The sequence below is a fragment of the Nuphar pumila genome, chromosome 2 (genome assembly GCF_984573655.1).
Source record: "Nuphar pumila chromosome 2, dmNupPumi1.hap1.1, whole genome shotgun sequence".
In the NCBI taxonomy this organism is placed as follows: domain Eukaryota; kingdom Viridiplantae; phylum Streptophyta; class Magnoliopsida; order Nymphaeales; family Nymphaeaceae; genus Nuphar; species Nuphar pumila.
This window is the reverse complement of record NC_143250.1, coordinates 147986323-148130501: the sequence shown is the minus strand read 5'-3', so window position 1 is coordinate 148130501 and position 144179 is coordinate 147986323. Positions and strand designations below refer to the sequence as shown.

The 144179-nt window shown below is 37.7% G+C and overlaps 3 protein-coding genes and 1 pseudogene across 3 annotated transcripts; 2 read left to right on the top strand and 2 right to left on the bottom strand.

Annotated features, from left to right (window-relative positions):
- Positions 1-5418: 5418 nt before the first annotated feature.
- On the top strand, positions 5419-6932 carry LOC149847594 (8-amino-7-oxononanoate synthase). Its single transcript, XM_089997111.1, has 2 exons — positions 5419-5762; positions 6395-6932. Exons 1-2 carry the CDS (start codon positions 5424-5426, stop codon positions 6830-6832), a joined length of 777 nt encoding a protein of 258 aa, XP_089853237.1. The 5' UTR covers positions 5419-5423; the 3' UTR covers positions 6833-6932.
- An 18635-nt stretch (positions 6933-25567) lies between these two features.
- LOC149847593 (omega-3 fatty acid desaturase, chloroplastic pseudogene) lies at positions 25568-25879 on the top strand (annotated as a pseudogene).
- Positions 25880-43950: 18071 nt separating this feature from the next.
- Positions 43951-128109, bottom strand: LOC149847592 (uncharacterized). Its single transcript, XM_089997113.1, has 21 exons — positions 128001-128109; positions 127614-127660; positions 120483-120536; positions 120287-120388; positions 119983-120069; positions 119829-119882; positions 119578-119685; positions 101067-101178; positions 88606-88651; positions 87904-87975; positions 82997-83059; positions 82756-82910; positions 82540-82604; positions 78705-78855; positions 72089-72194; positions 71861-71996; positions 45099-45163; positions 44818-44982; positions 44662-44734; positions 44509-44577; positions 43951-44224 (listed from the first exon to the last, which is right to left on the bottom strand). The coding sequence occupies exons 2-20, from the start codon at positions 127645-127647 to the stop codon at positions 44534-44536; spliced, it is 1692 nt and encodes a 563-aa protein (XP_089853239.1). The 5' UTR covers positions 127648-127660; positions 128001-128109; the 3' UTR covers positions 43951-44224; positions 44509-44533.
- Positions 128110-137418: 9309 nt separating this feature from the next.
- On the bottom strand, positions 137419-140889 carry LOC149847591 (protein NRT1/ PTR FAMILY 4.3-like). The gene is made up of 5 exons (XM_089994260.1): positions 140745-140889; positions 139538-139755; positions 138824-139264; positions 138476-138612; positions 137419-138357 (listed from the first exon to the last, which is right to left on the bottom strand). The coding sequence occupies exons 1-5, from the start codon at positions 140887-140889 to the stop codon at positions 137472-137474; spliced, it is 1827 nt and encodes a 608-aa protein (XP_089850386.1). The 3' UTR covers positions 137419-137471.
- Between the last annotated feature and the right edge of the window lie 3290 nt (positions 140890-144179).

Genomic DNA, 144179 nt, shown 5'->3' with positions numbered 1-144179 from the left:
CCTTGCCGGAGTAGAGGCACCACTCGGGTGCCACCCCTACCTCTTCCCCTGTCGTGCAAAAAAGAAAGAAAAAAAAAGTGACCCGTGATTTTTGGCCACCGCAACCAAATCGGGTGAGCCCCATGGTAGCAACCACTGCATCGCTATCGCTCTCAGAATCGTGTCATTGCCACCTTCGTCGTGGCCTCTTTCTGCTCCTTAAAAACTTACTTGAATATCGAGGTAAGGTCCTTATGCCAGTTTTTGGATAATCATATAATATATATATATATATATGTGCTCATTTCATATGCATATAAATATGTATATATACATATATTTATATTTATATTTATGAGAATATATATTATGTAAAAAATGCAAGAAAAAATATTTATGAGTTGTTCCGAGCTTTTCGAATAAATTATGAGCTTTTACAAGCTTTTGAAATATTTACTAGCTTTTGAAGTATTTACGAACTTTTGAAATTTTTATGAGCTTTCGAAAAAAATAGCTTTTAAAATATTTATGAGTTTTTGAAATATTTATGAACTTTTGAAATATTTATGATCTTTTAAAATATTTACAAACTTTTGAAATATTTTATGAGCTTTCGCATGTTTTCGAGCTTTCTCAGACTTTACGAACTCTCTATACTCGTATGTTAAAATATTAAATATCTATAGTACATGATATATGCATGGCTTTTGATGGAGCTCAGGGTTAATGGAATCCGTTAGGACAGAAAACATGATTGTATGACTTTTCTTTTGACATGTGAAATAACGCATAATTTGCACGTATGTTGGCTCATATTGGAGTCAATGATTCAAAGAACCACTACAATGCCATTAAGCGTGTATTTTGTATGACATGTGATATAATATAGTTGTGCATGTACTTATGTTGGCTCATACACGAGCTTGGGTTGATATAAACTCATGAGGTGCGAAAGGGGCACCATACCATGAGGGATACATGAATACACACACATATAATGTTATGTTCGCCTTTGCATGTAAAGTGCTCATATGAGCTAAAAGCACTCAAGCAATATCTGAATGGGTTGAGTACCTACGAATGATTCATGATTACTCTAAAGTAGTACTAAGGGTTATTGAACCCTGAATTGCCTAATGATATGAGAAACATGAAATAACAAGATTTCATAATAAGAACCTTGTAACCCATTCTGATATGTGGTTTACCAGGAGATATAGATGGTACAAGCCTAGAGTAACAATATTGTTTTATAAGTGCAAGGTGTCTCAATGGTCTCCAGTCACTCGGATGTTAGGAGACCGGGGCTATCACCGTGTCCTAAGTGATAGATTCTCAAATACTGCTCCTAGTCCATGATGTATCTTATATCGAGTATATGCCATAACATATTTTTCTCCCGTCTATATACCACCTGCTTTGGGTCCTACTCAGTCTGACACATGAGTAAAGTATAACTCATGAATAATATACCCCTAAAGTGTCATGACTATTTTAGGTGATTGTTTCTCCTGCGTACTCGAAGGAACTGAAATCAAGAGAAACAAAGGCCTTATTCATACAATTTTGAAATGAAAATATGCACTATTATATTCTGAATAAAGCTCCATGTTTCTTCACAGTTGTTAACTTTGAAACATGTATTATTTTTTGTTAAACTGCTATATGTCTTGATAAACTATGTTAGAATTGTATCATGCTTTGATGAACTGTGATATCTTATATAAAAATAAATAATTTTATATTATGTAAATACTTGAGATTGGTGTATATACCTATCGAGCTTTTATGAGTTTGACCCTTTAAAGGGATTTCAGGTGAATGACATGCTAGACAGTGAATGATGAGATGTAGGGGCGGCATCGAGAACTAGGACCTCTGAGAATCTAGGGCTAGACTTAGGATTTTGTTTCATTTTGATCCTATCTACTTGTGTAATTGCAACTATGTCGATTTTATTCATTTTACCATATTTTGTGAATGAACACTTTTAGAAATATAAATCATTTTAGAACTAAAAAAAGAATACAAAAAAAGAAAGAAAAACTTAGGGTTTGATTTCTTTTTTGTACAGTTTGAAATAAAATGAAAGGGGTTAGGTTTGAGTTTGGGTCCTATTTGGACCTAATCCAAATTAAGTTGGTAAGTTCATTGGTTCCTTGGGTTGAATTTGGTGAGACCTATTTAGGTCTCATAAAATCCAAGCGCAATTCCTTTTTTATTATATATACACATTGGAATCATTTGGGTTCTAAACGGGCCCAAAATCCTAATGGGATCCATTTGGGACTTAAAACGGATTCACTCTTATTTTCTTTAGTAGGATCCATTTGGATCTTTCAAATAGATCCAAACCTTATTTTGCTTAGCAGGATCTATTTGGGTCGTCAAATGGATCCAATACACTTTTCCTTTAGAGAGAGATATTTGGATCTTAGGTGGATCCACACAATTGTTTGATTATAATGGGATTCATTTGGATCTCAAATGGATCCAAAAACTTTATTCACTTAACGAGATCCAATTGGGTCCCCAAGTGGATTCAATATTTTATTTTCTTAGTGGGATCCATTTGGGTATTCAATTGAACCCAAGATGTTTTTTATTTAATGAGATCCATTTGAGTTTTCAAATGGATCAAAAATACTTTTTATTTAGTAGGATCCATTTGGGTTGTGCAAATGGATCCATTTGGGTTGTGTAAATAGATCCAAATTTTTTCTATGTTCGGTTTAAACCTTGTAATGGGTCTAAACCTTACCCAAATCTATTTAGGTTGACCATACTTATTCAGAGAATCAAATAGTGCGGATCAAAGTCTTATAAACCAATACATGTTCGTTTGAGTTCAAACCTTCTCCTAGGACCAAACTCAATGGTTCATCCTCGGATTGGGTCTACCAATAGGATCCAATTCTAATAACATAGATTGATCAATTTTGGATCATTACTAGGGTCTAGATCTAAATACTTTATTCAAAATATCATAAAATTTTAATTTAACATTTAAATAAACAATAAACTCCTAATTCACTAGTTTTTTTGAACTGTACATCCCTCAATAATATATTAAAATATTCACAAAAAATCTTAGATATTACAGAACCTCCTGTCGTCAGTCGAGTTTCACATGACCACCTTTCCTTCCTTTGCATATTTGAGAGTTGCTTGTCTTCGATGAGAATTTATCTCAGCGCAACAAAGTTTTGTTGTATTTGTAAGAGCATCTTTCTCATCACATCATATTCTAACAACATCGTGAGAATAACTGCTCTGATCGGTAGTGTCGTTGGATCTATTGACAGCATGATGGGGTGCAACTTTTTTGCACGTCGCTTCCAATACTCCGTGCGTCGTATTACTTCTTCAATCAACTATTTCAATGTGGCCTCTCTTTGTCGCTCTTTGCACGTTTCCACGAACAATTCCAAACTCGTTTTTGTCATTCGTTGTTCTTCAAATTGAATGCTTCGAGAATGGAGAAACCAATAGGATCGTCCTTCGAATGGAATTGAGACGATGATCCTTGCTCTTATACTAAATTGATGTAAATCGAGAGGGCTCGAATTATGAGAAAATCTAACCCACTATGAATTATCTAGAGAAAACTGGAAATTCAAATAAAATGCTGAAAAGTAATAGGAAGTTGTTGAAAATTAACCAAAACAGAAATTAACTAGAAATAACAATTTATGATCTTAACTCTCAACTCTGAACCGTCTAACCTCTTAGGCCTTCCTTATATTTATAACAAAATAATTCTAGTCCTATTAGACTCAATCTACTATTATTGATAAATACAAATTAAGAAAGCAAATCCTAATTTTTACTAAACTACTAAAAGAAGATATCAATTACTAAGATTCAATATCTATTACAATAACCCAAATAAGAAAATATCCAAATTAAAATAATATGAATATCAAATGATCCAATAAGCCATATGCATCCTAATAGGAGTTGCTCTTCTCTTTCATCAAAACCACAGTCCAATCTCAATATGAAAATGATCAAATGCATATATTAGGATATTTAGAATTAGTGGTAGTAGCCCCCCCCCCCCCCCAAAAAAAAAAAAAAAAAAAAAATTCAATTGGTGGAGGGTGTGGGAAGAAAGGAAGAATAATTGGATATTTAGAAGCATCGCCCCACATCCGAATAAGGTACACCAAAATTAAGTAAAAGCGATATCATTACAACGATTCAAGCGGTCTATTCAGCTTAGGATTGGATAAATGCTCATAGCTACCTACATCGGTTGGATGCTTCTGTAATCTTGTAGAGTATCCTAACTTGACTCCATCTTCTTTTTCCTGCTACGTGGATACCTCATCCGCATATTGGATGTTTCGTATTCTGATAGCAATTATTTTAATGAATTTCTTTTAGTCTTTCCCTCAAAAAACCCCAAGAATCGAATTCAATTATTTGTGAATCAACAACTTTTTACCATCTGATGACACGTCATTAAACATTATAAAATTAAAAAATTACAAATCAATTTTTAACCCCTTAAAAATGTGAATTGAAATAAATGACAGGCGAATCGGCCAAGGGCCGATTCAGATTGATCTTAACAATATCCGGCCCAAGTTGGTTAGTAACTCGGCTTGGCTCAACAACGAGCTCATGCAGGCTCATGAAATAGGTTCACAGTAAGCTCGATACAAAGCTTGTTAGTTGGGCTTCTCAGCTCAGACTTTGCTTGGGTATAGGCTCACAGAATTAAATCATATTATTTTGATAAGATATATATCCCATGACGACCTGAAGAAAAGATATCCTTTTTATTCCAACAAGTCGGCTTAGTTTGAGCAAGCTTGGGGATTGGTTTTAACCTTGTTTGAGCCAAGACATGCCGAGCTTGAACAAGGTGAGCTCAGTACGTTTTGCTTGTTTGTCAGCTACATAGACCATAGGGGACATCCCACAGTTATACTAAATTCTCCATTGATCTCAAAATCTTTAATCAATTTGGGTAGGCTCAATTTTGGTGGTGCAAGTGATTTTGAACCAAACAAGAGTGAGGCTTTGGTATCATATTTCTATAAGAGAATTCGTTGGATCTATGAAATAGCGATCTCAGTTGGAGATGATTTATGTATAATAAAACTACCCATATATTGCAATTGCATGATAGACAGGCTAATTAAGGAACCAAAGGTTAAAAATGACACCTTTATATACATATGGATATTAACCATGAAATTAACTCCAGGTCTCTCTGTATGTACACGAAGTTTCAGTGAAAAGTGGAGTCCTGAAATGTCTTTTTTAAAGAACATGAGGCATTTTTTTGAAATATCGGGTAAAACATGTGACTATAAATGAAATAAAATTAATAATTTAGGCATGATGCTGATAATCTTTTAGAAACGAAAGGTGCAGAACGTTTCCAAGGCAATACAAGTACTGACTGAGCATGGTTTCTGCTATCAATAGTCATGAGCACTCTCAAGACCATCTTGAACCCACTGCCTCCCATAAATTATAAGCGCTGCTTTCTCAACGGCAGTACTGATAACCCAATCAACAGGAGAAAGCCCTCCCTCATTTCCTGCAGCAGAAGTTCTAAGGATTCAAAAGAATCTTCACCAGATGGAGATGAACGCAAGCAGGAACTGCTTGCAAAGATGGCCATGATACAAACCCAGAAAGTAAGGCTCACCAACTTCTTGGATGAACGATCTGCTTATTTGACAAAGTTCGCGGAAGACGCCAATGTCGAATTCGACGCGATTGCAGAAGAAACGCTCAAGGGACTCGATGAAGCCAGTTCAAGGGTCAGTCATTCATCTAGCTATCTTGTAATTTTTGTAGATTTACTTACTAATCAAGATTGTGTTTGGATTAGCTGGACCACTTTGGATTCCGGAACTGGAGTTTGAACCTAACTCGCAAAATCCGATGTTTGGACCAACTGAATATCTGAATTTTGCTTTCCATACCAAAGTTTCAGATTTTGAATCCCATACCAAATTGTTGGGAGTTAAAAAAATCTGGACTTTGTTACAAGAGTTTCCTAGTGTCAATTCCAGTATCCACGTTCAAGATGGCCTAGCTAGGAAATCCAACTTCAATTTGATCAGGAGTGAAAATAATGCACGAAGATCGTTTTCAAAAAACTATAGTTGATATGAGCAAAGCTAACTTATCTAGGAATATCTGAAAATATCATAAAACTCTGAGGGCTTCGGATTAGGCAGGGGTGAAGGCCATGGGATTTGAACCTAGGCCCCCATCCCACTATGCCAAACCCCTTGGGACTACTCTGCTCAGCTCTTGCATCAGAAAAGTATCCACATTTCACGAAGTATATATATACGCTTCTCATTGAGGAGGCGAGGCCTTTTTTCTTAAATCACATGGCAACATTTTTCACATTAGTACTGATGCTTTACTCATCACTGTACAGATAATGGAGAATCTGGAGGGTCGGATGCAGGCCTTGGAGGAATCAGCAGACTTGAACAGACAGGAGATTGAGAGGAATGAAAGAGTATTACAGGAGTTTGAGGACCAAATGGAGAAGGACAGGAATGATGGGTTGTTCTTCAAGAGCCTAAAGACTAACACACCTAAAGCTAAAGGAACTCAGGGTGAGGATGCCAAGGAGGAAGTCAGAAAGCTGAAGGAAGTCACCAATAGAAATGCCAACTCGAGCATAAGAAAAAACGTTTACTTGGCGCTGGCTTGCTTGCTTGCACTCGCCATCGTTGATGCTGTGACCTCTTCACCCACACTTGACTGGCGAAAGGTAGCAGTCCTTGGAGCAGTTTTGTTAGCCTTGATCTTCCAGTTTGCGTATGAACAGAGCATAGCATCTGAAACTACAAAAAAGGAGGAAGAATGAGAGAGGAAAGAAGCACTTCATTCTAACTGTAAATATATATACCAAAAGAACTCAATCATGCTAAGAATATATATCATGACATGGTTCGCCCCAAAAGCAGCTTTTGTGCTCTTGAGAGGCAAATATTAGTTTCTTTTGCATCCAGGCTAAATTGAGACAAGGGGTCTGCCATCACCAAGAAACATATATAAACCTCCAATTAGTTTCCTATGCTGCAAGATTAACATGTCCAATTGAGAGTATATTACTTAATTTTCTGAGCCTCAGCAACGAGCCAATGAAGAGGGAGACCCACAAACGGGTCGGATTCAGAAAGCTAAATTTGCAAATTTTAGCTGTCCCCGATCTGGCTTCCCAATATATTTTGGGATCCAAGATCCGATCAGTTTGCAGCCCCAAGTGAAGTACCAAGATTTTATATAAACATATATGCACTGCTTCCTTTTTAGTCGGGGTGGTTAGTCGGTTCAGTGCCTCGAAGGTCACACTTGGAAGCTGTTCACAGGATTTAAAAAAAAAAAAATCATCACCTGGACGACGAGGGAGGTTTAATTGATTTCATTCTTTTAAGCTAAGTAATGCAAATGACCTATTATCATCTCCTACAGTAAATAATTTATGAAATATTGGTAGGCATAATTTATGGGAATAGTGCATCAATCTTAAAGACTAGGAGGAAAGACAAGATTGCGTCAAGCAAAGAAGTGCAGATTATTTATCACATGTGTGTCTAGTGTCTTGTTTTTTCCGATGGGAAAAACCTTTAAAGACGGAAAATAGACCTCAGAATGGGTTAAAACACGGATCTTAGATCCTCCATTTGAATGGAGGTCAGCTGATCAAGGTGTTGGTACGTGTGTCCAGCAATCAAACGCATCCTTAGTCTAACACCAAATAGGCAGAAAATATATAGTTACGCAAAGAAGCATCAAAATTGGATCACAGTAAGGGTGAAAAAAATGATTTAAATCTCGGGTCCATCCTCTTTATGATTTGACAGACATCAATTTTGGAGCTACAGATCTATCCATATCCATGCATTTTAAACCATGGCTATTGATGCCTACCTCCTACTCCTAGAGCTCAGGTGTTCAATTTTCAGCCACACCTTCAGGTGCGGATACATGCTATCCCTACTAGCAAGCGTAGCAAGTTGAGAAAAAGAAAAAAAGCTGCAATTCATATCGACGACATGTAGGGCATTTTTGTCTTGGCCACAGGTGAGAAAGTAGAAGTTTTTTTTCTTTTCTTTTTGAAAGGCAAGCTGGGGTTAGGCAGGACCCTACCAGTTATACAACTATGCCATTGGGTTTTGAACCTGTAACATCCCAGTACACTAACTGCTCCTACCAGACAAGACGAGTCCATTAGAGAGTAGAAGCTGAGAAAGTAGATTACAATCGTTGTGACTTACTTTTACATGATTCATGGCAAAAACAATCACAACTACTTTTTAATGTTTTATTAACCATAAAAAAATATGATGTTGTGATTTACATTCACAAGATCCAAGAATCACGTGGCATTACGATCATGCCAGTTGGCCTTATAAAATACAAGATAACCATAGACAGGGACAGAGAATTCAGGCTAAAAACGCTGTTACCCAATTGACCTTCACTAGGTTGCATTTTAGTCCCTGGGATCTTAACTTAGAGGGAGATCCTTAGATATGATAAGAATCGAACCCTTCTTCATCCATTCTCAGATTCAGATTTTCTCCCATTGCCTTCTATACAGGGAGTCTCAAATCCTCCCTTTGAACTCTTACGTGTGAAACTTTTGAGTCACACCGCATAGGAGGCAATATCAGTTGCAATCATATTGCACACACACACACAAAAAAAAAAAAGTAAGCGGCAAGAGGCTTGATAAGATGCAATCACAATGCACACAAAAAGTATCCCAACATCATCTCACTGTGGGGCGTACATCTCACACGCTGTATCCCAGAGTTTGAAAAAAAAAGTCCTCAATTGTTTCTCTTTCACCAGTAAAGTTATTATGAAAGTTTTTTTTAGCAAATCTTGTTAACAATAGAGCTCTGCTACTGGCAACACGATAACAATGCGCACACCAGTGGGACTCTTATCCAAGGTGCTGATAATGCCAAATGTAAACACAGTTACACTAAAGAGTCCAACAACATCATACACGATGCTGATAATGCTAAATGCAGTTACCGTGTAGAGTCCAACAATATCGCATACGATAATGGAACTCTCACACGGAGTCTTGATAAGGCCACACGAGAAGCAAATGTTATCAAAGTCATCGGCAAGGAGACTCATGATGGAAATACAGAATATACTGAGAATACTGAGATTAGCAGTGATAACGATAATCTCGATAATTTAGCTATGAATTCGATTATGATAGAGAGAAGTCAATGTAACAATGAAGAGACTAGAAAAATCGATAATCATGTAACCTCTTTAAATATATAGTTGAAACCTCTACAAGTAAATTGTTGAGTGGAGGATCGTGGATATAGGTGATTTTACACCGAACCACGTTAAAATTATATGCAACTTATTTTCTTTTATGGTATCAGAGCTGCTTGCACCCTGGGTGATCGGAATTCTTCTTTCAATGGCATCAGTATCTAGCGATTATTAGATCAAGTTTTCATATCCCTTCAATCTGAATATGGCAAATTTTGTCACCATCAAACTCAACCACTCAAATTTCTTTTTTATAGAAAACACAGTTGCTTGGGCTCATTAAGAGCCAAGACATGATTGGCTTCGTTGATGGAGAAACTCTCATTCCAGTGCAGACTATTGATGGAGTCTCGAATCCTAATTTTGTTGCTTGGAGGAAATCGGATAGGCTGCTACGAGCATGGATCACAGGCACTCTCTTCGATGAAGCACCAGGTCTCATTGTTGGCCATCAAACATCAAGTGAGGTATGTAATACACTCATTAAGGCCTTCACCCATGTCTCTATAGAAAGCGAATTTCTCTTAACCCAAAAGTTGTAGTCATACCGAAAGAAAAATCTCTTGGTAAATGAATATGTCAATGGGTTCAAAAAGATTTGTGGTGAACTTGCTGCCATTGGCAAGCCCGTAGAAGATGAAACTATAGTCTTTTGGCTTCTCAATAGGTTGGGCCATGATCATGATGCATTTATTACAATTATGCTAAAACCACATATTCCATCATATGATGATGTGGTCGGTTTGCTTCAAAGGCGAGAAACTATACACACCGTTCATGAAGAAGGTGTCAATGAAAACTCTACCTTTTTTGGTCAGAAGTTTACCACTTAGACAAATTGGTTCAACCCTAAACAACAGTTTAATTCAAAAGGGCGGGGCTTTATCCAAGCCATCTAGGGTGATAGTTGATTCAATCAAAACAAACCAAAATCTGGTTTTAATCCACCAAATTCGAAAGGCAATTCAGGAAAAGAAAAAGGAGTATTATGCCAAATCTGTGAAAAAATGAATCATAGTGCTCTTAATTGTTGGCATCGTTTTAACCATGTCCATCAAGCTGATGACATTTCACAGGCTCTTGCTGTCATGAAACTGGTAGATGGCCAAGATCAAGAATGGTTTTCTGATCGAGGAGCTACCTCGCATATCACTACCAGTCCAGGTAATCTCAACATCTATTACAAGTATTCTGAATCCGAAAAGGTTATGATCAACAAATCGATAATGATAACCACTCTTCTATTGAATAATGTTTTGGTTGTCTCTGAGATAAAAAAAGAATTTGGTATCCGTCAATCAGTTAACTTCTGATATGTCATGTTTGTTTGAGTTCTGATCTGATGGTTTTGTGATTAATGACAAGAAGACGAGCAAACAGGTGGCGACAGGTAGTAGAGTGGGAGACCTGTATACCTTTGACAACTCAAGAAACAAGGTCCGTTATCAGCAAACCTTTTTTTTCTCGTTTTAGACACAAGTTGGGATGTCTGACATCAAAGACTTGAGCATGTGTATGCACAAGTTGTTAATTTTTTGAACAAAAATAAATTTATTTCAATAACATCAAAATCAGTTACAGGTACTATTTGTGCCAGCTGTCAAATGGGAAAAATAAGTAGACTGCCTTTTCTTTTAGTTACTGAGCATTGCATGGAATTATTTGGCAAAATCCATTGTGACTTATGGGGACCGCCCCTATTGCCTCTCATCAACGGTTTAGATTTTATGCAGTTTTTATTGACGAAGACTCCCATTTTTCTTGGATATTTTACCTACGGTACAAGTCTGAACTCTGCCAAAATTCATTGAGTTTCATAAGTATGTTCAAACTCAATTTGAAAAATGTGTTAAGATATTTCAAACCGATGAAGGGGGTGAGTTTGAGAGTCATGAACTTTAGACTTATCTGAAGTCCAACAGGATTGTTCACCATAAAATTTGTCTAAAAAACCCCGAACAAAATGTCATGGATGAATGGAAACATCAATCCATCATTGAACTAGGGTTAACCATGCTCTTTCATGCCAATTTGTCAACCCGATTATGGGTCGAAGCCTTCGTAACGGTAGCATGGATCATTAACCGGCTACCTACGCCAACTCAATCTATGGCAACCTTGTATGAAAAAGACTTTCTAAAGAAACTGAATTATTCAAGTTTGCGGGTCTTTGGATGTCAGTGTTTTTCCTATCTCCGGGATTATGCAACTAATAAATTTGACCCTAAAACGTTACCATGTATTTTTCTGAGATGCAATGATCATCATAAGGGCTATCAATGCCTTTTTCCTCCCATCGGGTGAGTTTATACTTTACGACATGTTTTTTAAGAAAGTGTCTTTTCCTAATCCAAACCTGAATTCTTGTTTTCTGCTAACAATAGAACAAGTGAGTTCACTAATCTGGGAGAGTGGTCTGCTCACAATGATCACATGATGGCTGACTCTCTTGATTCTCATAATGTAACATGTGACTCTAATGATGAGGATTCAGTTATACCTTGTGATCCCTCTCCAACCACTCTGCCGAGTCACCCCACTATGGATCCTCAACCGTGTGCCTCTCCTCCTCATACTCTCTCCATCGAGTGCTACTTCTATGGCACTTGAAAGCACTTCGGGTTCTCGCATCCATCCTATGGTAACCCATATGTGGGATGGTATTGTCAAACCTAATCCAAAATATTTTATTGCTCTCTCTGTGCCGCTTGAACCTAAGAGTCTCAAGGCTGCCCTTGCTCATGATGGATGGCGCAGTGCAATGGTTGAAAAATGCATGCTCTTCACCTCAATGACATGTGAGAACTTGTGCCCAAGTAGCCCGACATGCATATTATCCGGTGTAAGTGGGTGTATAAAATCAATCTTAAAAGTGACGGCTCTATCGACGTCTCAAGGCTCGCCTTGTTGCTAAAGGCTTTAATCAAATACCGGGCATTGATTTCTTAGAAACTTTTTCTCCTGTCATTAAGCCAGCTACCATTCGCATTGTTCTCATTGTTGCCTTGGATCACTGCTGGGATATTCGTCAATTGGATGTTAAGAATGCCTTCTTGCATGGTAATTTGAATGAAACTGTGATCCTCGAACAACCTCTCGACTTTCATGATCCTCAACAACTTGATTTTGTCTGGAAACTCAAGAAAGCTCTTTATGACCTCAAGTAGGCTCCTCGGGTGTGGTATGATCGGTTCGACATTTTTTTTCTCTCTCTTAGATTCTTTTCTAGCATGGTTGATCCATCACTATTTATTTATAAAAGTGGATCTACGATTACTATTGTTCTCCTTTATGTTGATGACATTATTTTGACGGGCAATGATTCTCAGTTTCTTCGTAAATTCATACATACTATCAGTCAAGAGTTTGCCATGAAAGACCTTGGATTTCTACACTACTTTATGGGCATTTAAGTTCACCGGTCCGTTGGGGGTGTCTTCTTGAATCAAAATCGCTATGCCTATGAACTTCTTGACAGGGCTCAAATGGTTGGCGTCAAGCCTGTCTCGACTCCCATGGTGGCTAATGTTGTTGGCGTCACAGAGGGTGACTTACCCTTTAAGGATGCCATCTTTTATCGTAGTCTAGTTGGCAGTCTTCAATATCTCACTATGACTAGTCCAGATCTCTCATTCAGTGTGAACTATGTTAGTCAATTTATGCAGAATCCTACCAATCATCACTTTCAAATGGTTAAGTGGATCATTCGGTTTGTTCACGGCACCATTGATCATGGCACCATACTTCTTTCCCACAAATCCTTATCCTTGTATGCCTTCTCCGTTGCTAATTGGAACAGTTGTCCCCTCACCCACCGTTCCACCTCTGATTTCTGCACGTTTCTCAGAACAAATTGCATCTCATGGAGTGCTAAAAAGCAACCAACTGTTGCTCGGTTTAGTTCTGAAGCCGAATATAGGTCAATGACCTCTACTACAGACGAACTCATGTGGCTCATGTTTCTTCTACGTGACTTGGGTGCTTTCCTCAGTCAACCGTTTGTCCTCTTCTGCGATAATATTTCGGCGCTTCAGACTACCATCAAGCCAGTCTTTCATTCACGAATGAAGCATGTTGAGATTGATTATTATTTTGTTCAGAAAAAAGTTGCTCTGGGGACCCTTATCACTCATTATATGCCCTCCTCAAAACAACTTGCTAACCTCTTTACCAAACCTCTGTCGCGCACTCTCTTTCTTGATCTTCAGGTCAAACTGGGTCTCTTTGCTCCGGCTGTGACCAGTTTGAGGGAGACTGTTAACAATAGAGCTATCAATCGGGATCAATCTGCTACTAGCAACAATATCGGGCATGCTAACAATGCGTACACCAGTCAGACTCTTATCCAAGGTGCTAATAATGCCAAATGTAAACGCAGCTACCCTAAAGAGTCCAACAACATCATACACGATGCTGATGATGCTAAATGTAGTTACAGCGGAGAGTCCAACAATATAGCATACGATAATGGGACTCTCACACAGAGTCTTGATAAGGCTACACGAGAAGCAAATGTTATCAAAGTCATCGGCAAGGAGACTCAGGATGGAATACAGAATATACTGAGAATATTGAGATTATCAGTGATAACTATAATCTCATAATTTAGCTAGAGAGAAGTCAATGTAACAATGAAGAGACTAGAAAAATCGATAATCATCTAACCTCTTTAAATAGTTGAAACCTCTACAAGTAAATTGTTGAGTGGAGGACCGTGGATGTAGGTGATTTTACACCGAACTAAAATCGTGTGTGACTTGTTTTCCTTTAATCTCTTCACCTTTTCTGATAACCCAAACCTAGGTATAACCCTTTGTGTTGTACAAACTGGCAGCCTGTGAAATGATAAGGAGTTTTGACATTTTGGGTAAAACCATCAGAATCCTGATCCAGTATTCGTGCCTAGTGCTTAGCAAAGTACGTACTCGAACCATTGGACCATCGTCCCAGCCAGCCAGCAGGGGACCAAAGGGGGCCTCCCGCTAGCTGACCACCGTCCTAGGGGATGATGGGTGCAGCCCTACTGTCACTGGGGCCGACTACTGGATCTGCTCTCAAACTATCACAAACTCTAAATCAATCAACTCACAACTTAAGCTAATGTCAAGCAGTGAACACTCCTGTAACCTATAAATTTACCATAAAGCTCTATTTTGATGTATAAATGTTGAAATGGTGATATCGAGATCATGGGGACTTGACAGAGTTTCCTCGTTTATATATATATGAGGGAGGGACTGATCTGTCTTAGTCACCCAAAGATTGTGTTTTTCTTTTTTTTCTCACTTCAAAAAATTTGTCCATTTAACAATTTCTTTTCTGCCCTATCTCATGATGTTCTGTAGAAGAGGGCTCAGGTTGCCATGATGAAGACATAATTTTAAATCAAAGGCCATCTTGTTGACACAAAAAAAATCAGGAAAAGCCATATCATTGAGGCATTTACTGTTAAGGAATCGATGAGGAAGCTCATTGAATTGACTATTTCCATGGCTCTCAACTATTCAAATCAGACCAACGGGGGATCAGCTTGTCTGGTAGGAGCAGGTTGTGCACGTTACATTGTGTTGAGATGTTGCTAGTTCGATTCCCAATGGTATGTTGTATAACTGGTAGGGTCTGCCTAACACTACAAGAAAATTGTTAATTAGCGACGGAAATTAGCGACGGATTTTTCCCGTCGCTACTTAGCGACAGATTAGCTAGAGATAGAATCTGTCGCTAATTTGCGACGGATTAGCGAAGAAACGACTTTTATCGCTAATCTGTCGCTACTTAGCGACGGATTAGCGACTGCATGTTTTTGTCGCTACTTTTGATTACAAGAACACCATTTTAGCGACGGATTTAGAGAGGGAACTCTGTCGTCGCTAATCCGTCGCTAATTAGCGACGGCGTAGCGACAGAATATATTCCGTCGCTTTTTTGGTATTTGGGTTTCGCGACGGCTTAGCGACGGAATTTTTCCGTCGCTAAGCCGTCGCTAAATGTCGCGTAAATCCCTAATCCCATCCCTCTTTCTCTTTTCCCTGTTTCGCTGTATTGCTCCCTCCCGCCGCCCGTCGGCTCTCGCCACCGTCCGGCCACCGCCGCTGGCCAGCCGCCGCTCCCCGTCCACCGCTCACCAGCCGGCGCTCGCCAGCTGCCGCTCCCCGTCAACCTCCCGCCACCGTCCGGCGAAGCGCAGGTAATATTCTTCTTCTTCTTCTTCTTCTTCTTCTTCTTCTTCTTCTTCTTCTTCTTCTTCTTCTTCTTCTTCTAAACGCAGGGGGTACGCCCCTTCCCTGCCGGAAACGGAGGGGGTTTAACCCCCTGCCGTGCTTTCCGGCAGGGGGGGTCGACCCCCTGCGTTTCCGGCAAGGGGGGTCGACCCCCTGTCGGAAAGGCATGGGGGGTCGACCCCCTGCCGGAAACGCATGGGGGGTCGACCCCCTGCCGGAAACGCATGGGGGGTCGACCCCCCTGCCGTAAAGGCACGGCAGGGGGTCAACCCCCCATGCCGGAACTGCCTTTCCGGCAGGGGGTTTAACCCCCTTCCCTGCCGGAAAGGCAGGGGGGTTAACCCCCTGCCGTGCTTTCCGGCAGGGGGGGTCGACCCCCTGCGTTATGCTGCCTAAGTGACTTGTCAAAAAAAAAATTTCTGTTTTTGAATGCCTATGCTGCCTATATGAATCGTTTGAAAAATAAAATCTGTAGTAGGAATAACATGCTGCCGATGTGTATTGCTTTTGAAAAAAACAATCTGTTATGAGATATATTATGCTGTCTATGTGAATTGATTTCAAAAAAATCTGTTTTTTAATGCATATGCTGCCTATGTAAATCAGTTTGAAAAAAAAATCTTTAGTAGGAATACTATGTTGCCTATGTGTTTGTTTTTAGAAAAAAATTTTGTTATGAGATACCTACGTTGCCTATGTGATCTGTTTTGAAAAGAATTTTTGTTATGGATACCTATGCTGCCCATGTGATCTCTTTTTTAAAAAAAAAAAAGTTATTATGTGATCCCTATGTTGTCCATGTGATTAGCTTGAAAAAAAATTTGTAATATGTGTATATAAGATGTCCATATGGTTTTAAGTGTAGTTTGCATATATGTTGTCCATATGGATTTTAAGTTGAATTTTTTTTTGTAATGTATATATACAAGTTGTCCATGTTGTTCAATTTGTTAGTTTGTTAATGTCTACTGGTAGTTAGTTTTACTTCAATTTGTTTTCTTGAAATCTGGTTAGTTAGAGTATTTCAATCTATTAGTCTTTTATAATTATATTTTTCTTAGATAGATTGGTATTTAATGTTCTCACAATCAGTTAGTTAGATTAGGGCTATTTGAATTCTTTATGATAGTGGTGGTTAAACGGAGTTCACATCTTTTCTAGTAAACTAATTGATTGATTTACTATTCCTTTGCTAAGTAGTTCAGATTAGAAATTGTCTATGACTTTATGTTAGTCGACTGGTTCAACATGTTATAGCTGGTTTGTTAAATTAGCATCTTCTAGTTAGATTTGGCTTAACATATATACTATTTTTCTTTTCTCTTCTTTCAATTAGTTAGAGTTGTTTTAATTTGTTTTAATTTTTTTAGTTAGTGTTTCATCTTGTTTCATGATTAGTTAGTTTGTTACTTAATTTGTTTTGTTTTTGTGCAGATTTTTCAACGGAACCAACTCGTGCTCGGCCACCTGTGGTAAGTAAATGACAAAAACAATGCAAATCGGGTAAATACCCGTGGTGAGTAAGTGATGCAAACGTATCACATGTTATTTAATTTATTGAATGCAACACTTTATTGTTCACACACTCACTTAGTTGTTGATATCTAGGACTGCTTTGTTGGAGTTCGGAGATCATGCTGAGCATGATTTTAATGTAGAAATATGGAAGTGTTCTTATTTTTGGAGTACGGAGTCCATGCTAAGCATGGTAGTAGTTAGTGAGATATTGAAGTGTGTTTGCTGCAGGTACATGTTTGCCATTTATTTGATATGAATGATTATGATGTATTGCAATGTTTGATGTAATTGTATCAATGTTTGCATGTAGTTACTTTCAATTTGATTTTGACTTCCATGTGAAATTTTATAATAAAAGCATGCTTCAAATGATTGTATCATGTCATTAATAGTTTGCACATGAAAATATTAAGTTATCAATGCATGCATCAAAATTCTTGTTATTGTTTGACATAGTATATTGCATGATAAATTTGATATTTTCTTCATCGTCGCATTCTGATTCTTTTTTTCTTAATTCGTTAGGATACTATTCGTAACATCATACGACAGAATGACTGCAAACCGTGAATGGATGTACCGTAGGATAGTGGACAATGAGTTATCGCATGAATATATGGATGGTGTCGATAGTTTTATTGAATTTGCAACGGCGAGTGTCAGTACGGTAGATCCCACAGGTCGGATTAGGTGTCCCTGCAAGATTTGTAAGAATAATCGATTTGTAGAACCTCATGGCGTTAGACATCACCTATACAGGAAGGGTTTTGTGAGTGATTATCAGAACTGGGCATTTCATGGAGAAGAATTTAGAAACGATTTTGATGCACGGGTGAATGTGGTGCACGATAATCCATATACGAATTTGATATTTGATGCTGCAGGAACAGAACTGGGTTCTGCTATGAGTTCTAGTGATGTAAGAACTGGCGCAGATGAAGAATCACCAAACGATGCAGCTAGTAGATTTTATGATTTACTTAAAGATGCTGATGAGCCACTTTGGAACGGTTGTGAGAGTCACACTATCTTGTCTGCAGTTCTTCAACTAATGAATTTGAAGTCCGAGTATAATTTGAGTCAATCATGTTTTGACCGTTTGTGCATGATTGTGAAAAGTATGTTGCCTAAAGATGAGAAATTGCCACAAAATTTCTATCGTGCGAAAGTTATGGTCAACGCTCTAGGTATGGGTTACAAAAAGATTGATGCTTGTCCAAATCACTGTATGTTGTATTTCAAGGAGCAGGAAAACGACATATCATGCCCGTCATGTGGGCATCCTCGGTTCAAGCCAAAGACAAGAGGCAATGGTAGCACGAGATCAAAGGAAGTTTCATACAAGTCGCTCCGCTACTTTCCTATCACTCCTAGATTGCAGCGATTGTATATGTCTTCAAAGACAGCTAAACACATGAGATGGCATGCAAATAAAGTTCGACACGATGAAAACAAGATCACGCATCATGTTGACGCTGAAGCTTGGAAGCACTTTGATCGTACTCATCAGAACTTCGCAATGGAAGTGCAAAATGTTAGACTCGGTCTATGTACAGATGGATTTAATCCATTTGGGGGTAGATCAACTCCATACTCATGCTGGCCAGTATTTGTAACTCCATACAACCTTCCACCAAGCTTGTGTATGAAACGTCCAAATCTTTTCTTGTCTCTGTTGATCCCTGGTCCGACCTCACCTGGGTTGTAATACTTGATGTGAGTTGTATTGCAATACTTGGTGTGAATGATTAAAAATTTTATTTCAATGTATTGTAATACTTGATACGAATGATTCGAATGCATTGTAATACTTGATGTGAATGATTTCAATTATCTGAATGTATTATAATTTATGCAATTAACGAATGATTTGAATTAGTGCAATACTTGATGTCAATGATTTGAATTATTTGAATGCATTGCAATGCTTGATGTGAATGACTTGAATGCATTGTAATACTTGATGTGAATTATTTGAATGTATTGTATGACATATGTTATTTGTTAGAATATGGTTCGTGGAGGTTATAGTGGTCGCTCATCCAGTAGTAGCCAGGCTCAACCTTCATCTTCACGGGCTCCTGTGATAGGTATATCATATAACTAATTAGATGCTTGATTAGTTCAAATGCACATTCTGAGAACTTGGTGTGTATTTTTTTACAGATGATGTTGCGCCTGTACACGACCCACCTACACCAGTTGATCGCACAAGTCAACAACCAACACAGGAAACAGGGTCTTCACAGGCTGGCACAAGAAGACTCATTCGAATAGTGTATATCGATAATCGACCGTAAGTATTTTGTTTTCAATTATTGCATATCTTTTAAATATTTTATATTGATATTTACTGTGTAACAATTCATGTGCAGCACGAGGTTTGAGCCACAAGAAGTAGTACGGGAGATTAGGAATTCACTTCTTCAACATCTACCAGGACCAGTTGCTCAATGGAAAGAGTACCCAAAGGAGGTATTAGACAGATTGTGGTCCTCATTCATGGTATACAGTTGTTCCTCATAGTTAATGTGTTTCATATTTAATTTATTTAAGCAATGTCTACTAACTTTCTGAAAATATTTGTAGGCTTCGAATCGCTTTGCAACTACGGTGGAAGAAAATGATGCAAGGAAAGTGTGGCAGAAGGTGGCTGCCAATCGATTTGCAGACATGCTGCACACTATGAAGACTGCAGCAAAAAAAGCATCTGGCGTAGTAGATGATCCATTATTGTGGAAGGGCCATGGTCCTATTACTATCAGGAGAGATTACTGGGATGAAATGTGCGATATGTGGGCGGGAGATGCATTTAAAAATCGCTCTGCGAAGGCTTCACAAAATCGATCGAAGATGCCCGAAGCCCATCTACACACAGGTGGATCTAAGACATTTGGGAGCCACCTAAAGAAAATGGTAACTCATCAATATATAATATTAATTTTATAAGTATAGTTGCAAATTTGTGTACTAAATCTTTTGTCATTTAACTTCGCAGGAAGCAGAAAAAGGAGGCAGTGTACCATATAAGGATGTATTTGTAGAAACACATAAACGGAAGACCACGAGAGTCTTCGTATCAGAGAAGGCGAGAACGACAACGGTATGTATTAATTCTATTAATAATCATTGCAATATATATGCAAGTCATCATAATGTTATCATTAATTATTAATGAATACTTTAAACATTATTTTGTAGGAGGCATATGAGCAACAAATGGTAGAGCGATATGGTGAAGACGCTACTCAGCATCCATCATTTGATCCTACAGCATGGGTGACTGCAGCAGGTGAACCCAAAAAAGGTCGCGTGTTCGGGTTTGGGAGTAATATGAACACTTCACCAGTTATTGGTTCTTCCAGTTACGGCTCACCAACTTCTTGCGCCGACATAAGCTCCAAGCAGCCGACTATTCTTTCCGGTGATGATGTACGCGAGATCATTAATGAATCACTGAATAACTACTTCCAATACACCGTCGCCCCCTTTCTCCGAAATGAGATCAAGGCCGCTGTTCAGGATAGGGGATCTTCGATTCCAGGTCCCTCTCAGGTATAATCACATATATAGTTTTTTTGACTATCTTAAAGCACATCTGAGCATGGTAGAATCACATATAGAGTTTTTCTAGATGCCTTAGAACACATATGAACATGCTATAATCACATATTCAATTTTTTTACTGCCTTAGCACACATATGAGCATGATAGAATCACATATAAAGTTGCTTTGCCTGCCTTAGAGCACATATGAGCATGCTATATTCACATATTCAATTTTTTTACTGCCTTAGCACACATACGAGCATGATCGAATCACATATATAGTTTTTTGCCTGCCTTAAAGCACATCTGAGCATAGTAGAATCACATATAGAGTTTTTTTATATGCCTTAGAACACATATGAACATGCTATAATCACATATTCAATTTTTTGACTGCCTTAGCACACATATGAGCATGATAGAATCACATATATATATATTTAACTTTTTGTCTGTCTTAGAGCACATATGAGCATGATAGAATCACATATAAAGTTTTTTTGATTGCATTAGAACACATATGAGCATGCTATAATCACATATTCAGTTTTTTGACTGCCTAAGAACACATATGAGCATATTATAATCACATATTCTGTTTTTGACTGCCTTAGCACACATATGAGCATGCTATAATAACATATAGAGTTTTTTAACTGCCTTAGAACACATATGAACATGTTATATATCATTTATGATAGAATCACATATAAAATTTTTGGCTTTGCCTGCCTTAGAGCACATATGAGCATGCTATATTCACATATTAAATTTTTTTACTGCCTTAGCACACATACGAGCATGATCGAATCACATATATAGTTTTTTGCCTGCCTTAAAGCACATCTGAGCATGGTAGAATCACATATAGAGTTTTTTTAGATGCCTTAGAACACATATGAACATGCTATAATCACATATTCAATTTTTTGACTGCCTTAGCACACATATGAGCATGATAGAATCACATATAGAGTTTTTTTATTGCCTTAGATCACACATGAGCACATGATAGAATCACATATAGTGTGTAATTTATTTCATTATATTTTGTTTATCAATACTGACTGTTCTTTTCTTGTGTAGGCTGCTAGCGATAATCAGGGTAGTGGAGCTGAAGGGACAGATAAAGACAATGAACAAGAAGACGCACAAAATCTTGGCGATGATTAGAGGACTTTGTTGAAGAAGTTCTATTTTTTTTATTTTTCCTAATTGTAATTGTTGAATTGTAAATAATTAAACTTCTTAGTTTTAAGGTGGAACGATTAATTATTATAGATACTTGTTATATGAATTTTTTTGTGTGGTTTGTTTTTTATTTACAGGAAATATAAATTGTACAGGAAATATAAATTGTACAGTTCTCCGTAATTAATTTTTAAATAAATTCTTTTTTTATTTTTTTTCGTTTTTGCGACGGATTAGCGATGGATGATTCCGTCGCTATTCATATTAATCTAGCGACGGCTTAGCGACGGAATTAAATCCGTCGCCACGCCGTGGTCGCCGTTTAGTACCGGCGGATTGGCGACGGAATATAGCGCTCGTTATTCCGTCGCAATTAGCGACGGACTTGGCGACGAAATTATTCCGTCGCCAGTTAGCGTCGAAATATTCGCGACGTAAGCATACTGTCGCCGCGTTGTCGCTAATCCGTCGCTAACATGGTTAGCGACGGATTAGCGACGGATTAGCGACGGAAGGTGGTCGTCGCTAATCTACTGCTTTGTTGTAGTGTAACCCCAGCTTTCCTATCAAAAATATATATATTCAAATCAGAGCTAATGGTGGACTACGGCTATAAGACATGGGAAAGAGGGATCAAAATTAACTTGAGCCGACCAACATTCTCATCCAGTGAAGGTCTCCCCAGTGGGGCCAAACAACCTGGTTACAAAACTGAACACTGTCGAATCAAAGGGAAAATTCAGTCAAAATTTTTTGAAATTTCAAATATGGGCCAAACTTTTCCTGCAAACTGTCAAATAGAGACCTCGCGTCAACACTCATCCTATTGAAAAACGTGAGCCCTTGGTTCTCAGTATTGTCCCTTGAAAACTGAAAGTGCATATTTATCCTCATAAAAAAGTAAACAGTATAAGAAACAATAATAAGCTTTTCCAGAAAAATTTTGACTCATATTTACCAGGTTACAAAATTTTTTCCAGGTTACAAATTTTTTTCCCTGTGATCAGGGGATTCTCATCCACCAAACCTTCTTGTAGTCCCATATGCCTATCTCCAAAGGCTGTCTGCTGCAACCCTGATAGTGAACAAGACTTTTTTGCTATTTCCAGAAATTCAAAGCATCTGGATTTTAAGGTATTTGAAAGTTTTTTGGGGCTACTACCACTAATTCAAAGGCATCTAGATTTTTGTTTTGTCAAAAAATGCATGCAAAATGAGAATGTTCAAATTGTCATGACGAATTTTGGCTGCTGTTATTTTGCTGTTTTAAACTTTCAACTAAGACAAGCTTTCCATGAATCACCAAGTTTTGTACCTGAAGGAGAGCACATTGATGAACAAATAACTCAATACGGTTAGGATGAGTGCCGAGTGATAAATAGTCGAATCAATAGCCCCAAACAAAGGCAAATATTAGTTACTGTCAGCAGTAAGCACAATATAGTAAAAACCACCATGTCTTTCACTCTTTTTTTTTTTATGAATCTAACGTTATAGAGTATGTGAAAAATATGTTTTGGACTATGCAATTGTGCCATGTAACCAGGTTTTCCGTGTTAAAAAGCAACAGCTCACAATGCACTAAAGTTTCATGACTAGGAAAACATGTTTTCACATCAAAATGGCAAACAAAGATGTAAGCCCTAACAAATAAACCATATTGATTGTTGAATGCATCTGTGGGGTTCAGATTAACTAGACAAAACTTGCATCTTTGATTTCTAGCTAGATAATAGGGTACAGTAGACAGAAAATGATAGATACCCCTCAAACAAATCATATGTGACACCAAAAGGGGGAAATATTGGCTACCCCCGAGTCTACCTTACCCTCTAGTAGAATCCACTCATTACATTATATTTTCTTGGTTTTTTGTAAATCAAGCCCTACAGATATGATCTGTATGGATTGCTTAGTTAAAAACATGTTTTTCATCATCAATGGTGTTGTATAAGCAGATCTTCTAAGGGGGGCACAAAATTCAACAATTTACAATGCCGCAATTAAGAAAATCATATTTTTAGCAGAAAACCCACCAAATCCATAGTGTATTTTCTACTAAATGGACCGTGCTGAATGCATTTGTGGGATCAAACTGGATAAATAAAACTTGTATCTGTGAAATTCAGATAGAGAAGGCCGTGCTCTAGAGTGTAGCCAATATTTTCCCACACCACAGAGATAAATACACAGTGGAGTTGGACGTACAAATTTAAATTGCTGATACATGTTTGTCAAATGTCATATTTAAAAGTTGGTACATACCCAGGGGACCCTTCCCTTGTACACTTACAAAGCACAACTACTTTTTTTTTATGTGATAAAATTAAGATACAATTGAGATTTTATCTTATTCGTACATCATCACGGACACCTCAATCCAATGTACATTAGCATTTCAGATGCGTTAACACAAGATCAGATTACACCAGAATCTCATACCTGTTATGATCCCAGCAGTGGCTTCGACTGCGGGAATCCAGTATGCTGGAGAAGAATCTAAGGATCAAACAGCTTAAGAGATACGCATATATAAGTACATATATACATCACATAACCCAATCATACAAGGGGAATTCTTCCATAGCAAAATCATAAGTGATCTAAAAATCTTGCATCAAACTGATAGGACTAACCAGAGGGGGGTGCTTGGAACAGCACGGAATGGTACGCGTTTGAAAACAATGTTGAGATCAGACATTAGACATGATAATATGTGGCGGCAAGCAAGGTTGTTAAATGCGATGAGGCGAAGCGAGGCGTTGAGCCTGTTATGAAGCGAGGCGTTGAAGCGTAAGCTTCATGATCAAAATAATAAAATATATAATATTAATAAAAATATATAATATTAATAAAATAATAAAAATTTTAAATAAAAACTACTAATAAACCACAATATAAAATAAATTGTGTCCTCACAAAATCAATTAGGGTATGTTTGATGGCTTGTCCAGGGTTGAACGAAATGAACAAAAAGAACGGAACAGAGCATTGGTTCTGTTCGTTCTGTAACAACTGTTTTAAGTCTCTCCAACCAGATGAGGGAAGCCCTTGTGGGCACCTCAAAGTTGTGCTCGCTTGTGGGTATAACTTGAAGAAAGCTAAAAATATGATCTTTTTATTCTGTAAAACATTTTGTACCTAGCTAAAGATTAGGAAAGAGACTCGAAGCTGGAGCACAACTCGATCAATTATCAACACAGTTAGGATCTCCAGCTTGGTCCATACACATCCCAGACCACCCCATTTCTTCCTGAGCCAAAGTTGGTGGAGCAATGCCATGGTCCAACCAGTGCCTGTGAACGGGTTGGGCATTTGACCCATTAGATTTGGTCATTTAGGATGAATATATTGCACCAACCTCTCTCTCTCGTGCTTGTCATATGCTGAACGAGTCTGGTTCCCGCCGACCAATCACCATAATTCGTGTCACCAAATTAACCAAGACTCGCAAGTGAGCCGGGTCTTGTCAAGCTATGGACAGGTCTTGCAATGGTGGCCCATTGATTGATTCCAACGGTCAGGGGCGTGTGAATCTCGTGTAAAATTGCAGGACGGTAATCCGTGAGGGTCAAAAGTCTCGTGTGTTTTAAACTTAAAGCAGTGTTTTCTCCCATCGCATGCCAGCCCTACAACTATAAGATCATCTAGAGCCAGAGTTGCAAAGACAACGCTTGCTTTCTTTACAAGAGGGTTAAACGAAATGATGCACCATTCAGGAAGCCATTACCCTATGGTGGTGCCCTCCCCAAGTTGGGGTTCCATTTGAAGGGGAAAGAAGCCTCTATTTTTTCGAATGGCGTCTCCCCTAAATGCAGAGATTGGGATTGAAGGTGAGTGCTCCTCTGAAAGTTTCTTTTATTCCTGAAGGGGAGAAGACCTCCTCTTTCAACCCCGCCGCGCCTCCACTGTTCACGTTGGGCGAGATCCGTGCTGCCATTCCCAAGCACTGCTGGTTGAAGGATCCATGGAGGTCTATGAGCTACGTCGTCTGCGACATCGTCGCTGTCTTCGGTTTGGCGGCAGCTGCAGCATACCTCAACAATTGGCTGGTATGGCCCCTCTATTGGGCTGCTCAGGGCACCATGTTTTGGGCTCTCTTTGTTCTTGGCCATGACTGGTAAACCCACATTTCTTCGCTTGCTTTTCTTTCTTTCTTTGTTATACACCCCCATCCCTCCCTTTTCTCTGTTTTTTTTTCGATAAATAGCAGAATGATCATCAAATAACTAGCACCAACCTGATGCGTACGCCTTAGAAGTGAGACGCGTTTCAACTTGAGGCGTGCGCTTCACATGAGTGAAGCGTGCGTTTCAAGCCTGAAACGCTTCACTGCAACGCCTCAATACCTTGAGCGTGCGCTTCGCCTCTGAGGCGTACGCTTCAAGTATTGAGGCATACGCCTCTCACAACACTGGCGGCAAGTGTAGGGGTACCCTTCTCAACCAACATATTGAAGAATGCAATGGAGGATACGATCAGTATCTGCCAGGTCTATAATCCTTTCTCTTTTTTTTTTGTCATTTAAAAGGATTTTGGCTTTCCATTTTTTAATCGTGTTGTCTTCTTCAGATCTAAATATATTGAAAAAAAGTAAAAGGACACGATGTTTCTTTGTTAGGAACCATCCTAAGCATCGTGTGGCTTCTTCCCATTTAAGCCATTGTAAAGAACCTTCGTTTTATTGTTTGATTAAGTTTGTCAAGGTATCCACACACACTTGTCTCAACCTTCCCTAGGTCCCTTTCTCTTTTTAAAACTCATGATGAGATTCATACTGTCTCCCCTCCTTAGCGTCACGGTTGTTTTGATACTTCCGAAGGTACCACTTCGGTTTAGAGTCGGACCATTCAACAAGAGAAGGCAAAGAAGTATCCTCCTTTTAGGGGCCAACCTGTTGCTCTTAATTTCAACTATGGGCCTCACGTTTCTGAAATTCCAAAATATGAGCTTTTTGTTTTTTCTGAAAACTGTCAAATAAGGGCTTACATTTATTATTGTCTTTTAACTGGCATGCCAGATTACAACAGTGACCTTCATCATTAAGAATTCAAAGTGTTTGCTTTTTCTTTTTTATGGAAATGAATGAGTACTTTTCAATTTTCAAGGGGACAACACAAGAAATAAAAAAAAAAATCACTTCTACCAAAATGATAGATACTGACCAGAGTCCCTATTTGACTGTTTTAAGGAATAGTTTGCCTATGTTTGGAATTTCAGAAACATAAGGCCCGTATTTGAAATTAAGGGCAAAATTCGGCTTGGGGTATGCAGACCCCTACCAGGTCTAGGATTACAAATCCGCAACAAAATTACATCAGTGTCATTTAGCAGTGGAGAAGAGAAGACCAAAAGGAAAAAGAAAAAAGAAAAACGAAAGGAACTATTAGATCTTATATTTTCTCTTTCTATAGCTTCCAAAATCTGTACTTTAGAAGGTTCATGATTCTGCATGGATGTCAAGGACTGAGGCAAATGATGAAGCAGGCAACGCGGAAACCGAATTACCAAGATCATGTTTTACACTTTAGCAGTGGAGAACAGATGACCAAAAGGAAAAAGAAAAAAGCAAACCGAAAGGAACTATTAGATCTTGTATTTTCTCTTTTCATAGCTTCCAAAATTTGTACTTTAGAAGGTTCAGGATTCTGCATGGATGCCAGGGACTGGGGCAAATGATGAAGCAGGCAACGCGGAAACCGAATTATCAAGATCATGTTTTACACTGCATGATATGCAGACGGGACTAGACAATCCAACTCGTGTTTAGGGGACACGACACAAAACATCAGGTATTGACACGTATCAAAATTTATTTAAGAAAATAACAGTATCTTGTATTCATTGAGAGTACATACAGACGCGAGCACACAACTCACCCATTGTATATCGAAGCAGGTTATATGCCCCTCCCCCCCACCCAACACGCAGGTGTGTGTTTGGGGTTCTGAATGAGTGCACGTGGGGCTTGTATCCCCGTGTGTGTCGGCATCACTTAGCGTCAAAGTCCGGTGCGGTTACAAAGACTTAAGTACCTTTTCTCATCATGAAACGATGGTTTGAGAAAAGGACAAAAATGTCCTCTATTCAAAAAAAAAAAGAATGATCTTAACTCTTCAAAGTCCAAACATTTCGTTTTTGCCTTAAGCAGTAAACAACGCACCATATACTGCAACAGGAGCTCCCTTTGACGATGCATCCTTTATCGTCCTCTGCTGTCGTCGGAGCACCCTTTGCTGTCGTCTGCACAATGGGAGCACCGTTGCCACCATCAGCTGCATCTACCTTTTGGGTGTTTCTTCTTCACTATTGAATTACCAAAACTTCTGTCGTTTCGGTGAGTTTCGTTGTGCAAACAAATCGATTTATAAATCTGAATGCTAAATCTTACAACTGGTTGTATTATTCATGCTAAATAATACATATTTTCATAATGAAACAAATCGATTTGTACCTATCCACCTTCTAGGCATCAAAAACAGTTAGCACGATTTGTTCTTATGAAGGTCAAATATTACAACGATATGTACTTATGATGGCTAAATTTCTACAATGATTTGTACGTTTGAATGCAACAATGATTTATACATTTAATGCAATAGTGATTTGTACATTTAATGCAGTAGTGATTTGTACGTTTGATGCATCAACGATTTATACGTTTGAAGCAGTAGTGATGTGTATTTATGATTTATGAAGTCATCATGATTTGTATTTAAGTTTGCTAAATTGTACAACGATGTTTACTTATGAAGCCCAAATGTTACAACGATATGGACTTATGAAGGGTATGATTTCTACAACGATTTGTATGTTTGAAGCATGAACGATTTATAAATTTAAATCAATAGTGATTTGTACATTTAAATCAATAGCGATTTGTACGTTTGAAGCAACAACAATTTATACGTTTGATGTAGTAGCGATTTGTATTTTTGAAGTTACCTCGATTTGTACTTAAGTTTTCTAAATCTTACAACGATGTTTACTTATGAAGCCAAATATTGTGATGATTTATAATGTTGGTGATTGTGTAGCGAATGTGATAATTTGTAATAATATATACTTGGGGAGGTGGTTGTAACATATAATGATGTAGTTAAATTTATGTATTGTGTAGGTTAGCAATGGCTAAATTTTGTAAGACAAGAAAGCCCCCACCGTTTGAGGGGATGACTACTAAAGAAATTATCCACTAGTCTGATATATATGAGTGTTATAAAATATACCAAAATATAATGAACGATAAAGACAGGGACAAAGCATTGGAATTTTATGATGTGAAGTCTGGTCTATCAGATATTGAAGATGAAGAGCAAAAGAAGAAGGATGAGAAAAAACTAAAGATGAAGAAGAAGAAAAAGGATGACGAAGAGAAGGAAAAGCAAAGAAAGAAGGAGGAGGAAAAGAAAAAGCAAAGGAAGAAAAGGCAAATAAAGAAGGAGGAGGAGGAAGATAGAGAAAGGCAAAGAAAGAATAGGGAGAAGGAGGAAGAGAAGGAAAGGCAATTGAAAAAGAACAAGGAGAATGAAGAGGAGGAGAGGAAAAGGAAATGTAAGAATAAGGAAAAGGAGGAAGAGAATGAAAGGCAATTGAAGAAGGAGAAGGAGGAATAGAAGGAAAGCAAATAATGAAGATAGAAAAGGAAAGGCGGATGAAGAAGCACCAAGACAAGGAAGAGAAGGATAAAGAGGACGAGGAAGAGAATGAAAGGCAAAGGAAGGGGAAAGAGGACGAGAAAGAGAAGGAAAGGCAAAGGAAGGAGAAGGAGGACGAGAAAGATAAGAAAAGGGAAAGAAAGAAGCAGGAAGAGAAAGAGAAAGAAAGAAAAATGAAGGAAGAAGTAGAAAAGCAGAGGAGGGAGGCGAAGGAGCAAAGGAAGGAAGAAGTAGAGAAAGAGAGGAGAGAGGCGGCAGAGCGAAGGAGCAACAAGAAAAGCAGAGGATGAGGAGAGAATAAATGGGGAACAAAAAAGGCAGAGGAGGAAGGAGGAGGAGGAGCGAATGATGGAGCAACAAGAAAGGCAGAGAAGGGAGGGAGGGGATGAGGAGGAGAAAAGTGTGACCAAGGTACGCAAAATTGCTCATGTCTGTCATGATTTACTGTGATAGGTATTATTATGTATAGCGATTACTGTGATAGTGATTACTATATATAGTGATTACTATAATAGTGATTATTATGTATAGTGATTACTGTTATAGCGATTACTATGTATAGTGATTATTGTAACCTATGTATAGTGATTATCGTAATAGCTATTAGTACGTATAGCGATTATGTAATGATTTACTGTGATAGATATTATGTATAGTGATTAATGTGACAGTGATTACTGTGATAGCGATTACTATGTATAGCAATTATTATGATAGTGATTACCATGTACAACGATTATTGTGACTTATGTATAGCGATTACCGTAATAGCGATTAGTACATATAGTGATTACGTAACAATTTACTGTGATACGTATTATGTATAGCGATTATTGTGATAGTGATTACTATGTATAGTGATTACTGTGATAGTGATTACTATGTATAGCGATTATTGTGATAGCGATTACTATGTATAGCGATTATTGTGACCAATATATAGTGATTACCATAATAGCGATTATTATGTATAGAGATTACTTTGATATCGATTATTGTGTATACGATTACAGTGATAGCGAGTGTACAACGATTATTATATATAGTGATTACTGTATACAGCGACGTGTAGAAGTACAAATGGGATTGATTGTGATTTGATAGGAATAATATGTTATTTTATGTTACAAGAAGGTAGTCTCCACCACATGGTTAGAGATGCTGGAAAGGGAGAATAAGGACTTATGAAAGCAGGTGCAGAATTTGGAGAGACAAATGCAGTCACAATATGGTACACTAGTAGAGATGATTATCAGTGGTTTTAATAACATCGAGAGAACCAAAAGGCCACCGAGGAAAGAGAGTCCACCAAGGAAAAGAAAGAGATGATTTGTATGTCATACTCCATCTGAGTTGTCAAGTGTCACTGAATAAACATTATGTGATTTTTGTATCCTGATAATTATTTGTTATAATTCTATAATTATTTGTTGTAATTTTATAATTCTTTTTTATAACGTGACATTCTATAATTGTATAATTTTTTTTAATAAGTGTAATACACAAGTGCCACTGAATAAATCGTTGTAATGTTAGGCCTTCATAAATAAAAATTGAAGAAGTGGTTAGCGTTGTGTACTGTGAAAATTATGATTTGCTTTTACGAGTTGTCTTCCTATCGTGACTTACACAATGATTGATACAAGGCTGAAACGATTTATACGTATTAAGGCTATGTGCTATCGCGATTTGCTTGATACTGATTGGCTTGCAACCAGTTATAATTCTTTGTTGTAATGCAACATTCTATAATTAATAATTCTTTCTATAACAGATCCTGATTTGTTTTTTATAGAGAAAGTGTTCTATCATGATTTGTACAGCCACAGACATAAAGCGGAAATGATTTGTATTATCGTGATTTTCTTTTATGAGCTTTATCTATGTGAACGATATGTCCTATCGCGATTTACACAATTATTGATTCATAAAAGGTGGAAAAGAAAAACAATAAACAAATCGACATGATGTTTAGATTTAGTAAAGTACAAATCGAGGTAACTTCAATGATACAAATCAAGTTAACTTTATAAATACAAATCGATTTACAACTTGATACCGATTTGAGTTTTATAGAAAAACAATATTATAGTAACAGTTGCAAATCGATATGAGTAAATCACGATATTATTTATCAATATCGTTCACAAAGTCATATCGTTGTCACGGTAACTTCATAAATATAAATCGACGTGATTTACAACCATGTTCATTTACAAAAAAATATGAGTATTTAGTTATAATACATCATGACCAATGGTTTGGTCATGAAATAATTTACAATGACTGATTCATAAAAGGTAGAAAAGAAAAACAATAAATAAATCGACATGATGTTTAGACTTAGTAAAGTACAAATCAAGGTAACTTCATAAATACAAATTGATTTACAACTTGATACTCGATGACTTTATAACAGATCTCCAAGCATAATTGGATCAATTTTCCAAGATCTATATCTTACAACTAGCTTGGATCAATACATACTACCTGAATCTGAAAGCAGAAGTTGGCATGTTACTTGATGACTTTATAGCAGATCTCCATGCATAATTGGATCAATTTTCCAAGGCCTATATCTCACCACTAGCTTGGATCAATACAGGCTACCTGGATCTAAAAGCACAAGTTGGCATGTTACTCGATAATATTTGAATATGTATTCAAGTTATTTAATATTTAATTAAAAAAATTATGAGATCTTTGCAGAGTATTTGGGTCTACCCAAATGGATATGTAAAGAGTTTAGACTCAGATCAAGGTTTGGACATGACCTATAAGAGATTTGGATACATTTAAGACCCAAATAGATCTCCTCTAATGTAAAAAGTATTTTAGATCTATTTAGAGATCAAATTGGATCCTACTAAGAAAATAAGATATTGAATCTAATTGAAGACTCAATTAGATCCCATTATGTAAATTAACATTTGGACCCATTTGGAGATCCAATTGGATTTGAATAAGTAAATAATGCTTTTGGATCTATTTGAGACCTAAATGGATCTCATGAAGGTAAAATGAATTTGTTTGGATCTAAATTCAATTGGAGACACAAATAGATCCTACTTAAGAAAAGAAGATTTGGATTCAATTATGATCTAAATAAATCTTCTTAGTGTACTGTGAAATTTGTTTGGATCCACTTAACCCAAATGAATCCTACTTAAAAAAATATAGATTTAGATTAGCTTGATATTCAAATGAATTTCACTAGAATATAATAAGTTTTGGATCTATCTAAATTTCAAATGGATCCTACTTAAATAAATAGAATTTGGGTTCAAATCGAGGTAACTTCAATGATACAAATTAAGGTAATGTCATAAATACAAATTGATTTACAACTTGATACCGATTTAAGTTTTATACAAAAATAATATTTTAGTAACAGTTACAAATCGATATGAGTAAATCAAGATATTATTTATCGATATTGTTCACAAAGACATATCATTGTCACAGTAACTTCATAAATACAAATCGATGTGATTTACAACCATGTTTATTTACAAAAAATATGAGTATTTAGTTATAATACATCATGACCAATGGTTTGTCCATGAAATGATTTACACAATGACTGATTCATAAAAGGCAGAAAAGAAAAATAATAAACAAATTGACACGATGTTTAGACTTAATAAAGTACAAATCGAGGTAACTTCATAAATACAAATCGATTTACAACTTGATACTGATTTAAGTTTTATACTAAAATAATATTTTAGTAACAGTTGCAAATCGATATGAGTAAATCGCGGTATTACATATCGATATCGTTTACAAAGATAAACAAAGATATATCGTTGTCACGGTAACTTCATAAATATAAATTGACGTGATTTGCAACTACATTCATTTACAAAAAATATGAGTATTTAGTTTCAATACATCATGACCAATGAAATGATATTTTTAAGTTATACGCAATGTAATTTATTTGTTTATTATATACTTTGCACGTGATTTTTGAAAATGAGCGAGATGTGAAACGATGTTTTCTTTATAAATGAATAACATGTTGCACAAGTTCAGGAGGGTATTGTTTTGCTTTGCTTCATGAGAAAGGAACAGACGAACCAACGTGTTCGGGGGTCGAACATATAACCTGCTTCATCGTAAAGAAGGTATCGATGTCGAGGAAGGAGACAACGACAGCTACACGGCCAGCGATGGCAAATCAGGTGTATATTTTATAAACCTCGTGACGAGTATCTTCAAAAATTATCTCTTTTATGTCGTATATTCGATTTATTTTGTATACTATAGAAAGGAATTGCAATATAATACGACGGATCATTTATTGAATATTATGCTAATGTCAGTGGAACATCCACAAAAAAATGTACCCAAAAACTTAGTAAAGAGCTCCAAGAGAACATCAACCGACTGCGAGATGAATTTGCATAAGGAAACACTATCAATAATTTTGTATATATGAAATCACTATCAGTTATACATTTACATATGTCATGGGTATTTATATTAACACGTGCATATTTGTTGCAAATAGACTATATACAATTTCATCATGTATATTCAAAGCAATGCAACAACCAATACTAGATGCATCGTCAGCCCTTATTTCATGGTATATTGGTTCTCTTATATGTTTATTTTTTTTATTTATTTACTCTTATTGTTTCGTGTTTTAACCTTACTATTATCATTGTTTCGTTCAACAGAGTTTCGTCCATCGACTGCCATACACTACTGAATTTCAATATGGACTACAATGTTGGGGTAACGATGATCACTGCGGAGACTTTTGGTCAAGTGAAAAGGTAAGTGAAGAAACCTGTTGTCCAAGGTTTGTGAGGCATAACAGTCCTAGCACGATTTCTACTATCAATTTAAGATATTATATTGATTTAAGATATTATATCGATTTAAGATATTATTTTCATTCTTAATATCGATTTGTATGTTGATTCTTAATATCGATTTCTAAGCTATCAATAGAAATTTTCATATTGATTTGTAAGATATTTTATCATCGATTGGCATATATTGATTCCTACATTATGGCGATCGTTTGAGCATTGGGTCTTATACGTGATGGATTTACAAAAACAGCAAATATGGTGTTACAACTCATTGGAGTTTCACACTGTATATAATGTAATATTATGCATTTGGTAAGTTTTTATCTATAAGTGTATTGTATCTTGTACGGTGGCCCAGAATTTACTTGCTTCTGCATTAACCACAGGTGAGATTCCTCAAATACGTCTTGGGTGTCAACATTAGCAAGTGGAGGTTTCACGGCGCACTCGATGCTCCTTTACAAAATAATGGCATCGATTATGGTGTATTTATAATAAAGTATATTGAAGCAATATACAATGAATAAGAACTTGATTTCGATGATGTATGCTCTACACTTAAACATGTTTTATTATCCAATATTATTGGGGACTCAATTTCTATATTGGTCTCATATTACCTTTTTGTTGCCGGATGATATACCTAGATTTTGTAAAGAACTATGCAAAAACTTGATAGAGTTTCTAATTACGGCAGAGAAAAAAACTCAGACAGCAAGAATACCTAGAAGGCAACGAACGACGCGATGATGTACAAAGATTTGTAATAGATTTTGTGGACTGTGTATACAAATTTTGTAAATCTCTCTAGGTTGAAATAAAAATTCAACAATTACTCTGATTTCAAGAGGAATGCTAATAAATACTGATAAATGCTGATATTAAGAGGAATGCTAGTATATACTTTCAGAATGGAAAGATCTGTATTTTTCATCCTTTTACATAGGACAATATGTAAATTGATGTGGTTGTAAATCGCGTTGATGGGCTACATGATAAATCGCTTTACTATACACATCAATAAGTTAGACTGTTATTTATAGCAAAGGCAAATCGTTGTCTCCAACATAGACGTCATTGTGTAAATCGCTATAGGACACTATATGGTATAATGATTTATATAACATGGAAGAAAAAAAGTGGTCGTTATTTATAACGATTTGTACATGTAAAGGCTAGATGAGACAACAATGTTTACTTTTAATACAGTTTATTTACAGAATAACTTTTTGCACTATGATTCAAATATAGTATATATACAACGATTTGTATATGTGAAGGCTGGTATAATGATTTATATAACAAATAAATCGTCATAGGACACTACATGGTATAACGATTTATATAACATAGACGTCATTCTTATACCATTAGTAAATCGTGATAGAAAACTACAAAGATGATTTACTAATGGTATAAAAATAAAACTACAGTGATTTAACAGCGATCAAGCACAGGTAGTAAATGTAACTCATCGATGTGGTTTACAAACACAAATGTGTCAACAATAGCGATTTAATACTAGCGATTTACCAAATGAAGAAAGTCGATAAATGCTATATTAGTTAGCACTCATTGTACAAATCGTCATCACATGTTTAGCATTCATAAATAAAAATCGCACTGAAAGAAAAAAAGTGCTTTGTATCTACAATGATTTGTACATGTGAAGGTTACATGAGACAATGATTTTTACTAATGGTATAAGCATTGAACAACGATGATTTACCAATGGTATTAAAATTGTAGCTCTGTAGGCTAGATGAGACAACGATTTATACATGTGAAGGATACATATTACAACGATTGATCATGTTAATATAATCAAATACAATTATGTAGCTGCAGAATTCACACGTGATTCTTATGTTCCGTTGCTCACTTTTGAATTAACTGAGTCTGTCATATAATAGAACAATGTAAGACACTACATTAAGTTTAACAAGAAATTCAAATATTCTCCCAATATTGATTATATACCAAAAGACTTGTAAAACTGATGTCATCATTTCACTCAAACCTTTCGGGAGGATTGAAGATTCTAATATTGTAGTGCACGTCTGTAGGGTATTGCTGCATGTTGGAAATTACACAAGTTAGATATTGATAAGATACATGTAATGCAATTTACATAGAAAGCAATATAATGTATTACATACCTTTTCATGCGAAGGGCTTGGTTGTTTTTGCTTAAGGGTTGGTTGTTTTTAGATATTTTCTTGACAACCAATTCTAATGCACCATTTGTCCTCCGATTATTGCAATCAAAGGCAGGTTTCCTTTTGATACCCTTCGCTAGATGAATTTTTCTATCATAATCTATAACGTTGACTCTTGACTTGTTGAAGATGATGTTTATGCTTCGATACAACTTTTCATGTGGGTCAGGGGAAGCATAATTTTCACCTTCATTGTTCACTCTTATTTTCTTAGACTGGTCTTCATGAGCTGCAACAGACTGATGGTGAATTAACTGCTCATTTTCAAGTAAGTCCTTTGACACTTTTCTCATGCATACATAGGCTTTTTTTCACTTTTCGATACCAAATCTGCAACATGCATAAGTGACCTACATAGTTGTTGGTAACGGGAGGCTATGTGGCACTTCTCATCAACACCAGATGGACTGACATTATCTGTATCCAGCAGTTCAATTTTTGCTTGCCTCATCCATCTTTGCATTAAATATGACTCAGGTATTTCTTGTATCTTCTCTTGATTAAATGTCATTAATTCATGACGACATAAAATACCTTTGAAGTCATATATTTTGCACGTATATTCAATTATTTTGTTGTCAACATTGTATGTAACATGTGCTTCTTGCCTTTTCAAATGCTCTTTGTCCTCCCATACAATATGGTATTTGTGCATATTCTTGATTTGCATACGTCCTTCTATGTTGCAATTCATGACCTGTATAACATCTTTCTTAATCCATTCAAATACAGTTAGTGTATATAGATCTGTAGGTTGCATCAATATTTTAATGCCCAAAGTTACAGGGTGTGTGTTGAAGCATTTCACATCTTGTTCAAGCTCATTCTTTCTAAGATCGTCTACAAATAATTCATATTGTTTCATGAAGCGAAACATTGTTAAACATGAATACAAGGTTTTCTTCAGTGTGGCATGCATAGATTCAGCTCTTTGTGTGCTTATCATACCTGCACAAAAGTATTGTCTTTCATATGTCAATGCCCACTTTTCTTTGTCTACATATAAATTTTGTAACCACACACAGTCTTCAAGGTCGTACATCTGAATCATTTTCTCTCAATTAGACATAAATGTGACCTCGTTTACGCTCTCAAGTACACACCTTGTAAACTTTTTATCAAACATTGTCTTCTGACTAAATATGTGTCATATGTTATTTACTTCATTTTAGAAGATATGCCACAAACATAGGCGATGATGTGCATCTAGCCATACATGAGACACTGCAGCTGTAATTGCATGATCACCATATGTAAGTACAACTTTAGGGTGCTTCTCATTCATTGCCAGTGTAAATACTTATTGCTTGATTTCTTCTATAAGTAATCAACCAAAAAACATATTTCTTCATTCTTCATGTTATTTGTCATCTTCCTTCTCAAGTGGTTTCTTAGATCCATAAGTATGAATGGCACATTCTCGCGATCACCATTAATGTGCATACACAAATTGTATGTCTTCTTTGGTGCAATGCCGATGTTATTAGCTATTTCAATAATTATAGCATGTGTTTTAGTTACTTTACGATGTGACCTTAACATAGGAGTCATAAATGAAGCTGCTAATTCATGGTTATGATCACTGATTAAAGTATGAACTACATATTTCTCATTCGGAAGCCTTCTTAACACCATTCTTGTTGGATAGCTACATCTTGAATCTGGCTTGCTCCTTGTCAGATTTTCACTTGACTTCTTTCAACCTTCCTTAGAACAAACATATGTCATTCTCACCATGACACCCTGTGCATTTTTTGACCAAGAATACCTTCTAACACTGAAGCCAAGTTTTAAGGCATAATCATTATAAAATTTGTATGCAACTTCCTCATTATTAAATTGCATTCCTTCTACGGAAACAGAGTCAAGTGTACTATCATGTACATTCCTAGTGTCTGCACCTTTATCAAGTGTATTGTCATGATCGTCTACCTCATTATCGAATTGCATTTCTTTTGCTGGAAGATTCAAGTCAAGAGTGAATCTAATGCTTGCACCCTTCTTATCATGTGCAGCATTAGTGCAGATGTTCACTTCTTCAGATGCATCATTAGTACAGATGTTCACTTCTCCATAACTTTTCAATGATTGAGATGCATCATCTTCACTGCAACCAGATGATAAGCTCACCACTGTCATAAGCAAGATATAAATTTGTGTTAGCCAGCATATACATTTGCTACAATTTATTCAAGATGCATATAACAACGAATACCGATTAGTTAAGCAAGTCAAAAAAATGATTGAATGAATCACAATATAAAAGCAACAATAATTTGTTATTTGCTTATACTATATATCGAATTGTTATTTACCATGCCAATAAAAGAAATGATTTATCGTATATATATGTTGACGATAGCGATTTACGTGACAATGATTTAATTATATTTATGGTGATATGAAGAGATTTCAATAGAAATTGCTCAATAAGCAGCGATTTAAATACGCAAATCATCAGCATAAGAGCGCAATAATGTAAATTACGTATGCACATATTTTAAAATCATACTACAAATATCTTATAAATCGATACTAGAAAATATATAATATCTTACAAATCGATATACATATTGCATAATATATTACAAATCGATACGGCAATTCAGCATAATAGCTTACAAATCGATATACATATCGCATAATATATTACAAATCGATACAACAATTCAGCATAATAGCTTACAAATCGATATTAACAAACAAAACAATATTTCACAAATCGGTAGTATGTTACTACAACCGCGATTTGCGTTATATTGCATATATTGAGTGAATGAATGATACCAGATGGGGTAGAGGTCTTTCCTCGCATTTGTAACTAAGCATTCTTGTCAACAGGTCCCAGCGTCTTACAAATATCTTCAATTTTTCAACTGTCGAAAAACCAACATCGACCTGCAATAACAAAATAATGCCTTCATGGCACTCACGATGACATACGTTCTTCAATAATAGCCTAATGACATGAAAAGGTACTCATGATGCCTTAATGGCACGTGTTGGAATGTTTGTGCGTCATTGTTTTTTTCCATACTGCCTAACAAAAACGAAGAAGAAGCGAAGACTATAAAAAGAGATGGCCGACAAATCCTCCTATGATGCTCACCAATGATCGAACCAGTCGATCGATTTATAGTTATCTCTACGAGGTAAGAATGAACCCGAGAATATTTTGTAACACAAGACAGGAACGAGAAGGCGGCAATATGTTGTAACACAAGCTAAAAATCAAGGCGGGAACTTAGACTCGTGAGAATGTGCAAAACTATTTATGGGAGGACATTTTCGTTAAATGCATATCTATCTTTTTTATATGTTATTTTATTATAAAATCATCATGGGTAACATTGGCATATGAATTATCGGAGAACACACAACCCCCTCCCATTGTATATGGACTGTGTCAAAAAGGATGCACATTGACAATTTGATAACAACACCGATTTATATGGAAAACACTGCAACAAATTGCCTTAATTCTTCTAAAAAAAATTTATGAAACACTGCGACAGAGGCAGGCAACTTTAGAAACATATGCTTCACAAGAAGTTAGCGATCATTTTCAAGGCTTGTGGGGGCGATCGAGGAGGGCTCTTCAAGCCATATTTTACGAGGCTTTGTCTCTTTCTATCGTACGGGCCACTGCACCCAACGCGTCAACAACAGCCTGTAATATTTACTTCTTTTCTTTTTTTTTCTGTTCACCTTGAAATGATTCTCAATTTCCATAAAGCTTCCTCACCCCTCTCTCTCGCTTGAACAGTCGATTCTTCTATGCTGATTCTAGAAACCCTGCACCATATCTATCAGAGCCCTGTGTGGTCGCAACTCGTAAGTTGTATCCAAGTAGGTGGGATCTGTCGCCCCCATGGAACTGACTGATACCATTCAATGATGCTATAATTCAAGCTGGTTTACTATTGGACCAGGTCCTGTACTTAACGTAGTAGTCAATCAAAATTCAGGGCATACCACAGGAAAAGAGAAAAAGAATCACCACCCAACTTGTCATTTCCAATATGTGAGTACGCTTTGTTATCATCAAAGCTTAAATCCAACCAGGATCAAAAGTCCAAGCTGAATATAAATACATAGTTGTAAATTCATTTTACTGAATTTAAGTTGTTGTAGACCCAAACATATATAGGATGAGAAACATAAAAGATGAGTTGTATTATGTTTAATCCAGATCCAACACGTAAAAAAAAAGACACATGAAAGTATAACAAAAATATTTGTCATTAAATGACAAGAACTGAAATACAAGGGAAGGGATTGAAAAGTTGTTGAAAGTGAACATAAAGAATAAAGAATATGAGATATCAACAACAATGTTGGAGCATCAAACTACAAGTGGCCTAATAGCTCATACTCATGCTATGAACGTAAACCTATCTAATTGCTCATGTTCTTCATATACATTCATGAAAAGCAAATGAGAAAAAGAAGTAAAAAAGCACAATGTTGAATCAAGATCTTCTAGATGAGACCTTGGGATATAAGTAGAGGTGTCAACGGGCCTGGTTTACCCGAACCAAACCCTATAGGGTCCAGGTATGGTGAAAACTAAGAAGACCCAATTAAGACCCGGGTTCGGACCCGAAGGTCTGATTAATACATGGACCTGGGTATAGCTTGTGAAATTTTATACCAGACCCAGACCCGATCCGAATTCTGATTAAGACCCACAAATTTCAATGTAAAAAATATGGTTTTACCAGGTTTGGTTCATTGTTGATTCAAAATCTCTCTACACCTTACAGTGTGGCTTAAAAGCTTGAAAAATCGACATTAAACAAAAACCTTTTCTTGTTATTCAGACTCTATTTCTTGGATTTCAAGGTTGAATCAGAAACCTTGATCACAAAGGATGCATTGATTCGGATTCATACAACATTTAAATAAAAAATTGTTGGGTTGTAGAGGCAAAAAATGGAGTGTCGCAGTCTCTCCCTAGTTGCAGGAAACGAAAGAGACGTGAGAGAAGGGGCTTTGCCCTAAGCCCAGAAAGTTTCGATAGAAAAGATTACTCCACCCAAAGTGGAAAAATCTTTTCTATAAAAAACTGTACTTTTTAGTAACGGTTTCGCAAAGAAGCGTTTTCTCTCATTTGAAAAGGTCAAAAAAATGTATGTTTTTTCGATTTTTCCTATAAATTTCTCACTTTCAAACCTGCCCTAAGTTAAACCTCCTCACTATCTATCACACAACAACAACGAAGGAAAATATTTTAAAGTATTCTAAAATTTCTATTATACTCTTATTAGTCAATATGATTGCCCTTCTTACATTTTACAAACGTGTATCCTTCTCATCTTTAAATATTAGGAACTTATGAATAACCAAAATGGATCAGGGTTCCAACCCAGGTCCAAAATAGATCTTAACCAGACTTTGAGTTTTGGGTAACATGTATGATATATCCGTATTTGGGGTCAGGTCCAGAATAAATATATTTAATTAAAGTATTGAAAAAAACTTAAGTTAACTAGTGTAGTTGGATGGGGCCTAAGCCGCTAGGAGGGTGGTCTAGGTTCAAATCCCATGAAAGTCACCTCCTGCGCAATCCTACGCGTGGTGAGTCCCTAGGGGCGAGAGGTAAGCCTTCAGACAGAGTTCTAAGCTGCCAAGACACCATAAGTACGACTAGATCTAAAAAAGAAAAGTAGTTAAGTATAAAGTATGGGGGCATTTTTGGTGTTTTAAAAGCATTTAACTGAAGTTAGCTATGTAAGTTAAAGTATCCTCATCTGACAATTACTAGGACTATATAAGGAATTTCAGAAAAAGTGATGTCTGACATGAGTTTCAGGTTAAAGGTATCCAAGCAAAAACCACGTTCAAAGGACTACTTGGACACTATTCCATGCCGCCTTCTCAAAGGCATGGGGGGGGGGGGGGGGGGGATTACCTGAGGTTGGCCCATTAAGTGCCTACGTCCCGAAGAAGGTTCTTTGCTATGTCACAAAGACCCGTGAACACGAGGACACGTGACACCATTTGACTCGAAAGTTTGATTTTTTTTAGAAAAGTCGACACGGAATTTTTTAATCAATAAAAAATATTTTGTGACATTTTAATGTTACAAATATATTTTTCATTGAAATAAAACCTTAAAACATTAAAAAATAATAAAATAATACTAAAATATGGTCTGCACATGCCAGTGTCAGTATTCACGTGTCTGATAGTGTCAAGGACACACCACCAAAATGGCGTGTCCTTGTGAATAGGTTCTTTTTCATTTAAAAAAAGAAAAGGAAAGGAAACTAAGGTTCCTCATCATCAAAGAAATAAAATACTAACACTCTTTTTTTAAAGGCAAGCTAGGGGTTAGGCAGATGCCCACCAGTTATTATACCACTGGGTTTTGAACCTGCAAAGTCCCACCACAAGGAGACGTGCACTGACAACTTCTACCAGCCACGCCAAAAAAAATAAAATACTAACACTTTCCTCCCCCATGTGCCAGCAGAAAAATAAAATAATAACAATTTCTTCCCTATACAAACAAGCCTAGATGATACCAGCCTCCTCAGCCCAAACAAAAAAGATCGATTGCTTGAGCTCATTTACTAGCCCTACCATCACTCCATAAGCGGTGGCAAGTAAAATCATCACCATCAAAGGCAATCTGATTGTCCTTTATTGCTGTTTTATCCATATAGCTAACATAATAAGAATATACCACCATTAAAAGGTATAAGAGGAGGATCAACCGGATTTCTAAAGAGAAAATGAAGGTCGAAATAGATAATTGCAGTTGTCGATCAAAGGAGTCATTTAGCATACTCAATTTTTTTTTTCGCTCTTTCAAACTTCAATGTTGATGAAGCATAAATACCTAAGAGTTGGACTTTTGTTTATTCACAAAAAGTGACAAATATGCTTGATAGGTCAAAAATGAAACATTTGATCCCAACTGGACTGGAGGAACACGAGGACCACACCGTTGATAATGCGATCCACATTAATTGAAAAACTTGGTTTCCACTTAAATATATTAGTTTTATTTCAAACCAGGTTTACGCTTGAAATCAAATCCAGATCCAAGTCATAGCAAAGATGCAAGCCCCCAGCTTTTCAACCATGTCATTACTCGAATGCAAATGTTGGTTAAGGCCCTGTTTGAAAACTAGTAGCTGGGATGGGAACTTCCCATCCCAAATGCATTAACTCACATCCCAGCTACCAGGTGGTAGTTTGACCAACTTTTTGCCAAATGCAATGACTCCTATCTCAGTTCCTAGATTCCAAACAGGCCCTAAAGTCTCCTATGTTTGGACTCTCATAAATCCCAATTTAAGCCCTCATAGAACTACATTTCTTGTTTGATCTCAAATCGTAAGCTTACGAAATTCTTATTCGTTCCTGTAAATATGACGGGCTTCATATATTCCACCAACCAACCAAGAAAACAAACTCAAATGTACACATCATGATCCAATACCAGCGTAGCTTATGATACCTTGTGCTACCCAAATCCTTTTAAACCAAATACAGAATCTCATTTACTAACATCCATTTTACAGCACAAAAAATTAAAATCTAGATCAGAGTCGCTGAAACATATGATTTGAAACATGTATATTGGTGGCAAATAATCACTCCACAGGATAACAAGATAAATCTGAGGATCTCCATCTGATCACTTTGTAAACTGATCTCTCTCAACTGACGCCACGCACCACAATGCTAAAATTACTTTGACAGAGAAGATCACTTTCCAAACGATGTTTAAAATGTATCGCTCACTCAACCTGAAAGAAGAGGGAATAATATGCTTTAAGGACAGAGACCCAAGTAGCCAACCCATTTAAGACGGCCCCATCCCACTTGGTTCTGCATAAACTGGTACTGGGATGGTGGTACCATCAGTTCCCAGCTATGATAAGGTCGGGCATATCAGAATAGTCTCTCTCTCTCTCTCTCTCTCTCTCTCTCTCTCTCTCTCTCTCTCTCTCTCTCTCTCTCTCTCTCTCTCTCTCCACACACACAAAAGAAAAGTCAGTGGAAGAAACTAATGAAAAACAAAGATGGTTACCATCTACCAAAATTGTCCAAGAAAATCAGGTACGAAGTCCAGTAACTTTGCCTACTGCAACCGTTTTTCCTGTAAGCATGCAGTGTTAACAAGAATCCCAGTCGACAGGAAGTCACAGACAAACATACAGATCAAAACCCCAACTAATTATACCTTCAGTACGAAGAGTAAACCTTCCAAGCTGTGGAAAATCAGCAAAGGTCTCAATGCACATCGGATTGTTCACCTTCACAACATAGACAACAATTCTTCAATAACTGTATGAATATAACACAATTGCTCAACACGTAAAAGAGCCCATCTATATACCTGGATTCGACAGACCACAACTGCACCATTTTTGACAAAAAGAACCTTCTTCTTCATTGGCTTCTTCGTTTTTGGATCTATTTGCTGCAACAGCTCCACTATCTCACACTCCTCGACAATAGCATGAATATGCAAAACTGCCTTGTAGCCAGCAGTAAAAATTGCCTAAAATTTCAAGAAATCATCAAATGAAAAATGTGAAGTGAAAACTCCCTCCTACAGCAGCAATTCAGAAAAAGACGCAAATTAACCAAGCCTTCTATCAGAAGAAACTCACGCACATTGTCAAGCAATTCCAGTATCTGCAACTGAGCATCAAATTCTGAGACTGCAGAAATGGGCTTTGCTTCATGAAACAAAATAAGCAATTGAATCAGTAAAATGGTGTAATTGCAGAGCTCAGATGAATCACATTCCAACATGCATAATGATCTAAAACACATGCATCTATGTGACCACCGACACACATATTGACTATAAGTGACCAAGAATCATTTGATTTGAATCGAATGCAAAGGAAAGGATTTCAAGTTCCTCAACAAGAAAATTCTATGATGAGCAAGATCTTGAAATGTAACTTTTGTAAGGGCTACAACATTATAGATCTAAATCCACTCCATGCTTCAAGCAACAACCTTCATTGAATGTTTAGAAACCAACAATGGAATTTAACAAGAACCTATTTGGCAACTTCCATCATGCTACGCAAAAGGCGAATAATCAACCTTCCAAATAGTTTACAAGCATCAAAGTTTGGTGGGAAGAAATATTGTTGATATCATTCAATCATTTTCCAAAGATTCAATCATACAAGTATACAGGCATATAGAGTTTATCTAGAAATATATCTCATATCAAATGAAGACACCTAGATTTAAGTATTTAACAGATGCAATATCAAAGAAAATTGGAGATGTCAAGTGTTCAGCATATCTGGATCATAGGGGTGGCAAAACCTGACACGACCCGCCAACCCGCCTCTTAGGCGGGTTCGGGTTTGGAAAAAATGAACCCGTTTAATAAACGGGTCGACCCGCCTAACCCGTTTATTAAACGGGTCGGGTTCGTGTTAGGGGTATGCCAACCCGCCAACCCGTCTGCCAACCCGCCAACCTGACCCGTGAACCTGAGAACCCGTTTACCCGACCCAACCCATTTATTAAATGGGTTGGCGGGTCGTGTCGGGTTACCTGTTTATTAAACGGGCCGGGTTCGTGTTTGCCACAGCCGACCCATTTAATAAACGGGTCGGGTTCGGGTTGAGGTATGCTGACCAGCCAACCCGACACGATTGCCACCCCTACTGGATCACATGCATACACACCCGATCACGTGGTCACAGACACACACACACACACACACACACACACACACAAAGTGTATCCATGCTCCCTTGTTTTCAGAATTTCTTTGCTGCATATTCCATACACATACTTATGTGGCATAGCTCTGGACACCCAGATCAACTTAGACCAAGTTGAATATTGCAGAACTTTCTTCTACTCATAAGGACTAAGTTTTAACTTTTAAATACGGTAAATTTACTGAACAAATCCATGTATGGAAGTGATCCAGTTAGTGCAGAGAATGTATAAAACCAGTACATATCCAGCTGACATAGTCCACTATACACAACTCAAATATTGAAAAAAAGTGCAGGAATATTATTTCCAATGGTGGGAATGATGCAGAGTACAACATAAGGCTCTTAACAAGTCATGCCTTAGACACAATCAAAAGGACAAATCACACGTCTAAAAAATACAACAACAACTACGCCTTCATCCCAAAACAATTGGGGTCGGCGATATGAACCAAAAAAGAAAATCATTATGGGTCTTCCACATGAATCCTTCTCCTCCAATCATTTTTATCTAATGCCATGTCCTTGGTGAAGTTCAAAGCATTCATATCCTTTCCTATCATCTCCATCCAAGTCTTCTTAGGCCTACCTCGACCTCTTTTAACTAATATATTTTCCCATTTCTCCATCCTTCTAACTGGAGCATTATTAGGCCTTCGCCGAATATGTCCAAACCACCGTAAACGATTCTCTCTCATCTTATTTTCAATGGGTGCAACGCCTACCTTCTTACGTATCTCCTCGTTCTGAATCTTATCTTTTATTGTATTTCCACACATCCATCTAAGCATACGCATCTCAGCTACACTCATTTTTTGAATATGATGTCTCTTGGCAGCCCAACATTCCGTACCGTATAGTAAAGTGGGCCTAATAGTCGTCCTATAAAACTTTTCCTTCAACCGCACTGGCATTCTACGATCGTACAACACTCCAGTTGCACTTTTCCATTTCATTCACCCAACCTTTATCCTATGATTTACATCTCCATCAATTTCTCCATACTTTTGAATGATAGATCCCAAATATTTGAAACAATCATCCACCGGTATTTCTTGCTCACCAAGCTTCACTACACTCCCATCACTACTTCATTGCTTACTAAACCTGTAACGACCCCAACTCATACCCTTTAAAAATGCGGAATATTTTTTTTTCTAAGAGTTGCGGAAACCTTCCTAGAGATCTGGGGTCCTCACAGTTCCACTTTCCATTGGATAGCCCATCCACCACAAACGAAGTTGCAATTATCATCCATATCAACCAACTAAAACTCTTTTATTAATGAGTAAGAAAATTTCAAAGACAAGGTTTTCTTCAACTGAAGTAAAATAACAATTGCAGAATTTAAAAGAACTGAAAGACAAAAGAAAGAGCCATTATGTCCTCTACTAAAGCTGACAAGCCCAAGTATAACTCATCCATCCCCAGATGCATGTCCAACTTCACTGTTCACCATTTCCTGTGAAAAACCAACAAAGTAGGGTGTTAGAACCGAAATTCTGAGCACAGCTACTTCTAAAGAAAACAGGTGAGAGAAAGAACATGGATAAGATTTCATGCAGTGAGTACAGCTATAAAATTTGCAACATTTAAATATTCATAACTACCAATAATTGCATATACTCACCAGTTAAGAACATTAAAGCAGTGTCATATATCAATAACTAAATAATCAAACCTTTCAGCATGATTTCACAAAGTAAATCATATGCTACCACCAAATGATGTCATGATATCAAGAATGATTCGAACATGCATGATCTAATGCATAACAGAAAAATGCATGATTATGTGCAATGCATGATTTCTTCTATTATCTTTCATTTAAGTTTCATCTTTCCATATGCATGCCCTATTAGATGCACACATCCTTAAGTTTCTCTTTTTAATTACCGTGGCCCGCGGATACACCAAACGGGTACAAACCCCGAGGTCAAGTAGGTTCTCAGGGTAGCTTAACAAACAATTTGTATTTTATTACTGGGTTTCAACTTAGCCCTCGACCGATATCAGGAAACAGCACCATCCATCGGAACATTAGACCTCCACATCTAATGTCGGGGACACAAGGGACACCCCACGCCCACAAGTGCCACTTCCTTGGTACCATAAACTCACAGCTGTGACTAACACACCACTCCCGGGTAAAGTGGTGGGCTCTCCCTAAAACCGTGGCCAGGAGAAGAACCTCAATATCGGGTTCAGGGGCAACAACGCACACGGAGTTTTTGTATCCTCACAGTCTCCCCAAGACCGGATATCCAAGATTCTCATACTCCAGATGAGATATCCCAGAATGTATATTACATTGTTCTTATTCATTATTTTTATTTAAAGTTCATTCTTTAAGTTTGCCACACATATGCAAAAGTAAAGTGAAAACCCTGCATCCTCCCTTGCAGGGACCCATTCAGGACTTCAGCCCGTATAAACCATTAGAACAGTGTAGTAAAGTGTCAAACCATCTCATGTGGTTCAAGTGATGCATTTAAAAACATATGTGAAAGCAAACCAAACTCACGGCTCTCCAGGCCGATGATGTCCATTCAGGCCATCAATGCACCACATAATAAAACCAAATTAGTGTTTTATTTATAACACTAGGCCAATAGTGCCACAAAAATGTGCACTTATGCAACCATACACCCAAACATATGCATGTCATAATTCATTCATACGCATTTTCAATATGTGTGTGTTACCTACATCACATACGGGTATTAACCAATCCATGGTTTCTTTCAGGGTATGAGTGTACATGTACCATTTCACATATAAATCAAGCGTACATGTTCAAGAAGCATTACTAATAATTGAATCATGCTCCCACTCATGCGTACCATAATCATAACAGTCAAGTGAAAACATAAACCTCCACGGCAAGTGTTTTCATACAATCCAATACACAAGCTTTTAATTAACACATGGATTCTAGCCAAAAATATAATGTTCAGCTAGAGACATTCAAGCAAGATACATTACATATATAAAATTTCAGTTTTATGTATCCATCCTCCCTAAACAGTGTAACATGAGCACTATTATACACAACTGAAAATTTTCAGGTTATGTTTTAATGATCCCTACTACACTCAAGCACCATCTTATGCCAATAGATGGCCTACAGCATTACATTAGGTAATGCATGCAAGATTCTGTCGGACTTTAACAGTTCATGAACCTAGAAGCAGTGCATTCATGTTATAATGGTTTAGAACTTTGTATATTCATTTATGAAAATAGGAAGTCCGATTAACATCATTCGGCTAACTATGAAAACATATGGAAATCAGCCCTGCCACTAGAAATCAGGACGTGTGTGTGTGTATATATATATATATATATATATATATATATATGTATACATAAACACGCAGTCAGCTGGAACACATGCTGACTTTTAATAATTTAAAACATCGAATGGTGTTGCATCATCAAACCCATCTATTCCCTGTTTTAGTATACATAACAGTGTTCTGTTTTTTGAGGATAGCAAGTTTCAAAAATTAATTAACAAGAAATTGCCTATATGCATATCACACAGTCCCCTTTTGATATCAAAATAACCAATATCAAATCGAACTTATAACTTCAATTTCTGGAAATCCAACCTCTCAGTCCAGCATACAATGCTACATTATGGAAACGACACATTAAGATTTTTGCAGTAAATTTATGAGACCAACTTACTCCATTATCAACAGAAACTACAATTTCCAAACATTCTTTATGAACTTGGTTGCCAAGATTTCAAGTATGCAGATTCAATTACAGCGCATTTCAGGTAAGTAATGATATCAAGACTTAGCTCCATACACAAGATCAACTGTTTGCATGACTTTAAAGTATTGTTACTCTAGTTTATCCAAGCATAGAACACTTGGTAGAGAAAACAAAGGAAAACTCATGGTATATGCTACAATCTGCCATTAATAGGTTATGTAAAAATTAAAAACTTCAGAATCAAATATATCCCCTCATCCTATGCATATTCACGGTGAAGGAACCCCAATCTGGTTATTCAATCACAATAACCGAAACCCAAACTATTCAAGAATTTCCCAATTCAAGAGTCTACTAAACACCCTAAAACTTTAATTTACCCTAACATGAACATTTCTCCTGAACTTCAGCAGCATCCCATAAGTAAGAAAATAAATCTTTCCATAAGGGAAAGAGCCTAACGTATCAATGTAATGGGCTAGCACAAATATTTCCAAAAACCTGTAATTTCCTCTATTCTTCTTCATCTCACAGAAAATAGATTACAAAAATTATATTTCACAGCACAAGACTTTAACTTAAATACACTGATCTCACTAATATCATGCATAAAATGACAAAAACCAACAATGCAGATCGATTATCATAAGGACTGTCAATCAAAACAAAAAGAAACCTTCATTCCCAAACCAATCGTTCAGGGTGGCTGAAACAGGGAAAACCCCTGTTTCACGATTTCAGGGTATTTGTCCCCATCAGAAATCTGTAAGCCTTCTTAGTAAAAATCCAAAACAAATACATTAACCGAGGTCTTAAGCCCTTTAACATACATCATGAAATGAAATGGGGATCTTCGAAACACGAGCTTTGATTAACAAGAGCAAGTGTCAAGAATGACACTAAAGCATAACCCTTAAAAAGGGTATAACTGGAAACAAAATAAAAATAAAAATGTATTCTTTATTGATATGAAAAACCAATTGCTTAAGAAGCATTGGAGTGAAATACAAGAGGGGCTGCACCCCTTTATATACACAGCTGAAAGAGGACTCAATAGACCTGTTGGGCACAGTCCAACAGCTCTATTTAGAGCTGTTGGAATGTGTCAGTCCAACAGCTCTATTAAGAGCTGTTGGACTGTGTCAGTCCAACAGCTCTATTGCTAGTCAAGTCTGGACAGGACTTGACTAGCAACAGTCATTCTAGTTCAAACTGAACCAGATGACATAAAGACAAAAAATAAAAATAAAGGAAAAAAAATACATAAAAGAAAGAAATTAAAAATGTATTTATATATATATAATAATATAATATTATTATATATACATATATGTACAGTTTTACATTTTAACACTCCCCCTCAAACTTACGGTACAATGAGCGAAAGTTTGTCTAAGAGAAAGTGAAATCGGGGAGCAGCGAGAGGCTTTGTAAAGAGGTCTGCTAACTGATATTCTGAAGTGACATATGGCAGATCAATTATCCCGTGTAGATATTCCTCTCTGACGTAGTGACAATCCATTTCGATGTGTTTGGTGCGTTCGTGGAATGTTCTGTTACTGGCAATGTAGATCGCACTTTTGTTGTCACAACACATTTGTGAAGCCTTTGTTGCTTCAACTCCCATGTCAGCAAGCAGTCGTCGGAGCCAAACTACTTCCATGGTCGTGGTTGCCATGGCTCTGTATTCAGCTTCGGTGGATGAGAGAGATACCTTCTGCTGCTTTTTACACCTCCACGAGATTAATGATTCCCCTAAAAAGACACAAAAGCCAGTGGTTGAGTGTCTGTTATTGGGATCACCTCCCCAATCAGCATCAGTATATGCAATTAAATCAAGAGAAGAGGAGGAAGATAAGAAAAGTCCTCGTGAAAGAGAGGACTTGATGTATCTGATAATACGCATGACTGCTCCCATATGAACAGAAGTAGGAGCATGTTGAAATTGACTTGCTGTATGAACAGCATGTGCTATATCTGGTCTGGTAATGGATAGATAGGAAAGTGCCCCGACAAGCTGTCTGTAAGGAGTAGGGTCTGCAAGAAGTTCTCCATCATCAATCTTCATTTTAACATTAACAACTTCTGGAGTGTCAACTTTCTTATCATCAGTAATACCAGACCTGAAAACAATATCAAAAGCAAATTTAGTCTGAGATAATAAATATCCTCTAGGAGAATAAGCAACTTCAATGCCTAAAAAATATCTCAACAAGCCCAAATCAGTCATTTCAAAATGAGATTTAAGAAGTGTTTTGATTGTTTCAACTCCCTGTTTATCGCTTCCGGTGATGATCATATCATCCACATAGAGAAGAAGCACAATGATCCCTGCATCAGAATTCTTAATAAACAAAGCAGTGTCAGTTAAACAGAATTGAAAACCAATATCAATCATAACACGACTAAACCTATCATACCAAGCTTTTGGTGCTTGTTTAAGTCCATAAAGAGCTTTTTCTAAGCGAAGGACTTTACCCTTAGGAATACTTAGACCAGGAGGGGGGTCCATATATACTTCTTCAACTAGCTTTCCATTTAAAAAAGCATTTTTGACATCCATTTGAAAAATAGACCATTTTTTGATAGAAGCTAAGGCAATTAAGGTTCGGACAGTAGTCATACGAGCCACCGGAGCAAAGGTTTCTTCATAATCAATTCCATATTCTTGGGCATAACCTTTGGCTACTAAACGGGCTTTATATCTTTCAAGAGTACCATCACTCTTGGTTTTAATTTTATAAACCCATCGACATCCTATAGTTTTCTTCCCTGGAGGAAGATCTTGAATATTCCATGTAGAAGCCTTTTCAAGTGCATCTAATTCAACTTTCATGGCTTCTATCCATTTGATATCATTTTTTGCTTGAAAATATGTGGATGGTTCTTCATATGAGTGAATTAATGCAATAACTGCCCTATATGTGGGTGAGAAAGACTCGTATGATACAAACTTTTCTGGAGGCCTCGAGATCCGGGATGATTGTCTAGTTGGAATGTTAGAATATTTCTCAAGTGCACATGGAGTATTAGACTCTTGTCGCCTGGAATATTGAATACTAGTATCTCTATGAACTTCTTCATTTTCAACATTAAGATCAATAATTCTGGGATATAAGATTTGGTATACAGGAATAAATAGGAATAGGAATGGAGTAGGGATTGTTATGAGTCGTCAGTTTATAGATAATGTAGTTGAGGTCCGTAGGAAGGGTGATAGAATTTTACTTATTAAATTAGTATTAGGTACGGATATTATTAATATTATTAGTGTTTATGCACCTCAAGTAGGTTTAGATGATTCCATTAAGCATCAATTTTGGGAAGATTTAGATGGAGTAGTACAAGAGACATCTTATGGAGAAAAGCTTTTCATCGGCGGTGACCTTAATGGACATGTAGGCATTAGTAGGGATGGATTTGAGAATATCCATGGAGGCTATGGTATAGGAGAAAGAAATGAAAGTGGAGAAAGGATTTTAGATTTTTGTTTGTCCTATGATATGATCTTAGCAAACACCTGGTTTAGGAAGAGGGAGTCTCACCTAGTAACATTTAAAAGTGGGGTTAATACGAGTCAGATAGATTTTTTCCTACTTAGAAAGAGAGATAGGGGTTGTTGCATCGATTGTAAGGTTATACCAGGAGAAAGTGTAGCTACACAACATAGAGTCTTAATTTTAGATCTTAGAATTAGACAATGCCGCAAAAGGGATAGACATAGGATAGATCCTAGAATTAAGTGGTGGGCACTGAAAGGAGCTAAACAAGGAATGTTTGTAGAGCAGGTAGTTAAGGAAGTTGATTGGTGTCTCGAGGAGGATTCAGAATCAATGTGGAATAAGATAGCGGGTGGTATGAGAAAGGTAGCTAAGGAGGTATTGGGTGAGTCTAAAGGCGGTGCACCACTAGGTAAGGATACATCATGGTGGAATGAGGATGTCAAATTAGCTATTAAGGTTAAAAGAGAGTGTTATAGAAATCTAAGTAAGAGTCGTGATAATGAGAATTTGGAGAAGTATATGATAGCAAAGAAGGAAGCTAAAAAAGTTGTTCGAAACGCGAGGGCTAAGGTATATAAGGAGGTTTATGACAAGTTGGATACCAAAGAAGGCGAGAAGGATATTTATAGGCTTGCAAAGATGAGAGATAGGAAATCGAAGGATTTGGGTATGGTTAGATGTATCAAAGATGAAACGCAAAGGGTTTTAGTCAAAGATGAGGAGATTAAGGAGAGATGGAAAGATTATTTTGATAAGCTATTTAATGATAGTCATGCTCAAGATCTTGGAGACTTCTCCATTCCTTTTCATGAGATAAATCGTGACTTCATGCGCAAGATTCAAAAGAAAGAAATTGCAGAGGCTTTGAAGAAAATGAAATCAAGAAGGGCAGTTGGCCCAGATGGTATACCTATCGAGGCTTGGAAATGCTTGGGAGAGAAAGGTTTAGAATGGTTGACAAATCTTTTTAACTTGATTTGGCGAACAAATAAGATGCCTAATGAGTGGAGGAAGAGTACTTTGGTGCCTTTATATAAGAATAAGGGTGATATACAAGATTGCACAAACTATCGTGGTATAAAACTCATGAGTCATACTATGAAACTTTGGGAGAGGGTGATTGAGTCTAGGTTGAGGAAGGTTGTCATGATATCGGAGAATCAATTTGGTTTTATGCCTGGAAGATCAACTATGGAAGCTATACATCTTCTTAGACAACTTATTGAAAGATATAGAGAAAGGAACAAAGATTTGCATATGGTTTTTATTGATTTAGAGAAGGCATACGATAGAGTACCTAGGGACGTTCTCTGGTGGACAATGATGAAGAAAGGTGTTTCTCTCAAGTACATTAGTATAATTAAAGATATGTATGAAGGAGTAGTAACCAATGTCCGCACTTGTGGAGGGGTGTCAACCAATTTTCCGATAACGGTTGGGTTACATCAAGGATCTGCTTTAAGCCCTTTCCTATTTGCGATAGTGATGGATGAGCTTACGAGATCAATTCAAGAAAATGTACCGTGGTGTATGTTGTTTGCTGATGATATTGTTTTGATTGATGAGTCTAGAGCTGGGGTTAATGCTAAGTTAGAATTATGGAGACAGACATTGGAAGCTAGAGGTTTTAAGTTGAGTAAGAGTAAGACTGAATATATGGAATGTCGGTTTAGTAAGCAACGAAGTAGTGATGGGAGTGTAGTGAAGCTTGGTGAGCAAGATATACCGGTGAATGATTATTTCAAATATTTGGGATCCATCATTCAAAAGTATGGAGAAATTGATGGAGATGTAAATCATAGGATAAAGGTTGGGTGGATGAAATGGAAAAGTGCTACTGGAGTGCTGTGCGATCGTAGAATGCCATTGCGGTTGAAGGGAAAGTTTTATAGGACGACTATTAGACCCGCTTTACTATATGGTACGGAATGTTGGGCTGCCAAGAGACATCATATTCAAAAAATGAGTGTAGCTGAGATGCGGATGCTTAGATGGATGTGTGGAAATACAATAAAAGATAAGATTCGGAACGAAGAGATACGTAAGAAGGTAGGTGTTGCACCCATTGAAAATAAGATGCGAGAGAATCGTTTACGGTGGTTTGGACATATTCGGCGAAGGCCTAATGATGCTCCAGTTAGAAGGTTGGAGAAATGGGAAAATATATTAGTTAAAAGAGGTCGGGGTAGGCCTAGGAAGACTTGGATGGAGATGATAGGAAAGGATATGAATGCTTTGAACCTCACCGAGGACATGGCGTTGGATAGAAATGATTGGAGGAAAAGGATTCATGTGGAAGACCCAAAATGAATTTCTTTTTTGGTTCATATCGCTGACCCCAATTGTTTTGGGATGAAGGCGTAGTTGTTGTTGTTGTTGTTGTTGTTGTTGCATCATCAAAGTTACAATCAAGGTCATATTCATCAGATGTTGATGTTAGATCTAGCAAAAAGGAGTACTCAGTGACGTCTTTTAATTTTCTAAAATCAAAGAAGCTCTCCTTTTCAAGAAAGGAAACATTTCTAGACACATATAGTTTATTATTTTTGAAGTCAAAACATCTATAACCTTTCTGGTTTTCAGCATATCCTAAAAAGGCACAGGGAATCGCACGAGGGGAAAGTTTATCATTTTTGTCAGTAAATATGAAACATTTGCACCCAAATATTCTTAATCTAGAGTAGTCTGGAGAAATGTTCATAAGTTTTTCAATGGGAGTGATATTTTGTAACGAAGAAGATGGCATCCTATTAATGAGATAGGTGGCAGTTAAGGCAGCTTCTGCCCAAAAGTCTTTAGGGACTTGATTTGCTATTAATAAAGTTCTAGTGGTTTCTATAATATGGCGATGTTTTCGTTCTGCCAGTCCATTTTGTTGAGGTGTATAAGGACAAGATCTTTGATGTGTGATGCCATGCAATTTAAGATAATTTTGAAAATCTATGGATAAAAACTCTCCCCCTGAATCTGTGCGAAAAATAGTAATATCATTTTGAAATTTGTTTTTAACCATATTATGAAAAGTTTGAAAGTATGAAAATACTTCAGACTTATGTTTGAGAAAGTACATCCACGTATGTCGGGAGAAATCATCGACAAAAATAACATAGTAAACAAATCCTCCTTTAGAAATTACTGGTGCAGGACCCCAAACATCCGAGTGTATTAATTCAAGTGGTCTTGAAGAGAAAAAGGTTCTGTTCTGAAATGGTAATCTTTTCATTTTGCCGAGAATACAATCTTTACAATCAAATGATTCAGAGTTACAAAATTTCCCTAGATTTGGAAAATGTTGGATTTTGGCTATATGTGGGTGACCAAGTCTCTTATGCCACAGTTCCAACTCTATTTTTTGAATATTATAACAAAAAGCTTTCTTCAGCATTTCCAAAAAATCCATGTAATAGAGTCCTCCTTCTCTATGGCCTTCCCCAATCAGCTTGCCTGACTGGCGATCCTGTACCCAACAACCATGAGAAGAAAAAGAAATATTACACCCATAATCAGAAATTTGAGATACAGATAAAAGATTTAAATTTAATTTGGGAACATGTCTAATTTCTGGAATAAAAAAATTTTTTGTTTTATAAATTTTTTCAAAATCTCCTATTCCTTCTATTTCAAGAGAAGTCCCATCAGCAGTAAAGACCTTTGACACACTTGTTTTATTTTTAACACATTTGGATAGACTTTGATTATTTGGGGTCATATGAAAAGATGCACCAGAGTCAAGAAGCCAAGAAATTTTACCTAAATCAGAAAAAGATGAGGCTGCTGCGCCGGTTGAAGCTTCAGATGAGGAAGAGGCACCTTTGATGAGAGGCTGAAGGATCTCCATTAGTTGGGCCAGGGAAACTGGTGCATCCTGATCTTTAGGCTCCGATCCAGCAATTGCAGCTCTTTTTTCTCTCAACTCCTTAAGTTTGGGACATTGTGGCCTGTAGTGTCCCGGTTCATGACAGTGATGACAAATAACTTTCTTCTTATCATAGTCACCATTTTGTCGGTTAAAGTGAGGAGGCCTATATGATCGAACATGATTCCCTGGTCTAGACACGGCTAAAACGGAATCATCTTCAATTTTTAAAGAACCTTTCCGGAGACGATTTTCTTCCATTGTTAACTCTTCAATAGTTTCAACAATAGAAGGAATTTTTCCCCGGTGAAGTGGTTTAGTGGTTTCAAATTCCGGCCTTAATCCAGTGATAAACTGGTAAAAATGTTCAACATCGAGTTGTTTCTGACGAAGCTCGATGTCTTCGGCACAATGCCACTTTGGTTCTAAAAGGGAAAGTTCTTCCCAAAGTTCGGACAACCCATTGTAATATTCACGAATAGTTTTGTCTCCTTGTGTCATCATTCGAACTTTTTCTTGGAGGTTGCACACGTGTGCAATATCTTTAAGGGAATACATATTCTTAAGGTATTCCCATGCCTTATCGGCATGATCAAATTTGGCAAGACTTGAGCATTTTTTGATGTCAACGCTATTGATAAGCCATGACATTATCTTCGCATGAGATATTCTTCATTCTTTCCATTTCTTCTCGTATGAGGCAATAGCCGTGATTTTCTCTTCTTCCGATAGAGGGACGTCTTTATCTCCCTCCTTTTTAGTAAGAGATAGCTTAGGTTCCGAATCGGAACCATCCACAATCCCCCATAAGCCTTTTCCCCATATATGGTGCTTCATGATTGAAGCCCATGTTACATAGTTCGTATCGCTTAGTTTCATAGGCATGATGGTGACTTTATCATTGTCATTCATGAAGCAAGGAGAGAAAGAATAGGGATAGAAGAGAAACAAGAAGGAAAATGAGAAAGAAAAAAAAAAAAACAATACAACAAGATGTGAAATCTTCTTCAATGAAGTGATAAAACATTTCTCTTCAAGTGGCGAACACTTTTGCAAACGGGCACGGAAACCGAGGCAGCTTTTCCTCAAGATTTAGTACTTCCGCGGCTCTGATACCATGAAATGAAATGGGGATCTTCGAAACACGAGCTTTGATTAACAAGAGCAAGTGTCAAGAATGACACTAAAGCATAACCCTTAAAAAGGGTATAACTGGAAACAAAATAAAAATAAAAATGTATTCTTTATTGATATGAAAAACCAATTGCTTAAGAAGCATTGGAGTGAAATACAAGAGGGGCTGCACCCCTTTATATACACAGCTGAAAGAGGACTCAATAGACCTGTTGGGCACAGTCCAACAGCTCTATTTAGAGCTGTTGGAATGTGTCAGTCCAACAGCTCTATTAAGAGCTGTTGGACTGTGTCAGTCCAACAGCTCTATTGCTAGTCAAGTCTGGACAGGACTTGACTAGCAACAGTCATTCTAGTTCAAACTGAACTAGATGACATAAAGACAAAAAATAAAAATAAAGGAAAAAAAATACAGAAAAGAAAGAAATTAAAAATGTATTTATATATATATAATAATATAATATTATTATATATACATATATGTACAGTTTTACATTTTAACACATCAAACCCCCCCCCCCCCCTTTTATCAGAAAAACTGAAAATCCCCAAATCGTTTGGGTTTTCGAAATGGGGTAAACAGCCAAATCCCCAAATCGATTTGGGTTTTCGAAATGGGGAACAACCTAATCCCCAAATCCTCCCCTCAATCCACCCATGGAATCGAACCCATGTTCGATTCTTCACCCCGATTCCAAGAAGTCCCGTACCTTATTGAAGATTTCTCCGGCGATCAACGGCGGCAATCGCGAAAGCAGGGCCGCGGCTGACGCTCCTCACTGTTGTCGTGGCCTTCGGTGGTGGCTGGTGGCCAAAGCTCCACTCACGGCTGCTGTCGTGGTTGTTGGTGGCCGAAGTTCGCCGGCGACCACCCCTTTTCCGGAGCGCACGAAAACGAGAGGGAGAGGCGAGATAGATGGGGGAGAGAGATCGACTGAGTGAAGAGGGAAAAACCCCTCTCCACTCCTCCTTTTATCGGCCCACCGAACCATTTTCGCAAGTTGCAGGGTTGGTTACGCCCTGCGTAACCTTCTGTTTCATATTCTTGAAAACAAGAATCGTGCCCTAGGCACGATTCCTATTTTAACGCCCCTCCCCTCTTTTAAAACTGAACTCGGGTCCGGGTCCGAGCCCAGGACCCGCGATACAGGATCCATTTCAAAAATGGTTCTGATTCGCCCCTGCACAGCGGATCCTCAGTTGGATCCGGGTGGATCCAACTATGGGTCCGACCCCTATATACAAAAATTCATGTATTTTTCTTCTTATAAATACTATTAATTATTTATTTAATTAAAAATTACTATAAGTATAATTTGACACCCCTTTGTGGGTTATTTATGGATTCTTTTATGGATCCGATAACGGATCCGAGGCCCAAAGTTAGAAAAACACCTGTTATTTTCAAATAAATTTGAATGAATAATTATCAAAATTGAGGTCATTACATCCCTACCCCCTTAAAAGAATTTCGTCCGCGAAATTAGAAGGTACTAAATGTGAGTAGTACTAAAATCAATTATCACACGAGTACAAACGATTGACAACTAAGAAGATACCTTAGACCAGATCAGTCTGATCGTCCTGAGTAGCAGTCGTAACAGCATAAACTCTCCCATTAGTCTTCCGTTGACCCTGTTGCGGTTGAGGTATCTGTTGTTATCCTACCTGAGCTGCTGGCTTGTTCGGACAAAAAGGAGCAATGTGCCCTAGTTGTTGACACTGAAAACAATTTCCTTTGAACAACGGGCAAAAACCTAGTGGATGGTTCTTGCCGCACCTACGACATGTTGGTGGGGCCTTTCCCTGCTGTTGCCCATTATAGGTCCGCTGCTTCTTGCCACCCTGAGTCTTTCCGCCTGTAGGTGGGTCCTTTTTCTTTCTACCCGAAGCATCCCCTCCATTTGTGCTTCCCTTTTGTGATATATTCCTAGACCTCTCCCAGTCCTTGGTCAGAACCGTGGCTGACTCGATCGCATCGGCCAAGGTAGGAGGCCGACCTGACAGTACGCGAGCTCGTAATCCATCCTTTAGCCCGTGCACGAACTTCGATGCTCTTGCCTTCTCATTTCTGAAGAGGTTCGGACAGTACCTCTCGAGGTTCCGGAACTTGGTAGTGTAATCTACCAGACTCATGGTTCCCTGAGTTAAATCAAGAAACTCCCATTGCATCTGTTCCTCAGCGTATGCGGGCAAATAAGTGTCCAGAAACTCTTCCTTGAACTTCTCCCAGGGGATCTCGTCCCAATCGGCGTACTTCACCCTTCGCAGGGTATCCCACCACTTCTTGGCATCGCCCTTCAGACGGTACGTGCCAAAAGATGTCTTTCTCTCCTCAGGAACAGACAAGACGTCGAACACCCGTTCCAACTCCTCAACCCAGTTCTCCGCTGCCTCTGGGTTTGCCTCTTCTGAAAAAGTTGGCGGATCCAACTTCAGGAACTTTTCGAAGGAAACGCCACCCGCGTTTAAAACAACATTGACAGGAGGGTCACGAGCTGCTGCTTGTGCGGCTGCCTGAGCAGCATGTGCCGCTTGCGCCGTTTGTGCAGCCAGTGCCGCCTGGAGGTTCTGGGCCGCTTGCAGCGCCTGCGCTGTTTGTGTTGCTTGAGCCGTCATGGTCTCGGTCAGAGTGTGAATGGCCTCTATCATAAAATCCCTTTGGTCCTGCCAGTCCGTGAGAGCAGCAGTAGAGGACGAAGCACCTCTACGGGTATAATGCGACATCTACAACGCACATCCTTTCTACAAATTAGACTCTTACTTATCCTACCCCCTTAGGATTGATCACGAACAATAATCGTTCACGTAACCATATCAAGACTTATTAAATTATAATTGCAATCAATCACACAGAATTCACATAATTAAAGTAAAAGTATTAAATAACCATACCAGTGAATAAGACTGCTCTGGAGGACGAGTCACACTTGTCAACGCTTTAGGACAGGGCTCACATACCAACGTAAAAATTTTAATACTCAAAAGATTATCAAAATTGCAAGTCTTTGTGGTGGGCTCTGATACCAAACATGTAACGACCCCAACTCATACCCTTTAAAAATGCGGAATATTTTTTTTTCTAAGAATTGCGGAAACCTTCCCAGAGATCTGGGGTCCTCACAGTTCCACTTTCCATTGGATAGCCCATCCACCACAAACGAAGTTGCAATTATCATCCATATCAACCAACTAAAACTCTTTTATTAATGAGTAAGAAAATTTCAAAGACAAGGTTTTCTTCAACTGAAGTAAAATAACAATTGCAGAATTTAAAAGAACTGAAAGACAAAAGAAAGAGCCATTATGTCCTCTACTAAAGCTGACAAGCCCAAGTATAACTCATCCATCCCCAGATGCATGTCCAACTTCACTGTTCACCATTTCCTGTGAAAAACCAACAAAGTAGGGTGTCAGAACCGAAATTCTGAGCACAGCTACTTCTAAAGAAAACAGGTGAGAGAAAGAACATGGATAAGATTTCATGCAGTGAGTACAGATATAAAATTTGCAACATTTAAATATTCATAACTACCAATAATTGCATATACTCACCAGTCAAGAACATTAAAGCAGTGTCATATATCAATAACAAAATAATCAAACCTTTCAGCATGATTTCACAAAGTAAATCATATGCTACCACCAAATGATGTCATGATATCAAGAATGATTCGAACATGCATGATCTAATGCATAACAGAAAAATGCATGATTATGTGCAATGCATGATTTCTTCTGTTATCTTTCATTTAAGTTCCATCTTTCCATATGCATGCCCTATTAGATGCACACATCCTTAAGTTCCTCTTTTTAATTACCGTGGCCCGCTGATACACCAAACGGGTACAAACCCCGAGGTCAAGTAGGTTCCCAGGGTAGCTTAACAAACAATTTGTATTTTATTACTGGGTTCCAACTTAGCCCTCGACCGATATCAGGAAACAGCACCATCCATCGGAACATTAGACCTCCACATCTAATGTCGGGGACACAAGGGACACCCCACGCCCACAAGTGCCACTTCCTTGGTACCATAAACTCACAGCTGTGACTAACACACCACTCCCGGGTAAAGTGGTGGGCTCTCCCTAAAACCGTGGCCAGGAGAAGAACCTCAATATCGGGTTCAGGGGCAACAACGCACACGGAGTTTTTGTATCCTCACAGTCTCCCCAAGACCGGATATCCAAGATTCTCATACTCGAGATGAGATATCCCAGAATGTATATTACACTGTTCTTATTCATTATTTTTATTTAAAGTTCATTCTTTAAGTTTGCCACACATATGCAAAAGTAAAGTGAAAACCCCGCATCCTCCCTTGCAGGGACCCATTCAGGACTCCAGCCCGTATAAACCATTAGAACAGTGTAGTAAAGTGTCAAACCATCTCATGTGGTTCAAGTGATGCATTTAAAAACATATGTGAAAGCAAACCAAACTCACGGCTCTCCAGGCCGATGATGTCCATTCATGCCATCAATGCACCACATAATAAAACCAAATTAGTGTTTTATTTATAACACTAGGCCAATAGTGCCACAAAAATGTGCACTTATGCAATCATACACCCAAACAAATGCATGTCATAATTCATTCATACGCATTTTCAATATGTGTGTGTTACCTACATCACATACGGGCATTAACCAATCCATGGTTTCTTTCAGGGTATGAGTGTACATGTACCATTTCACATATAAATCAAGCGTACATGTTCAAGAAGCATTACTAATAATTGAATCATGCTCCACTCATGCGTACCATAATCATAACAGTCAAGTGAAAACATAAACCTCCACGGCAAGTGTTTTCATACAATCCAATAGACAAGCTTTTAATTAACACATGGATTCTAGCCAAAAATATAATGTTCAGCTAGAGACATCCAAGCAAGATACATTACATATATAAAATTTCAGTTTTATGTATCCATCCTCCCTAAACAGTGTAACATGAGCACTATTATACACAACTGAAAATTTTCAGGTTATGTTTTAATGATCCCTACTACACTCAAGCACCATCTTATGCCAATAGATGGCCTACAGCATTACATTAGGTAATGCATGCAAGATTCTGTCGGACTTTAACAGTTCATGAACCTAGAAGCAGTGCATTCATGTTATAATGGTTTAGAACTTTGTATATTCATTTATGAAAATAGGAAGTCCGATTAACATCATTCGGCTAACAATGAAAACATATGGAAATCAGCCCTGCCACTAGAAATCAGGACGTGTGTGTGTATATATATATATATATATATATATATATATATATATATATATATATATATATATATATCTAACTATATATATATATATATCTAACTATATATATATATATCTAACTATATATATATATATGTATACATAAACACGCAGTCAGCTGGAACACATGCTGACTTTTAATAATTTAAAACATCGAATGGTGTTGCATCATCAAACCCATCTATTCCCTGTTTTAGTATACATAACAGTGTTCTGTTTTTTAGGATAGCAAGTTTCAAAAATTAATTAACAAGAAATTGCCTATATGCATATCACACAGTCCCCTTTTGATATCAAAATAACCAATATCAAATCGAACTTATAACTTCAATTTCTGGAAATCCAACCTCTCAGTCCAGCATACAATGCTACATTATGGAAACAACACATTAAGATTTTTGCAGTAAATTTATGAGACCAACTTACTCCATTATCAACAGAAACTACAATTTCCAAACATTCTTTATGAACTTGGTTTCCAAGATTTCAAGTATACAGATTCAATTACAGCGCATTTCAGGTAAGTAATGATATCAAGACTTAGCTCCATACACAAGATCAACTGTTTGCATGACTTTAAAGTATTGTTACTCTAGTTTATCCAAGCATAGAACACTTGGCAGAGAAAACAAAGGAAAACTCATGGTATATGCTACAATCTGCCATTAATAGGTTATGTAAAAATTAAAAACTTCAGAATCAAATATATCCCCACATCCTATGCATATTCACGGTGAAGGAACCCCAATCTGGTTATTCAATCACAATAACCGAAACCCAAACTATTCAGGAATTTCCCAATTCAAGAGTCTACTAAACACCCTAAAACTTTAATTTACCCTAACATGAACATTTCTCATGAACTTCAGCAGCATCCCATAAGTAAGAAAATAAATCTTTCCATAAGGGAAACAGCCTAACGTATCAATGTACTGGGCTAGCACAAATATTTCCAGAAACCTGTAATTTCCTCTATTCTTCTTCATCTCACAGAAAATAGATTACAAAAATTATATTTCACAGCACAAGACTTTAACTTAAATACACTGATCTCACTAATATCATGCATAAAATGACAAAAACCAACAATGCAGATCGATTATCACAAGGACTGTCAATCAAAACAAAAAGAAACCTTCATTCCCAAACCAATCGTTCAGGGTGGCCGAAACAGGGAAAACCCCTGTTTCACGATTTCAGGGTATTTGTCCCCATCAGAAATTTGTAAGCCTTCTTAGTAAAAATCCAAAACAAATACATTAACCGAGGTCTTAAGCCCTTTAACATACATCAAACCTCCCCCTTTTATCAGAAAAACTGAAAATCCCCAAATCGTTTGGGTTTTCGAAATGGGGTAAACAGCCAAATCCCCAAATCGATTTGGGTTTTCGAAATGGGGAACAACCTAATCCCCAAATCATCCCCTCAATCCACCCATGGAATCGAACCCATGTTCGATTCTTCACCCCGATTCCAAGAAGTCCCGTACCTTATTGAAGATTTCTCCGGCGATCAACGGCGGCAATCACGAAAGCAGGGCCGCGGCTGACGCTCCTCACTGTTGCTGTGGCCTTCGGTGGTGGCTGGTGGCCAAAGCTCCACTCACGGCTGTTGTCGTGGTTGTTGGTGGCCGAAGTTCGCCGACGATCACCCGTTTTCCGGAGCGCACGAAAACGAGAGGGAGAGGCGAGATAGATGGGGGAGAGAGATCGACTGAGTGAAGAGGGAAAAACCCCTCTCCACTCCTTTTATCGGCCCACCGAACCATTTTCGCAAGTTGCAGGGTTGGTTACGCCCTGCGTAACCTTCTGTTTCAGATTCTTGAAAACAAGAATCGTGCCCTAGGCACGATTCCTATTTTAACGCCCCTCCCCTCTTTTAAAACTGAACTCGTGTCCGGGTCCGAGCCCGGGACCCGCGATACAGGATCCATTTCAAAAATGGTTCTGGTTCGCCCCTGCACAGCGGATCCTCAGTTGGATCCGGGTGGATCCAACTATGGGTCCGACCCCTATATACAAAAATTCATTTATTTTTCTTCTTATAAATACTATTAATTATTTATTTAATTAAAAATTACTATAAGTATAATTTGACGCCCCTTTGTGGGTTATTTATGGATTCTTTTACGGATCCGATAACGGATCCAAGGCCCAAAGTTAGAAAAACACCTGTTATTTTCAAATAAATTTGAATGAATAATTATCAAAATTGAGGTCATTACAAAACCGACATTCCATATATTTTGTTTTACTCTTACTCAACTTAAAACATCTTGCTTCCAATGTCTGTCTCAATAATTCTAACTTAGCATTAACCCCAGTTCTAGACTCATCAATCAAAACAATATCATCAGCAAACAACATACACCACGGCACATTTTCTTGAATTGATCTCGTAAGCTCATCCATCACTATAGCAAATAGGAAAGGGCTTAAAGCAGATCCTTGATGTAACTCAACCGTTATAGGAAAATTGGTTGTCACCCCTCCACAAGTGCAGACATTGGTTACTACTCTTTAATACATATCTTTAATTATACTAATGTACTTGAGAGAAACACCTTTCATCATCATTGTCCACCAGAGAACGTCCCTAGGTACTCTATCGTATGCCTTCTCTAAATCAATAAAAACCATATGCAAATCTTTGTTCCTCTCTCTATTTCTCTCAATAAGTTGTCTAAGAAGATGTATAGCTTCCATAGTTGATCTTTCAGACATAAAACCAAATTGATTCTCCGATATCATGACAACCTTCCTCAACCTAGACTCAATCACCCTCTCCCAAAGTTTCATAGTATGACTCATGAGTTTTATACCACTATAGTTTGTGCAATCTTGTATATCACCTTTATTCTTATATAGAGGCACCAAAGTACTCTTCCTCCACTCATTAGGCATCTTATTTGTCCACCAAATCTTGTTAAAAAGATTTGTCAACCATTCTAAACCTTTCTCTCCCAAGCATTTTCAAGCCACGATAGGTATACCATCTGGGCCAACTGCCCTTCTTGATTTCATTTTCTTCAAATCCTCTGCAATTTCTTTCTTTTGAATCTTGCGCATGAAGTCACGATCATCTAAACCTTATTTATTTGCACATTCATCTCCATATCTTTTGCTTTGTTTCTTGGTTTGCAGGAATTAGCAATTGAATTGAATAATTCCACTCACAAAATTCAAGTTCTCATCATCTAGTGATCAAAGATTTCTCAATGCCCAATTTAATAATCAATTGGGCTCAAGCCTATGGGTCAAATTTTTTGGACATAGATCAATTATAAATTGGCCCAGGAGGCCCATTTTGGAGGCAAACTACATCAGGTTATCTACTTCAGGTAGCAACCTGCAACCAACAAACTCAGGTTTGAGATCACTAGATTCATTTTTAGCTCAAATGAACTCATCCCAGTGTGCTGGTGTCATTGTGCCTTGGTGATAGCTTATCTGCAAAAAGCAACCGTGGTTACCATGGATCAGATTGGGCCTAGTATAAGGTCTGCATAGAATACGGTTTGGAGTATTCAGCTCTGTTATTTTATATCAGGATACAATATGATATAGTTTTGTGTTGCATGATACAATATGATATACAAAGCAGTATTCTCATTTTGCAGATCTTGGGGTATCCCCTTACCTTTATCTAAAGCCTGAGGGATAAACTGGATTTCCCTTCCTCATCATCCAGATCAGTTTCTTCCCCGTCTGCTCGTTCAAAAGGATCCACCTCCAACAGGTCACCATCCCCAAGTTGAAAATGTCCCCTAATAAGCCTTGCAACTCCCTATGCCTTGGGCTTCTTACCAGTACATTTGGGTGGTTCTTGGACTATGATTCAAGTTGTAAATTTGGGTCAGGGTTCTCGAAACCCTGTGCTAACTTTTGTTGGTTAGGATTCTTAGGAGGCTCCATATGGGAGTCCTTTGTATCCCTAACCATTGGTCTAGGTTCTATGTGCAATCAAGGGTCCAAACAAGACACACCACACAAATCAGATTTTCGAAAAACAAGTTTTCCTAAATCTCCTTGTATGCTCCACGTGTTTGTGAGGTCACTCCACAGGGTTCTACTAGGTAAGGCTTACTAATTGTCGGACCCTTCGCTGTAAACCCGATTTATGGCTCCTGGTACTTGTGGGCGAGTACTCGACCTCCTTGGAGGGGATTCAAAGATCCAAAATATAGGACATAATGGGGGTTTTGAAAACCAAGCAAGAAAACTGAGGCTCTACAATTAAAGTCCTAAAAAGGGAGGACAAATCAAGAGAGAAGCAAAGACAATGCAAGCAATGTCCTAGAGAAAATGAAAGACTAACTTATTAAAGTTGTGATATTTCCCTAAAAATTCTACGTGGCAAGATTTGCTCCAACAAGGGTTTCTAGTTAAATTTCTTAGCTAAAGATATGCAAGCAAACAATATAGTTAAGGTGTCTACCTAGGAAAGCAAAAAGGACACTCGAAAGAAAATATTTTTTCTTTAACTAAAAGTTTTGAAAACCAAAGTTTACTTTCACGAGAAATGGCTTTCTCACCGGACCCGATGCATAAGAAGGCAGATCGCATGGTGAGGAACTAGATCCGAAAGAAACCCTCACCTAAGGACATCCAAATGTAGTACAAGAGCACCCAAATAGTAATGTCAACATAAACAAGGACTCAAGGGTGGTGAAATCACCAGATTTCGATACCTGACAAGCAAGATTCGATCCAAAAGCCGTGGAGTTATCGAGAAAAGTTTCTACAATCTAGAATTAGTTTGAGCCCTTGACATTGATTTTGGCCTAAAAAAATAACAGAATATGAAAAGACTCCCAAAAGAACATAAAAAGAGGATTTCGAGAGCTTTCCAATGATACCTAACTCGCTGGAAACGAGTGTTGAGATATAGGTCCGAGAATGCGCCTATGATAGGAGAAAAATAGGCACCCGAGTACATGTTCCGACTAATCTAATCTATTTTTCAGTCACCAGCACTGGAAATCAAGAAAAAACGTAAAAAGAACAGAAAGAGAGCAGGAAACCAGCTTTCTAATGACATCAAAATCACCCTAATAAGATGTACAGTTGGAGAAATATGGCTCCCAGAAGACGGGTTATTCGGCGACCACCGACTGCAGACCAAAAATCTGCCCGGATCTCTAATCTAAAAATCAGAGATTTTTACATTTAAACGCCAAGATACACCTCGACAGCCACCAACTCGCTGCAAAACTCCATGGGATGATCAAGAACAAAAATCCACCATTCATTGAATTCCAAACATAAACCACCTCAAACAAGAAGGATAGGGTTTCTACAACCGCATAAAGTGAAAAGTTTAAGGAGAACGACGCCAGACTCCAAAGGCACAAACGACCGATGGAACACGTCTCTATAGGAATCAAGTTCTAGAAAAAAAATCAATTTTCCTACCCTAACTATAAGCCAAAACTAGCTTACCTACAGCCACTTATACCAATATCGTGTACAAACATCTCAAACCAAGATCAACTAAGGTTTTATGCACCTTAGACCAAGCTTAAACCTCTAAAATCTCATGAGAAACTTGATCCATGTCCTAATCCAACCATGAAATTTTGAAGAAATAACAAGGAAATTTACTCGCATTCAAAGAGGCAAGATAAGGACATTCGGGAAAGAAGGTGACGCAAGTCATTCTTTTAGAGGGTATTTACTAGGACACATACATACAAAAACAAAAGAATCTCAAAAAGGCCTCTAGAGGCCTGGTGGGAGCACAATATTCCAGTACATAAGCAAGGGGTTGTCTAGAAGGAGAGTATATTGCAAAGAAATAGAAAATTATAATAAGGATCTCTAGATCAAAACACCATAACCAATCTATTGAGGTCAGCAAATCCATCATATTCAGTGTAAGCCCGCAACAATGAGTATTTCACATGCATCAATAAAGCATAATATTAATGACCTTAACAACTAAAAACACCATGTTGAACATATTATCAACTAAAAATTAACAGTAAAGTCATTTACAATTTTTTTTTCTTTAATCTCCTGTGAATCGTTTACGGTGGTTTGGACATATTCGGCGAAGGCCTAATGATGCTCCAGTTAGAAGGTTGGAGAAATGGGAAAATATATTAGTTAAAAGAGGTCGGGGTAGGCCTAGGAAGACTTGGATGGAGATGATAGGAAAGGATATGAATGCTTTGAACCTCACCGAGGACATGGCGTTGGATAGAAATGATTGGAGGAAAAGGATTCATGTGGAAGACCCAAAATGAATTTCTTTTTTGGTTCATATCGCTGACCCCAATTGTTTTGGGATGAAGGCGTAGTTGTTGTTGTTGTTTGTTTGTTGTTGTAATCTCCTGTGAAGGTTGCCATATGTTAACCCATGGTACATTCAGACTGCAGATAAAGCATCAATTTCAAGAACAAGCACTAATAGTTATACAAATGGCTTAAATCATCTAGAGTTACACTCTCATTCATAGTTATCTCATTACAATCTATCTAGACCAAAACCTAATCTACCACAGCCTATCAAGTTTATTGTTCAAATGATCCTACCCCTTAACCCACATCTATGAGCAGTGAATACCTATCCACCCAAGACATACAACCTATGTCACATGGGTGCGGGTGCGGGTGCGGGTGCGGGGATTCGGCACTTCCAAAAAACCCGGGTGCGACAGGGGCAAAAATGTAATATATATATATATATATATATATATATATATATATATATATATATATATATATATATATATATATATATATATAGTGTATATGTATGAATGTATGGTAGCTGTTAAGGTCCATGTGTAATGCCCGTAAAAAAAAAGTGTCAGACTCGTGTCAGACACGTGTCGGGGGTTTGATCTGCTGTGTCGGGCCCGGATCCGGGTCCGAACCGGACCCAAGCCTAACCCGGAACCGGGTTCTCGAAGCCTCGAGAGCCTGCGTCTTTTAAAAGACGCAGGTGTCTCGGGCGAGGGTCAAAAACCCTTGCCCCTTCTCTCTCCTCGCCCGTTCTCCTCTCGCTCCTCCCTGCGGCCAGCGAGCGCCGGCGACTCGCCGCCGGCCACCTGTTCGCCTCCTCTCTCAGTCCGGCAGACCCCCCGACGACGCAAGCATCCCCCCTCTCCGTCCCCTGTGTCGCAGGACGTCGGCGATCGAAGCCGACGGCAGCCTCCAAGCTCCAGTGATCCCCCACCTTCGCTGCATGTGTCCCTCGTCGTTGCCGACCTCCGAGCCTCTTCGCCTCCCCTTCTCTGAGTTTGGCAGCCCTCCCGGCGGCCACCTGCGACATCAGCGGTGACCTCCTGACTGGCGATCGGCTGCGCCAGAACCCCGACGCCGGGAAAGTCGTCGCCCCTTCCACTCAGCCTCTCTCCCTGTTACATCGGCGGTCTCGTTTCTTCCGGTCACCTGACGTTTACAGCTGCCGGCGACAGCACCATCGTTGTCCCCTCTCTGCTATGGTTGTCGTGGTTCCCGATGATCGCCGCCGTCAGCGAGCAACCCCGACGGCCCCGTTGCTGCGGCCTTTCGAGGTGAAAAACCCTCCTCTCCTTTTCTTCTCCTTTGTGAGGTTGGTCGACAGGGGGCTGAGCAACCCAAAAAAAATTCCAAAAAAATGGACAAAAATCACCCTGGGTGCGGTCAACGCACCCAGGGTCGGGTTGACCACACCCGGTGCCGCACCCGCGCCCGCGTCGAGTGACTCGACGCGGGTGCGGCACCCTGCTAGCCGAATCCCTGTGACATAGCATACAACTCACAAATCTGATTATTATGAGGCAAACACAAGCTGTAAAACAGTTTCAAGATACTTGTAGATAATACCATTCAATTGTTATCTGGCTCATCACAGAACAGGACAGTCAGCTATTTCCTTTACTAACTTCTACTCATTTTCAATAGACCAGTTCGTTAGCAGATCCTCCCAAGTACAATTATCATATGAGAACTAATTCCAGAAACAGCAGGGAATAAAACAGATGAAGGAACGAATAAGCTAGATACAAAAAAGATGCCCGTTGTTGAATAAGAAGAATACAAAATATGAAGGTTCTACAGTGGGGTTAAGAGGAAAACTGGCACCACAAAAACAACGCCAAATAACAGTTGCAGTAATTTCAATCAAAAAAACAAATGATCCTTATCAATCATGCCAACAGAGTATATGTAAGATCTTAGAGACTTTTTTCGCTTACAAACACTGGAAAGGACAAATCCACCCAAAATATCCTCCTCCTCAATTCCTGATAATTTAACGCGAACATTTTCACCAGGCCCCGCACACCTCACTTTATTTTCATCACAATATATGCCCAGCACCTTCACTTGAGTCTGAGAACAAAAGGAAAGCAACAAACATCCAAGCTGGAGTTTTATATGGCAAGGCAGTTGAGAAGCAAGCAAAGAAGAGGAGGAAAAAGGACCTTATTGGGCATGACCAATAGACTGTCACCTTCAAGGATAGATCCAGACTCTATCTTACCCATAACAACTGTCCCCATGTCTTTAAATTTATCAATTATTGGCATCCTGTGGTAATCATTAGCCACTTAGAACCAAAGGTGCAACATACCAAAAAGCATGAAATGATACATAAAAGCAATCCATGAAAGTAAGCAAAAAGTGTATCCAACATGAATAAGTATAGAAAAAGTTAATGAAGGAAAGCGGAGTATAATTTCTGCAAAAATCGATATCAAACATTTCCATATAGAACAATGTGCTTGACTTCTCTTCAGAAGGGTCCAAATGCACTAGCCTGGCCCATCATGGAATGAACGAAAGCCTAATCCATAAAACCTGTAGGATCAAAGCTATTGCCAAATTTCAAGGGCTAGTTTGGCAGCTATGTCACATAGGTGATGGTGCGGATGTGAATACACACACACACACAGAATGTGTGTATTTATGTATATATGTATATAATATAGATCATAGTCACCAGTATCGCTAAAGGTAATTTCTCAGCGAGGGTATTTCTCGGAGAGATTTTCAAAAGTTGATAAGCCTCGGGAATATCTAGGCAATATATAAAAAATTAAATACAATTTTTAAAAAATAAGTAAAAATACAGAAAATGGAAAAAAAAAACTAAGATAAAGGGTCCTCATATGCCCCTTAAAAAACCTTTTAAAACCCTTAAAACATGTTTCTCCCTTTATTTCCTATTTTATCCTTTAAAACTTTTTAAAACCTCACATTTTAAAGTTTCAAATAATCCTTAAAATGCCCTTTTTTAGAAAATAGTCTCTAACGACACTCGATTTGGGGATTTTCTCAAATCTCATCCAATAGTCGAGATTTTTTGGAAATCATTCCGTTTTTATTAATAGAAATTAATAGTAAATTCTTTTGTTTTTAAAATCCACCATTTTTCATATTTTTTGAAAACAAGATCTTTTGAAAAAAAAAATCACGAAATGTGCAAAACTCATCAATTTGATTTGTGGCTTTTGTACCAAATCAAACCAAATTTTGAGGCCAAGGTCGCTTTTTTTTAATTATAGTGATTTTTCAAATTTTTATCTTTAATACATATGGGGCTTTTTAAAAAAAGCAAAATCTGAAAACATACGCATTTTTCTGTAGCGATATTTATCGCGATATTATCGCGAGATATATAATTTGCCGATACATTGAAAATATCATGATATATTCCTGATATTAGTGGCTACCTTGAAATAGCTGATAATATCACAATATTTTCAATATATCGGTGACTCTGATATAGATAAAACTGGACTTAGTTAGGGGTTAAACAGACCAGTTTCAGACAGGAATGGACCCCATCGCGGTTGACTACACTTGACAATGCAGAAAGTGTCAAAGTGTGGAACCTAAACTGATGCGTGTGCGACATGGCTGATTTGCTCCTTTAGAAGTATCCATGTTACATAGTTTGGCAGACAAGAATTCAGCCCAAACATGGACTGTTTGTACCCTGCTCATCAAAACAAACATAAAGTTTCATTGTTGTCACACGTCTTGAAAAGATTGATAACCAGGCAAACTGTGGCATAAAACAAAAACAACATCCTGAAACTGCAGAACACATTACAGGCCCTTTCGTAAGAGAAATAAACACATAACTCACTGCAGGTAAAACAGGGTCACTCCCAACTGTATGCTCATGCAGATAGACTTATAGGTTTTCATTTCATGCAGACCATGTAACATGTACATCCTATCGAGCTCAAAAGGAAAATCCCACATTGAACATGTTACCCACATTTAATGTAGAAAATGAATTAAGTGATTTTGACACCAAAAGAGGTCACAATTTATTACAAGTTTTCTCTCACAGATATCAGGTAACATGCTGGTCAAGACCAGGTCGGGTTGAGGCTAACCTAGCCATGCCTCAAGTCTAAAAATAATTCCAAATGAACAGGGTCTGACCAGATCAGTTTAGGTTCAGTCATGGATAACAGGTAGTCGGCTGGAAATGAATTAGGTAGGATCAGATCCAGGTCAGTTGAGGCTAACCTGACAATACCTCAGGTCAGGTTGCTCAGTCCAGTTAAAGCCAGCCTGTCAGGTCGACTTAAGTTATCTCATTTACCAGCAATAAGTAAACAGCATCATATGCTTAAATAGTCAAAGGAACAAGGAACTTTCTAATTGTTTACTGAAGCTTGTATATTTTGCTCTTCCTGTGTTTTATTTACCGTCTCAATATCTAATAAAATATATCGCAATGAATTCCTCTAACAATTTTTTTATACATGGTATGTAGAGTTGTAGATGCATTTAGAAGACCATGTTTTATCCCATTATGGGTCAGGACAACCTAAACCAAGAGCCAACCCAATATTTAAATGAGTTGACATTTTGAACCCTTACAAAACCCCATACCAACTTGGATCAAGTCAAACCATCAGATCGTGGCTCTGGTTTTTTGTTTCTTCTCTTTTGTACAGCTCTATCTGGTATGACATGGTAGAGTCATGGCTCCATCATCAAATTTTCCAAGATTCAGGAACCTTATATATTCAATGTTGATTAAAGGGATGCAAGTGTTCACTGCAACCATATGAAGAGTCGAATATCAATGGCTTCAATCAACAACTATACCAAGATCTGTAAATTATTCACATCCAAGTAATGAAATGAATGTAAGATCACATTTTCCAATGATTACACCACAAAAATATTTTTCCAGCACAATTTGGTTTCATGTTCAGATATTTCTTATAAAGAATTCTTCCTTTTCTATGGCAAATTGGTTTATCCAAGATTTCTAATTTTGCCTCATATGATCTGTCCACGTGTCAGAGTCCTGTTGCCATGTACATTTTCTATTGATCTGCAACTCAAAAACCCAGCTTACCTATCTGCTGGAAGCAACAACTAAATATTATGCTAAAGATTTGACCCACCCACAGGGAAGGCACTTGTTTTGATGAAGTATCCGGACAGCCACAAAAAACAAAACAAAGATTCACTATAACCCCAATCACAACCCTAAGTAACATAAAGTATTTATGTAGACCATCTATCTAGGTTCCTTCTGACGCATATTATTTTAATTCCTTCTTCCATCAACAGCCTTGAAAGATAGTTTTTGTCATTTTAAAGATCAGCTAAAGAAAAATCTTTAAATTTCAACTTCCAGAAAATGATAAAACATGTGTTGCTAGATACTACAGCTCTCATGCATCAAGAATGTGATTTGTCAATTTCTTGAAACCACAGAATGATGGGACATATATTACACAAGCTGATTATTTGATACATATTTTGCAGAAAAGATACATGCGCATTCCAGCAACCAGATAGAAGAATATAATATAAAATTTTGATCAGTAAAGCAAAGGCCTGATTTTGTCATCAATGAAACAACATAAAACCTATGAACAAGGACACAGTTATCTTTCTCCAAACATGCCTAGGCAGGCAAGCATGGTCAACTAGTGGACGCCTGCTTAGTGGAACATTAGGCAAGTGGCACAAGTTGAACATTAGGCCAACCATGATATTCTTTACCAATAAATGTTACATAAAGTCATCTTTATATGGAAAACAAAGCCTAAAGAGTGAAATGGGGCATAGCACAGTAGCACACAAAAAAACACTCAGGTTTTTCACTCACATGCAGTGTTGTGAAAAGCGTTGAGGCATAGCGAGGCGTAAAGCGTAAGCCTCAAAAAAAAAATTAACTTAAAAAAACTATAAAAAATATCTAAAATTATAAATAAATAAAAAATTCTTTATTGATGAAGCAACAACCAACAAGAAATAAAAAATCTCAAATAAATACTGAAAAAATATGAGATTAACATGTAAAAGTAACATTAATGCAACAACTTGATCTATGTAAGTATCTAAAAAACAAAACATGGGCATTCATTGAATAAAAAATTAACATTAAAGAACATCCAAACGTGATCTCAATGTCCAAACGAATATTCTAAATCTTAAAGACCATTTAGATGATCCTGTATAAGGAGGAAAGAGGATAAAGACATAGCACGATATAATTTAATGCAACAAGAGAACATCCAATGAACAGATTTTTGTTTTTTTCAACAAGGGAACATCCAATGAAAAAAAAATGCTAATACAAATACAGCAAGGGAAAGGGAACAGAAAGTAGAACAATACAACAATCTACTGTGTGCACACGCTAATAAAAACTATTCATTATAAATGAAATGCAAACGACACTCATTTCAACAATATAAAAACAAAACAGGAAACAAAAAAAGAAACCAGCTAAGGTTTTTCAACAGACACTATATGGGATGTTGTTCATTGCATGGATGAATGGCATCAGGTTGACCTCTACCATCGGAAGTAGAGGTCACGCGTGGGCTGCAAAATCCATCAAATGCACAAGATGTGCCTGTGATAGCACGCTAACAACACAGTAGTTGCAGAGTCGTTGATTTTCGCAGACACACTCGTTGAAAGGTGGGAAGAGCATCAACGATTGAGAGAGAGGGGGGAAAGAGCACACCTGACCTCCGAGAGAGGGAGAGCGAGCTGGCTCAGTGGTGGCGACGTGGGCAGGTGAGGAGAGGGAAGCGCGAGCAGGAGAGGAGAGGGAAGCACGAGCCGAAGAGGAGCTGGAGGTTGAGCAGGCGAAGGTGGAGCATGAAAATGCCTTTTTACTAACCTAATCAATTAAAACGGCGTGAAAACCCCTCATTTCTGGTCAAATGGGGGCTTTGACCCTCATTTGACTAAAAAATTAGAAGCGTATACGCCTCGGCTTGAGGCGCGCCTTGCCCTGAGGCGTGCGCCTCAAGGCCTATGAGGAGCACGCCTTGAGCCTTTTGCACTTTATATGTGCGCCTCAAGGCATAAAGCCCCTCGCCTTGAGGCGAGGCGCGCTTTTTGCGCCTTGAGGCACGTTTTTAATAACACTGCTCACATGCATACTTCAAGAATAAAGGAAAGGCAGGCAAACACTTCAGATCTCTCAACAATAGTTTGAAGTGTTTTGTTTCATATAAACATTGCAAGTAAGAGATTTGTTCAAACTTTTCTGCCTATATTTTTCCATGGTTATAGGGCAGTAGAATGGTAGAATCTCAAATTGTCAAATTAAAAAATAATTTTTTTATCTAAACATTGTAAAGAAAAAAGGTACAAATTTATCATAGATCAGCTATTTGCCTTTGTAGATTCACTTTTTATCAATTGTAGTAGATTCATCCATATGCATGAATGATGTGCATGGATTATATACTATGTCACATGGACTCGCCTAACAGGGTGTCGCACACGCATCGCGGCACCCGGTACAATCAACATAACCATGGGTGTGGTTGACCGCACCCAGGATTATGTGTCTAAAATGGACTCGGTTAACTCTGACCGAGTCCATTTTGGTCAAAAAAATGTTTTTTTTAGGGGGGGGGGGGGGTTGTTAGGGAACAATCGCACCACACCCCCTCCCCCTCTTACCTTTCATTGCTCCTCCTCACTGCCACCAACGCCACGCCGCTTAACCAACGATGCCACCGTGATGCCTCTCTCTCTCTCCTTGATGTGTGTCGCCTCCTCCCTCTTGCGCCGTCGCCTCTTCTACAGGTGCTTCTCTTCCTCTCTTCCCGCTGTGAGGCTCTCTCTCTCGTTTTGTGAACTATCTCAACACCTGGTCGGCCAGGTGTTGGGTTTGTTTGACCTGAATCAGACCTGGGAAAATGCCCAAGTCTGATTAAACTAATTGAAAATTGTTTGGACCCAGGTCTCATTGAATCTGAACAAAACCTGGGTCAGGACCGACCCAGGTCTGATTCGATTAAATTAGACCTGGGTCTGGGCACAGGTCTGATTACACTAAATCAGACATGGGATCCATATCTAGTCTGATTTGATTAAATCAGATCTGGGTCTGGGCACAAGTTTGATTAGACTAAAACAGGCATGGGTCCATATCTGGTCTGATTTGATTAAATCAGATCTGGGTCTGGATACAGGTCTTATTAATCAGACATGGGTCCATATCTGGGCTGATTTGATTAAATCAAACCTGGGTATGGGCACAGGTCTGGTTAAACTAAATCAGTCCAGATCTATGGCCGATTCCCTAATAGAATTGAAAATTCAAATCTGGGCAGCTGCTTGGACCCAAACTGCGACTAGACACTCCCCGCACCCTGGCACCCAAGTTTTTTTAAAGTGTCGCATCGCTGTGTCCACTCCTTCACCTATGTGACATAAGATAATTGTTTTTATTTCATTAGTGTTAACTTAAAACTGTTAAAAAATTTATATTTAAATATATACCCTTCCTGCACCCCCGCACCCAAGTTTTTTTAAAGTGCCGCATCGCCGCACCTGCACCTATGTGACATAGATTATATACATATAATCTAACTAAAAGAACAGCAACTAATACCGACAGAGGACTATAGCCAACAGACTTCCATCAACGATGCATCACCACACCAAGCATGTTACAAGATCAAAAAAATACAAAGGTAAACAGATAGCATTTCTCCATGTAACATAACGAACTTCAGGATAAATATCAGGTAAAGATCAGAGCATGCCACCAAGTTATATTTAAGACAAGAGTGTTACTGATACCTCAGTGGACCTTTAGGATCCCGTGGAGGAACTTCAATAGCATCAAGAACTTCAAAAAGGCAAGGTCCATTCCACCATCCACATATGCTTTTCTCTAATCTAGTTTTCATATTTAAACCAAGTAGACCAGATATAGGAAGAAATTGAACATCTGCAAGACATATATAAGTCTTGAGAGGAATAAAAACACACAAAATCAACTGATATCAAGAGCATTAAGTTGCTTTCGCAGAAGTCATCACAAGCTGTTGTAGAAACCAAATGAGAAGCATCAGACACCTTCAAATCATGTTAAAATTTTAAAGCAAATGTGAGCAAACAAACTTTTAGTTCTGATTTCAATGGCATTCAACTTCAACCCTTTAAATGTTCATGTCAATAAAGACTATAATCCATAATTACAAAATCAAGTATAAAATAGCATTAGTTAGATTAGAACTTATAGATAGAAGGGGGTGGTCGAAGGATTAAAACCTCAGTGATGGCTTGCCCATGTGATCTTGGCTCACCCACTTACTGGGTGAATCCCTGTAAAGTTGACCTGGATTGCCCAAGACTCCTTTGGCTCCAGTCAGTCCCAAGTAAATAACAACTCGGGCTAGTTTCCATAGAAAATAATGAATATACTTGTTCAACTCTCAGCATTAGAGCCTGATATCAAGGCTCTTAATGATTTGAAACTGAAACCAGCTAGGCTTGATAAGCATTCTCCATGCAGCAAGAACAAGAAAAGAAAATGCTGCTCGCCAATTTATCAAACTAGACACATAGCCTACCATGAATCCTGTGAAATTATATTCTTCCCCCAAACATATTATGTTGGGTATATTTCCCCTATGATGCCTTTGATTTCTTTACTTATTCCATGAGTACATAAATTTGTGGTTCCTCCCACAGCTTGTTATCGAAAAGCTAAATTCCCACCAGCTTTTTACTTGAAAAATAAAACAAATTATTGCATGCATATTCTGGGGTTGACGAGTCATCTTGATGTCACCATTCTTGAACCACCTAAGTCTCTTATGATGAGACAGATAAGCTAAAATTGGCTCATGAACAAAACCAGCTTATTTAGATTGAATTAGAGTGATGAAATGACAGTTGCATGTCACCTTATATCTCTAATCTCTCACCTAAGGTTCCTGTTCAAGTCCCTGAAAATTCGAATTGCACATGGCTTATGAGAACTCCATAAATGGTCCCCAAAGATTCCTACAGCAAGAATCTATTGATTTGAAAGATAAGTCCAATATTTTCCTTTTTCTTGGAAGAAAAAAAAGAGATGAGCCCAACAACTTACACATCGCAACACTAGTGTGAGTTAATATCAGAAGAAAATGATAACTGTGAGCTTGTTGGTAGCCCTGTTTCTGAGCAAGATAAAGTTATTCAAACACTTTGGAGGTTGAACCCAAGTAAAGTTCTGTGTCCCACCACAATCACTATGAGAAATTTTCTGTTGTACTTTGTAGAGATTCATTATTTTTCTACACTACTGGCACAACTCAAAAGACAAAATAATCATGAAGCCTTGGTGACAACATTAGCAGCACATGTGGTTTTTTATTCTCCAATTGCCCACTTTCAAAAATTGAAACAATGGCTCCAAAAGAAAAATCTACCAAAACATCCATCTTTTGTTATGATCACAACATTTCAACTTGTTTGTCTAAGATCAGGTAAACTCCTACAAGGCATTTCATCAATTCTTCCCAGTGTAAGTTCACATCTTTTAACCTACGCTGAAAAATAATCAATCAATCCATCAATTGCAAAGCCTCTTACATTGCAGTTAAAATAATGCATCACTTGTAAAGTAGCCTCTCACATTCAACAACAACAACTACGCCTTCATCCCAAAACAATTGGGGTCGGCGATATGAACCAAAAAAGAAAATCATTATGGGTCTTCCACATGAATCCTTCTCCAATCATTTCTATCCAATGCCATGTCCTCGGTGAGGTTCAAAGCATTCATATCATTTCCTATCATCTCCATCCAAGTCTTCCTAGGCCTACCCCGACCTCTTTTAACTAATATATTTTTCCATTTCTCCATCCTTCTAACTGGAGCATCATTAGGCCTTCGCCGAATATGTCCAAACCACCGTAAACGATTCTCTCTCATCTTATTTTCAATGGGTGCAACGCCTACCTTCTTACGTATTTCCTCATTCCGAATCTTATCTTTTATTGTATTTCCACACATCCATCTAAGCATACGCATCTTAGCTACACTCATTTTTTGAATATGATGTCTCTTGGCAGCCCAACATTCCGTACCATATAGTAAAGTGGGCCTAATAGTCGTCCTATAAAACTTTCCCTTCAACCGCAATGGCATTCTACGATCGCACAACACTCGAGTTGCACTTTTCCATTTCATCCACCCAACCTTTATCCTATGATTTACATCTCCATCAATTTCTTCATACTTTTGAATGATAGATCCCAAATATTTGAAACAATCATCCACCGGTATTTCTTGCTCACCAAACTTCACTACACTCCCATCACTACTTCGTTGCTTACTAAACCGACATTCCATATAGCCTCTCACATTATAGTTAGAATTGACGATTTATAAGTCAAGACATGAAAGGAAGTCCACCAAAGGTTTGTCCATTAGGCATAAATCCAAAATCTATAAATTTGTAATCAACCTCTTCTGCATGTGTGAGCCACTCTCTTCAAACCACATCAGGAAGCCAGGGAGTAAACGTTCATCACCACTTTACTATCACTGCCTAGTTGACCAATTCTATCATTCTGATCCCTGGCTTGTCCTGTTGAGGGGAAGGCATTAGTGCCCATTTGTTAGATGATGAACTCATTTTTTCCAGCGCCTTCCCATAGAGAAGACCCAAAACTCTTTGTCAGTTCCATTGGTGACCATCTTATGCACAGGAGGTGGATTCGGTAACACAGCTACATATCCACAATTTCAACAGAAGACAAGAGAGACATTTTGATCGAGGAAAGACGAGTAGGACATCCTGAATGCCAAGCAAAAATGGAAATGCAGTAAAAAAATATTTTCAGAATAAATGGTGAAGACTAATAGGAAATCATGAATGACCAACTCAAAACCTCAGAGATGAAACTATTCGTTTTACAAATAAAGGAGACAAATACATAGAGTGAATGCTTCCCAAAGTAATACTCTGCAGTGCATATTCACAACAATGAAGAATGGAAGCTCTATTAAGTAGTTTTATGGAAGTTCTTAGTCTGTAGTTATGGCATGCCCTTCATAAGTCCAATGCAAAAATAAAGTCATTATGCCATCAATGATTAAACAAATATTTCAAGCTTGCGTTCTTCTGAATTAATTTATTTTTAAGCTTGATGGCATTAAGAATGATTAATGCATAACGAAATGCTATCCACAAGTCACAAAAGAATAACCAGATTGTCAAAACAGAATTTTATTTGTAATACAAATCTAGGAAGTATCATAATTTCTTTCCTTATGTGTGCAAGTCACACTGCCTCCAAAGAATAATTTTCAGCTTTCCAGAATTATTTTGAGTAAGAGCAAAGCAATCATTTTGTTCCCCACTCGAACAGGCTTTTGAGAAAAAAACAACAATTTATAAAACATTGCCATACAAAAAGCGAAAAGATTAACTCACAGAAATTCTTTTATAATCAAGATCTCCACCTTATTTCAGAAGAATGAATAGATTGTTAAAATTAAAGAGGCTTAGAAAATAAATAACCTCTATGATGGTTAAGTTTATTTTGGTCATATGGCTATTTTTCAGAAAAAATCTTAGACAGACAGTGGACAGTATGTGCAAAGAAGATCAAAGCTTAAATGATGGTTGGTTACCTTTTTTAACATTATAACCAGAGGATTTTAGAAAAGGAATCATCTTTGACTCTATTTCATCAAACCTGGAGAAAGAGCGGAAAACAAGTTCAGAAATAAATTTTGGATAATAAACACAGCCATAGGGAACAGAATAGCTTTTAATAAACAATAAAGTGAACAAGAAGAAAGAAAGAAAGAGAAAGAAAGAAAAAAGGCAAAGGTGCAAGTACTCACCGGTCTTTGGACCATTTTACAGTAGGATCGTCCATCTTATTGACAACAACAATCAACTTAGAAACTCCTAATGTTTTTGCAAGTTGGACATGCTCGCGTGTCTGGCCTCCTCGCTCATATCCAGTCTCAAACTCACCCTTCCGAGCAGATATTACCTAAAAACAACCATAAACGTAAATGCTGTCAGCATCGTTCCGGCAAGGTCATTAAAGCACCACAAACTAGCAATAAGCTCACTCACCAGAACTCCAATGTCTGCCTGAGAAGCTCCGCTTATCATATTCGGAACATAACTTTTATGACCCTATCACATATTAAACTGTGATTTAAGTAACAAGCATGCACATCAAATTGCCCCTCCTAATGGGCAACTCTAGATCAAATAAAGAAGGTTGATATGACAAGAAAAAAAATAGAAAAGATGCATTTCTAATCTAAGGGAATCTCACCAAGTATCAAAAAAAAAAGCTTGGTAAGTTTTTTCTATTTAATTCAAAATTATTGTCAATTAAATTTAGTTCTAAAAAATAAGAAACCTTATGTGATCATGGAAGCATAAGTTCAAGTCCTGAAAGCAGCCAATTCATGAAAAGGTAGAACTAGAAGGTTAGGACATCGAGTCCACCACTCCCCAACACCCCAGAATACAGAATGTCACGGGGAATTGCCACCTTTTAATTTCATCCTGTGCCAATGAATATGTCCATGTGTATGTTTTGTGTGTGTGTGCCACTGTGTCTCCAGTCTGTGACTCCCCAGTATGCTAGTGTACAGAACCATACTAGGCATAGCTCTCTCTCTCTCTCTCTCTCTCTCTCTCTCATTTTACAAGTACCTCAAGGTTAAACTTTTAACGGTCATCCTACGTGCAAGAGTGTGGTACATAAAAATCCTCCAACTACATATTTCTTCTTTGAAGTTATAAGTAAAGAACAGTTCAAATCCCATGGGAGCCAGCCCTTGCGTAAGCTGAAGCACGGTGACTCCTTGGGGACAAGGGTTAAGCCCACTGAGTTTTATGCTGCCAGGACAATGACCGTAAATACGGCAGGCAGAGCCAGCGCGGGTAGGTCTTTGATCTTTGGGGTGGTTTCTTCGTGTAAACATAAAAAAAATTAAAGAAAGAACAAAGATAGCCTTTCTAAACTATTCTATTTTCAGTAAGTACAAAGACGATCAAAAAACACCATTGGATCATTTTATTTCTATTCATGACATACTTTACACCATTAGATGTGCATTAGAAACTAAAAATATCATAAACATATATTGATGTATAAAATACAGCAACAGGTTTCATTGCCTGAATTCCTACAAAGCAAATCATTTTTACATCATACAATCTCTGCATCACTATTAGTAAGTGTTAAGATGTAGATATACATAAGTATGTACTCACCTACACGATACCAGCAAGAGCTTTTCACATGAGAATTTAAAAAAAAAGGAATTTTCCTTTGAAAATCATGGCATTTTAAACAAATAAATAACAAACAAACAACAACTACGCCTTCATCCCAAAACAATTGGGGTCAGCGATATGAACCAAAAAAGAAAATCATTCTGGGTCGTCCACATGAATCCTTCTCCTCCAATCATTTCTATCCAATGTCATGTCCTCAGTGAGGTTCAAAGCATTCATATCCTTTCCTATCATCTCCATCCAAGTCTTCCTAGGACAACCCCGACCTCTTTTAACTAATATATTTTCTCATTTCTCCATCCTTCTAACTAGATCATCATTAGGCCTTCGCCGAATATGTCCAAACCACCGTAAACGATTCTCTCTCATCTTATTTTCAATGGGTGCAACGCCTACCTTCTTACATATCTCCTCGTTCTGAATCTTATCTTTTATTGTATTTCCACACATCCATCTAAGCATACGCATCTCAGCTACACTCATTTTTTGAATATGATGTCTCTTGGCAGCCCAACTTTCCGTACCATATAGTAAAGCGGGCCTAATAGTCGTCCTATAAAACTTTTCTTTCAACCGCAATGGCATTCTACGATCGCACAACACTCCAGTTGCACTTTTCCATTTCATTCACCCAACCTTTATCCTATGATTTACGTCTCTATCAATTTCTCCATACTTTTGAATGATAGATCCCAAATATTTGAAACAATCATCCACCGGTATTTCTTACTCACCAAGCTTCACTACACTCCCATCACTACTTCGTTGCTTACTAAACTGACATTCCATATATTCTGTCTTACTCTTACTCAACTTAAAACCCCTTGCTTCCAATGTCTGTCTCCATAATTCTAACTTAGCATTAACCCCAGCTCTAGACTCATCAATCAAAACAATATCATCAGCAAACAACATACACCACGGCACATTTTCTTGAATTGATCTCGTAAGCTCATCCATCACTATAGAAATAGGAAAGGGCTTAAAGCAGATCCTTGATGTAACCCAACCGTTATAGGAAAATTGGTTGTCACCCCTCTACAAGTGAGGACATTGGTTACTACTCCTTCATACATATCTTTAATTATACTAATGTACTTGAGAGAAACACCTTTCTTCATCATTATCCACCAGAGAACGTCCCTAGGTACTCTATCGTATGCCTTCTCCAAATCAATAAAAACCATATGCAAATCTTTGTTCCTCTCTCTATATCTCTCAATAAGTTGTCTAAGAAGATGTATAGCTTCCATAGTTGATCTTTCAGGCATAAAACCAAATTGATTCTCTGATATCATGACAACCTCCCTCAACCTAGACTCAATCACCCTCTCCCAAAGTTTCATAGTATGATTCATGAGTTTTATACCACGATAGTTTGTGCAATCTAGTATATCACCCTTATTCTTATATAGTGGCACCAAAGTACTCTTCCGCCACTCATTAGGCATCTTATTTGTCTGCCAAATCTTGTTAAAAAGATTTGTCAACCATTTTAAACCTTTATCTCACAAGCATTTTCAAGTCTCGATAGGTATACCATCTAGGCCAGCTGCCCTTCTTGATTTCATTTTCTTCAAAGTCTCTGCAATTTCTTTCTTTTGAATCTTGCGCATGAAGTCACGATTCATCTCATGAAAAGGAATGGAGAAGTCTCCAAGATCCTGAGTATGACTTCCATTAAATAGCTTATCAAAATAATCTTTCCATCTCTCCTTAATCTCCTCATCTTTGACTAAAACCCTTTGCGTTTCATCTTTGATACATCTAACCATACCCAGATCTCTCGATTTTCTATCTCTCATCTTTGCAAGCCTGTAAATATCCTTCTCGCCCTCTTTGGTATTCAACTTGTCATAAACATCCTTATATACCTTATCCCTCGCGTTTCGAACTACTTTTTTAACTTTCTTCTTTGCTATCATATACTTGTCCAAATTCTCATTATCACGACTCTTACTTAGATTTTTATAACACTCTCTTTTAACCTTAATAGCTAATTTGACATCCTCGTTCCACCATGATGTATCCTTACCTAGCGGTGCACCGCCTTTAGACTCACCCAATACCTCCTTAGCCACCTTTCTCATGCCACCCGCTATCTTATTCTACATTGATTCTGAATCCTCCTCGAGACACCAATCAGCTTCCTTAACTACTTGCTCTACAAACATTCCTTATTTAGTTCCTTTCAATGTCCACCACTTAATTCTAGGATCTATCCTATGTCTATCCCTTTTGCGGCATTGTCAATTCTAAGATCTAAAATTAAGACTCTATGTTGTATAGCTACACTTTCTCCTGTTATAACCTTACAATCGATGCAACAATCCCTATCTCTCTTTCTAAGTAGGAAAAAATCTATCTGACTCGTATTAACCCCACTTTTAAATGTTACTAGGTGAGACTCCCTCTTCCTAAACCAAGTGTTTGCTAAGATCATATCATAGGACAAACCAAAATCTAAAATCCTTTCTCCACTTTCGTTTCTTTCTCCTATACCATAGCCTCCATGGATACTCTCAAATCCATCCCTACTAATACCTACATATCCATTAAGGTCACCGCCGATGAAAAGTTTTTCTCCATAAGATATCTCTTGTACTACTCCATCTAAATCTTCCCAAAAATTGACGCTTAATGGAATCATCTAAACCTACTTGAGGTTATCCGTACCTAATACTAATTTAATAAGTAAAATCCTATCACCCTTCCTACGGACCTCAACTACATTATCTATAAACTCACGACTCATAACAATCCCTACTCCATTCTTATTCCTATTTATTCCTGTATACCAAATCTTATATCCCCAAGGTTCTATCACTTTTGCTTTCTCACCTACCCATTTGGTCTCTTGTAGACATAAAATATCAATCTTTCTACTACACATAACATCTACTAACTCTACCAACTTACTAGTTAAAGACCCTATGTTCCAAGTGGCTAACCTAATTTTATGGTCTTGGACTAACTTCTTTACCCCCACCCGTCCAACAAAGTGAGGGAACCCTTGCCTATTTGACACCACACCCGGGCGCCGGTGTGACGCGTCGCTTCTGGGCGATGACCTAGCAGCCCTTGCCCATTTATCACTGCCTCCAGGCCTATAGAGTACAGCGCGTCGCTCAGTAGGGAACGCCCCAACGAAATTCTCATATTGGTTCATATTCATAGGGTAAATAAATAAATAACATGACCAAAAAATTAAAGTAAAAATAAGTGAATTTCTCAAAAATCACAATTAATATAATAGTATTAGCACAATCTTTTCATTCTGGGATTTTCCCAATTTATAATGATCTTCTAGAGTTTTTATTATCTTCTCCCAAAAAAAACTTGAAAGGACACGGTTCCAAAATGTTGCAACATCCATAACTGTGTGGTGCAGCGAAAAAAAGGGAAAAAAGAAAACATTCTCATTCCCACCATTGGGGGAATATGCAAAAAAAGGAGAAGCCAATACTGGAGTGTCATTTGTGCATCCAATGAGAACCTTTGGGACCACAAAAGAGTCTCAAACGCAAACATAACATGGCCAATTCTGCACATCAAATTTTGCTGGTATATCTGAGGAAAAATAAATTAAAAAACCTGAGATAATACTTCTGCAAAACAAGGGAATGCTTTCACACCCATAAAGTTAGTGATCTGGGTTGATAACAAAATAAATATATTAAGAATTCAAGCAGAAGTCCCATTTGTGGAATATCAGTAGGCATTACCGGAGCATCCAAGATAGTGAATCTTGTTGTCTCTGTCTCAAAATAAGCTCTACCAACCTCCACCGTCTTTCCCTGCACTAGGTAAATTAGAAAAACAATTAAAAAGATTGAAGTTAACAGAGAGATGCAGGGTGCTAATGGCATATGATTAAAATAAGTAAAAACAAGCATATACAAGCTGCTCAAGTACAAGAACGACAACAGTTCAGATTGGGCACATAATCTCATCAAATTCATCTATAAACTGTATTGTGCACCAATTTTTTTTGTCCAAAAAGAAATACCATGGTGACAAAAAATAAAACAGTTATCTGCAAACAAGGCATATTCCTGGAAGGGCCTACACATTGTTTTCAACTAATTAACAAGAGCTTAGTGGCTAGAGCACTTAATAGATGAGTTATAGTGCTCACAATGGGGGAAAATACTAAGCAGAAGATATCTAAAAAAGTTTTAAAAAAAGATAATTTTGAAAAAATAACAACCTAAAAATGGAAATGAACAAGAGTTAGTTGTTTCAAATGAAATAAAAAAAATTAATAATCTTTAAGAAAATAACTCCAAAATATATTTGATGAAATAACAACAATAATGGGGCAACTTCCTTACAAGAATGGAGATTTGGGAAATAATGCTCAAACATAGAAGCATAACGGACAGTGATTGGGTGTATACAACATAATCTCACTCCAAAAAGCATACCTTTATTCTCTCCTCCTCATTTGTATCCATGATGTATGCCATATACCTATAACATAGCATGGTTAGGCTCATCATAAACAATGAAAAAATGACAAGCTCAGGACATTAGCTATCTCTGATGAGAAATCAACATGTACAAAGTCATAGACACAGTTCTTACTTCATCATCCAGACCTTGCAGATATGTCTGCCGCAGTTCGTTTGCTAAAAAAACATGCACTGGAACCAATTTTCTGATGCAAAACTTTGAGTTTTTGTGAAAATTTGATGCATTATGGGCCCATCATTCCAAGATTCCTTTAAAAATTTTATTCTAGGATTCCTTTAAAAATTTCATTCCAAGATTCCTTTAAACTAGAGAGTCAGCATTCAATACGGATATTAGAAATTCATAAACTAGAAAGTATGGTATTGTCATGGGTTTTATATATATGAAGGGCCATACACAGTGCACTCTGTACTCAGAGGTGCCGGAAGGGCTCCAAACCTTCTCTTCACTTTTTTCTTTTTCTGGCTAAGAAGTAGCAGCCCTCAGAACTCAAATACACAGCGAACAACGGCTCACTATAAGCATATATACATGCACGCTTTTCACACGTACACAATGCACCCACATGTGCATGCACCAAATGCACAAACGCGCGCACACACACACACACATGCACACAAATATCTCTTATATATCTTATATATATATATATATAGAGAGAGAGAGAGAGAGATTTGGAGAGGGGAATTTTCACTGCAACAGTAATAAAAAACCAAGCGAGTTTTGTGCTTCAAAATAAAACACAGAATAGCTGCTCACTTCATGAAGGTCTACCCAAAGGTTTTCACATAGAAACAGCTTTTATGTAGTTTGCAAAGGACCATATCTACATAAATTCAATCAGGAAAATAACAAAGGCAATATTTTTTAGGGGAAGTGTTACAAAGTACAATCATTTTTGCATATTAATCTCATGCACAAAAAACTCTAGGACAAAATATGCCCTAAGAATGGCATGCATATAATTTATGAGTTGGGCTTTCTTGTCATTTTATCAAATACATCATTTAATTTTTAACCAGTGACTCGTTTACCCTTCCTAAAAGCCACAAATCCCTTCCTAAACCTTTCACTTCTTCTTTCACCCATTGCCCAACTCTCTCTCTCTCTCTCTCTCTCTCTCTCTCTCTCTCTCTCTAGGATAAAGGTTGGTGGATGAAATGGAAAAGTGCAACTCGAGTGTTGTGCGATCGTAGAATGCCATTGCGGTTGAAGGGAAAGTTTTATAGGACGACTATTAGGCCCGCTTTACTATATGGTACGGAATGTTGGGCTGCCAAGAGACATTATATTCAAAAAATGAGTGTAGTTGAGATGCGTATGCTTAGATGGATGTGTGGAAATACAATAAAAGATAAGATTCGGAACAAGGAGATACGTAAGAAGGTAGGCATTGCACCCATTGAAAATAAGATGAGAGAGAATCGTTTACAGTGGTTTGGACATATTCGACGAAGGTCTAATGATGCTCCAGTTAGAAGGATGGAGAAATGGGAAAATATATTAGTTAAAAGAGGTCGGGGTAGGCCTAGGAAGACTTGGATGGAGATGATAGGAAAGGATATGAATGCTTTGAACCTCACCGAGGACATGGCATTGGATAGAAATGATTGGAGGAGAAGGATTCATGTGGAAGACCCAAAATGATTTTCTTTTTTGGTTCATATCGCCGACCCCAATTGTTTTGGGATGAAGGCGTAGTTGTTGTTGTTGTTGTTGTATATATATATATATATATATATATATATATATATATATATATATATATATATATATATGATTTCTGACATGGATCCAGAATGTTGATAGGAAAGGTCTGATTTCCAGCAGGTTCTCAAGCTTTATGCAGATTTTTAATGGGTACTTGCTGTACTGAAAGAAGTCTGATTTCCTGGAGTATTCAAGCTGGGTACTGATTTTTAATGGATAAGATCTAGTTTAAGACACCTACTTAGATTTCCAATGGGTAAATGTCTGATTTCCGGCAGGTATTCACAGCACACTGAATGGAGACTTCTGATAGGCATATGCAATCCAAAAGATATTCACACCAGACTCTTCTGATGGGTATTCCGGGGGTGGGATGCGGTTAAAGGGTGAATGGATGAGGGAACGTGCTCACTTGTTAAGAAATAAATATTACATTTAATAGAATGAGCAAAAACCCAATTTATAAATTACAAATATACCATTATTAAGGGCATATTTTATCTAAAAGTTTTTTCTGCATGATATTAATATACACAAGGATGTGCATTGTAACGATTCCACTTTTGAATTGCGAAAACTGTCTTGGAAAACCTGTTCCGCAAAGTAGTCAATGACTGTTAAAATGTGTTGTATAAGATTATATGTATATATATTTTTTATATTTTGGGTTATGTAATTTGGGTATAAAACCAGGGTTATTTTGGTCATTTCACACATGTAATAGGGACTGCCTGAAAAAGTGTATTCTGGATATTAAGACCCGGGGTCATTATATGTACAGTCTGAATATTAGGACCCGAGTCTTAAGTATGTACAGTGTCATTTTATTTCTTTTGGGTATGGACATTACACCAGACCCGGACCCATACTGATTCTTTTAAACCTATTAATACAATATTTAGGTCACGATTTCACTAATTGAAATCATGACAGCCGCAGCCTCTGTTCTGCTCTTCCTTTCTCTTCTTTTCTCACTTCACAGGTTCTTCTCAAACTTTCATGGTATCAGAGCAGAGATCCACCCAAGGATCGAAGGGGCTTCAAAGAAGGGTTCGACCAGAACTAGAGGTTTGAGGTTTCATCCATCTCGTGCCTTTCACTTCTCGTGTTTCTCTCCTTTATCTCTTTTCTGTGGATTCATGTTTCACGTGAAATCCCTAATTTCATCACGGTAACGTGAATCTTTGAAACATCTAAAAAGGTCAGTTTCCTCATCACTCGTTTTTCTCCCTTATTTTCTGGTGGACTCACGTTTCACGTGAGTCCCTAAAGTCGATCCATATTGGTTTGATCGTCTGGTATTGGGAATCATCTCAAATATTCTCCAACATTCGGTTCTTTTTCTTCTTCGTCTGATATATCCAGATCTGATCGCGTCTTTGCAGTAGATCTGAGGCATTTTCCTTCTGTGTGTTCCTTTTCTTCGATTGAAGTACAACTTCATTCCTGCCCAGCGTCTCCATCTCCATTTTTAGTCTTCCTATTCTCGCTGTCACATTTGATATTCAGAAAACAGTTGTCTGCCCATATTATTTTATCTGTGTTTAGTCCGAAAATAATATCAATTTAAACTATTTGTTCAACATTTTTTTTATTGCTTCAATCACAAACCTTATAAAAGGAGGAAGGGAAAATTCTGACATGATTACTTTTTGGATCTGACAGACTCAGATCGTCAGTCTCTTGAAAAGTTATTCAGCCGCAAAAAACAAAAAAAAAAAACAAATTGAGCATTTCACTTCGTGAGTATTCTTGTTAATTTTCTCTTCCCTTCATTCTCTTCATGGATTCTCATTTCTCTCAATCAAGCCTTTCTTCGAGCTTTCTCAATCAGCTTGTTTCCGAAAAGTTAAACACCTCAAGCTTCTTGATTTTGAAGAGACAAATCATCCCTTTTATAAGGAGCCAAGGACTCTTAGGCCACCTGAATGGAACCACTCCAGTACCACTAGAATTTGTTACGAGAGAAGAAAAAGATGACAAAGGGGCAAGTTCAATTGTGTATGTTAAAAATGTAGAGCATCTCAACTGGGAAAGGAAAGATCAGTCAGTAGTTACATATATCACTTCTACCATTTCTCAAGAGGTCCTTGTTGCAATTCCCGACAATTGTACAGCCCCGCAACTCTGGGAGAGATTGGTTCAGACATATTCACAGGTTTCACAGGTGAGGATGGTTTTTCTCAAGAGGGAATTTCAGTTGCTGAGAAAAGATTCCATGACCATCATGGAATATCTGAACAAGATGAAGACTATCACAGACCATCTTGCAGTTATAGGATGTGCGGTGAGTGATAGTGATATGGTGCAACAAACTCTGAGTGGATTGGGATCTGACTACAATATGATCGTCACTTCACTATTGTGTCTGCCTGCCCTTCCTACCTTTGATGAGTTACGAGCTAAATTAATTCAGTACGAAATGACTCTGAGGGGTTTTTCTGAAGAAACTCATGTTCATACAAATTCCCAAAAAGTTTTTGCCACAGGAGTGACTTACGGTCGAGGACGAGGGGGGCAAGGGCGAAGTGGGCACGGAGGACGTGGTTTGCTTCCCACTCCGAATATGATGACTCATGCACAAGGACAAAGATCCATCCCCACTTGCTTCCTTTGTAACAAAAGGGGGCATATCAAGGCGAATCGTTGGCACAATCCAGAAAATAAAAGAAAGGCTCCACAGACATAACCCAAAAGAAGGTCCACCAATATCAGAGACAGTGGAGAGATTAAAGATCTGCTGATATCCGCCTTGTCAGAATTGAAATTGAAGCAGAATGATCAAGGCACTTGGTTTGTTGACTTAGGGGCAGCAACTCACGTGACTGGTGATGCAGGTAAACTTTCTAACCCTATTCCTTATTTTGGCAAAAGTAAAATTGTCATTGGCGATGGATCCCACCATCCTGTTTCTCATGTTGGAGAAACTGTCATTCCCATGTCACATTCTACTCTTGAACTTTCTGATGTCTTTCATGCTCCCAACATCAAGAAAAATATTGTCTCTGTTTCCAAACTTATTAATGATAATCATGCTTCAGTTGAATTCACTCATTTCTCTGTGCAAGTCAAGGACCTTCGCACGAGAGAAACATTCGCTGAAGAAAAGCGACGAGGCAATATGTATGTCTTTAAAGAAGCTCCATGTCACTCTGTCCGTCCTGCTCATCTGGATTCGAAGTCTTCATTAGAGTCGTGTGCCTCCTCTTCTGCAAATGTTTTTAGTATTTCTGAATGTAATAATCCTTTCTTATGGTATAGTCGATTAGGACATTGTGGGAGTCATTTTATTGAGAAACTTGTCTCTAATAATCTTATTTCAAAAGAAAGTCAGAAGTGTTCCAGTTGTCTTTTATGCAAAAGTCATGTATTGTCTTTTCATTCCATTAACAAAAGAGCTTTAAAACCTTTTGAGATAATTTGTTCTGATGTATGGGGACCCGCCCGAGTTGCCTCTGGATCTGGAAGCATATACTACCTAATCTTTGTTGATAGTTATTCTCGATACACCTGGATATATTTCATAAAAAATAAGTTGAAAGTTTTCCTTTTGTTTCAAAATTTTCTTTCCTTAGTAAGAAATCATTCTCTGAGACCATACAATTCTTTCAATGTGATGGAGGTGGGGAGTTCACATCCAGTGACTTTATTTCTTTTCTTCAAAATAATGGGATAAGAAGAAGGGTGTCATGTCCACACACCCCTCAACAAAATGGGATTGCTGAGCGAATGTGTTTGTTATGTGCACATTGATCGGTCCAAAACATAAGCATATCGTTGAAAGTGTCATGAGTATGCTTCATGGCAGTAACCTTCTCATCAATCTGTAGACAAAAGCTTTTCATTCTGCCGTACATGTGATAAATAGACTGCCTATGGTTGTTCTGGAAAATAAGTCTCCTTATTACTGTCTTTTTGGAGCTCATCCTAGTTATCATGATTTGCGTGCCTTCGGATGTGTTTGTTATGTGCACATTGATCGGTCCCTGAGAAATAAGTTTCAGGACAAGGCTCAAAAGTGTAGATTTGTGGGATACGCAGACGACTACAAAGGATATAGGTGTCATGATCCAACCAACAAGCGCATCAGAATCTCAAGGAATATTGTCTTTGATGAGCAAAATTTTGATCACAGAGCCGACACAACGGACATGTCCTTTAACACAACTGAAGTTTATTATCCTTGGTTGAATTCAGAACTTTTTACTAGCTCCAATGAAATCTATCATCCAAATTGTGTGCAGCAAAAAAAAGAAATGTTTGAGACCACTGGGACATTGGGATCACAGAATGAGGAAGAAGTATCATTATCTGTACCGGGCAGATACAAGGGCATTTCCTATTCTAGATAGAGAACGACAACATCAAGTCATCTAAATCACGCCTCAGCAGCCGATCCTAATTCCTCTCATACCCTTGAAGTCAGGCGATCAAATCGCATACGACATCCTATTGATAGGTGGGTCAGCTATAATAACTTCTCCTTGGACTTTCAGCTCTTTTTAACGGCCCTTAATAAGGAAGATGAACCTATTATGTATTATCAGGCAACCACTTCTACCAAATGGGTAGAAGCCATGAATGATGAAATGCAAGCCTTACATGAATGTGAAACCTGAGAAATTGTTCTCAGACCACCTGACAAAAATGTTGTCGGATGCAAATGGGTCTACAAAATAAAATATAAACCAGATGGAACCATTGAATGATACAAGGCAAGACTGGTGGCAAAAGGGTTCACCCAAGAAGCAGGGCAAGATTATGATGAGACCTTCAACCTGGTGGTGAGAATGGGAACGATTTGAATTATTCTTTCCCTGATTGTTGAACATGGATGGAAGTTGAGTCAGCTTGATGTGAAAAATGCATTCCTGTATGGGGATTTGAAGGAGGAAGTCTATATGGAACAACCCCTTAGATATCAAGAACAAAATTGTAAAACCCATGTGTGCAAGCTAAAAAGAGCTATCTATGGTCTAAAACAAGCATCTCGTTCTTGGTTTGACAACTTCTCACTTGAGATTCAAAAGCATAGATTTTCACGTTCTCTATTGGACTACTCATTATTCATTTTTAGAAGTCAGAATGTGACCACCATATTGTTAATCTATGTTGACGATATTGACATCACAGAAAACTCTGAAGCTCACATCAAAGAAGTAAAAAACTTGCTAGGTCAGAGGTTCAAAATGAAAGATCTTGGTGTCTTGCGCTATTTTCTTCGTGTAGAAGTTGACAACCAGGCTCATGGCTTGACGCTCACTCAACACAAGTATACAGTAGATGTTCTCAGATAGGCAGGTATGAAAGACTGCAAGCCTCTAGGAACTCCAAGTGTGCTTCACCAAAAACTTAGCACTCATGATAGAGATCTGTGTGAGGACCCCACCAGGTATCGCAGTCTAATAGGAATGTTACAATATCTCACATTCACTCGTCATGATATTGTTTATTCAGTCAATCAAGTGTCTCAGTTTATGCATGCACCACGTACTGGACATAGATATCTGAAAGGGACCATTGGGGACGGATTGATATATTCACCACAGTCGTCTGGCAAGGATGAGCATGAACTTACTGCATATTGTGATGCAAACTGGGCAAGAGATCCTGATGAACGAAGATCTACATCAGGATATTTTGTCTTTATTGAAAGAAATTTAATCTCTTGTAGTAGTAGAAAACAAAAGGTTGTCGCTACATCAAGCACTGAGGCTAAGTATAGATCCATGGCTGCCGCTACTGCCGAAGCCACGTGGATCAGGCATCTACTAACTGAAGTGGGAGAAAAGATCTCTCACTCTACCTTGCTGTGTGACAATCAAAGTGCTCTCAACATGTCATTCAATCCAGTACATCACAGTCGTGCTAAGCATATTGAGATCGACCAACATTTTGTAAGACAAAAAGTTGAAGAAAAAGATATTGAACCTAAGTTTGTCAATACTGAAAGATAAGTTGCAGACATATTTACAAAGGGCTTGACAAAAGATCGCTTTTGGATGCTTAAAGGCAAGTTGTTCAAGGTCCAAAACCATGATCAACTTGAGGTGGTGTGAAAATGTGTATTATGGATATTAAGACCCGGGCTCAATGTATGTACAGTCTGAATATTAGGACCCGAGTCTTAAGTATGTACAGCGTCATTTTATTTCTTTCGGGTCTGGACATTACACCAAACCCGAACCCATATTGATTCTTTTAAACCTATTAATACAATATTTAGGTCACGATTTCAGTAATTAAAATCGTAACCGCCGCAGCCTTTGTTCTTCTCTTCCTTTCTCTTCTTTTCTCACTTCACAGGTTCTTCTCAAACTTTCACTGTCCACTAGGGACAGTTTAGTCTTTTTATTGCTTTAATTGTTTTATGTCCTTTTTGATTAAATGTAAGGGCACTATGGCCATCATGACCATAGAGTCGTTGGGAACTCCCAACGACTCTTGGGAGCTCCCCAAGGCCATGGCCACTTGTATATATAGAGGGATTTCACCCTATTTTGTTTCTATGCTTGTTCTAAGCATATTGAAATAATATATATTTTTTTTACTTGTGTTCTTGCTCTCTTTTGAGAGGTTATGTGTTAGCCCTTAGTGGCAATTTTGTATTTGGCTCATAAGTGGATTTTGTATTTGTGGATGCAAACATTTGTAGCCCCTTTGTGGCATTGTGTTTGTGCATTTGTTGTTTCATTACACAACACCATGTTTAACGACCTTCATGCCCATGTTCTTTCATTTAAGATGCACTTAAGAGTGAAAGCAAGAGTTAACAGAAACCTTTTCACCAGTTGTAGTCTATATGAGTAAAAACTCCGCCTGTGTATAAATGTTTAGTTATGCACTGCCGGTCTCAAGCCCGAATAAAGGAGGAGGGTTGTGGTAGGCCTATGACAACCAGCATAAAAACTTAGTCATACCCTATGAATATGAACCAATATGAGAATTTCGTTGGGGTGTTCCCTACTGAGCGACGCGTTGTACTCTATAAGCCCGGAGGCAGTGATAAATGGGCAAGGGTTGCTAGGTCGTCGCCCGGAAGCGACGCGTCACACCGGTATTGGCTTCTCCTTTTTTTTGCATATTCCCCCAATGGTGGGAATGAGAATGTTTTCTTTTTTCCCTTTTTTTCGTTCCACCACACCGTTATGGATGTTGCAACATTTTGGAACCGTGTCCTTTCAAGTTTTTTTTTTGGGAGAAGATAATAAAAACTCTAGAAGATCATTATAAATTGAGAAAATCCCATAATGAAAAGATTGTGCTAATACTGTTATATTAATTGTGATTTTTGAGAAATTCACTTATTTTTACTTTAATTTTTTGTTCATGTTATTTATTTGTTTACCCTATAAATATGAACCAATATGAGAATTTTGTTGGGGCGTTCCCTACTGAGCGACGCGTTGTACTCTATAGGCCTGAAGGCAGTGATAAATGGGCAAGGGCTGCTAGGTCATCGCCCAGAAGCGACGCGTCACACCGGCGCCCGGGTGTGGTGTCAAATAGGCAAGGGTTCCCTCACTTTGTTGGACGGGTGGGGGTAAAGAAGTTAGTCCAAGACCATAAAATTAGGTTAGCCACTTAGAACATAGGGTCTTTAACTAGTAAGTTGGTAGAGTTAGTAGATGTTATGTGTAGGAGAAAGATTGATATTTTATGTCTACAAGAGACCAAATGGGTAGGTGAGAAAGCAAAAGTGATAGAACCTTGGGGATATAAGATTTGGTATACAGGAATAAATAGGAATAGGAATGGAGTAGGGATTGTTATGAGTCGTGAGTTTATAGATAATGTAGTTGAGGTTCGTAGGAAGGGTGATAGGATTTTACTTATTAAATTAGTATTAAGTATGGATATTATTAATATTATTAGAGTTTATGCACCTCAAGTACGTTTAGATGATTCTATTAAGCGTCAATTTTGGGAATATTTAGATGGAGTAGTACAAGGGATATCTTATGGAGAAAGGCTTTTCATCGGCGGTGACCTTAATGGGCATGTAGGCATTAGTAGGGATGGATTTGAGAGTATCCATGGAGGCTATGGTATAGGAGAAAGAAACGAAAGTGGAGAAAGAATTTTAGATTTTGGTTTGTCCAATGAAATGATCTTAGCAAACACTTGGTTTAGGAAGAGGGAGTCTCACCTAGTAACATTTAAAAGTGGGGGTTAATACGAGTCAGATAGATTTTTTCCTACTTAGAAAAAGAGATAGGGGTTGTTGCATTGATTGTAAGGTTATACCGGGAGAAAGTGTAGCTACACAACATACAATCTTAATTTTAGATCTTAGAATTAGACAATGCCGCAAAAGGGATAGACATAGGATAGATCCTAGAATTAAGTGATGGACATTGAAAGGAACTAAACAAGGAATGTTTGTAGAGAAAGTAGTTAAGGAAGCTGATTGGTGTCTCGAGGAGGATTCAGAATCAATGTAGAATAAGATAGCGGGTGGCATGAGAAAGGTGGCTAAGGAGGTATTGGGTGAGTCTAAAGGCGGTGCACCGCTAGGTAAGGATACATCATGGTGGAACGAGGATGTCAAATTAGCTATTAAGGTTAAAAGAGTGTTATAGAAATCTAAGTAAGAGTCGTGATAATGAGAATTTGGACAAGTATATGATAGCAAAGAAGGAAGCTAAAAAAGTAGTTCGGAACGCGAGGGATAAGGTATATAAGGAGGTTTATGACAAGTTGGATACCAAAGAGGGCGAGAAGGATATTTACAGGCTTGCAAAGATGAGAGATAGAAAATCGAGAGATCTGGGTATGGTTAGATGTATCAAAGATGAAACGCAAAGGGTTTTAGTCAAAGATGAGGAGATTAAGGAGAGATGGAAAGATTATTTTGATAAGCTATTTAATGGAAGTCATACTCAGGATCTTGGAGACTTCTCCATTCCTTTTCATGAGATGAATCGTGACTTCATGCGCAAGATTCAAAAGTAAGAAATTGCAGAGGCTTTGAAGAAAATGAAATCAAGAAGGGCAGTTGGCTCAGATGGTATTCCTATCGAGGCTTGGAAATGCTTGGGAGAGAAAGGTTTAGAATGGTTGACAAATCTTTTTAACAAGATTTGGCGGACAAATAAGATGCTTAATGAGTGGAGGAAGAGTACTTTGGTGCCTTTATATAAGAATAAGGGTGATATACAAGATTGCACAAACTATCGTGGTATAAAACTCATGAGTCATACTATGAAACTTTGGGAGAGGGTGATTGAGTCTAGGTTGAGGAAGGTTGTCATGATATCGGAGAATCAATTTGGTTTTATGCCTGGAAGATCAACTATGGAAGCTATAAATCTTCTTAGACAACTTATTGAGAGAAATAGAGAGAGGAACAAAGATTTGCATATGGTTTTTATTGATTTGGAGAAAGCATACGATAGAGTACCTAGGGACGTTCTCTGGTGGATAATGATGAAGAAAGGTGTTTCTCTCAAGTACATTAGTATAATTAAAGATATGTATGAAGGAGTAGTAACCAATGTCCGCACTTGTAGAGGGGCGACAACCAATTTTCCTATAACGGTTGGGTTACATCAAGGACCTGCTTTAAGCTCTTTCCTATTTCTATAGTGATGGATGAGCTTACGAGATCAATTCAAGAAAATGTGTTGTGGTGTATGTTGTTTGCTGATGATATTGTTTTGATTGATGAGTCTAGAGTTGGGGTTAATGCTAAGTTAGAATTATGGAGACAGACATTGGAAGCAAGAGGTTTTAAGTTGAGTAAGAGTAAGACAGAATACAAGGAATGTCGATTTAGTAAGCAACGAAGTAGTGATGGGAGTGTAGTGAAGCCTGGTGAGCAAGAAATACCGGTGGATTATTGTTTCAAATATTTGGGATCTATCATTCAAAAGTATGGAGAAATTGATGGAGATGTAAATCATAGGATAAAGGTTGGGTGGATGAAATGGAAGAGTGCAACTGGAGTGTTGTGCGATCGTAGAATGCCATTGCGGTTGAAGGGAAAGTTTTATAGGACGACTATTAGGCCCGCTTTACTATATGGTACAAAATGTTGGGCTGCCAAGAGAGATATTCAAAAAATAAGTGTAGCTGAGATGCGTATGCTGAGATGAATGTGTGGAAATACAATAAAAGATAAGATTCGGAACGAGGAGATACGTAAGAAGGTAGGCGTTGCACCCATTGAAAATAAGATGAGAGAATCGTTTACGGTGGTTTGCACATATTTGGCGAAGGCCTAATGATGCTCCAGATAGAAGGATGGAAAAATGGGAAAATATATTAGTTAAAAGAGGTCGGGGTAGGCCTAGGAAGACATGGATGGAGGTGATAGGAAAGGATATGAATGCTTTGAACCTCACCGAAGACATGGCATTGGATAGAAATGATTGGAGGAGAAGGATTCATGTGGAAGACCCAGAATGATTTTCTCTTTTGGTTCATATCACCGACCCCAATTGTTTTGGGATGAAGGCGTAGTTGTTGTTGTTGTTGTTGTAGTCTATATGAGTAAAGACAAAGGAAGTCCCATTTTATGTAAAACCTAGTCAGAAAGGCACTAACAATTTGGTTCCAAATAGTAAGATTACCTACTTTCTGAATAAGAAACACAAAACAAGCAAGCAACATTTAAAGAAAGAAGTGTAACTTAGAGAAGAAAAGGTTGCAGCCTTCACTGATCAAAATTACTGCAATTGCATGAAAATCTGGCACTCACCAACTTTCCCTACTTTTGTCTTTCGCTTCTTTCTCATACTTTTGAATTGTTCGATCATCCACCATACCACTAAGAAATAGTATTTGTCCTCCACATGTTGATTTGCCAGCATCTGCCACATACACATGCACACAGAGAAATCTTAAGCAGTTGTATCAAAACTTGGTTAATTGACTTATACAAACTGATTTTTCTGCAAAACAATACAATACCAAAAGCCATCTTGAAAAGACAAGCCAAAAGCAGCTCTAATGTGTAAAAGATGGGGGGAAATGCATGAATGACTTCACAAATGGGTTCTGTGCATATTTCTTTCATAAAGCAATTGGGGCACCACATGACCATCCATTTGTGGAACCTTTCAATGCTGTTTTTAACTGAAGAAAAGTATGCACCTAACAACCCCTTCATAATGGACCAAAATGCTAAAGGGAGAGCCCCCTCTAAAACTCCACGTTTTTATATCACCATCAACTTGATTTGTCCATGCACTATATGTCCAATGTCATCTTCATCACAATTTGCAGCTATATGGAAGAATTTGATACACCATCTTGGCAAGCCCCAGCCCACCAGCAACTCCCAGACGAACTTGTCATCAAACTCATGAACCCATCTTCCAATGCAGTGAAGGACAGCTCTACCCATACTCAAAACTTAATTGTTTTGGTAGAAAAGAAGATCAAGAAATTCACAAATATTTTTTAGGGTATGTGATCTGGCCCGAGATGCAATAGGAAAACAAATGATTGGTTTATGAGAGAATGAATGCTACGGAGGAACTTCTTTGATCAGTTAGACATACTGAAATCATAGCTGCCAAAGAGGGAAGCAGGAAGCAAGAAGCAGATAGGCAGTAATACAAGAAGTGTTTAGGAAACGATGTAAAATTTGAGTGTAAAATATTGAGAAATTGATGGATGTAAGAAGAAACAAAAAAAATTACTATGTTACATTTCAAATAAAAATGGCATTCATGAATAGTAAGCTTAGTTTGGATACCCAAAGAATGAAAAAGCAACAAGAATCGATGCAACACTGATACATATTTGTAACAAATTTACAAATGTAAGAGTTCCCATTAAGTCTAATTGTAATAGCACAAGTCAACTACTTTATGATATTACTAAACAGTAAAAAAATATCTTATGAATTTAGCAACAATTTCATACTTCCATGAAATGTTGTACATACAAGTATCATTACTATGAGGAATATTGATATGATACCCACTCGTATCACGATACAAGTGTGTATTGTATCTGTATCGTATATATCAAACGATACACTCGTATTGTACTGTACGGTATCGTACGATACATGGTCAGCCCACTTAAAAAATGGCCGAATCATAATTTTTCAGTTTTGAGTTTTAAATACCTCTTGAGGGCCGACTCTCTCATTTGTGTAGAAGCCATTATAGAGGTATTCAAGCACCTTAGGACTCGTGAGAGCGACTTGGGGGCCAATCAGTGCGCAAGAGAGAGGGCTTTTGCGGTTTTTTCAAGTAAAAGTGCATTTCCACAATTTTTCACTCAATGAAGTGGGTTAAGATATAAAAAAAAAGTTATTTTTTGCTTCTCATTGAACCTTTTTTGGGGAAGATGGCATCAAATGATCCGGCATGATAATGAAGCATTCAAGTAATAACTGATTGAAAATTGAGTGCAACTATTATCATACTATTTTTTCAGGTGGTATCTTTCGGTTGAAGCATCATTTAGCCGGAACACATCTCAATGTTGCAGCCTACACGTCAATAAATTTGTTGGATGTCGTAAAATGGCAATGTCAGCAATTACTCAATGGTCTGAGAGAAAAAAGACAAGAAAAAGAAATAAATGAAGCAGAAATGGGGGTATGCACAGCCCTGGGAGGACGAAGATGAGCTCTCCACTTCTAATCCTGCATGGCATCAAAAGTAGAAAGTTTTGCAACAAAGGCAAAATGTGTGATTGGTGCTAGTAGTAATGGTGTCGTGAGCACAAAAAGAAGAGGAGGAAAAAAAGGAGTAGGAGAGAGTTTTTCGAGAGGAGGAAGAGCTAGAGGCTCGAATTAGAAGTTTTTTTCCTCCTAAAACTGCCGCTAGGGCACAAGCCGACATTCGTATTGCTATGACTCCTCAACATTTAGTCGAGCAAGTGAATGTCGTGATTGAGAGATGGTTTTATGATGCCTGCATTCCCTTCGATACGAAAAATTCTTTTCATTTTCATGTCATGGCAAATGTCATAATCAGTATTGAGTCTGGATATAAAATGTCTTAATATCATGCTTTGAGAGAAAATTTTAGATACTAATGTGAATGAAGTGAAGTCATATTGTGATGAGATTATACAGTCATGGAGAGAAACTTGGTGTAGCATCATGGCAGATGGATGGACATACAAAAAGTTAAGGACCTTGATAAATTTTTTTGTCTGTTGCCCCTTATGTAACACAAACTCTTCTAATAGGCACCGTACCCGCGTTGCACCCGCACCCATGCGGGTGCGACACTTGGACACGGCTTCCTTTGTGTCAGGTGAAGTCAACCACACTGTAACCCTAACTCAGTCCAGTTTTATCTATATTATATATATAAATACATAAATGCACACATACACGCATTGTTAACTTAAATTTATTAAAAATTATATATATACCCTCCCCGCACCCCCGCATCCAAGTGTTTTTAAAGTGACGCATCGCCACATTTGCACCCGTATCCACACCCGCACCTAATGTAACATAGGTTGCCCCAAAAGAACTATGTTTTTTAAGTCAATTGATTTGTCTGATACGCCCAAGACAACAGATGTATGCTTCAGGGTATTTGATCAGGTTGTGGAAGAGGTTCAATGTAACAACCCCAACTGATTCTCGTAAAAATAGTGAAAAAATAAATAAATAATTGCGAAAACAAACCCAAGGATCTGGAGTCTCACAGATTTAATATATACCAAACCACAGCAGATAGTGCATTGAATCAACAAAGAATAATCACTTTATTAATCAATTGAAATAATATCAAATAAGCTGAAAATAGAAAATCGTCTATGTCAAGGAACCACTCTCAAGAACCCAGAACAAGTCACGCAAGGCTCGTAGTCTCCAGCTGGCAAGTCAACCCATCACTGAGCACTCGGTCCTACAAAACAGTTTTTGAAAACGGGTAAGAACAAAAGTCCTTGTACGAATTACTTTAAAAATCCAAAAGTAAGGAAATAACATAAACCAAATTCATGCATAATTTCAGAGGAATATCACAACAACAATTTTCATAATCAACTTACCATTCAAGCAATTAAACAAGTATCGTACAATAACAATTATCATGTGAAACAGAATAAGCATGAATGCATGAACTAATGCATAACAGTAAAAATGCATGATTCAATGCACATGAATGAATAACTTATTAAGTTATTTAACAAAGTTGCTTTTGCATGCATGTTCTCATTAAATGCACACAAATTTAGTTTTCACTTTTCCTTAAACCCGCAAATACTAAAAACGAGCACATAATTTCTGAAGTCCAAGTTAGGGTCTCAGTTGTAGCTTAATACACAATCTGTAATTTATTACTGGATTTCACACTTGTTCTTCGAGCAATATCAAGAATTTTCACCTTCCATTGAAACATTAAGAATCTTCACCTAATGTCGGAACATCAATGAAAATCCTCAACTTTCTTGGTATACCAATAACTACAATTGAGTCAACAACAACAACCCCAAGCAAAATGCCTGAAATCTTCCTAAAACCGTGGCCAGAAGATGAACCACCATATCAAGTTCGAGGGCACAATCGCACACGAAGTTTTAATATCCTCGCAGTCCCTCATGACCGCTATCTAAGATTCTCACATTGTGAAAGGGACATTAAGGAAGAGATTAATTACAGTGTTTGGTCTCTTTTATCATTTTAAAAAATTTCAAGTTTTTTACACAAGAACCGTTTTGAAAATCTACATGTAAAACCAATTTCGGGCTCTAGCCTGCCACATTTTTAAAAGTACAATTAATTTTGGAAAAATCAATAATTTTCATAAATAAATTTTGCAATGCATAAATTAAAATCAACAACATTGGAGCAACACATGATCCTGGCCCACGGTGGTTCACATCTGACCACAAAAGCATCTCAAAGTGATTTATGCATCTTTTGCAAAATTTTAGTGAACATGCAACACACATTGTTTCACAATATGTCCACAATACGCATTCAATCACACAACATGAATGCACGTGAATCCAATTGCATACGCATGCAAACAGATGCTTGCAACATACAATGTCATGATCCATTTCATGCATAAACTCTCAACATGCACATGATCATATCTAATGCAAACATCAAAATAACTTCAGAATTTTCATGTGTATGATATGCACATTTGCAATATAGTATTTGAATGCATAAACGTGCACACAATCAAATCACATCAGATATGTCACCCTGCAGTCCATACGAATGCAGGTTTGAGCATAGCCAAACTGTGCAGGAAATAACATACAACACACTGCCAATCTGATCAAATTGCAAACATGCACAATAGTATGACCAGATTGCATATGCTCAACCCATCTGATCAAATTGCCCACGCTCAAATCGTGGCCAATCTGATCAGAATCCATATGCAAAAACCATGACAATCTGATCAGATAGCACAAGAGCTGAAAAGTGGCAAATCCGGTCCAGCTTTAACTGCACAGTGCACCAATCGGCAGGTCTGACTTTTTGCTCCAACACGTGCACAGCAGCATGTTATCACTGCTGAAATGTGCAGCAACATACTGTCAACAACATGTTGCCGCAAACTGTGCACAGCAACATGCTGATAGTAGGTGTGGTATTGTTGCACAAGCATGCAGCAAGGAGCTATCCTGAACAGCCATAACCCAAGCATATAAGCAGCCGATAATCAGCTCATAATATGCCAAAAAATCAGACTTGCAAATAGCCAACCAGGCATGTATATACATCGTCCGATAACAGCCAACATAACTCAGATTTAATAACAGCCCACAATAATACGTGTAATCAAGTCTGATATCAGTCCCTACCATGATAGAAACCAAATATGATAATAGCCCACCAAAACACTTGTAGGCAATATGGCAGACTACCATCAAAAATAGCACAATAAGGGACTGATAACAGTGAATGAAATCTGATTTTACAACAGTCAACTGATTCAGCCTATTCATAAATCTGATAACAGTCATTACAAAGGAAAATTCATATGGTCGACTATGATGACAGTCGACATAAAATCAGATTTGATTTCCTGAAATCAAATCTGATAACAATCAATAATATCACATAAAATCAGATTGATGACAGTCGCCATGAAATCATATTTGATATTATGAGATCAAATTTGATAACAGTCAATAATATGACAAAAAATCAGGTTCAATATCAGTCTACATGTGTAGGTCAGTTAACAGTCATCAAAATCGTGTATAGTTAACAAAATCATATGTTTGATCACAGCCAACCAAATCAACCTATAAACAGGTTTGATAACATAATAAAAAAAACATATTTATAGCAGGCCTGATCAGCCTGCGCTGTCACGGCATGTGGGTCAGTCTGATCAAACCGCAACCACACCCAAGAGTGCCGACCTGATCAGATTGTGCCTGCACATATGCATCGGCAATCTGATCAGGTTGCATGGCAAAAGCAAGACAGCTGATTATCATACTAGCACAATTCATATTTGATGACAGTCATCAGAAATACATAGTCAAATCTGATGACAGTCATCAAATACATAATCAGGCTTGATAACATTAAGAAAAAATTATCAGCAGCATGTTGTCTGCATCAAAACATAAAAAATAAAAAATATACTGATTCAGCCATCAAAAACCTGTATGCCTGTCGGTAGGTCTAATCTGGGTCGAAATCAGGGGCGTAGCTAGGATTCATGTGAGGGGGGGGGGGGGGCAAACAGGGGTGTAGAAAAAAAAATTTATTTGTGTGTTAGTCGGGGGTTCGGGGGCAGCGCCCCGAAAAAAAATTTTTTGAGATAAAATAAAAAATGGCTACAATTATTAATAAAAATCTATTTCATATGGACAAATCAAACTATTTGCTGCAGTAAGGGCTGGGCTGGGCTAAAAAATGGATAAAAATCTATTTCATATGGAATCAGGGCAGGGCTAGGACTGGGCTTTTTAAAAAAAAAAAAAAATTAACTGTTTGGGGAGGCAGGACTGGGCTGGCTAGGACTGGGCTTTTAAAAAAAAAAAAAAAATTTAACTGTTTGGGGAGGCAGGACTGGGCTACAGCCCAGTCCTGCCCCCCCCCTAGCTACGCCCCTGGTCGAAATAGATTCCCAAATAAAAATTTACACATATATCTATTATTCTATGAACATGAGTGATAAAATCAGCCTATGCCAAAATCGGCAAGGCCAATATATATATATATATATATATATATATATATATATATATATATATATATATATATATATCACGCATAAAAAGACTAGATGCAAAAATCGACAGCATGTAAATCCAAGAATAACTTGATGTTGAACATATGCTTAAACATGAAAAATCATTGGCATGGTTACATCAAAGCAAGAATACACGAAATCGTGAATCAAGGCATATGTGTATACATGTTTTAAATCCAATTTTATTTTCCCATCTAAAATTTCACATTAATCTGATTTTAAACTCTTTCTTCCCATACGAATCTAGAGAGAAACCCATACCTTAGTTTGGATGTGTAGAAAGATCGAAAATCGTCGGAAGTTTGATGAGAATGATGCATTTTCCTCCTTTCTCTTCTTTTTTTTCTTCTCTTTTCTTCCTTTCCTTCTTCCTTTCTTTCTTTTCTCTCTCTCTCTTTTCTCTCTCTCTCTCTCACGAGTTGGGCTCTCTCTCTCTCTCTAACTCTCTCTCTCTCTCTAACTCTCTCCCTCTCTCTAGAATCACGATTCTAGAGAGAGGGAGAGTTCAACCCCTGTAAATATTGTTTCTAGAATTTCTTTTCTCCTATTTTGCTTTCTTTTTTTTTCTTTTCTTTTTATTTCTTAACTAACTCCTTATCTAGAGGGGATGTCCCCTATAGAGAACTCTCTCTAATAGAGAGTAGAGTTCTATCAAAAGTAGAATTCTACCTCTCTAAATATTCCTCTTTATGATTAGCTTATTTTATTAATCATTTTATTATATTATTAAATATAATATACATAGAATGTTCTAGAGGGTGTCGCACCCCTCTGGAAGTCTCCTTGGAGTGGAGTTCTAGTTTAGGTAGGACTCTACCTACTCAATTTAACTTTTAAACTGATTTTAAAGTTTTAAATTGGTCATGTTTGGATTTCGAATCCATATCTAGATCCAAGATCCAAGATCCATATCCAAAATCTATATGGATCCAACCTGGACCAAAGCCTAGTTAATATGGGTCTTGGACTGGGTCCAGATCCATATCAACTTGGATCAAATGGAGCGAATTCAATCTGATCCAATCCAAAAAAGGTAAAAAATAGAGGGGTCACTGATCATGCATAAATTCTGCATTATAGACACATTTTTATGCATGATCCATCGAAAAAAGGCATTAAAAACAAATTCTTATCGACGATTTTCAAGATACTGCGTGAAATTCAAAATAAAGAAAAAACGCACATTCTAGACCTCTCCTGCATGTTTTAATTAGTTTAGGAGTTTTTTATCCATATTTTAATTAGTTTAAGATTGAGTATTTTTTAAAATTAGTTTCTAGCAAAGTAGTTTTTGAAATTCTTAGAAAATTAAATGTAGCTTTTAGAAAATTTTGTTTTAACCTAGAATCACACTTTAAATAATATGTTAGAAGAGAGAGGGGGGTGTCTTCCTCAAGGGATTCACGCCCCCCTCTTACTCTCTCTCCCCTCTCTCTTCTCCCTCTCCTCCAGCCGATCTTTGCTTCTTTTCTTCTCTTTCTTCTCTTTCTTCTTTTTCTTGTTTATTTCTTGTCTCGTCTATCGATGGCTTTTCTTCTCCCAGTGTCGAAGAAGTTGTGGTTCGCGTGCAAGCTCGGAGAAAAGCCACTTCTTCTTCTCAACCCCTCCATCGGAAGCGGCAGTGAGGTACGCATCTTCTCCCTTGTTTCTTTATTTTTCCGCATTTAGTTTAGATTGATTTGAACGCATAAAATCACATTTTTGCATTGCATATAGCGTAGGTCATTTTCTGCAGTTTTATCGTAGGTGGAATAGCGAAAATCTTTTATTTCCGCATCATATAGTCGATTTTCTTTTCGTAGTTAGGTTGTTTTCTTATTTTTTTGGTGTACGTTGTTGCAATATAATTTGTGGGAAAGAAGGAACAGATCTGTCATTGTTGACAGATCTGATCATCATTTGGTAGTGACGCAAAACCGGGTCTGATCAGATCGTGATCACACCTAAACAGGCATAGCAATGCGTTTTTCGGATTAGCCGAGTGTGGTGGATCTGCACATCCAAGAACCAGTTTTTTTTGCCAGATCCTGCACCAAAACCGACTTGATCGAGCCATTGAAAAGTGCAGAACAGCATGATTTCCAGATCACGTTTTTGCTGTATTCTGTTTGTTGAATGCCGTGAACTGCAAATCAAGCCTACCTGCGTGATTTGCATTGTTTGCATGCAAGAAAGAACAGACCAGATTAGAGTCGATTCGCAAAACTGTGTATTGAAGAAACCGACTGTATTCTGATTTGCCAGATCCAGCACAATCACGTGTTGATGAAGAATGTCTATGCTGGATACACATCTGATTTGAAACACCACCTGATCACACAATACATGCGTGCTTGCACGTGAACAGTCCACAATTATTGATGCCAATAACAAACAATGTGGTTGATGTTAATAAAAGTATTTATTTTTTTAGCACACGTGCACCGATTAAATAATTTAGTATAGGTTCTTTATGTGTTTCAATAGCTTTAGTATTCTGTTTGCAGATGAGATGCTAATTAGTATTTTACTTTGTAGATAGTTAATGCTTTGAGATGTCTTTTTAGTAGTAGCCTAGTTTCACGATTTATTCTTTTCATTACTTAAGTCAATAGGTCAGAGTTAGTTATTAGAATTAGTTAGAATACTCTCATATTAGTTAGTTAAATTAAACATTTTGTTGTTTCTCATCTTTAAGAAATCGGTTTTAGAGTAAACATTTTTTTTAAATACATTGAGTAGTTTGTTTTAGTTTGTTACACTTTCGTTAATTTGTTACAAGTAGTTAGTTTGTTAAGAGAGTTAGTTTTAATTCTGATTTTTTGCTCACATATAACTAACAGTTGTTTTTAGAAATTGTTCCTTGCAGTTTGTTTTGTGTTTTTTTTTCTTTCTGTGTTTGGAAGGGAAGCCTTTATACGTGCGAAGAGTCCTCAGAAGAGCAATAGGAATAAAATACTAGTAGCCTGTTGGTTCAACTAAAGCAGTGCATTGCAAAGGGACCAGACCACAAGCAAAGAAGACCCTTTTTCTTTTCTTTTAGTTGTAGGGTCATTTATTTTTAAGTTAAAATTGTAATAAGACCTGTTATTCTTTGAGCCCTCCTCAGAGGGTAGCACATTTAATTTATTTATTTGTATATATATTCAAGGCAATAAAGTTCGTTTTTGTCTGGGGTACAAAAGAATTTAAACTCATTCCCTGAGTTCGACATGGACTTTATCACTTGTGTGAGCCGGTTTTTATAATTTGATGCACGGCTTACGCGGGCAATTTTATTGAAAAAAATATCTTTTAAAAATACTTTCACAAAAAGTTGCATGAGTTATTTTTGAAAAACATGATTTTCAGGCCAACCGTAACCCAATTTCAAAAAACAAGGTATCAACGTTCTCATAATTACGAAACGCATCTAACGGTATATTTACCTGCTTTTCGCTTTCGAATTTTGCTCAATTTTCGCTTGATTTTAAAGGTTAAAAACAAAAAAAAATACAAATATTAATTGTCTCATTTAGATCTTGTCAGTGAGTCATTTTAAAGATATTTTCCACAATTTTTATCAATCTCATTAAATACTTAGTCAAAAAATTATAATTTTTAAAAGTAAAAAATCATGGAAAAACGCACGATATTACATTCAACCTCGAAATATTATTCAATTCATTAATAATAATGCAGCAAATTATAAGGCAACAAGTAAATAATTGGCAAAAAATTATGGGTCATTCTTTTGGACCCCGAGTGCTGCCCATAGCATAAACCTCATGCTTGAGGACATCGACAGCATGAATGAGATAAATCACACAGTTAAATGTTGTCAAGAAGTTACTAAATTTATTTAGAATCATGCATGGATTTTAAACTTGATGAGAAAGTACACTCGTGGTGCTTAGTCGATTCGTAGTGCAATTGCTAGATTTGCTATAAATTTTTTGACAGTGCAAAGTCTAGTAAAGAATAGAACTGTACTAAAAAAATGTTTTCATCGTATAAGTGAAATGTATATCCCCATACACAAAAAAAAAAGTCGAGAAATTGTTGATATTGTATTCAAAAGTGAATTCTGGGATTCACTTGGATGAGATAAATCACACACTTGAATGTTGTCAAGTTACTAAATTTATTTACAATCATGCATGGATTTTAAACTTGATGAAAAAGTGCACTAATGGTTATGAGTCGATTTGAAGTGCAGTTATTAGATTTGCTACAAATTTTTTGATAGTGCAAAGTCTAGTAAAGAATAGAACTGCACTAAAAAAATGTTTTCATCATATGAGTAGAATGCATATCCCTATGCACAAAAAAGAAAGTCAAGAGAAATTGTAGATATTGCATTCAAAAGTGAATTTTGAGATTCATGTGTGAAGTTGTTGAGAATCACTATATCTTTGATGAAGGTGCTTTGATTAATTGACAGTTAAGACATACTAACTATTGGTTATCTTTATGAGACCATGAATAAGGCAAAAAAGGCCATTAAAGATAATTTGAATGGAAAAAAATTGTACATCCTTATACGGAACATCACTAATCATAGGTGGGACCGGGCAACTTCATCAACATTTTCATGTTACAGTATATTATTTAAATCTTTCATTTAGATATTCTCTTACATTTAAAATAGACAGGGAAGTCAACAAAGGACTCTTGAATTGCATTGAAAAGTTGAACCCTAATTATGGCGTTCAAGATCAAATTCATAAGGAAATGAAAAATTATGATAATGCATTGTATGATATAGGGAGACCTGCAGCAGTGTGAAACCGTGTCACAATGCGTCCATGTTTTGTATGGTTGTACCTGTTATTGTCTTATTGATTTCTCATTTTCTTGTTTTTTTCATACATGTCGTGGACCAGGTGAAAAGACGTGTATCTCTTGTTATGGGTCACGGGTCAGGGGATCCAGACCCGTAGTCATTGCCATTCATTAATGGCATTATGTAATTTCCTCTCTTTGTAATAGGGGTATTAGAAGAGCAGCCAACCCTAAGATTGGAATCGGCTTTTCCTGCAGCTCCTCTCTCCCACTGTTTCTCACCCTTCACGAGTGGAAAAACTCGAGCATTGCAAAACTTACATGGTATCAGAGCCAGGTTACAACAGGACCTGAAATTGACTCCAAAGGTATGTCTGAAAGATCTGAACCCCATTGTTATACTCTTCTAAGTCAAGAAAATTTCTTTTCTCAATACTCTTTCTGTCAGACTTCTCATCTCGTCCCATATTTCTCTTAGCATCTCGATCAAGTTTTCTTTTCTGATAAATCTGAATCGTCTCGGTCTAGGTATCTTGATCCGAAGCATTCTCAAGGTTGTCTCCTTATCCTTCAATATGTTCTCAACATATCTTATTTATCCATTTCGATCAGAGCGTGATCTGGTCACGCAATCGGGTGTCAGTTGATCCAGTCATATTCCTGATCAGATCTGACCAAACTCAGATCTGAATTCTTCTAGACTTCTGAATTCTTCTTCTTTTGACATTCCCCTTACCTCTATTTCTTTTCATACTTGAAAGCATTGTATCAATATCGGGTGTAATTTCCTACACATATTTTTTTGTTGTGGTTTTCGTATTTAGTGATTATTATTTATTCTCTTCTAAAAATCAGAAATCTGATCGATATTCAATATTTTGTTTTAAATCAGATATTGATTTGAATTAGATATCGAATCAGTTTTCTTCTCTTAAATCTCTATCTAGTGCCATTTACATAGCCTGATATAGTATTCTCTGCAAAAAAAAAGGAAAGGGAGAAGAGGTTGCAGCAGTTACATTAGTCAGGTGCGTGACCTTTCAATCAGCAAAAAAAAAATTTGCAGAAATTGTAGACAGGTTGTGTGCTGGACACATTCTTAGTATTGTGAAAGATGGATTCATTCCCTACTCAGTATGTTCTTTCTTCAAGCTTCCTCAGTCAACTCGTGTCTGAAAAATTAAACAATTCTAACTTCTTGACTTGGAAGAGGCAAATCATTCCTTTCATTAGGAGTCAGGATCTTTCTGGACATCTGGATGGATCTGTTCCAGTTCCTCCAGAGTTTATAACACGAGAAGAAAGGGACAGCAAAGGAGCATCTACTACAGTATATGTTAGAAATCCTGAATTTGTAGCCTGGATGAAAAGAGACGAGGCGCTAGTTGCTTATATTACATCTACATTGTCACAAGAGGTGATTGTGGCAATCCCAGATGACTGCACTACCATGCAACTTTGGGACAGACTTGTTCAGAAATACTCACAGGTTTCTCAGGCCAGGATTATGTTTCTTAAAAGAGAGTTTCAGATGTTAAGAAAGGATTCCATGACTATCATGGAATACTTTAACAAAATGAAGGCATCACAGATCAGCTAGCAGTTGTTGGGTGTGCAGTGACTGATAAAGATTTGGTACAACAGACTCGCAGTGGATTGGGACCCCACTATCATATGATTGTTACTTCCTTGTTATGTTTACCTGAATTGCCCAACTTTGAAGATCTACGCGCAAAATTATTACAATATGAGATGAACCTAAAGGGATTTTCTGAAGAATCATCTATGCATACAGGGACGCAAGAAGTTCTTGCTACAGGGATGGCTTATACACGAGGGCGAGGAAGCTATGATATTAAGGGAAAGGGAGGACAAGGGAGAAGTGGTCAAGGAGGTCGTGGATTATTGCCTACACCCAACACACATACCAATCCACAACGACAGAGGCCAATTCTTACTTGTTTCCTATGTAATAAAAAGGGGCATATCAAAGCTAATTGTTGATTCAATCCCCTAAATAAAGGAAAATCAACTCAGACTGAAGCAAAGAGAGGTACAGACAGTACAAGGACCAGCAGAGAAGTAAAGGAGTTATTGTCGTCAGCTTTAGCATGATTGAATCTAAAACAGAATGAGCAAGGTACTTGGTACGTGGACTCTGGTGCAGCGACTCACGTTACTGGTGATGCTGGTAACCTCCTAAACCTTGTTCCTTACATTGGTAGAAGTAGTATAGTTACTTGGGATGGATCCCACCATTCTATCTCTCATATTGGAAACTCCATTATACCTTTGCCGAAATCCTCTCTCAACCTTTCAAAAGTTCTTTATGCCCCTAACATCAAGAAAAACATTGTTTCGGTTTCTAAACTTGTTGATGATATCAATGCCTCAGTTGAATTTACTCCATCTTCTGTTCTTGTTAAGGACCTCTGCACAAAGGAGACGTTCGCTAAAGGAAAACGGCAAGGCAATATGTATGTTTTTCAAGAAGATCCTTCAGCACATATTCGTCCTGTAGACCCAAACTTGAAGCTCTCTTCATCGTTGCCTTCTGAGAATTCTACATGTGTCTTTAGTGTTTCTGAAATCAATAAGCCAAATCTTTGGCATGGTCGTCTAGGTCATTGCAGTAGTAGTTTCATTGAAAAGTTTGTTTCAAATAACCTCATTCCCAAGTCAAGTTTAGAAATAAATGTCAATGACAACAAATGTTCTAGTTGTCTCTTATGTAAGACATGTTTTACCTTTTCATTGTATAAATAAAAGAGCTTCAAGACCTTTTGAGATTATCTGTTCTGATGTTTGGGGCACTACCCCAGTTGCTTCTATATCTGGAACTAGATATTATCTTATATTTGTTGACAGTTATTCTCGTTATACTTGGATTTTCTTCATGAAACACAAATTTGAGACCTTCAAGTTGTTCCAAAACTTTCATTCCTTTGTCAAAAATCAATTTTCTGAAAACATTCTTTGTTTCCAATGTGACGGAAGAGGTGAATTTTCTTCCATAGACTTTACTAACTTTCTTCAAAGTAATGGGATAAGGAGAAGGGTGTTTTGCCCACACACACCTCAGCAGAATGGGATTACTGAAATGAAGCATCGTCATATTGTTGAGAGTGCGATAAACATGATGCATGATAGTAATCTTCCGATTACTTTATGGACAGAAGCCTTTCATTTTGTAGTCCATGTGATAAATTGATTGCCCATGACTATTTTGGAAAACAAGTCTCCTTACTTTTCTCTATTTGGTGTCCATCCCAACTATCATGATTTGCGTGTGTTTGGTTGTTTATGCTATGCTCATATTGATAGTTCAATGAGACATAAGTTTCAGGACAAGGCCTTGAAGTGCAGGTTTGTGGGCTATGCCGATGACTATAAAGGGTACAGGTGCTACGATCCTATGAGCAAGCGCATCAAAATATCAAGAAATGTCATCTTCGATGAATTGAATTTTGATTGTCGATGCATTAGCCCTTCAGAACCAAATTCCAGAATTGAGGTTTATTATCCTTGGTTGAATTCTGAACTTTTCTCCGGAACTAGTGATGTTTGTCCTTCAGATTGTGCTCAAAAGGATAAGGAATCTATACATGCTGATGAGATGATTGCACCTGAGAATACAGAGCCATCTTTGGACCCAAAAAGGTATAAAGGTCTTGTTTACACCCGACGAGGAAGAGAGGCGCCCACTATTGTTAATCCAGAAATGGACACATCCACTTCTACCTTTGATGCTAGAAGATCCACTTGTTCTCGTCATCCGATTGAAAGATGGGTCAGTTATGAAAATTTCTCATTGGACTTTCAACTTTTCCTAACAACCTTGAGCAAGGAAGATGAACTCACAACGTTTTTTCAAGCATCAAATTCCAGAAGATGGATTGAAGCAATGAATGAAGAAATGAAAGCTCTACATTAATGTGGTACGTGAGATGTTATATCAAGACCACCTGACAGAAATGTTGTTGGTTCGAAATGGGTGCACAAAATAAAGTATAAACCAGATGGAACTATAGAGCGATACAAGGCGAGGCTTGTAGCCAAAGGATTTACACAAGAGCAAGGACAGAATTATGATGAGACCTTTAGTCCAGTGGTGAAAATGGGGACAATCAGAGTCATACTTTCTTTAGCGATTGAACATCAATGAACTATTAGTCAACTTGATGTGAATAATGCTTTTTTTCATAAAAAATTGAAAGAAGAAATATACATGGAACAACCCACTGGTTACGCAAAAGGCAATCCTACAAAATATGTATGCAGATTAAAAAGGGCGATATATGGATTGAAGCAGGCATCTCGTTCTTGGTTTGATAGTTTCTCTCTTGAAATACAAAAATATGGTTTTAGGAAATCTCGTTTTGACCATTCCTTGTTTATATTCAAGAACCAAGACACAGTTACTATGTTGTTGATATATGTAGATGATATTATCATCACTGGTAATTCCAGCGAGCATATTGAGGAAGTCAAACATCTCTTGAATCAGAGATTCAAAATGAAGGACCTTGGTAAACTACGATACTTTCTTGGAGTTGAAGTCGACAGTACCCTGAAGAGATGACTCTCACTCAACATAAGTATACCATTGATATCCTCAATAAAGCAGGTATGAAAGATTGCAAGCCCTTGGGAACTCCTAGTGTTCTTCACCAAAAGCTCAGTTCTCAAGATGGAGATCAATACGAGAATCCCACACAATATCGTAGCATAGTGGGCATGTTACAATACCTCACTTTTACTCGACCTGATATTGTTTACTCTGTGAATCAAGTATCTCAGTTTATGCATGCACCATGTGAAGGGCATATGGAAGCGGTTAAACGGATACTTCGGTACCTAAAGGGAACTGTTGGGGATGGTATTTTATATAAGAGAAAGACTAATGGGCAAAATGCACATGAGATTACTGTTTATTCTTATGCAGACTGGGCGGAAGACCTAGATGAACGTAGACCAGTATCCGGCTATTGTGTGTTTGTTGGGATGAATTTGGTTTCCTGGAGTAGTAAGAAACAAAAGGTTGTTGCTAGATCCAGTACAGAAGCCGAATACAAGTCAATGGCAGCCGCTACTGCTGAAGCTACCTGGATTAGGCATTTGCTGACAGAAGTAGGAGAATCGATCTCTCGATCGCTCCTTTTATGTGACAACCAGAGTGCCATTAGTATGTCTTTTAATCCAATCCATCACAGTCGTGCCAAACATATTGAAATAGATCAGCATTTTGTGAGACAAAAGGTAGAAGAGAAGGAGATTGAGCCCAAATTTGTACGAACTGCAGATCAAGTGGCGGATATATTTACAAAAGGACTGGCAAAAGACAAATTTTGGATGTTAAAAGGCAAGTTGTTCATGGTTCAAGACCGTGCACAACTTGAGGGAGGGTGAAAAGATGTGTATCTCTTGTTATGGGTCACGGGTCAAGGGATTCAGACTTGTAGTCATTGCCATTCATTAATGGCATTATGTAATTTCCTCTCTTTGTAATAGGGGTATTTTAGTACCCTAAATTTTGTATTAGTATGTGTAAGTATAAAGGAATTAGAAGAGCAGACGACCCTAAGATTGGAATCGGCTTTTCCTGCAGCTACTCTCTCCCACTGTTTCTCACCCTTCACGAGTGGAAGAACTCGAGCATTGCAAAACTTACACCAAGTTTGGAAGAGATATTTCAAACTTGAGAGGTTTTGTCATTCGCATTTTTAGCCAAACGTGCAGTGCAAATGGATACAAGAGAAATTAGAGCATCTTTTTTTGAGCAAATACATACAAAATGAAGAAATAGATTGGAGCACAAAAGGCTCAATGATCTCGTCTACATTCGCTACAACTTAGGATTGAGGCAAAGGTATATAAATTTATAATGTTTATTTATCATTTTCAAGTGTCTATTTAAAGTTTTTTATATTATATAAAACGCAATTAATTTTAATTTTTTCATGTCATCTTTTTAGGCAACTAAAAAAGTTACCATCAATGAGGCATAAAGAGCAATTTGATATCATTAGTTTGGAAAATTTTTATGTATTTGATGCATTGGTTCAAGAAAAAGCAAACATTCCAAATGAAAAAGACATTCAGTGGATAAACGTGGAAAAAGCTCAGGACGTAGATGATGAAAAGCCCATGTACATTGGAGATGATGTTAATGTCGAAGGAGGAGAAGAACAAGAAGAAGAAGATAATGATGATGATTATGATGATTGATGGTATATTTTTTAAAAACTTGCTTACTGTTTCATGTGTTATTTTTAAAAAAGTTGGTTACGATGTCGTATGCAGCTCATAGAGACATAAATGTTTTATATGTGATTTTATGGTTGTATTTTGTGCAATTCATCATATTTTACTTATTTTTCATCAATCTCTGGAAAATATCGGGACTTAGAAAATAAAAAAATAACAAAAATAAATAAGAAAAATTCATGTTTAGACAAAAAAGTACAAATAATAAAATATGTAAAAGAAAGAAGAGAAACATATTTAAAATATAAAAAATAAATAAAAAGTAAAGCTAATTGATAATATCGCAATAATATCATGATAATATTGCAATAATATCACGATATATATAAATTTCCGATATTTTGAATATCGCCATATTTTAACTTTGATATCGTTGTCCCATCATATCGCAATATTTTTAAAATATCATCGATACCTGTGACTATGATCCACACAAGCCAAAACATATGATACATCTTAGCCATAGTCACCTATGTAATTCAAGGCAATTTCTCATCAAGAGTTTTTCTTGGTGTTTTTTTTTCAAAAAGTGGGTTTTTGGGGAAAATCTCGAAGGTTTCAAAAATTGAACAAATATGAATAATAATAATAAAAACATGTAAATTAATAAGTTTTGCATTATTTTTCTTGCCAAATATAATGGAAAAGGTTTTAAAATATAAAAGAAACAAAAAAAATTAAAAAAAAAGTAGACTTAAATATAAAAAATAAGATTTTTCAAAAATATCATGATAAAAATCATGATATTTTAGATTCTACCAATATTTTCAAGATATTGCTATATATTGCCGATACTATCGACATACCTTACAATGCCAAAATTATCGTGATATTTTCAAAATATCAGCGATATTGGTGACTATGATCTCAGCTCAAGATATAGATAAAGGGACACAAAAATTCATAGCCTAGAAAACAAAAAAAAACACTACCCCTAGCACAAGTCAAAATGAAAGATACAAAAAAAAAGTTGAAACAAAACCTATCATAAAATCAAGAATTTCAAATCATATACAACACATTGTTCAGAATGACAAGACTTACCAACATGACCAATAAACACCGCATTCAAGTGTCTCTTTTTATGCTCTTCCTTTTCATCTTCCTCTTCATCACCTTCTGAAGCAGCAACTTCATTTTCCTTTTCTGAAACTGAACAAGAAAAATTAGCTATTAGACATGATAAATGATCATGAAACCCAAATACCAATTGCAATGTGCCTCTAAAATTATAAACCCCACCACCCTAGAAGCCCCAAAGAAGAAGATAGAATTTACTGGCTGCCAAAGATTACCATTGTGCTCCACTTGCACAGTCTGCAAACTTGATTGGACTTTCTCCACTGTATCTGAAGCCCATAAATAAAGTCGAGACGTCAAAAATGGCATCTGTAGTATGGAACTATGGATAAATGGGTACCACTTGTCTATCCATGAGCATGATCGTACTTGGGTAGCCTTTCTTGCATAAAGATGACAGACCAAACTGACATAATATCTTCCCCCAAAAGGAATAGAAAAATATTCCGAAGGAGCCTGACCATTGGTAGATCAAACCAAGAGTATGATAGGTACAGAGAGCAGAATTAGAAGGACAAATTTATTCTCAATGTCTCACAACCAATGATCAAATAGAGAAACCTCAATGGAAACCCACTAGAGAATGGGCTATCAACTTGCTAACTGCCAATACTATACCTCAAGAATAAGGACCCAAAATAAAACATGGATGCTAAAAACCAAATCAACTTACCAATATGACCACCGTCCACAACATTTAGATGTTGCTTTAGTTCCCCTTCCTTCTCCTGGAAGTCTACAAAATCCTCGAAAGCATCACGTTCATTCTCTTTTGCTGGATGCCAGATGGAATATTGTTTATATCGCAGTAATCATATGTTAAATGTGATATGCATTTCCTTAAGATCATGATTGAATAACACAAATACCATTTGGTTCCAAACCCAACGCATGCAAGGTCGACTGGATATCATCCATGTTGTCTGAAACCCATCAAAAAGGCCCAAGAAACAAGAAAAATCAAAATGATGCTCAGTAGGTAGTTTAGTAGCAATCAAAACCAACAAGATCAACCTATTAGAAACAACTATGCCAAGTTCTTGCATCAAAATCATGGATCAAAATAAATATACAAGATGAGGAGATCAAATATAAAAGCAAACAAACATAACTAGAGTAACCAAGAGGTGTTACAACTTATATATGTAATGTATTTATGTGTCTAACTGTCTATATAAATATGTGTGTGTCTACAGTACGTAAAATCCAGATGGAAAATCATAGATGCAAGGTGTATCGCTCAATCTGACCTCATAGATGCATTCAGCATATTTCATTTGCCAAGGAACACACATTTGATCACATTTTTAGAGCCTAAAACTATGATTCTTTGATTCATGAAATTTTGGCACATCATGGGCAGTTGATTCTTGAAGCCCTTGAAAAAACTGCTTACATGTTGGAAACACATGATCCAAAGCCTATTTTCTACTAAAAAAACTATATAGATCACATTTGTAAGGCTAGATCCACCAAAAATAAATAAAAATAAAAGTTGAAAAATCAATATCTACTAGATTGCATGCACAAGCAACTGCAGCGTATATATGGTGCATTACATATATAAAGTACACAGCACACATGAATACAAACAGGCCCGTCCGCTCAATCACATGGATGGTACGCGTGGTGTGTGGTGGGTGCGGCCGTCCACGGAACCCCTCACCACAGCACTCACAGCTGTGAGGGGGCATCCTCCATTGATGTCTTTATATAGAGGTTACAAGAGAGGCCATGTAGCATAGCTCTTGAAGAGTACAAGTAGAAGAGGAAGACGATTTTAGAGAGTCCTTGTGCGACCCTCTTGAATTTACATGAGTTCCAGTGGGACGTTTTATACTATCTCCTTCTTGATCAGTGACTCTTCTTTCCTTGAACTCCTCTTGATTTAGGAGTCTTGCTTTCTTGGACTCCTTGCTTGAGAGGACTTCTTCATTGGGAGGACCGTCCAGATGGATCTGGGTATCAGCACTCGATTTGGATCCAGTTACACGATCAGAATCGTGTACTCTAACATCCCCCCACAAATGCAACAGGTCAGGACAGACGTTGAGTTTGGAGCACAGATGTTGAAATCGTGGAACCGGTAGCGGCTTAGTGAGGACATCGGCTAATTGGTCGGACGAAGGGATGTGAGATACTTGAAGTCGACCTTTGGCAACGTGGTCCCAGACAAAGTGCACGGCAATCTCAATGTGCTTACTTCGGCTGTGAAGAATAGGATTTGCAGCAAGGTACGTAGCAGAAGCATTGTCGCACCAGAGAGTTGGCAGAGATCTAACCAAGACACCAAACTCGCAAAACAGAGCATGAACCAGGAGATCTCTACTGCAGCATTAGCAACGGCCCCATACTCAACTTTTGTGCTGGAACGGGTCGCCACATGTTTCTTTGAGATCCAAGAGATAATGTTAGGACCAAAAAATAATGCATAACCTGATGTGGATTTTCGATCAACGAGTGACCCAGCCCAGTCCGCATCCGAAAAAACAGTGAGAGAGAGAGATTTGGACGGTTGTAGCAGCAAGCCAAAAGTGAATGATCTATTTGAGATAACACAGAATACACTTCAAAGGACTCAAGTGTTATGCATATACTAACAAACCTGATTGATTGGAAAGGCAACATCAGGGCGAGTGAGGGTCACATATTGGAAAGCACCCACACACTGCGATAGAGAGTGGGATCGTGGAAAGAAGGCCCATCAGACGATAAACGAGTGGAGGCAGCCATGGGGGTGCTTATTGGTTTAGCACCAAGCATAGACGTCCAGTGCAAGAGGACAAGAACATACTTACGCTGTGAAAGTAATGGACCATCTGAAGTGTGAATGGCTTCAATGCCCAAAAAATAATGTAAGGGCCCAGATCCTTCAATGCAAAACTCTGACTAAGTCGTTGAATTAGAGAGCGAACAAACGACAAAGAGTTGTTTGTGACAAGAATATCATCATCATACACCAAGATATAGACAGTTAATTTAGGTTTGCAAGAGAGAAGAATCTGTCTTAGATTCCATGAAACCATTGGCCAGAAGAGCAGTACTGAGATGTTGGTACCACGCCCGAGGGGCATGTTTGAGGCCATAAAGAGCTCGATTGAGCTTGCACACATGGTGGGGGAAGCGGGGATCTCGAAACCCAGGTGGTTGTTCCATATAGACTTCTTCATTGATGGACCCGTGAAGGAAGGCATTGTGAACGTCAAGTTGATGTATGGGTCACCACTGACTGAAAGCAACATATAGAATAGCTCAGATAGTTGGAGGTTTAACAACTAGACTAAACGTTTCAAAATAATCATCACCTTCTTCCTAGTAGAAACCTTTAACAACAAGGCGGGTCTTGTACCGCTTAAGAGAACCATCAGTCTTGACTCTTCCTTTTAATACGATAAATCCACTTACATCCGATAAGATTTTGGAAAGGAACTGGAAGAACAAGAGTCTAGGTGCCATTCTCTTTAGAAAGGCGTAAAGCTCGGTGTGCATGGCATCACGCCAATGTGAATGGGATCGGGCTTGTTTAAAGGTTGTAGGCTCAACGTTGGTAATAAGCTCAGGAAGGGCAATGGGTAAGGGATACTTGGGGGCTTCAAACAATCTAGGCTTAAGGGTGTTATCTTGGGCATGGGTAATCATCGAGTGAGTGCATTGAGGCAGAGGTGGGGAATGGGAGAGGGTCGGGCTGGTCGGAATAGGTAAGGGAGTAGTCTCGACATCAACGGCAAGGGGAGTCCCAGAGGTGAGGGAGGAGGAGCGAAAAGTTGTATCTTTGAGGTAGGTTGTGGGATTGAAGGAGCCACATAAGGAGGAGGGGCAGCAACGAGTGGGACATGGATGGAGAGATTCATTTGGCTAGGTTTAGGCACAAGTTTTTGGCTTTTTAAAGGAAAGGATTCTTCATCAAAAATAACATGACGAGGGACAATGACCTTTTGATTCGTGGGATTTAGGCACAGATAACCATGGTGATTAGGACTATACCCTAAGAATATATGATGGGAGGACTTGTAGTCTAATTTGTGGGCTCAGTAAGGTTTAAGACAAGGACACCAAGCACATCCAAAAATTTTAAAAAATGTGTAATTTGGTGCTTGTGTGAATAGGACTTCAAGAGGAAACTTGAGTCTCAGGTTAGGTGTAGGTATAAACGATTAATCAAGTAAACAGAGCTGGAAAAGGCATAAGGCCAAAACTAGATTGGGACATGGGAGTGAGCCATGAGGGACAGGCTGGTTTTGACAATGTGTCAATGTTTTCTCTCAGCTGATCCGTTTTGTTCTTGGGTATGTGGACAAGAAATACGATGTCCAATCCCAGAGTTTTTAAGAAACGAATCTAGGGCCTTGAACTCTCCACCATGAGTTTGCAAAAACTTGTTTTTGTACCAACAATGTTTTCAACATGAGCTTTAAAATTTTAAAATATGGTGGCCATGTCAAATTTATTTTTCATAAAAAATATCCAAGTGAATAGAGAGTAACCATCCACAAAATTAACATAATACTTAAAACCTTGAGTACCAGAAACCGAGTCAGGCCCCCACACATCAGCAAATATTAACTCTAGGGATTTAGAAATCTCATGCACACTATCAACAAAAGGAAGTTTATGATGTTTTACTTTTTGACAAGCATCACACACACTTTAGAGTCAATATGACTAATAAAAACAACTTAAACTTAGAAATAACTTGTTGAACAATTCTCAAAGCTAGGTGACCTAACTGACAATGTCACTTTGAAGTGGTAGTTCGCTCTCCAATGTGAGCCTCCTTACTGAGATTGAGATGGACATTGTACAGTTCATTATTGATCGTTCCTAGTAGGATTTCTTTCTCAGTTACCGAATCCTTAACACAGCAATGAGATGGGTTAAATTCAAAAACAACATTATTATCTTGATTAAATCTTTAAACAGATAATAGTTATTTCCTAATTTGAGGAACATACAATATATCTCGTAAAGCAAATTTGGTTTCAACATTAGATAAAATAAAATCACCAATATGTGAGATATGCAAACTTGTCTCGTTACCAACTTTGACAGTATCGCTTCCTTGATAGTCAAAATGGAGAGATAGGGAATTCAAATCGGGCATCATATGATGGGAGGCACCTGAGTCCGAAAACCAGCCTTCATCTAAATAAGCTGATGTAGAAGCATGATATGTCATGCGGAGATGAATCAGAAGGATTTTCTCTTTGAATCAGACGATATTGGGGGTACATGTGATTTCGTTTTTCACAATATTGGCAGGTAACACCAGGCGTGTTTTGATTATTGAAGAACTGTCCACCTTGATGCCCATGACCTTAGCCTCTGAATTGTCCTCCTTGCTGAAAATTTGCATCACATCCTCGACCAGACTTATTGAAATTACTATTTGATCGTTGATTGAAATTTGCTTTTGGTGTGACATCATAAATGGATGTTGTGGAGTCTGCTAATCGTGCTTTCTCTGATAGGAGCATGCTATGAAGTTGGTTTATTGAGATGGGATTTGATCAAGTAAACATGAAGACTCTCAAGGTTGCATACTCAGCAGGAAGAGCCCGTAAAATAAATAACACAAGATCTTTATCTAGGACAAGTTTGTTTGCCATGGCTAGTTGATGGGTTAAGTATTTGGCCTTTTGAAATAACTCATCAATATTTTTCTCTCCCTTTTTTAGAGTATGCAATTTATCTTTTAACTGCAATACTCGTGATCGAGAGTGAGCAGCATACGTCTCTCTTAATGCTTGCCGTACCTCATATGAGGTTTTTAATCCAATGACCTGTGTATGAACAAGTTTGGTTAAGGAAGAGATAAGCCAGCTCAGGAGAAGATTGTCGTGGCCTTGCCACTTGACATATTCAGGATTGGAGATTTTGTTTTTCTCCTTAAATAATAAATCTAACCAGGCATGGTTTAGATTCATCAATGAATCTATGTAAAACATACGAAATCAATACTAGGATGAATTGAGATTCCCACAACAAATAGTTGTCTGTAGACAACTTAGTACTCAAAAAATATTGTAAAGTATTTGGAGTAGGTAAGATAGAACTTAGCTCTGTGTTTGCACTTGAGGATGTTGAAGAAGCCATGTGCCCAGGTTGTAGCTCTAATACCATAAACGAGCATGATGAATATAGAATGCACGAAAACACAAACACAAATAACACACAATTTAATGTGGTTCAGATCTGAATGATCCTACATCCAGAGAACCCCCTCACCACAACATACAACTGTGAGGGGCATCTTCCATTGATGTCTTTATATAAAGGTTACAAGGGAGGCCATGTAGTATGGCTCTTAAAGAATACAAGTAGAAGAGGGAGACGATTTTGGAGAGTCCTTGTGTGACCATCTTGAATTTACATGAGTCCTAGTGAGATGTTTTCTACTATCTCCTTCTCGATCAGTGACTCTTCTTTCCTTGAACTCCTCTTGATCTAGGAGTCTTGCTTTCTTGGACTCCTTGCTTGAGAGGACTTCTTCACTGGGAGGACCGTCCAAATGAATCTGGGTATCAGCACTTGATCTGGATCCAATTACACGATCTGAATCATGTACTCTAACAAATAACAACCTCAAAAAAGGTACCAGAAATTCTTCTGTAACTGCACTAAATATGAACTTGTACAAAAATATCAACTAAACTAGTTTTAACCCAGCAATCATGTGAACCGAATCACTGTTTTGTCACTCCTTTTTTGCCATAAGTTTGCAAAGTTAAAAACTGTCTCGCTTAACAACCACTAAATACTAATGGGAATATAACAGAAATTTCAAGGCCAGATGGGTGCAAGGGAGGCAGCCAACTTATGGACTTGGTCTAAGAAATAAACCTTCAAAGAAAATGTATGCAAAGTTTGGACATATTATACAATTACACTTGAAAACAATCTTATAACAATTCATTTGCAATCTAGCAACATGAAATTGAAGTGTGAGCAAGGGGCTTGCTTCCTAACATAAGTAAGGCCCTTTCTTTTTTTTATCAACCATTATATCAATTGTGTGCCTATACAATATCTATCTATATATGTTCGAGTACCAGTTACAGTGTTTGCACATACTCCAGGTCCAGGAGGATCATTCAAAATTCCTTCTCTATGGTTTCTCTTTCTCAGAAAACTCCCTAAGAATTTTATCTCCGGCCCAGGTATTAACGAAATAATTATCATAATCACCAATTAACATTTGATGGTTACAGAATCATGTGCAAACCTCAAAGCTTCTCATGGTCAATGTCATCTATCTTCTCCAATGCATAGCATTATGTGCACACGCAGAGAAATTAGTGTTCATCTGATGCACAACAATTAGTGCTATCAAAATGCCCAAGTGAGGCTGCAGAAACACATCCTTTTAGTATCTAGTGCTTACCAGTTACTACACAATACGCACCTCATTCATGGTCACGCTTCTTACACTTCCCCGAAAAACACGAGCACATACAATCATCATGAAGACTAAGTTACAGCTAAAACACTATTTCATCAAACAATAACACGTCATGCATTTTATACCAACAATTCCAATGCATAAAGGGGAGAGAAAAATCAACCAATGCTGGGAAAACAAACCGCTCAGATTGCTCTTCTAACGAGGCTAATTGTTCTAATGCAAAAGCATCTGTTGGTTCATTCTAAAGAAACGAAGACATCAAATACAACACAATAACACGAACGAATAATTAGTATTCGCATACTCTTACGACTAAAATTTTCCTAAGACATACATATAAAGCAGATCTGCGGAAATGTCATTACCTAAACAATTCATCTAATAATGTAAAAAAAAAATCATTTTTTTTCATTCACCGCTCCTCTCGCTAACACCACCCCCCCCCCCCCCCCCCGCAACACAACCACCGACCCACCCGCCTCCACCATCCACACCACACACACGCACACATTAAAAGTTAACAAATAAATAAACAACAGTCCATCGCTTCTATTTATGTAAGAAAGAGTTGACAGAGTGAGAACAGAATAAAACTCACCAACCCGATGGATCGGCGTATTATCTGCCTCCATAAATTTCTTGCCCCTAAAATTATACAAAAATTCTGTTAACGAAAATAATACAATCGCGCCTCTTACTGAAATGCAACCAACAACGAAACGGTAACAAATAAGTAACAAAAAATAAAAGAAAACAGCAAGAAAATTAGGCAAAACGAATCGCAAGATATAACAGAGACTCCGGAGAGGAATCTGGATTAGATGCGATATAATGTCGAGAAACCCTAGAATCATTCGACTGAAAAAAATCAGGGGATTTGAAGAGGAGAATATGAAGGGAGAAGAGGAAAATTAGATGCATAGGAAACAGAACAAGAATCCATCCTCTTGTCTAGAATAAATAAACAAAAGAAACGCAGACCAACCTGAACGAATCTGAGAGCAAACCCTTTGAGATTGACGGTGCGCGGCCGAAAACCAACGGAGAGAGAGAAACGATAGCGGAAGAGGTTTTAGACAAAGAGACGGTGGGCTTTACCCTTCTCTTTCTATTTTTCTTTTTGTTCTTTTTTCCTTTTCCCCCGCGAGAAAAAATATCGCGGTAACCCTACGAGTTGTCATTATGGGAATCGGACCCGTATCGTTTTCAAAAAACGGATTCGTGTCGTATCGAATCGGTCCCGTCTCGATTGGTAACACGGAGATAAAATGACAAAAGGTTCGAGAGAGCCAAGTCAGGGCCACAGCCGGGCCTATGCCGCCGGCGAGGCCGAGAGAGAGAGAGCTTACCGGTTCCAGATGAATCGAGTTTTCCGGTGGTGGAGATGCCGGCGGTGATACCAACAGCAACGGAACGGTCAGGGGAAAGCCAGAATAGGCAGAGGATGTGAAGGGGGAGATGGCTCGGCTCATTTGCTAATGGATCGGGTTTTGGCCTAGTTTTTAATGGGCTCGGATTTGAAGTGTGGCCCATTCGCCCAATGGGGCCAATGTTTAGCGCATTAGTTCAGCCGGCCCCAAACTCATTTGTATGTTGTTTTCGAACAAAGTTCATAAATTAATTTTTAGAATACAACAAAAAATAAATTAAATGAAAAAAACCATAAAATTCAGAATTTCACGTTTATTAATCTTTAAAGTATCCAAATGAAATGTTCATAACAAAATATTCCGTCTCATATGGTTTAACCCATAGCATAACAAAAAAAACAATTAAAAATATTTATCGATTTTCTGCCGAGACTCTAGGAATCAGCCAAATCACAAGAATCGGATTCCGTCAGACCTTAGACCCGGATCTAACACATTTTCTCGGTTATGGATCTTAAGTAAGATCTGAATGTGTACTTGGATTGAATTCGGGTAGGTCTGTTCTGGATCCGGCAGGGCCAGGGTTTTGTAACACATGAAGGCGATCTGATTGAATATCCAGGTCGGACCTATGAGGTCCGATTAACACATCGACCCAGGTATGGTTCATGAAATTTCTTACCAAACCTGTGTCTGACCTGAGTTCCCATTAAGGTTCATAGTTTTTCATTGTAAAAAAAGTACATAGCATTGTTTAGCTGGGTATGGACCAGGTCTGGTTTATGTAATCCTTATCAAACTCAGGTATGGTTTTTCCTATGAAATATCTGACGTGTGTCCAATAACTAGTACCAGCACCTCCTAGTTGGATCTAGGTCCAGACCACCCATTTTTAGCAGAGATCTGACCCGTCGGCACCCCTAGTTTAGACTTTCTGCATTAGGATTGAGTTCGGATTAATATTTCAGGATCTATTTATCGTCCAGATCAAATCCAACCGGCTCACACTTTACATGCAAAACGCTTGTTTTTTTGCATCGAATCCATCACCACATAAAAATTGGACCCAGAATCAATCAGGCCCGGTACGAAATCTGCATAATCTTACAGAGTTCGTTAACTCAAAACTTCTCAATATGTTTCTGGAAATCGAAGTCAAATACCCTTCAATGTATCAACTCTCGGGTCAAGCAGCTTAACTCACTTAACCTTGTTTGAGCCCAACATCAAAACCAAACCCAATCCAACCCATTAAGAGGGTGACTTGATCTCTACTGATTTTGTTTTTATGAACACAATATAAACTCAATCTGGCAACTCAAATAGATCTGGAATGCATCATATCCGAATTGAAACTTAAACCCAATTTATATCGGTTCTGGTTTGGGTTTAATTTTTCAGAGCTGATTAAAGGGTCAATGAAAGGTAACCCAAACCAGACGTGCTAATGAAAGGAGCCTGTTTCCATATTCTTTTAAGGCTGAAAAATCAGAATATGGATCAATTCAGAGGCAGTCCAACCCACCCCAAGTGGTCAGAGGGGAACGTGGATTTAATTGCAGATCTGTGACTTTCATGCTAACCTGTACCCGAGCCCCAACTAGATCAACCCATACCTGAACTTTTTTTTTCGTTTATACTTTACATATGCATATATATTATAAGTTTATAACCTAATTAGATAGGTTACCCACAAGTAGGGATGTAAATGGGTCGGACTTGGGTTGGATCTAGGCAATACCAAGTCTGACCTAATTGGATTCAGATTCGGATTATGAATCAGATGGGATCAGCTAAAACCAAACTCCAATCCAACTAACCTAAAATCCGTCATTTAAGTTCAATTTTGCCAATGCAGTCATGCTCTATCTTAGGGGTCTTGGTTCGATCCATAAGTTCATGTTTTTTTTTTGTTCATCATTATCATGGCATGTGGAAATGAACAAACCAATCAAAATTCAAATAAGCTTCAGTTAGACTAAGGTCTCATTTTTAGCTACGATGTGGGTTAAAGGTCTGATTCTACCTAACCCAAGTACTGGTGTTTTTATTAAAACGCACCGTAGAGTTGTATATGAAACATAAGTTGGGCTTAACCATTCCTATACTTGTCCCAAGCATTACTCGAACCTGAATTTCACCTTGATTATAGATTGTTGCCTTGTTGGGATGGGTCAGATATCCCTAAATGGGATAAATATCTTAACTATCTATCATAATGTGTTTATAATATAAATTGAAGTTGTTATAATCCTGGTAATAATAATATTATTATTATTATTGAAAAAGTTGTAGCTACCTACTACTTTTTTAGCCTACCACCAGTGAATAGGTATTGCCTGTTGCCGGGTTTTTGCAAATCTGATCCTGCAAATGTGTTTGGCATGACCAAATTGCTAGGAAATGACACTTGGATCAAGTTTTTTTATAAAAATGATTTTTAAGCATTGAATATTTTTTAAATTTGTAGACCGTCCGCTTTTAAAACTTATAAAAATCTGCCTTTATGTTGGAATCGGACGATCCAAGAGTCAATTTGTATAAAATCAAGCATGTAGATCACATTTGAATGGTCAGATTTAATTAAAAAAAAAACAGAAAAAAAAAACTTCTAAAGCCTGGTCGACTGGCGGTAGGCAGCTACCACCTATTCTACTATTGTTATTACATATTTATTTTTTGACTTAGGGGCGTACTTTGTACTTTGTATCAACCAACATACAGGAAGTTTGTCTAACAAGCTTAGCCTAGTGATTTGTATCTTTTGCCTCAATCGAGGTCGAAATATAGTTGTGGTAAATCCAATATTGCAATCTAAACCTAAACCAGTCAACTTGAACTTGTTGTCCCATTTTTTTCTTTATCTAATTCATGAAGGGGTGACCAACTTGGTTGAGCTTGTCAAAGGTTCAAAGAATATTCTGCAAGGCTCAATTTTATGAGGTAAAACTAACGAGATATCACTACATCATGACCTACTGCAACTATTATTAAGTAATATTAGATTGTCATGAATATGAATATTTATATAAAAAAAGAAATACACATAAATAAACATATGAGAAAACATAGCAAAGCAGGACCCATCAAGACAACCATATACTGTCAACTGTCAAGTGATTACTAATGAATTCAGGTCACCCAGTTCACCATAAATAAAAAACGATGGTACAAGAAGATTAAGACCGTTCAAATGGAAAGATGGGGGTGGATCAAGATGGTGTAAGGTAGGGGTGGATCAAGTAAGGATAACAGAACCTCGTAGAAATCGATACTCTAGTGCAACTACAAAACTAGAAAACTACTAAAAACATGAAATCAACAGAAATTTTAAGAAAAAATCACTAAAAAACTCTTACTTGGGTCTCTAAAAATGAATATATATAGCAAACAATAAAGAAACCCTAATCCTAATACAAATATGAAATAAATTCAGAACTCAATTAAGATCTAAAGAAGATACAAACCTAAACTAAGATCCAAACTAAATAAACATAAAAAAATAGATCCAAATAAACCTTGTAGACTTAGTAGTATTTATCTTCCGCTCATATATCATTCTCCTCGGGTTAGAGAAAACTTGCCATTAAGGCTGGATCCGGTTTGCAATCTTTTTCAGTTTTTCTCTACTATTCAGGTCATGCATTTATAGTAAACAATCCTATGCTCCTCCCAAACCAATCATAATCCAATACATAAATACTCTAATATGAGGTATCCATATCTCCATGTTCCAGATGCATATGTTGATCCATGATGCATACTGATAAAGTTTGGATATGGTTTAGGAAAATTGGGCATAGGGTGCTTTTGGATATGGGTACCAATTATAGTTTGAGGAGATTTAAATTAAAATAAATCAAATGGGTTTTGGGTATTGTGTAAGATAAGGGAAAGCTTACTTTGGTTTGGACCTAATTGAGTTTGGTTATCAAGGATTTAGATTAAAGTTCACTTTGGATTGGGTCTAACAAGCTTTGGTGCATGTTCAAATTGGATTTACCTACGAATGAGTCAATGGATTCTTGTGGGATTCAATAAAATGAAATTGGATTCATTATGAGACTTTGGATCCAAATCTTCTTCAATTTGAATTGGGTTTTTAAAAAAAGTCTTCTCCAGGTTAATGGGAGCCCCTGGAGCTTTTGTAGAACTTGTAACTGAGGATAGGGGCAGATTGGGCATGTTTGGAAGCAAGAAAGATGCAGGAAAAGTGATGCAAAATGGAAAAATCCGTACAAATCTTATAGAGTTTTTTCACTGAGAGTTTTTCTACTTTTAATTTATTTTTACACTCCCCACCACCCATCTCACCACTTCTCACAAGCACCACCAACACCAGCACCAGCACCACCACCACCACCGTCATCCTCCTCTCTCTCATTTTTTTCTCATGCTACACAAACGAAAACTTTTTTTTGGAAAGCTTCTCCTATCAAAAAACTCTCATAGGCAAGACTTTCTTTTCATATGAGAGTTTTTATGTTTTTTAAACGTGCCCTTGGAGCTTCCCTTGGAGCTTTAGCTCGTGATGCTTTGTAGATTCATCCCTCTACGTGTGGTAGGTGATGGGTTTTTTTTCCTTAAATTATCAAAAAAAAAAAAAAAACCCATCCCCTCTCCAACCTTTAAGTTGCAAGGAAGAGTTTCTATTGCATTTGATTATTTGTAGTATAAGACATAATAACGTTCGGGGTCGAATGAGATAGACACTAATAATCAATGGGTCACAGGTTCAAATCCCATCTAGGCTTGCATATCAAAAGAAACATAATTCTGTCCAATCTTGGCAATATTTTTTTCACGCAGCACGCTGTCAGCACACCGTAAGTAAGGCAGGCAGAGCCAGGGTGACTAATTATTAGAGTGTGGATTCCCAAAATCAGTTTTGGTTGTTTGGCACAAGGGAATTGGAAGAAACAAAAAAAGAAAACCTAGGCAGGGAATCCACCCGTCTTCATTTGTTTTGTTTTGGATCCCATGACAAGGAGGAGATATCAAAAGCTTCCCATTTTCCTCAAGACCTCCATCCTATTATTTCTTTGAAATTTTTTATCCCATACCAATTCATTCTTCATTTATCTCACCATATCTCCCGACTAATATCAGGAAACCCAAAAGAATTGGCAACCTAAATCCTTGAAGAATCGCCAACTGCTTTGAAACAAGAAAAAAAATCCAATTGCTCACAAATGCTCCGCTCATCTGGTAAGGGCGACTTGTGAATGTCACCAAGTTGACAGGACGTCACAAGTTTGAAACCAACAGTAGGCATTCCTTGTCGCAAGGTCAAAGCTGAGTGTACTCCTCAGTGGGAAGGAGAGACGTCAAGGGTTTTATCTATCTGAGGCCAACCAATGTGTGGTCGGTGATGGGTGCTTTTTCCTTGGATTACCCAAAAACAAAAAGAAAAAAAAAATCCAATTTTCTCTATATCATTTCCTCTCAAATTATTTCTTTTAATTCCGTCTGAATGGCGAATGCCTTCTCCCAAACATAACATAATGCTTAAGATTATTTTTCTCAACTGAGTTTATTAGCCTCCCCCATAATTTGGCCCAACATGGTCGACTTGCTTAAAATCAACACCTTGATCTGCATTTTGTCTTTCATTGATAAAATCAAACACCAAAGATTTTCAGATGAAGTGTATACAAAGATTTTGTCATTAAAAAAATTCAGCAAGTTGCATTGCTTTTGACTTTTGATTCGTTAAAAAGTTTGTCATGATCCATATATATTGTCAAGTATAAAATCTAGTTCAAGATTTTCGGTCAAATCTGCATATACGAACAAAGGCAGTGAGGACAGCTTGAAACAGTCCCTTCCTTATGTCATTTTGCAAATCCTCTCCTTTTTTTTCACTTTTATTGCAAACTGGTCATTGTCAACATCTGTTAGTTTGACCATGGTTAACCAGTGTTTGTTAGTGTAATATCTTTTTTCAAATCAGTCTTTACCTAATTCACATTTTGCAAATTAGTTCTCCTGTAACGGTGAACCATTAATTTGTCTACCTTTAACAGTTACCGTCAGAATGGCTAAAAGCTGTTTACCTCAAATAGGGGTTGGTAACGGGCTGGGCAACTCAATGGGCCAAGCCAAACCCAGCTCTTGTGGGCTGGGTTTGAGTTATTTATTATTTTTTAATAATATATATATATATACATATATATTTTTAAAAAAATTAACTATTGCATAGTAATTTGGTAACTGTTACTGTTTATCTAATTAATTACATTAACTTTATGAAAACCAAAAAGACAATTAATTGAGTGCACGAGAAATTGAAAACTTGTTAATTATTACTATTTACAAATGGATTTGAGCCGAGCTGGGCTGGACCCAGCCCACTTCACATTGGCCTGTTGGGCCAATTGGCCCGGCCATGAGCTGCTCTTCAAACCCGATCCTGTTAAGAACTGGGCCAAAACTCGATCCGTTAGTAAATGGGTCGGAGCATCTTCGGGCCGGGCCACACTTAAAGTCTAATGGACTGAGCCCCGAGCATTGGGCCGCAATGCCCACCCCCAAGGGTTAACGAAAAAGCAAAGACCAAATTGTAAAATTATGACATAAGGCAGAAACTATTTTGCAAATCGGCTAGAAGGCAAGTACCAATTTGAAAAAAACCAGTTTAGGAATTAATGATTCCCATAAACTTTATGAAAGATGTTGATATAGACCATAACCGTAAAAGTAGCATATTTGAAGACCTAACTAATGGTTAAGGTTGGGGTTGTGGGCCTAAGAACATTTCAAATTGAACCATCTCGACAGATCCAAAAAAAGAAAAAGAAAGTTGAAAAAATCATCATTATTTGTTGGTTAAAAGAAAAAAGTTCGTAGATTGGTTTACAAACTAAACGTATGACAAACCCCATCAGAGGATGCAAAATAAATGTATTTCTATCAGACATATTATTTCAAGCTGACATATTATTTCATTGGTAGTCTACAAACAACCAAAAGGAAAAAAAGGTACCCACCAATGACTTTTTGGGCACGTTTGGAAAAGAGAGAAAAAAACTCTCATAGGAAAAGAAAGTTTTGCCTATGAGAGTTTTTGATACTAGAAGCTTTTCAAAAAACAGTTTTTGGCTTGTTTGTATAGCATGAGAAAAAAAGAGTGAGAAAATGTGAAAAAATGAGAGAGATAAGGAGGGTGGTGGTGAGATGTAGCGAGATGAGTGGTGAGGAGTGTAAAAATAAATTTTCTCTTGGTAGGAAATATTCCCATGGAGGAAGGTAGAGGAATGTTTCCTATCAAAAAGTGTACTTTTTAAAACAACTCTAGTGAAAAACTCTCTCATTTGGAAGGGTCAAAAAATCTGTACAGTGTATCACTTTTACTACATCATTCTTCCTTCCAAACGTGTCCTTTGGTAGCCAATCCCTGTTTTCTCACATTTGTTTACACGTGAGAAATGAGGGTAAATGAGAATCATTCTCTCACAATCATCAGGGGCCAAGCAAGTGAACCTCAACATCAACTATGGACAGGGTTAAACTCGTCTCTGCATAAAAAGGTCACCTGGTTTCATGTTGTTTTGGAGCCTTGAGATAGCTTAATTTTCAGCCAAGTAATAGTGCATGAATTTTTATCAAGTGGAATTTTTAGGCAACCAGGGGAATTTTTATCCCAACAAAGGCAGGATGAACTTTTTAGGCTTTTTGAAAATTTATAAAATATATGGATACTTTAAGAACGGTCATCTACTCAAGTTTTACCCTTTTTCTTCTTTTTTTAAAATTCGATTTGGTTATGTGGGGTGTGTTAATGTCATCCTTGTGGTTTGACTTGATGAATAAATTCTTGAACCTAAAAGGTTTTTTCATGCCTAATTCAATAATCTCAACCTAATTTAGAATAAACAATAGAGGATTCTTAATCTATAACTTATTTAATGTGTCTTCAGATGCATGATATTAGGTTAGGGAAAAAGTGCTGCACTGAGCTTTCCAAACCCCAATGTTTTGGGAAATGGACTATTAATCTATCTGATGTGGTATTGCAGTGTCAACATCTACAAAAAGGTGATGAATAGTTAACAGGCCAGCTGCAGGCCTTCTGTTCCACAAACATTGTAGTGAGGAGTTGCAGTACTTGTAGATTTTTTTTTTTTTTTACTTGGAGAAATCGCTCCAGGCGCAGAGACCCAGCCGCCTGGTTCAGCCTGCCGCACTTACGGTCTCTGTCCATGTCTGTGTAAAACTCCAAAGGCTTACGCCTCGACCCCAGGGAGTCGCCAAGTTTTGGCTCAAGCAGGGGGTGACGCCCATGAGATTTGAACCTAAATTGCCCGTGAAACTGTCTAGGCCCCATCCCACGACGCCAAAACTTTTGGGTCCAGTACTTGTAGATGTCGCAAAGACACCCCTGATGAGTTTTAAAAACCAAACTTGGTGGTCGTAAATTAGGGATATTGAAAAGCGCAGGGAGGCAGATTGAATTGAATTTTTGGGTTAGCCAAGCTGCTGGACCCTACGGCCACCACTTGTAAAGGCTAACATTTCATATAGAGTACAAGACAAACATGGTTATGAAGAGAGGGAGGGTCTTCCCATGAAGAATCACAAGGGTCATTTTCAACATAGCATCTCCGGAGTTCTGCTCCACCTCATGTTATCTCAAACAAGAAAAATGTGAATTTTGTTCAAACTCAGCCTCACTTTACGTAATTAATGAAAGTATGTGGTATGCCAACCTCACCGTATCCATATTTCTTCATATTAAACAAGATATGTTGCTCACCGTGATCATAAAAGAATATGACATCCACAAGACAATGGAAAAAAAAGTCAGAATAAGGGTGGCAAGAAAAGGAAGAAGAATGATGAAAATTTAAGTTGGTATCAGACCTAACCTTCACTTTTACTTTTAATTAATTACAGTGTGGCCTCAGTAGGCCTTTTTATTTACATAGTCAATTATTAAAGAAAGCAAAAAGGGCCATTTTCAACATGGTGGTTCTATGTCCAACATGGACTTTCTTTTTACTATTCTGTCCATACAAGAGTCAATAAGGGTAGAAAGAATAAGGGAGATGAGGAGATACTAAACCATAATTTATTCTCCAATAAGCTTAGGGGAGTTGAATTTCATCTCCAATATGCTTAGAGGGGTTGAACTTAGTCTCTTCTCCATAGGGATCATTCAGTTGAGTAGGGTCTAGCGTTGGGTTGTAAGCATACCATCCAGACCAATATATGTACTGAAAAAAATTGATCAGGCTTAGTGCGGCGAGCAGCCAATAGAAAAGGTCCAACCTGTCTTTGTTGAGATTATTCTCTGAGAGCCACCCCTTGTGGGATTTGCCTGAGGTGATCTTGTTCACCACAGAGACTAGAATTGAGCTAAAGAAGAAGCCGAATGAGTATGAACAGTATGTCATGGCAGTTAAGAAGGACTGCATCCCTGCTACAGACTGCTTGTAGAAGAACTCAATGAGCCCAACAGCAGTGAACATCTCAGAGAGTCCAAATATGAGAAACTGTGGTGCAATCCAGAATATGGAGATTGGCACGTTAGAGATTTGCATCATTTTCCTTCTCTTGTTCTCGACTATAGCTGCTGTTACCATGGAGAAAGTTGCAATGAACAGTCCGACGCCTATTCGCTGCAATGGTGAGATACCAGAGTCCTTGCCAGAGATTCGTCGTGCAAATGGAACGAAGACAGTCTCATAGAATGGCACAACGAAGATAAGCGTAATGTAGGGGATTGATTGAAGTGAAGCAGGTGGGACTCTGAAGTTCTTAGTCAGTTGGGTGTTCATGGCTCTTCCCTGTTGCACTGACAATGTCTGTAGCTGAGCAAGTATGGTGTTGAAAATGATGGTGCAGGCAAAAATCGGGATTACAGAGATGATGATCTTCACTTGCTCAACCTGAGTTACTGTGCAGAGCTTCCATGGGCTCTGCTTCCTTGTAATGCCATCTTCAGTCATGATGCATGCCTTGTCCAAAAACCTGCATCTCATAAATAACTAAAATCATTACTACCGAGTATAGTTGAAGTACTTTGCATTTTTTCATGTTTTGCTTTTGGTATATTCATCATAAATAATACTAAGTAATTGCAGGTCACCTGAACTTTTCTGTATGCAGCAGGTTCGCCACAACTGTAGATGAGTTGAGATTGGGAAGATCATTTTTGTTTCCATGAAGAAGCTCGGGTTTAGATGGGCAGACTTGCTTCCTTTTAGTAATGGCAGCTACAAATACCTGACAATCACCAAACAAATTCCATTGGTACAGAAACAAAAGGGGGTTATAAGCTTGGAAACTTTTAAAGTATATCCTACTATCAAGGAAAAGTTGCAGCAAGCAAAGCCACAATAAACAGTTGGATTCTTTCATAAACAAAGCAGAGAAACAACATCCTCTCTCTCTCTCTCACTCTTGTGAGTGAGTGTGTAGGAGAATGAAGACATACCTGTGCAATAGGAATGAATATACTGCCTTGAGGTGGTTTGTTTCTGTAAAGAGTAATGCCACATATTAGGCTGATTAAGGCCATGGCCATGGCTGCGGCTGAGACTCCAAAACCAACATCCATGCCTGAGTGAGTCTGAACCCAAACAAGGACGGTAAGCGCGATAAGCTCGCCAACACAGAAGCTAAAATATGCAACATTGAAGTAAGACGAGAGCTTCCTCGACTGCTTAGGGTCATCCCCTACAAACTGATCTCCTCCATGAGAAAGCATGTTTGGCTTCACACATCCACTTCCCAGAGCCACCAGGTATAAGCCCACAAAGAATATCAATGCCTGGAACCCTTTTGCTTCCTGACAGAAGTCTCCTTCAATTCCCATATTGCAGTCTGTTGGCCTAAGTTGAGGTAAATGAGCTTGGACTGCGAGCAAGATAAAGCCCTGTAATCAATTTTGATCATGAAACTGTCATGCTAGACCGATATGATTTATCAATATATATATATATATATATATAGATAGATAGATAGATAGATAGATAACGTTTGTTTTAAAAATGAATTGTCAAAAAATGGTTCATGATTTATCCAGAAAACCTATCAAATGTCTCATTTTTTTTAATGAATTGTCAAATGATGCTTGAAATAAAGGATCACATAAGAAGATGTTTTCATTATGATCTGAAAGTGATAAAAGAAAGGAAGGGGCTCTTACTGAGAGCTCTACAAAGCCAAATATGATGATGGTCCAAAAGCTCCCAAGGTAAGAGTCAGAAAGGAATCCACCCAACAGGGATAGCAGAAAGATGGTGCCCACAAAATTTGTCACTACGTTAGCAGATTTTGAAAGAGAGAAGTGCATCTCATCGAATACATATGTAATTAGATTGTTCCCCACTGCTGCGATCGCCATGATCTCGAAGGCTTGAAGGCCTGGATCATCACAAGAAAAAAAGAAAGAAAAATCAGCATCATATTAGGAATTTAGAACAATTAATCCAATAAGACAAAGTAGACAAGGCACAACATGAGAATAAAATCCAAAACATTTTGAAGAATTCAGCAAGGCCCACAAATTGAATCAAAGAGCACAATTTCATTCAGCAAACCAGCCTTAGACAATATTAGCAAGATCTAACAATTTGACTATTTAGCTTTGATTAAAAAAACTGCTATGGGCAATAAAATCGACCAGTACAATAGAAGAGCAGGACAAATTAAAGGCAAGGAAATAGAGAGGAGAATGTATGGTGACTGCCACTATCTTTCCTTCTCGATGGTTGGACTTTTGCATAATGAAAAAACACATTGAAAAGCCATGAATCGAAACATTTCAACCCAAAAAGAGAGAAGAACCGGAGAAACGTGGCAGCTTTAAACCCCACCACTTGTAACAAATTTACCAACCATCCATGAATACAAACGACACTTCAAAACAGAGAAGACCAACCATAAAGATTGTACCCTTGATTCTACCTTCTATAGAGTTGGGTACAAATCCATCTGATCAAGCATTTGAAAAAGAGAAAGGCAGAGAGTGAGAAGACCCATATCAAGGATTGCATATTTGAGTCTCAAAACCATCAGAGCCTCAGTGGGCATCAACTCATTCATAAATATTGCAGCTCCATTTTCCTACATGGATTGGTTTTGGCATAAAAAACAGTAGAGAGCCGGCAAAAGAAAGAAGACCCAGCTCAGAGATTGCGGTTTCCCTCATCCCACGTTTGGTTTTGCATAAAATCATGAACCGACCAAGAAACCAAAAACCTTGCATGAAGGGAAGCAGGAAGGACAAAACCCAGTTGTCAAGCACTCTGCCTCTCTTCTTCACCCATGATTTTGTTGGTAACATGCCATCAAGCCAAAACAATTGAAAGACAACAAATTTGAATTGAAAGGAAAGGTGAAAGAATGATGACCCAGAACGAAGACTGCAGCTTTCATTCCTCCATGGCTGGCCTTGCAAGGTCTGCCTTTCCAATCCACTGAGTGATTCAAGGAAAACATGGGTGGTCCTCCTCCTCCTCTGACATTCACTCTAGTACTAGTGTTGTCATGGTCCATCTTCTCTCGATGTGGAGATTTTGAGCAGCAAAGTAATCCTTGTCTAAAAAAGGCAAAAAAATAATGATCCCTCCACTCAAATTGCAAATTGCAATGCACTCGTGAAGGTGATGAGCTTATAAATAGAGATAAAATGAGGATGAGTGGTTGGGCACTTTCTGAGGTCATGATGGGCATTCCTACTGTTCGAATAGTGCAGGTAGCTGTGGAAGGGTCCAGAGTGTTGTGTGTCCAAGTAACCAGAGGTGTGAAGGAACACAAACTTGGTCTCCCACAAAAAAAACCAAAGAGGAGATTGACACATTAACAAATTCTTTATTGTAACGAAGCACACCAAGAGAAAAGGCATAGTTGGCAATATAAAAATGCGATCCAAAGGAAGCAAACGACAAAGTGGTGATGCGTTAATCCCTGCTAATGGATACAAATGACCCAGCAAACAGTCAATTTTTAAATATCACATTTTCCCCAAAGGCTTCTAGGGATTAATTATTCTCACCTCTATTGTCTTATGCTTCTCAAAAAGTAATTTCAGCAATTCGATGTCGCTGATGCCTAATTCTCAGGATCAGCGACCAATTGATAGAGCAGGATTAATCTCCAAGTCCTTAACTCATATTTACCTCGTAATGACAGGTAGGATCCCTCTGATCTGGTTTATCATGCCTTAAGCAATATTCCGTATAAAATTATCTTAAAAAGCTGGTTGATGGGTTTCTCGGATTGGTTCTTCAACACATCTTTTAAACTTTTTTTGCTCACCATTATTGTGTGATTACCAGTGAAGGTCCTTGAGCCTCAACTTCAATTTTTTCTTCACTTATATCTCAGTTACAGTATGAGGTCCCATTGAATTAGATTTGAAAATAGCTCTAAGCCTTGTATTCACACTTGCGGCTAGAAAATGCATCCGCATTCCCAAGGCGAATAACTACTCACTCTCTATCTCTATGAGGGATGCAAACGGATCTGATTTGGATCAGCTAAATACATAGGAAAGTCAGAACTTGACTGCATCAAAACAGCCAAAAATAATAAAGGGCAGATGGGATAAAGTCTATTTGCATACCTCTCTCTCTCTCTATATATATATATATATATATATACTACAAAAAAATGCTAATTAACAACAAAAAATTGTGATAAAATTTTTTTCGTCACAAATTTGTGACGGATTAGCGAGAGAAAACTATTCATCGTTAAAATTTCACTTATTTGCGAAATTAGCGATGAAAAACATTTCATCGGTAATCCGTCGCTAATTAGCAATAGAATTTATTCAGTCTCACGATCTGTCGCAACTTAGCAACGAATCAACGACATAAAATTTTCATTGCTGCTCCGTCACCAAGTAGCGACGAAATTTTTTCATCGTTACTCCGTCGCTAATTTCCTCATAAATCCCTAATTTGAGTCCCTTTCTTTCTCTTTCTGTTTCATCTCCGCCGCTCGTCGCCCGCCGACCTCCCCCTTCAGCTCAGGTAACCCCTGACTCCTCTCTCTCTCTTTTTTTTCACCGACAGTTTATTTTTTCGCCAGGGAGGGGCTGAGCCTCCTTGTCTCTCGGTCTTACGAGATGCGAGGGAGGGACTCGGCCCCCTCCCTGTGCTTTTTTCGTCGAGGAGGGGTCGAGCCCCCTCCCTGTCTTACGGGATGCGCACGAGAGTTTCAACCCTCTCCCCTATTTTTTTCGCCAGGGAGAGACCGAGCCCCCTCCCTATTTTTTTTTCACCAGGGAGGGGCCGAGCCCCCTCCATGTCTCTCTGTTTTACAGGATGCGCGGGAGGGGCTCAGCCCCCTCTCTTATTTTTTTCGTCAGGGAGGGGTCGATCCCCCTCCCTATTTTTTTCTCCCTATCTTACGGGATGCGAGGGAGGAGCTCGACCTCCTTTGTTTTTTTTTCACCAGGGAGGGGCCGAACCCCCTCCCTATTTATTTTTCGCCAGGCAGGAGTCGAGCCCCCTCTCTGTTTTTTTTTCGCCAGGGAGAGGTTGATCCCCTACCTGTCTTACGGGATACGAGGGAGGGACTCCGACCCCTCCCTGTTTCCTTTTTCGCTAGGGAGGGGTCGAGCCTCCTTCTTATATTGTTTTGTATATTTGTGCTTTACAGGTATGTTGTTGAGCTAATTGCGCGATGCTTAGTGATAAGCATTACATGTGATTAAAAATGCAATAAAAAAAACAAAAAAAAATGCAAAGGCAAAAGCAATGCAAATCGGGTAAATACCTATAGTGAGTAAGTGATGCAAGTGCATCATATGTTATTTATTTTCTTATATGCAACACTTTTCTGTTCACACACTCACTTAGTTGTTGATATTTAGGACTGCTTTGATGAAGTTTGGAGATCATGCTGAGCATGATTTTAATGTATGAAAATAGAAGTGTTTTTATTTTTTGAGTTCGGATTCTTTGCTATGCATGATAGTAGTTAGCGAGATATTGGAGTGTATTTGTTGCAGGTACATGTTTGACATTGTTTTGATATGAATGATTTAAATGTATTGCATTGTTTGATGTGTCTGTATCCATACTTGCATGAAGTTATTTTCTATTTGATTATACCTTTCATGTGAAATTGTATCATGAAAACATGTTTTAAATGAATGTATCATTTTATGGAATGTGATTTCATATTTCAAAATATCCTTGTGATGTGTATACATATGATGTGATGGTGTTACACACGAAAATATTGAATTATAAATGCATGCATAATAGTTCATAGAATTGTATTTTATATTAAGCATGTTTGTGGTATAGAGGGAAATAAAATTTATGCATTAACTGAAATAAATTTTTTATTTTTATTTTTTAGAATATGGTTCATGGAGGTCATAGTGGTTGAGGACCGAGTGGAGGTTGTGGGACATCATTAGGTAAATGTCTTTGTGTTATATTTAAATATAGGCATTCATTATGTTTTTACTTATATGTTGATATAAACATTGTTACTTGTTAATCGTCTTTATAGGATCCTAGCTAAGTGATAGGCAGTCTCAGCCTTCGTCTTCACGCAATGCTTCGATATTTATATCATTTAAATAATTGCATACTTGATTAGTTTAAATGTGCATTATGTGAATTTTTAACTCATTGTTCTGTAGGTGATGTTTTGCCTACATATGACCCACCTACACCAGCTACTCATACACATCACGAGACAACGCCGAATGCAGGGTCTTCTCAGTATGACACACGATGACTCATTTAAATAGTATATATCGATAGTCGATCGTAAGTATTTCATTGTCACTTGTCTAATACTTATCTTATAAATAGTGTATA

Excerpts from the sequence above, each read along its gene's own strand:
- LOC149847591 (XM_089994260.1), bottom strand. The coding sequence starts at position 140,889 with ATGGACCATGACAACACTAGTACTAGAGTGAATGTCAGAGGAGGAGGA. Across the intron at positions 139,265-139,537 it reads TTGGCTTTGTAGAGCTCTCA|GGCTTTATCTTGCTCGCAGT; the intron begins GTAAGAGCCCCT and ends AATTGATTACAG. Across the intron at positions 138,358-138,475 it reads CTGCATACAGAAAAGTTCAG|GTTTTTGGACAAGGCATGCA; the intron begins GTGACCTGCAAT and ends TATGAGATGCAG.
- LOC149847592 (XM_089997113.1), bottom strand. The coding sequence starts at position 127,647 with ATGGAGGCAGATAATACGCCGATCCATCGGGTTG. Across the intron at positions 120,537-127,613 it reads TACGCCGATCCATCGGGTTG|ACAACATGGATGATATCCAG; the intron begins GTGAGTTTTATT and ends GATGGGTTTCAG. Across the intron at positions 88,652-101,066 it reads GACAAAAGTAGGGAAAGTTG|GTATATGGCATACATCATGG; the intron begins GTGAGTGCCAGA and ends GCTATGTTATAG.
- LOC149847594 (XM_089997111.1), top strand. The coding sequence starts at position 5,424 with ATGAGCACTCTCAAGACCATCTTGAACCCACTGCCTCCCATAAATTAT. Across the intron at positions 5,763-6,394 it reads TCGATGAAGCCAGTTCAAGG|ATAATGGAGAATCTGGAGGG; the intron begins GTCAGTCATTCA and ends ATCACTGTACAG.